Source organism: Gymnoscopelus braueri (assembly GCF_963280865.1).
Source record: "Gymnoscopelus braueri genome assembly, chromosome: 17".
Lineage (NCBI taxonomy): Eukaryota > Metazoa > Chordata > Actinopteri > Myctophiformes > Myctophidae > Gymnoscopelus > Gymnoscopelus braueri.
This window is the reverse complement of record NC_137617.1, coordinates 997,222-1,128,878: the sequence shown is the minus strand read 5'-3', so window position 1 is coordinate 1,128,878 and position 131,657 is coordinate 997,222. Positions and strand designations below refer to the sequence as shown.

Sequence of the window (131,657 nt, the reverse complement as noted above, 5' to 3'; positions counted from 1 at the left end):
GGCCGTGAGGCTGTTTTGTACTGTTTGAAATAAACTGGAAGAATCTAACCTCACTGACTGGAGTGATGACTCAATTCATTCTACAACCCTTCATACACACCACTGGAACATACTAACTACAATATGGCGTTGTTGGCAACTACAAAAGTGCAGTAGAACCTTTAAGTCTGTGGTTTTCAGATACCACAGACTCGACATGAGGAAACTATTCCTAAAATAGCCGATCTACAAATTATATATATATATATATATATATATATATATATATAGGCGGCGTACGGAGGAGGAGGAGGAGACACGAGGCGGGGCTTTGATGCGATGCTGACCTGGCTTTTGTTGTTCCCCCCCACACCTGACGACGACAACAACATAGCAACCAGGAAGCTACGCAGGGGAACGCTGAACACTCGTTTGTGTGTGCGTGTGTGCGCGTTAGAGGGTAGCATGGGTCCAAAAAATTGGACCCAAACCGAAACGGATCCGAGGATTTTTGAACCGAACCGAATGGACCCTAGAAATAAATCAAATTTACTGGACCCTGCCCGAAACGGCACCGAGAATGATGAAACGGAGCCGATTAAAATTGGACCCGATCCTAAATGGAGCCGATTAAAATTGGACCCGATCTTAAATGGACCCGGAGAAAATGGAGCCGATCCGGCCGGGTCTTTAGACCCGAACTGTGTCCGATGCTATATTATGCTTATTTCCTCCATAACATCGAGACTGGTCGTCTCAGCGAGTCAGCGCCACCCTCCCCCGCCTCTCCGAGGCGAGCTACAGCGGAGGGTTGCGTCATGCAGAAGTTGAACAGACTTTCATATCCCCCCAGCTCAACCTATAAATTAACATAGGAATGAGCCTAGATGCATATCAATTGTCCATTGTGTGACCTGTCCTATTGTAGGTGTTAAAAATGAAATGAATAAAGTGGGCATGAGTGAACTGCTGCGCAACGAATACCAAAACTATGAAAACGCCCCAAAACACAGTCGCCCCAGGGAAAATCCGGCGGTATTCGCCTGGTATTCTTAAACATATCAGTAAACTATGCCTAAACCTAACCTTATTCCTAATCTTAACCTCAGTAAAACTATGCCTAATCCTAAACCTATTTCTACCCTTATCCTCAGTAAAACAAATACAAGAATACAAGAACCGCTGGTCCGCCTGAAAAATGGGGGCGAGGGTGTTTTGGGGCGAGCTGCGCCAGAGCCTCTCCCAACTTTCACCACTTTATCCATTGCAGACAGACAGTCACTGTGCTTGCATAATATCCACGACCCACACGTGTTCGGGTCCCTTTATCGACAATTGGGTCCGGCTTGGTTCAGATTCTATCAGTGACACCTCGGAAAATCCCGGTTCTGTTTATCAACACCGAGCGAACACCCTACTCAGTGCTGATTAGGAGGATCTCAGTCTCAGCTGTGTTGTGGCGTATCAAAAATAGCAGACAGGGGGGGTGAAAACGAGCGCTCCTTTTTCAATTTCCCTGGTTTTCCAATTTCCCTGTAACACACACACACACACACACACACACACACACACACACACACAGTATATATATATATATATATATGCAAGCTCATAGCACAGCACCATGCCTCGCTATGAGCTTGTAGATCTGCTATTTTTGAAAAATCTTTGAAAAATCTGTGCAAATCTTTACCAGCTGTACCATAAACAATAGCCATCAGGCCTAGGAGAGACACCTTGGCTCTTATGTCATGTAAATATAAGGCACAAAGATGAAAAGATGAACACATAATGTACTGACAAAAAGGTTACATATAACGTAAGTTATGACTATAACTATGGATCTATGAGACCGAACGATGACCGTCACTACGGTCATAACAATGGATGCCCTCATCTTATCTACCTATTATCGAGACCAAATACCAACATAGTCAAGCCCACATGACCCGAGGAGGCGGTCTCACCTTTAACCATGCCCGGTGAGAGCGGCTCCGCCTCCAGCCTCGAACGCCTCAACGTTCCGAGCGACAGGAGATAGTGACGGTCATCGTTCGGTCTCATAGATCCATAGTTATAGTCATAACTTACGATCTATTTCAACCTCACTCTGACCGTCACTACGGTCATAACAATGGATGACTAATACCAACCGGGTCGCGAGGAACAGGGGACCCAGCCCCATCACCATCCCGGTGGGCAGCTGCAAGCAACACTGTGGAACCCAAAGACACCTGGGACGCCACGTTCAGTCTGTAGAACATTGCAAACGTGCAAGGCACAGTCCATGAAGCTGCTGCACGAATCTCTGCCATAGACACGCCCTTCAGCGCAGCCAAGGAAGTGGCCACCCCCCTTGTGGAGTGAGCCACCACATTCCGTCATAGGCCTGGTTTACCGTTTGCGGAGTTATTATCTTGGGCAAGCCTTCCACCTCATGCAGTCTTGACTGGCTGACAAAGCGTGTAGTTCACTGACGCGCTTAGCAGAACAGAGAGCCAAAAGGAGTGCCGTCTTACGAGACAGGGATCTCAGATCAGACTGTTCCATCGGCTTATACGGGGCCCTGGTCAAGGACCGCAGAACAAGAGGGAGATCCCAAGAGGGAGCCCTTAAACCCCGTCCGGGGCGTAGCCGATGAACAGCCTTCATAAATTGAGTGACAAAATTATGCCTACCAACTGTCAGTCCATCCACCTTCTCGTGATAGAAGGATATAGCTGCGGAATACACCTTGATGGTGCTAGCTGCTCTGCCAGCATCCAGTATGGACTGGAGGAAACGGAGGACAAGGGAAATATTGCAGGTGACGGGATCTGCCTAATTGGCTAAACACCAGGAAGAGAAACACTTCCACTTATGGTCGTAATTGGCACGGGTGGATGGTGCCCTGGCATTACGGATAGTGTCAAGAACGGCCTCATCTAGCCTCTGAGAGAGGGGCTCATGAAAGGCCAGGCCCAGAGCTGCAGAGTCGCCGGCTTGGGGTGCCAAATCTGACCCTCTGTCTGGGATAAGAGGTCTGCTCTGGCTGGTAGAGGCCATGGGGATCCCTGAACCAGCCGAAGAAGGTCTGGAAAGCAATGTCTGCCTGGCCACCGGGGTGCAATCAGCAGAACCCTGTAGCAACCCAGTCTCACCCGATGTAGCACCTGAGGGATCAGGGGCGGTGGGGGAAAAGCGTACAACAAGCCGTCCGGCCACTCTTCCGACAGAGCATCCAGGCCCAAAGGCCGCCCCTGGCCTGCCAGGGAGAACCATAGCTCGCAATGAGCGTTCTCTCGAGAGGCAAATAGGTCGGCTTGTGCCACGCCGAAGCGAGCCCATAACCGAGAAACCACCTGTGGGTGAAGTCTCCACTCCCCGGGAAGGGGGCCGGCCCTGGACAGAAGGTCTGCCGCCCTGTTCACCACTCCCGGCATATAAATCGCCCTGAGTGAAGCCAAGCGAGGCGCGGCCCACAACAAGAGCTCCTGAGACACCTGTAGGCAATGAAGCGACTTCGTGCCCCCTTGGTGATTGATGTGGTAGACAGCCGAAGTGTTGTCTGTCCTAACTAAGACATGCTTGTCGTGGACGAAGGGGAGTCCAGCCCTCAGCTCCAACACGTTGATGTGCTCGGACGTCCAGGGAGGTGACCACAGACCTCTCGCCGTCCTGCCCTCCCATACAGCTCCCCAACCAGTCAAGGAGGCATCTGTCGTCACCACGGTCCTCCTGAAGGGGAGGTTCTGTAGTGGGACTCCACGTGCTAGCATTTCCCCGTCCCTCCACGGGCGTAGAGCCTGCAGGCAAGACCTTGTAAACACAAGCTTCACATGCCTGTCTTGCTTGGGATCGAGACGGAAGGAATCAGCCACCTCTGGAGAGGTCGGGCCCTGAGAAGGCCAAGTGGAATGACGGCTGTGGCTGATGCGATCATCCCCAACAGCCGCTGGACAAGAACCATCTCGACACGCCTGCCGAGACGGAAATGGCGTAGGATTGTATGTATCCGCAGAACCCTCTCGGGAGACAGAGAGACCACCATGGTCACAGAATTGAGACACAACCGAGAAAACCTGTTTGCTGCCTGGGTTCGAGGTTGCTCTTCTCCAGATTCACTCTGAACCCCAAAGACTGGACATGAGACATCACATGCTCTGTGTCCGCCATGACCTGGCTGCGAGATGGTGCAACGGCCAGCCAGTCGTCGAGGTAAGCAAGGACCTTCAGGCCAGAAAGTTGAAGAGGGTATAGAGCGGCCGCCGCAACCCTCGTGAACACTCTTGGTGCCAACGACAGGCCAAATGGGAGTACCCTGAACTGGTATGCTTGCCCCTGAAAGGCGAAACGGAGAAAGGGCCTGTGACCCGGCCAGATGCGGACGTGAAAGTACGTGTCCTAGGTAGAGAGTGGCGAACCACTCCCCCTGACCAATGGATTGAAGTATGTGCTTGGTCTGCAACATCTTGAAAGGCAGAACCTTCATGTATTCGTTCAACCGCCTGAGATCCAGGACGGGACGATACCCGCCGTCTTTTTTCAGGACCAGAAAATACATTGAGTAAAACCCTGCTTGCTGATCGGTTGAACTCACCTTTGTAATTGCGCCCTTCTGCAGCAGGGTGGAAACCTCCTCCGCCAGTGTGGAAGCTTGGACAGGGTCCCTGACTAAAGTCGTCCGGACCCTTAAAAACGGGGGGGGGGACGCCGTCGAAATTTGAGTTTGTAGCCCCTGGAAACTGTATTCAGCACCCAGGGGTCTAATGTACGCTCTACCCAGCTGTCCAAGCTAAGCCGGGAGAAAGGTTCGACGGCCGGCCCCAAAGCATCATGCAGAGCCCCCCCGGACGCCCTGTGGCCCTGTTGGGACGACGCCCTTGAGGCCCACCTCTGGAACAAGCCCGGGACTGAAAGCCCTGTTGCTGGCGAGGCTGCTGCCGAGGTGCCGTACTGGAGGCCTGAAACCCCCTATCCTGGCGCCTGCCACGCCCCAAGTCCCCTTGACGAGGCCATGGGGCCTGACGTGCATGCTGTGCAACCTCAGGTCCAAGTCTGGAGGAAACAGGCCGGCGAAAAGTCTGCTGTGTCTCCCGTGTCTGAAAAGAGCGCTCGGCCCTATCCAGGACTGCCTGAGAGTCCTGATGGAACACCCGGCCCGGTGTGGGTGCAGGATATGCTCGGCTACATGAAATGCACGGGGTCCTGCGCTTGCTACCGACGTCACACACTATGATTGGCTGTACGTCTGAACGATGACGTGGCACATTCTGATTGGCTTGTGGCTTTTTTTCTTTTCAAAACTTTATTGAACACTGTAACAAATCACACTAACTAACTGTTCTTCATATAACAATGTTATGTTGAACGTCTTTTTCCAATGGTAACCTATTTATATCATTGATATATAAAATAAGTTTGAAAAGGGCTTAATGGTGATTATTTAGTGAATAATGGACAATTTGTTTGTTTTAACAGAACGTTTTATTAAATAAGTTTGAAGATGCTTAATGGTGATTATTTAGTGCAGAGGTCTTCAACAGGGGGTCCGCGACCCCTAGGGGACAGGGGGTCCGCGACCCCTAGGGGATAGGGGGTCCGAGACCCCTAGGGGGTCCGCGGAGGTACAGCAGGGGGTCCGCGAAATTGTTTGATTTTAAAAAAAAAAGTATTGACATGTTAAATAAGTTTGATAAGGGCTTAATGGTGATTATTTAGTGAATTATGGACAATTTGTTTGTTTTAACAGAACGCTTTATTAAATAAGTTTGAAGATGCTTAATGGTGATTATTTAGTGCAGAGGTCTTCAACAGGGGGTCCGCGAGCAGATGGGACTTATAAGGGCCCAAATGTGTTCTAAGAGCAGCATTCAATTTCATTGGTCCTCGTGCCTATTCAATTTCATTGGTCCCCTAAGCGGGGTAGGGGCGGGGTTAGAGGTGGGAGGCGGGTTCAAAGGAATTTTGAACTGTGCAGCGGCAGCCATCTTGTTTCACCCTGCTGCAGCTACTGTTAACTGCCTACTGGTCCTCTTCTCTGCTCCTGATAAATAAAGCTCCTGCTCCCATAAGGTAAATATTTTAAACATTAATAGGTTTGATTAAGCTATGGTTTGCTAGCTAACTAACTAAGCAAGGTGCTGATTGTTTTGATTAGCCTAAGCTAAGGTTTTCTAGCTAACTAACTTAGCAGGGTGCTCATTTCAGCTTAGTTAAAAAAGACAAATAAGAGCAATAACAAGACAGAAATTAGCTGTTGGTTTTACATGTGCCACTCTGCCTTGAAATGCAATGTTATTTAATCATTTTCAAACATAGCTAGCAAGCTAATAAGGCAACTTCTGCTACAAGGCAATACTGTGCCCTAAGAGCAGCAATTTAACTTTGTTCTATGCATACCATCTAAGCTGCACTGAGAGCAGCATTGACAACGTGCCCCCAAAGCAGCAATTTAACATTGGTCTATGCATATTATTAAAGCTGCTCTGAGAGCAGCATCGACAAAGCAGCAATTTAACATTGGTCTATGCATATCATTGAAGCTGCTCTGAGAGCAGCATTGGCAAAGTGCCCCAAGAGCAGCAATTTGATATTGGTCTGTCTATATTAATTAAGCTGCTCTGAGAGCAGCATTGACAACGTGCTCCCTGGGCAGAAATTTAATATTTCTCTATGCATATCATTTAAGCTACTCTGAGAGCAGCATCGATAAAGCAGCAATTTAACATTGGTCTATGCATATCATTTAAGCTGCTCTGAGGGCAGCATTGACAAAGTGCCCTAAGAGCAGCAATTCAATATTGGTCTATTCATATCATTTAAGCTGCTCTGAGAGCAGCCTTGACAACATGCCCCCAGAGCAGCAATTTAACATTGGTCTATGCATATCATTAAAGCTGCTCTGGGAGCAGCATCGACAAAGCAGCAATTTAACATTGGTCTATGCATATAATTTAAGCTGCTCTGAGGGCAGCATTGAAAAAGTGCCCTAGGAGCAGCAATTCAATATTGGTCTATGCAGCAATTCAATATTGGTCTATGCATATCATTTAAGCTGCTCTGAGAGCAGCATCGACAAAGCAGCAATTTAACATTGGTCTATGCATATCATTTAAGCTGCTCTGAGGGCAGCATTGACAAAGTGCCTTAAGAGCAGCAATTCAATGTTGGTCTATGCATATTATTAAAGCTGCTCTGAGAGCAGCATCGACAAAGCAGCAATTTAACATTGGTATATGCATATTATTTAAGCTGCTCTGAGGGCAGCATTGACAAAGTGCCCTAAGAGCAGCAATTCAATATTGGTCTATGCATATCATTTAAGCTGCTCTGAGAGCAGCATCAACAAAGCAGCAATTTAACATTGGTGTATGCATATCATTTAAGCTGCTCTGAGAGCAGCCTTGACAAAATGCCCCCAGAGCAGCAATTTAACATTGGTCTATGCATATTATTAAAGCTGCTTTGAGAGCAGCATCGACAAAGCAGCAATTTAACATTGGTCTATGCATATCATTTAAGCTGCTCTGAGGGCAGCATTGACAAAGTGCCCTAAGAGCAGCAATTCAATATTGGTCTATGCATATCATTTAAGCTGCTCTGAGAGCAGCATCGACAAAGCAGCAATTTAACATTGGTTTATGCACATTATTTAAGCTGCTCTGAGAGCAGCATCGACAAAGCAGCAATTTAACATTGGTCTATGCATATTATCAAAGCTGCTCTGAGTTCAGCATTGACAAAGTGCCTTAAGAGCTACAATTCAATATTGGTCTATTCATATCATTTAAGCTGCTTTGAGAGCAGCCTTGACAACATGCCCCCAGAGCAGCAATTTAACATTGGTCTATGCATATTATTAAAGCTGCTCTGAGAGCAGCATCGACAAAGCAGCAATTTAACATTGGTCTATGCATATAATTTAAGCTGCTCTGAGGGCAGCATTGACAAAGTGCCCTAAGAGCAGCAATTCAATATTGGTCTATGCATATCATTTAAGCTGCTCTGAGAGCAGCATCGACAAAGCAGCAATTTAACATTGGTCTATGCATATCATTTAAGCTGCTCTGAGAGCAGCATCGACAAAGCTTTGTTGTCACACTTATGTTCTTTTCTCACTTTAGCTATCTGGATGACTTGGCAGATGCAGGGAGATTGAAGGTCTCCCACTCAGCCTTGACTGATACAGAGGCATTGGAGAAGGGCCTGGGACAGCACATTTCCATTGATGAGGAAGGGATGTGCTCTGTGCCAGCAGAGTCAGACCTCAGCCACAACACAACAGACTGTGCCATCCAAACAGATATATTGAACCTTGTCTATTGCTCCATCTATCTAATTGAAAACTGAGGCCAATTCTATATAAAGTCTTCTAAATCAGCAGTTGTCTAACATTTTGTGCCCAAGACTCCCAAACTGATTTGGCCACGGAGCCCCCTTTGAAAATGTTTTGTGCCAGGGATCTCCAAAGGAGTGTAACAAAAAATAACTACTTTGCTACTTTTAGTTACTTTGTAGATTTTGATTACAAATATACATTAACCACTTCATCCCTATGTACATTTTGGTCTTTGAAAATAGCCAATCTACAAGCTCATAATGCGTCATATTGTGATGCATTGTGACCTTATAGATCTGCTATATTTAAAAAAATGATTTGTATAGAGGGTATGAACATGTATAAAGTGAATGGGAAATGGAGTGGAAAAGTGAGTTTAACATTGGTTAATGCAATCAGACTGTATTAAATCAGGGCTTTTCTGTTTGAATATATGGGCTGTCAAGGCCAGAATGTATTATTTTATTTTTATTTTTTTGCCACTTAGATGTTTTCTCATAACTTCCGGGTGATAATGTCAATGAGCATACCCTGTACACTTTGATACCAATACTTTTGTACTTTTACTCAGGTAAATTATTTAATTCCGGGCAACATTTTCCACCGTTGCTGAACACAGATGCTTTCCTGGTTTTAAACCAGCTCTACAGTCATGTCCCCCACTGGATGAAAACATTAGGGTTCAATTAATGTAGTTTCATTATTGTTGGTTAACTAATGTACAATAAATGATTAAGAATGTGATTTGCTGTGATTTGCTGTCATCTGTCTGCTGGAAGATATAAACTGAATAGCACAAAAACGCAAGAGTGTACTGTACAGTATGCAATAGGCCAGGGGAGAGGCCCCCAGAGCACTAGAAGGTTACATCTCTGTAACCCGTTTTGATAGAACGCTTGTGTTGTCTAGTTAAGATTTCTTCTTGTTGCCCTGGTCAAATAATGTCCCATGGGTTTATTTTTAACTTTATCTAACGCCTATCCCCAAACAGAACCATAAAATGGTTCCCACTGAACTCATTAAAGTGGTTATTAATATACAAGCACATCTTGACAGTATTTCAGGACATGAAAAAAAAAAAAAGTTCAAATAATTTATCACATCTGTATTTCTCTTTGTACTAAACTTTTAAGGTGTATATTGTTTTTTAACGTTCTTTTTAGGACCCTACTGGGGTCTACTTAAGATTTCTTCTTGTTGCACTGGTCAAATGATGTCCCAAGGTGTTCGTAAACCCTTTTTTACACCTATCCAACCCACACTGACCCAATGAATTGATTACTTAGTCATTATTATTCAGATTCAAGCACGTCTTGACTCCATTTCAGTTTCAGAAACTAAACAAAAACAAAGAAAATGTTTTTAAAAAAAGCTATATTTCTTCTTCCCTGTTTTAGGATCCTAATGGTGTCTTAGTTAAGATTTCTTCTTGTTGCCCAGGTCAACTGATGTCCCATGGGATTCATTTGGTGACGACTTTGAAATGTCCACACAAGGACGATGTTCCTATCTCCTGAACCAGACAACATACGAAGACTGAACTGACTTTTTTTCCTGCCATTGTTTCCTACCCCAAAACATTATACTTGGAATTTTTTTTCCAAAAGTGTACAGAAGGTGTTAAAATTATGTTTTGTGGCCACACACACCTGTTCATTAAGTATAGAGGGTATGTGCGTGACATCATACCAGGAAGTTAAGCTGAAACACCTACTGCGTGGCAAAAAAAAAAAACACTTTCTGGCCCTGACAGCTCATACATACAAACAAAAAAGCCCTTATTTAATGCAGTCTGATTGCATTAAACAACATTAACTCACTTTGCCACTCGATTTGCCATTGACTTTATGCATGCGCATACCCTCTATACCTGGTTTTCAGGTGGGTGGTGACCCAGCTGAACTTAGCCAAAAGGGGAGCTGTACTTGTGTCATTAAAGCTGTGTCTTTTGACTCGGAGGATGAAATAATTAACTCAATGCAATAATTGAAATAATTGACTCAATGCAATGAAACCATTTTATTATGAGGAGCCTATTAACATTAGGTGATTCTACAAATGTCTTCTTCTAAATCCGTATGTTTCTATGTCAGTGGTGCTCAAATATTTTCATGCCAAGGACCTCAAAAATTATATGCATTTGGCCGCCGACCCCCACTGAAAATATGTTGTCTCCACCAGGCCGTAGGCATGAGGGGAGAGTATGTTTTGCACCCCGTTTGTCCGTGTGTGTGTCCATCCATCCGTCCGTCCGTCATGTCCGTCTGTGAACACCTAATGTCCGGCACCGTTGGCTCGGCAGCTATGAAACTGTGCACACACACTCCCTGGATACCAAAGACGAACTTATGCCCCACATTTTCCAGATAAGCCTGTTATAGCACCACCATGATGCCGATTTCTGCTAAACAATTTTTTTACGTTGCACGCAAATCGGTACACAGTATCTCTATAGTCATGTGACCAACATGGATGTGTCCAATTTCCCATATTCCATCCTGATTGGCTAAGATTGCCTATATTTTGCAAGATTGGTCCGTTTTTTTTTTAACACAGCGTCAGATTTTCATGATATTTTGCACACCCATTCCCACTAGGCCGAGGAAGAAATGCCACTAGAATTTTCACATCAGCCTCATGGTGGCGCTATAACAGGCCCATTTGTGTTTTTAAGTATAACTGCACCAATGTGTGGAAAACTTTGTATGCGTACTCCCTGGAGGCCAAGGAAAAACCTTTGCCCTGCATTTTTCACATCTGCCCTTCATAACGCCACCAGGAGGCCGGCCTATGTAAAATATATTTTTTGATATTACTCCTTCAGATTCTAGCAAAATGTCACGCAAATCAGTACACATGACCTCTATAGTCACATGATCAAGACAGATCTGTTTGATTTTTCAGATTCTAGTTTTAAACAAAATGTCGCAAATAATAAACACACCATCCGATTGCGGTGAAACTTTGCACACACATTCCCACTAGGCCTACGAAGAAAGGCCACTTGAAAATCTTCATATCTGTATCATGGTGGCGCTATAACAGGCCCATTAGTGTTCTTAGGTATGACTGCACCGATCTGTGTAAAACTTTACAACATTCAATAGAATCCTCCTATTTTCCACACCAATATACATATCCACTTTCAATGTTTTTCTTTGTGATCCTCTGCTACATTCATTGTCTACAAATTACCTACTTAATTCACACTCATTATAGCAGCAACACTTTCTGCGCTCTGATGAGCACTTTTTCTAGTTTCAGTTATCTTTTCTTTTTTGGAGCTTCAGTCTTGTTTCCTTGAAAGCCTGCTGGATCATTTCGAACGTGAGGTCAGCCACTTTCGGTCCAAGACCATGTGTGACTTCATCATAAGTCTCCATGTTGATCTTGAAGACCCTTTGGATCTCCTCCAGGAAACTACTGTAAACACACAAGTTTTGACATCTGAGACCGGTTCATAATACTGTACACACAACACATCAAGGGTGTCCTGGGAGCACGTTGTCAATGCTGCTCTCAGAGCAGCTTAAATAATATAGATAGACCAATATCAAATTGCTGCTCTTGGGGCACTTTGTCAATGCTGCTCTCAGAGCAGCTTCAATGATATGAAGAGACCAATGTTAAATTGCTGCTTTGTCGATGCTGCTCTCAGAGCAGCTTTAATAATATGCATAGACCAATGTGAAATTGCTGCTCTGGGGGCATTTTGTCAAGGCTGCTCTCAGAGCAGCTTTGATAATATGCAGAGACCAATGTTAAATTGCTGCTCTGGGGGAACTTTGTCAATGCTGCTCTCAGAGCAGCTTAAATGATATGCATAGACCAATGTTAAATTGCTGCTTTGTCGATGCTGCTCTCAGAGCAGCTTTTATAATATGCATAGACCAATGTTAAATTGCTGCTCTGGGGGCATGTTGTCAAGGCTGCTCTCAGAGCAGCTTAAATGATATGAATAGACCAATATTGAATTCCTGCTCTTAAGTTACTTTGTCAATGCTGCCCTCAGAGCAGCTTAAATGATATGCCTAGACCAATGTTAAATTGCTGCTTTGTCGATGCTGCTCTCAGAGCAGCTTAAATGATATGCATAGAGAAATATTACATTTCTGCCCAGGGAGCACGTTGTCAATGCTGCTCTCAGAGCAGCTTAAATAATATAGACAGACCAATATCAAATTGCTGCTCTTGGGGCACTTTGTCAATGCTGCTCTCAGAGCAGCTTCAATGATATGCATAGACCAATGTTAAATTGCTGCTTTGTCGATGATGCTCTCAGAGCAGCTTTAATAATATGCATAGACCACTGTTAAATTGCTGCTCTGGGGGCATTTTGTCAAGGCTGCTCTCAGAGCAGCTTTGATAATATGCATAGTCCAATGTTAAATTGCTGCTCTGGGGGCACTTTGTCAATGCTGCTCTCAGAGCAGCTTAAATGATATGCATAGACCAATGTTAAATTGCTGCTTTGTCGATGCTGCTCTCAGAGCAGCTTTAATAATATGCATAGACCAATGTTATATTGCTGCTCTGGGGGCACTTTGTCAATGCTGCTCTCAGAGCAGCTTAATTGATATGCATAGACCAATGTTAAATTGCTGCTTTGTCGATGCTGGTCTCAGAGCAGCTTAAATGATATGCATAGACCAATATTGAATTGCTGCTCTTAGGGCACTTTGTCAATGCTGCCCTCAGAGCAGCTTAAATGATATGCATAGACCAATGTTAAATTGCTGCTTTGTCGATGCTGCTCTCAGAGCAGCTTTAATAATATGCATAGACCAATGTTAAATTGCTGCTCTGGGGGCATGTTGTCAAGGCTGCTCTCAAAGCAGCTTAAATGATATGAATAGACCAATATTGAATTGTAGCTCTTAAGGCACTTTGTCAATGCTGAACTCAGAGCAGCTTAAATGATATGCATAGACCAATGTTAAATTGCTGCTTTATCGATGCTGCTCTCAGAGTAGCTTAAATGATATGCATAGAGAAATATTAAATTTCTGCCCAGGGAGCACGTTGTCAATGCTGCTCTCAGAGCAGCTTAATTAATATAGACAGACCAATATCAAATTGCTGCTCTTGGGGCACTTTGCCAATGCTGCTCTCAGAGCAGCTTCAATGATATGCATAGACCAATGTTAAATTGCTGCTTTGTCGATGCTGCTCTCAGAGCAGCTTTAATAATATGCATAGACCAATGTTAAATTGCTGCTTTGGGGGCACGTTGTCAATGCTGCTCTCAGTGCAGCTTAGATGGTATGCATAGAACAAAGTTAAATTGCTGCTCTTAGGGCACAGTATTGCCTTGTAGCAGAAGTTGCCTTATTAGCTTGCTAGCTATGTTTGAAAATGATTAAATAACATTGCATTTCAAGGCAGAGTGGCACATGTAAAACCAACAGCTAATTTCTGTCTTGTTATTGCTCTTATTTGTCTTTTTTAACTAAGCTGAAATGAGCACCCTGCTAAGTTAGTTAGCTAGAAAACCTTAGCTTAGGCTAATCAAAACAATCAGCACCTTGCTTAGTTAGTTAGCTAGCAAACCATAGCTTAATCAAACCTATTAATGTTTAAAATATTTACCTTATGGGAGCAGGAGCTTTATTTATCAGGAGCAGAGAAGAGGACCAGTAGGCAGTTAACAGTAGCTGCAGCAGGGTGAAACAAGATGGCTGCCGCTGCACAGTTCAAAATTCCTTTGAACCCGCCTCCCACCTCTAACCCCGCCCCTACCCCGCTTAGGGGACCAATGAAATTGAATAGGCACGAGGACCAATGAAATTGGATGCTGCTCTTAGAACACATTTGGGCCCTTATAAGTCCCATCTGCTCGCGGACCCCCTGTTGAAGACCTCTGCACTAAATAATCACCATTAAGCATCTTCAAACTTATTTAATAAAGCGTTCTGTTAAAACAAACAAATTGTCCATAATTCACTAAATAATCACCATTAAGCCCTTATCAAACTTATTTAACATGTCAATACTTTTTTTTTTTAAATCAAACAATTTCGCGGACCCCCTGCTGTACCTCCGCGGACCCCCTAGGGGTCTCGGACCCCCTATCCCCTAGGGGTCGCGGACCCCCTGTCCCCTAGGGGTCGCGGACCCCCTGTTGAAGACCTCTGCACTAAATAATCACCATTAAGCATCTTCAAACTTATTTAATAAAACGTTCTGTTAAAACAAACAAATTGTCCATTATTCACTAAATAATCACCATTAAGCCCTTTTCAAACTTATTTTATATATCAATGATATAAATAGGTTACCATTGGAAAAAGACGTTCAACATAACATTGTTATATGAAGAACAGTTAGTTAGTGTGATTTGTTACAGTGTTCAATAAAGTTTTGAAAAGAAAAAAAGCCACAAGCCAATCAGAATGTGCCACGTCATCGTTCAGACGTACAGCCAATCATAGTGTGTGACGTCGGTAGCAAGCGCAGGACCCCGTGCATTTCATGTAGCCGAGCATATCCTGCACCCACACCGGCACAACTGGCAGATTGAGCAGCTCCTTCCTGATGTTCTCAGGGAGGGGCGTCTAAGCCAGCCAGACCTGGCGACGAGTCATCATAGCTGATGCCATAGCAGCACCGATGTCCCGTGTGAGCTGAGAATGGACCGACACGGCAGAATCTATCAAGTTTCTGGTCTCCTGGTCAACCGCACCGGTTGTCTTGCGTATAGCAGCCAAGAGGATAGCTAAAACGTTCCCATAGCGTGCTGCACTAGTAGCCGAATTATAGGTGCGACACACCAGACGATCAGTCTTCTCGCATTCCTTTCTGGGGCAACGCGGGTTAGCAGTGACCCGGTCAGGGCCCAGAGCGGTCAATGCGGCCATGCCATGCTCGATTGGTGCCATATCTCCTAAGCCGGACTCAGGAGAATAAGCCATCTTGGCCAGGCCCCTGCAACCAGCATTGAAAAATGAGGAACTGGTAGGAGTTGTCCATCCCGTCCTCAGCATATCTGAGTACCCCTCTGCTTCTGGAACAGCAGGGGATGAACGAGCCTGGGACACCCCATCCCCAGGGGGACGGGGCCTGGGGCTGAAGTACGTATACCCATTATTTTTGCTGCTGTCAACACGCGTGACACCAGCACATCACCAGCAGACACGTCCGGAGCGGACCTGGTGCTGCCTGAGACCGAAGCCTGGACCGAATTCGGACCGCTGCCAGTTAGGGAACCAGGTGCATAGATCGAGAGCACATCGGGATCATCCCCTGGGAAAGGCTCCCCCCTGAAGGGAGACGCCTGCAAGGACACAGTCTCATGTGACACTGCAGTTGAGGAGCGCTCAGCTTCAAACCTTTCCACCCGCTCAGAAAGAGACTGAATAGCCGCCAAAATCTGCATCTGAGCGGCCTCCTGTGGCTCCCCGACCTCCGGGGAGTGAGCAGGACGTTTGGAAGAGGTATGCTCACGAGACCTCCCCTGACCCCGGTCACCAGAGTGACCGGGTGGCGTTTTCGGGAATACTTGCTAGTAGTATGCCCATGCATTGGCCCCTGAGCAAGTCAAGTGCAGCCTCACATGGGTCATCAACATATTGTATCAAATGAGCCCTGCCCAAACAAGTGGGACACTCTCGGTGGCCATCACGGGGGTCCATAGCGGCCTCACAAAAATGGCAGACCTGGGGAGCCATAACACCCCACAGTACGCGAACGTACAAGGGGGACAGAAGAAAACCCCACCAGCTGCGAACAGCGTAGTACAAGGGCTGCAATATACAATAATTAAACACTTACTCACTGCACGCGAACGTGCACGAGGGAAGAAATGAATAACCAAAATAAAAAAGCCCACCTGCTGCGAACAGCGTAGTACCAGGCCAGCAATATGCAAAAAAATATAAACCACCTACTCACTGCACGCGAACGTACGAGAGGGAAGAAAAAACTAACCAAAAAAAGCCCACCTGCTGCGAACAGCGGTCTGAGGGAAACAAACAAAGTCACATGACACCGGTGACTTTTTATGAATGAACACTTGCAAAACAGCAACGTGAAATAATACTACAACGCACGCGGACGCACGAGGGAACAGAATTAATAAGACTAACTGAATGCGAACACACAGGGAGCTTTTACTGAGCTTGTACATCAGCTTTTTTTTATTTTATGCCATTTATGACAATTTGTGAAAATAAAGAAATACAAATAAGGGATGCCAGGGCGTGACCCCCAAAATAAGCATATTTGAACTGGGGACCCCCATTTTGTTTGACTGGTTCCACAGATACATATTGTGAAAATAGCAGATCTACAAGCTAGGCCTCTCTTCTTCTTCCTCTCTTCCTCCCCTCTGTCTGTCTGTCTGTCTCTCTGTCTGTCTCTCTCTCACACAGTGAGATGTCTCTGTTCACAAACATTTGCAACCAAATGGACCTGATTCAATAATCTATGCAGTGGTTCTCAACCTTTTTAGGCTGTGACCCCCCCAAAATAATCATATTTGAACTGGGGACCCCCATTTTGTTTGACTGGTTCCACAGATAAATATTGTGAAAATAGCAGATCTACAAGCTGCGCTGCGAGGCGTTGTGAGCTCCGTTGTGGTCCCGACCCACAGGTTGAGAACCACTGAACTAGCAGTGACGTTAAAACCTATAAATTCCAATGGATGGCAGATATTTTGCGAGAGAAACAAGCAACCAGGTCTATGAAAACAAAGTAAGATATTTCCTACTGCTATGCTATCTCTATCTAAAATTGACTAATAGTCCACACAGCAGTTCAAACCTATTAGGAAAATAGCCGCGGATGTTCATGCCCCGCTCCTTCGCAATGTCCATACTCCTATCGCCTCAGCCATGTCTTTGGGAGAGATTAACTTCTGCTCCTTCATAATGGTTGTTGGTGTCTTCTGTGGTTGCTCGTTGAACTGAGGTAGCTTCCTCTTTGATATTGTTGTGCTCATTTTCTTGGTCTTCTCGACTAACCTCTCCTGCTTGTATGAACAGTAGACACGCTCCCCATTTTTGAGACAGTTGAGCAAGCGTGGAGCGACCCTTCTGTCAACAGCCTGCTTTGTGAGCAGATTGTGCAGTGGCACTGCAGGCACATTGGCCGTCATTGAGTATCGGGTTCTGCCGCTCTAGCACGAAGTCCAGCAGCTTCGCCACATTCTGGTTGAATGTAAGGCGGCAAGTGGTGCTCAGTGCATGCTGGAGATGACATTATGTCTGTTTCATGGTGTGGTTGTTGGTGAGAAGGTTGAGGACATTGGTGATCGACCCAATCTCGTGAAACAAGAGCTCGAACTCTGCCACAGCATTTGCATTGTGTGTGGCTGAACAATCCACTGGCGCCGGTAGAGCTCAGGATGTGTGAACTCTAGCACCTTGATTTGTTCAAGATACCATGAGCCATGATGCAGGTAGTTTATGCAGTCACATTCTGCAAAGATCGGCATAGAGTCCTCGACAGTAGCAGTATGTAGATTCCAGTTTCCTTCTCTTTCAGAGACTACAGCATTCTTGATGACGGCCACCAACTCCAGCCAAACTCCAAAAAATTGGCAGAGCTCTGACTTGGCTTCACTCCTTACGCCTTCTCAAACTCCAGAAAGTCCGGATTCAACTTCTCTACTTGTCCAATCAGGGCCTCAAACTGCTCTGGGCAATGTTGATTTGCAGCCAGCGTAGAGTTCAGTGCCTCTACCTGTGCTAGCACTGGATATGCAGCTTTGTCCTTGTTGTGCCAGAACATCTCCCACTGGAGTGACCTGATCACATCCTCCACAATCAGCATCCCAGTGAGAGCCCGGACATAATGGCTGCCCTTTAACATTGACTATCACACCAGGTCCAAACACGGCAAACTCAACCAGTGCGTCATCCGGGCCATAGCCTCGAGGCAGTTTTTCCTGGCATCTGAGCAGAACACAAGTCCAATGGAAAGGGTCCATAAAGAGAAAGTGATCATTGAACTGTTCTGTCTCGTGCAGGTAAATATCTACAGCCGGGGCGAACACGCCTTCATCGCACCATATCGCCATTGATGCCTGATTTTGTTGTCTACGGTAGCAGTGAGGACAGTAGCACGCTCAGTGATGGGTCTTGGTATGACAGGGAGGAAGCCAACACGCATTATCGGCACCACAGTAGATGAGACAAGTGTGTGCATCACTCCACTGTGAATGTTATACACAAGTATTTGGAAGAGACTCTTGTGATCTCTCACCCAGTTCTCCCCATGGTCAAAACAATATCAGAAATGAATTATACTTGTCAGAATTAGTTGAATTAGACTTATTGCACCTGTTTTTAGTCCTAACAATGGCCAAGTTATGGCAAGGTCTTCGGAATAGCAAAATGACCTTGACCATGACCTTCCAAGGTCAAAATCACCCAAATTGGTCATAACAATATCAGAAATGAATTCCCCACCCCACAATTAGTCAAAATGGAGGTATTGCATGTATATATACACTCAGAAACAAAAAAGGTTGATTTTCATCATAGCCGATGGCGGCCATATTTGATTTGGCCATTGCGCCATTCGTGGCACTATGGCGGACGAGCACCTCTTTGATTTTTCATGTCTAGGTACCCATTGACTCAGTTCAAGTGAGAAATTCCCCTCACACCAAGTTGCGAACGGGTCTACAGGCCAGGTACTGGATTAGGTGGTGTATGCATGTATGTACATAATGACAATGACTGCATCCTTCGTGAAGACCTGAAAGATGCAGCCATTGAAGCTGTGTGGGTCGAGATCATTTTTAAACATGCTAAACCTGTGCTAGTCGGTACCATATACAGACCTCCTAACCAGACTGATTTCTATGATAGACTTGAGGAGTGTTTAGCTAAGGTGGACAATGCGGAGACGATACTTCTTGGTGACTTTAACACAGACATGCTCCGTAAGGACGTCAGTGTTTAAGTCATTCAAGGGGTTTTGTGATCGGCACTCATTCCACCAGCTGATCACTCAGCCCACAAGGCTGTGTGTTTCCACTCAAACTACCATAGATCTCATTCTAACAACGGACAAGGACAAAATCCTCAATAGTGGTGTTTCTACCTGTGGCATATCTGATCATAACATGATCTTCTGCACCAGAAACAAACGTAAACCTAAGACCGGTTACCACAAATCAGTCACGATCAGAGACCTAAAAAATTACAAGAGTGAGGACTTAGATCACAGACTAGAGGAACAGGATTGGTCCGACGTTCTAAACAGCACACAGGTAGACGAATCTTGGCTTGGTTTCAAAACCAAATTCATTCAAATTTTGGACAGTGTGGCTCCCATGAAAACCATCAGGGTCAAAACCCACTCGGTTCCATGGATGAATTCGGACATCCTTACTGCCATAAAAGTCAGAAACAAAAAGTGTTCTGAGTTTCATAAACGTAGGATCAAACTCGCCAAATGCTTTAACAAAGGTCTCGAAAAAGAGAAAAACATGCTAAGAAACAAGGTAAATGGCATGCTCCTGGCAGAGCTACCTCGATGACAAAATTGAGGAAAATCAAAGCAAACCACGAGAGCTTTGGAAGCTACTCAACAACCAACTAGGCTGCAGCAAGAAATTGAAAACCAGGTTTGCAAACATAAGCCTCAAGGTGAATGACACTCTCACTACAACCAAACGGGAAGTGAGTAAAATCCTCAACATATTCTTTACGACCGTGGCCTCAGAACTGGTTGAAAAACTACCCCCTCACTCTGGGTGCCATGGTAAAGAGTATGTTGACTCATTTTACGAAAAACTAGGTGTACGCAAAGATAATTTTAAACTCTCCCCTGTGACAACAAATGAGGTGTTTAAAAAATTGAGTGCACTTCAACAACACAGAGCCACAGGACTTGACAACATCCCCGTCAAATTTCTAAAAGACTCAGCCGCCTCCATTGCTCCAATCATTACTCACATAATAAACCTCTACATCATACAGGGACGGGTCCCTAACGACTTCAAAAAAGCAAGGGTGACCCCTCTGTACAAAAAAGGAAACCAATTAGACCCTGGCAACTACCGCCCTATTTCTATTCTTAGCTCCATCTCGAAAGTCATGGAAAAAATAGTCTATGAACAGGTCGATAAGTACCTTGCCGAGAACAATCTAATTTACAAATTCCAATCTGGTTTCAGAACAAACCACTCCACTGACACATGCCTTCTCTATTTGAACGACTCTATCAAACAAGATGTCGACAAGGGCAAATATTGCGGCATGGTCATGCTGGACCTCCAGAAGGCCTTTGACACCGTTAATCACCCAATTATGATCAATAAGCTCAAAGTAATAGGTTTTGATGATACGTCGGTGAACTGGATGAGATCCTACCTGGAAGGGAGGGAGCAAGTGGTGGAAGTAAACGGCACCCAGTCCCCTCCCCTCCCAGTGACTTGTGGTGTTCCTCAAGGAAGTATACTAGGACCTTTACTGTTCCTGATATATGGGAATGATATGTCTTCAGCTTGCGACTGCAAACTGTTCCTGTTCGCAGATGACTCGGCTCTGCTGGTCTCTGACAGGGACAGGCTGCAGGTTGAGAAAACTCTCAGCACTGAACTCAACAAGATCTGCATCTGGCTCTCCGACAACAAACTCTCATTACACCTGGGTAAAACTGAATCCATCCTCTTTGGGTCCAGTCCTAACCTTAGCAAGGCTGAGTTTCACGATCAAAGTGGGTGATAATGTTATCACAAGAAAGGAGGAAATTACCTACCTGGGTTCCATCTTGGAGGCAAACCTCTCCAGTAACAAAAACGCCGAAAAAGTGATCAAAAAGGTCAACCAAACAACACGCTATTTGTGGAGGATTGATCGTCTAGTCAGTAAGAATACTCTGAAGATTCTTGCAGGGGCCCTCATACAAGGTCATTATGATTATGCATGCACTTCATGGTATCACAACACCTCCATGGCCTTAAAAACAAGGATCCAAACATCCCAAAACAAACTTGTAAGGCTACTTCTTGGCCTCAATCACAAAACCCATCTAACCCCTGCTCATTTTGCTAGGATTGGATGGCTTAGGGTTGAGGACAGAGTACAGCAACTTGCAATGGGCCTGGTCTTCAAGATACACCACAACATTGGGATCCCCCTGTATTTGTCAAAATACTTCCAAAATGTTAATGAAGTCCATGATAACACCAGAGGCAGCTCCACAAATCATGTTCAACCCAGATTTGGCTCAACAAAGGGAATGAACTTGTTCTCATACTATTCATCAAACATGTGGAATGCCCTACCAAAAGGAGTAAAGGAGTGTAAAACCCTACTCACTTTCAAAACTGCCCTAAAGATACACCTTCAGGAGGCTGCAATTCAAAAATGGCCCCTGTCCCCTTTGTACATATTTTTCACTCTTCATACCAGTAACCTGTAAACTGATTGTATGACTTTCTGTATAGTAGTGTGTATATCTGTTTGTCTCTTATATGTCATCATGATTTGTGTGCATGGGGTTCTCATCTTAAACAAGCTCAGTGCTTAATGAGTTTTCCAGTTTAGTAGACCTTGTATTGTGAATTTGTACTTCCATGTACTATTATGTACTGTCATGTACTATTCTCATGTCTTACTAAATAAAGTACATCAATCAATCAATGTGACATACACAGCTTTGGATGGTGGCCAGTTGAACTTTTCAGTCTTGGAAGTCAAAAAGGCAAACAGCTCCCTCTTATTTGTTGGATCACGAAGAATATCCATCCAACTGACTGGTAGCTTTGTCTGACCTTACACTTTGCTGTGAACATCATTGTCCTCTCTTTTCGCGGGTGGACTACTTCAAACTATCTGGGATATATGTGTCCCATACAACATCCAACCGCTTGGTTTCCTGCAGCTGCTTCAGCAGATATAAGGGATGAAAATGTCATCTGCATACTCATCAAATGTTTTTTCTTTGAAGCTAATTACAGGCAAACAGTATGGAATATCAAAAGCATGTTGGACGGTCATTGTCACATGACTGATGACTTTTTGCCAAAGCTCCCACAAATTTCATAATTCATCGTAGCCAATCCGAAGGGAATAGGAAAAATCTGACTCATAAATCTTGATCGCATGAACAAAGACAAAGAGTGTGTGCTGATTTGTGTGAGTTTTGGACCAAATTTGTGGGAGTAATAACAAAATATGTGTTTTGAAGATCTTGAAATCGGAAATGGGCGGGACCTATATGGGAAGTGAGAATGGGAGCACCAATGGAGGGGAGAGGGGGCTTCCATGTGAGGTCCCACACATTGTCACATTTTTTCCTCTTTTTAGTATTTTTTAGCCTTTCTTTCTTTATCTACACGGTCGGGAGCATAAGGAGTTACGATAGACAAGCACTTCTGGACATCAGCACAACGATTGCACACGAATTCCGGACTTTTTCGCGGAAAACCCTCCACATGAATGGGTGGTCGGGGAGATTCCCTTCGTCTCCGCAGGGACAATAGAACGGAAACGGCAAATGCGGCGGCCCCGACCCAGCCGGCGCGTAGTCTCGCGTAGCCAGACAACTATTCCACAATCTCTGAATGCTATATAGAGTCTGGAACTACAACTCCCCAAATCCGAGAGAGGAAACTGGCACTTCCGTTCACGAAAATATATTTTAAAATATCTTTACACTTTACTTTTTAATTTCCATTTCTGCTAAGCAGCAAGCTATGTATACTTAGATGATTTGTATTTATATTAGGATAAATTTGCGCGACTGTAAAGACGAAACGGAAATGGAGAGGAGGCTCCACATCCGGTTTATATTCTAATCATGATCTGAGCTTCCGAGTCCCAGACTGTATGCCGGAAACATTTGAAAATTGTGGGAGGCAACAGTCTGGTAACGCGAGACTAGCCGGCGCCAGGAGGCACGGTGGCGCAGTCGGTAGCGCTGTCGCCTCACAGCTAGAAGGTCCTGGGTTCGATTCCCGCCGGGGACGCTGGGGGCGTGTCTTCTCCTCCGCGTCATCAGCGCCCATACCCTAGGTGGGGTTGGCGAAAGGGCCTACTCTGTGTGGAGTTTGCATGTTCTCCCCGTGTCTCCTAGGGTAGTTAATACCCTCACAAAAACATGTAGTAATCCTGGTCGCTATACCGCCTCCCCCATGACAGCCGGGGCGCCTGATGGAGGGGAAGGGAACTGGTTGGAATAACGTGTTCCTTCCACGCGCTACGTCCAACCAGGGAAACTCCCCCCTGTCAGGTGACAAGAAGGTCAGTTGGCTCTCATGCCTGAAGGAAGCATGAGCTCGGCCCTGGCCTCCCTACTGTGGGGGACTGGTGTAGTGCTGGTGTAGGGCTGGTGTAGCGCCCAGGATCACTTAGGAAATTGGCACCGGGTGAAAAAAATGGGTTACAAAAATCGCGGGATAAAAATTTTAAATAGAGACTAGCCGGCGCGGGACTAGAGCTGCCCTCGTCGTAAGATCAGCAAAGCGTAGAAATAAATCCTGCTGGCGAACGTAAGATCTCTGTGTGAGTCAAGAACAGTGATCACGATGGACGATCTTCTGGCGCGCGTTAAATTCAGCACGGAGACAAGAAATACAAGCATTGTTTTGCTATGTGAAACGTGGCTAACGGAGCTAGCATCTGATATTTCCATCCCACCTCCTCGCTTCACCGCTTACAAGAAAGACAGAGACTTTGTACTGAGCGACAGCCTCTGCTCACCAGACCTTGAACTTTTCATAATAGCCTGCTGTCCTTTTTATCAACCATGTGACTTCAGCATTGTGATTGTAGCCGTTGTTCACATATCCATCCTGGAGCTAATAAGGACACAGCAAGGAGGGAATTACACCAGGCTATCAGTGCACAAGCAAATCGTCACCCGGAGTGCACAGTCATTTGCCTAGGTGACTTCAACCGGAATTACTTAAAAAAGTGTTTCCTAAATTCCACCAGCATGTCACCTGCAGTACCCCTGGTGACAATATTCTTGACCACTGCTACACGCCCTTCAAAGATGGATACAGGGGATACAGAGGCGGTCGTTGAGAAGGAGATCCGAATCTGGTCTGAGGACACATACGCTATGTTACAAACAATTTTTACCAGACTGACTGATGGATGTTTAAGAACGCCGCTGGGCATAATATCGATGAACTCTCAGACTCAGTCACTGGCATTTCGGATCTATCCCAATCAGAAACCATGGATCGACAGCGGAGTATGTGTACAACTGCATGAAGTGCATGGTTTCAGATCCGGCAACGTGGAAACACGCAACGCGATGCGCGCGGCCCTAAACAGCGCCATCAGGAAGGCAAAAAAGGCCTACACTGAAAAGATGCAAGACCAACTCAACATCAGGGGCACGTGGCAGGCGGTACACACCTTGACGGATGGCAAAGCAAAAAACAAAAGGGAGGTGAACCCGCCTGCCTCCCTCCCCAATGAACTGAACACCTACTACGGCCGGTCCGAGATCAGCTCAAACCGCGGCAGCCAAGCGGGGCCATCAGCAGCACCAGCAGAGGAGACCCCTCTAACCATCTCGGAGAGAGATGTGCGCACAGCCTTGACACGGGTCAACATCCACAAGGCGGCGAGACCTGATGGGATTCCAGGCCGGGTCCTTAAAGCATGTGCAGACCAGCTGGCGGGTGTTTTCGCTGACATCTTTAACCTCTCCCTCTCCCAGGCTGTGGTCCCTGCAGGGTTCGAAATGTCAACCATTGTGCCCATTCCCAAAAAGGCCAAAGTGACATGCCTGAATGACTGGAGACCCGTCGCTCTCACCCCGATAGTCGGCAAAAGCTGGTGAGGGAATACATCAGCTCCATGCTACCTGCCTCGCTGGACCCGTGGCCGTTTGCATACCGCAAAAACAGATCCACCGATGACGCTATTGCCATGGCTCTCCACACCGTCCTCTCTCACATGGACAACAAGCTGCTGAAGGATATGTATGTATGCTGTTCGTGGACTACAGCTCAGCATTCAATACCATTGTCCCAGCAAAACTCGACACAAAGCTCGGAGACCTAGGGCTACACCCAAGCATGTGCGACTGGATACAGGACTTCTTGTCTAACCGACATCAGGTGGTGAGAATGGGCAGCATCACATACGTTTTTACTTGAGTATTAAAAGTACAGTTTCAGTTTAGTTTAAATATTAAAGCAGGTTGTACATGTATTGACAAAGACTAGAACTAAGGACATTTTGATTTTAGTATTCAAATTAGGCTACTACTACTAATAATAATGAATTAGAGCATGTCCATCCGTACAGTATGTACATTAGGTTTAGACATAAGGTGCATGAACGAAGCAGCTGGCGTATATTGTTCATGATATAGACATTAAGGTGCAAGAAAGGTATCCACACGTTGTATATGAGATAAAGTGCACAGTATCAGCGTGTGTCAAGTTCAAGAATAGTCCACAAAAGGTCACTTTCACTGGTATAATTGTCAGGCCTTGTTCAACAGTCTGATGGTAGCAGGGTGGAAGCTGCTCATAAACCTGGCAGTCTTGCCCTTAATACTACGATATAATTTACTTTTTATTTGAAATGTAGCGTAACTGTAAGCGATATATTTTTAGATAAAACAAAGTTTTGTGTTAAAAAGTCTATATTCTGATAGTTGTCATTGCTATGATTAGATGATACACCAACACATTTTTAAGGTTGTAACTGGGGCAGCAACTATCGCTTATTAGTGATTATTTCAATTAGACTAAATCGATTAGCCTGATTAACCACGTAAGCCCTGTTATACTTTACTTACACAAAATAGTGAAAATAGCAGATATACACAAGCTCACAGCGCATCTTAAAATCATCAATTAAATCTGTTAAATTGATTGATTAAATGTTGCACCCCTAGTTGAAACCTTTTGAAATAAAGTCAAAGTGAATTCTCACACACAGGCATGTTTGCTGGAATTAACTTTTTCTTCTTCAGGTCGTTGATTCCCTGCCCCATGGAAGAGCTGAGCAATGGTGGAATTAAATGCAATATTAAGAAATGTATCTTTAATTGACAATTGACATTACTTTATTTTCAAGAACTAACACATTATAAAAGGCATGTAAACATGTTCTCACTGCACCAAGTTAACAGCTTTTCAAAAATAAGGTCCATATGCAAATACTGTACATTATACACACACACACACACACACACACACACACACACACACACACACACACACACACACACACACACGTATATAGGCTACACAGCATACATTGTAAAGACAGGAACGTACTCAGACCACCTCAGGAGGTGGTTCTCTTAACCTGTGTGTGAAAGTTCACTTCACCCTTTGCCACTGTACTTTAGCCCTCTAGCTTGCCATAGAGTAGACGGATCACCCGCCTTTTGCCAAACCTAAAAATGAACTCTAGTGTGAGCAGATAGTGGACTGATGCCCCATCAGAGCTGAAGTTGACCAGAAAGAGAACAGAGTCCTCTTTAACATGAATGGCCCAATTCCAATGTCCGCCCTAAGCCTTCAAGCCCTGCACCCTCACAGACCAATGTGAACACAAAAAAGAACTGCCCTTTTCTGTTTGTCCAGTTTTTGATCCACTTTTAAGAGGACCAAGTTTGGCTTACCTGGAACTGTGTTATTTTTAGATTGAGCTAAAAAGCATTATTTTACACTTTGGGCTATTCAAAAATAGCAGATATACAAGCTCATAGCGCGGCACTCGGTGCCGCGCTATGAGCTTGTAGGTCTGCCATTTTTGAAAAATCGTGAAAATGGGGGGTCCTTGACATGAAAACGTTTGAGCACCACTGATATAGAAACATACGTTTTTCAGAATACTATTGAGATTTAGGAGACATGTAGAATCGGCTTCAGGTCTTAATGGGTTAAAAAGGACTGTACAGTATGTGAAACAATAGTGTACAACCTCCCTGAGTATTTTGTGGACAAAGAAACCTCACCTTTTTTTCAACTAGCATGAGAGAGTAGATAACATTTATTATTCTGCTACTGTGAATTTCTTCCCAGAGAAAAAGCTGATTTGTGGTGCTCAATCATTTTCTTTCTTTTGATTGATTCATTATTTTCCACAGAAAAGGCTGATTTGTGATGCTCAATCATTTGCTGTCTGTTGATGGGTCTGCTGTGTGTCTGCGGGCGACCAGACGACAGACGCCTCTTGGAGCTCAGTTCAGTAACAGGACGAGGGGTTGCTGTTGGCTGACATGGGCTCAGTCGTCTCATTGCTCGCCGGACCGCCGCTGTTCTTCTGGAAGTGGTACAATCCTTACCATAGACAGACAACATCCTTGATGGGTTGGATTTGATGTGATGAAACTGCTTGGCCATGGCAGCGATGGCCTGACTGTAGATGGGGTCCTTTCTCAGGCTGCTAATGTCTCTGATCATGCTCTCCACCAGGTCCTCTGTGTCTGTTCAAACACATTGTTCAACTTTCACAACACAAACACTTACAGAGCACACTACAACACAATATTAGGACTTACACAATTATTTGTGTGCTTTGAATTTATGTTGCTCAAAAGTTCTATTTCAGCCTAACTAGTGTATACTTTAATTCCCAGTGCACAGATCAAATTAATATTGCAAATGTAATTATCCACATACCCACTTAAACCCTATATACTTTGTTGTATATCAAACCGTGAAAATAGCAAATCTCCAAATTCACAACTGAGCTTGTACTGTAGATCTGCCATTTTTACAGAATGTTCATGGGGGTAAGGCTGATTTATACTTCATTGTACGCTAGTTTCACACAGCGAAAATAGTAAATTTACAAGCTCCATATGTGTTGCGATGCAACCCATTGTGAGCTTGTAGACCTGCTATTTTGCCCATGTGACAATGGCATACGGCGGAGAATAAATTTGTCAATTAAACCCGATCTACTTAGTTGTACGTCAATAGCGAATATAGCCAATCTACAAACTCATAACATGGCACATTGCGACGTTTATGACAGAACCCTCGCATCCCAGAATAGGGACACCAGGGTGCATGTTATTAAGCATGTATTTTGAGAAATATCACCTAATAATAATGTCCTGCCCACTATAGGGATGCCAGGGTTAACACATTGACTGCCAGAGTTTATTCATAATGGACTCACCCCCTTGCCAGTGATTTGTGTTTTTTTTTGTTATTTAAATGAATTTAAGTTTCTCTGGCCATGGTTTTAAACACATACGAGGATCGACCAACAGAGAGCAGCAAAATGCCACCTTGATGACTCGCTGACCCCCCCCCCCCCTCCAGGCTCAAACAGTCAAATACGTCATAAACCGGATGTGACGTTTTCAACAATCGGCTTAAATACGATGTGATACACGACGCCGATGACTGATCGTCACCCAGACTAAAGAAAATAGAAGTGGAGCTCTCCGTTCGTTTTTTATACCGTGTGAAAAAAATTGTTTTGGCTGCATTAGCGCATTTTTCAAGCTAAAACCGGAAACCGGAAACGGAAATCGCTGAAATTGCTTCCGGGTGAAGCGGATGTGACTGGGAAGCGAAAATGATCTCGGAATGTAAATAAGACAGCGTGATCGTCTATTAACTAAATTAAACATTAGGACGCAAATCTGCGTCCTAGATTACTCTGGCAGCCCACGGTTTTATCTATTAGGACGCAGATCTGCGTCCCTGGCAGCTTATGTGTTAATATGGTGTTATAAGTGTTTGTAGACGTTACAAAGTTATTATTCTCACCCTCTTCATGGTCGCTTGGCACAGAAAGACACAGAAAGTCGGCAGCACTTTCATCTTCCCATTCCTCTTGATTGGTCCTGAGGTCTCCTTGGCTTGGGTTCTGAATCAGAATCAGAATCAGAATCAGAATCAGTTTTATTGTCACATCACAGGTTTACAAGGTAAAAAAGTGGGTGAAATTCTTTTTTGTACATCGTTCCCATCGCAACGTTAGTTTCCATAGAAAGAAGAGGGGGGGGGGGGAGAAGAAGAGGGTGGGGGGCAGGTGGGAAGGAGATCAAAAACAAGAGAGCAACAGAAGGCCAGACAAGTTATCTACATATTTACAAATTACCTGAGATAATAAAAAAAACTAAAAAACTAAACTAAGGTGCCTGAGCATAGCAGCAATGTATTGTATACTGTGCATGTTATACTTATACTGTGCATGATAGACAAAGGACGTTAAGGTGCTTAGAGGATAAGGAGCACAATAAAAAGACCCAAAAAAAGTCAGTGCGTTATACAAGGGATTAAGGTGCAAAAGGTCAGTGCGTGTCCACCTAGAGTGGACTGACCCTAGTATAATCCGCATGTAGCTCCATGAGGGAGTGCAACAAAAAGTCATTTGTACCTGGTGTAGTCCACAGGTGTGTCCGAGGGGGGGCTAAAGTCCAAGTCATTGTCCCTGGTATAATCCACAGGTGTGTTCAGGAAGAGCCAGAAAAGTCTGCGCCACCTGCTGTCAGGCTGCTGAACTCATCCAGGCTTATGCCCCATTCAGCATTCTGACAGCAGCTGGATTGAAACTACACCAAAATCTGGTGGTGGAACTCTTGATACTGCGGTAGAGCCCCTTGCCCGGTCGCAGTCGTTGTAGGGGGTTGAACAGTCCTTGTCCTTGATGATGCGCTTGGCTTTGACCACGCACCGCTTTTTGTACAGTTCCTGGAGCGCTGGGAGCTCGATTCCCATTATCCGCTCTGCCGATCGCACTACTCGTTGTAGGCTGACCTTTTCTCGGGCAGTGCAGTTCCCGTACCAGGCCGTGACACAGCCTGTTAGGATGCCTTCAACAGAACTGTTGTAGTACAGCCTGAGGATGCGACGTCCTACTCCGAGCTTCTTCAGGCGGCGGAGCCAGTACAGTCGCTGCTGAGCCTTTTTCCTCACGTGTGTGGAGTGCGTCTCCCATTTGAGGTCCTCCTCGATGTGTACTCCGAGGAACTTGAACTCGCTGACCCTTTCCACTGCAGCACCGTCGATGAGGATGGGCGCATGGTCTCTCCGCGGCCTCCTTAAGTCCACGATCAGTTCTTTGGTCTTGTCGACGTTAAGAGAGAGGTTGTTCTCACGGCACCAGTGTGCCAGTGATTTGATCTCCTCTCTGTAGTCAGACTCGTCGTTGTTGACGATTCGGCCTATCACTGTCGTGTCGTCCGCGTACTTTATGATGGTGTTGGAGACATGTGTGGCTATGCAGTCATACGTGTACAGGGAGTAGAGGAGAGGGCTCAGCACGCATCCCTGGGGTGCTCCGGTGTTGAGGGTCAGGGGGTCGGATGTGATGCTGCCCATTCTCACCACCTGATGTCGGTTGGACAAGAAGTCCTGTATCCAGTCGCACATGCTTGGGTGTAGCCCTAGGTGTCTGAGCTTTTTGTCAAGTATTGCTGGGACAATGGTGTTGAATGCTGAGCTGTAGTCCACGAACAGCATACGTACATATTTGTCCTTCAGCAGCTTGTTGTCCATGTGCGAGAGGACGGTGTGGAGAGCCATGGCAATAGCGTCGTCGGTGGATCTGTTTTTGCGGTATGCATACTGCCACGGATCCAGCGAGGCAGGTAGCGTGGAGCTGATGTATTCCCTCACCAGTTTCTCGAAACACTTGCTGACGATCGGGGTGAGAGCAACAGGTCTCCAGTCGTTCAGGCATGTCACTTTGGCCTTTTTGGGAATGGGCACAATGGTTGACATTTTGAACCCTGCAGGGACCACAGCCAGGGAGAGGGAGAGGTTAAAGATGTCAGCGAAGACACCCGCCAGCTGGTCTGCACATGTCTTAAGGACCCGGCCTGGAATCCCATCAGGTCCGGCTGCCTTGTGGATGTTGACCCGTGTGAAGGCTGTACGCACTTCTCTCTCCGAGATGGTTAGAGGAGGGTTCTCCTCTGCTGGTGCTGCTGATGGCCCCGCTTGGCTGCCGCGGTTGGAGCTGATCTCAAACCGGCCGTAGAAAGTGTTCAGTTCGTTGGGGAGGGAGGCAGGCGGGTTCACCTCGCTTCTGGTTCTTGTTTTGCAGTCTGTCAAGGTGTGTACTGCCTGCCATGTGCTCCTGATGTCGGTTCTGCTGTGAACTTTGACCTTGCATCAAGTCTGAAGATGATGGAGACAAAAGCGTGCGTTATTTATAACGTCAACACCCATCCTGGTCCTACTGAACCGTGTTTAAGTGTGAATTAGGTATGCAACTATCGATGACCTTCTTAGAGATTATTCTATTGATTACGATTAAATGAAAAGCAAGTTTTTTTTTAAACATGTATTTAAAAAATATATAATACATTTGTTTTGTATAATTCACTGAGTCAATTAGTCCCATAAATAACTTCCCCCAGTAGGCTAACGCTTTCTTGCAGAGTTGGGACAGGATTTCACCATGTGTCACCCGCTTGACGTGACGGTTATGACAAAGTCTAAGAGACATGACCACATTACTCCCATCCTAGCTTCCCTTCACTGGTTGCCGGTGAGTTTTAGAGTTGATTCTGAAGATTGTACTGATGACTTTTAAAGCCTTGCCAAAGGCCTGGCTCTGGAATGCCCTGCCAGAGGATGTAAGACTATTATAGCTAAGTCAGTGTCTTTTTTTTAAATCGCTTCTGAAAACTTATGCATACCAAAGCCTTTCCTTACACATCCAGTCAGCTGACAGAGTGAGTGTGTGTTATGAAGTGAGGAAGTCAGTGTGTGATTTATAATCACTTACTGTCAGTCTGCTCCTCATCTGCTGTCACACACTGTAGGACGTCTGGACACGCCTTCTTCTACTTCTTCTGACTTTCTGGCAGACTTTCTGGCAGACTGGACGGCAGTCGGCGTCTAGATTGTGGCTTCCCTAAGATCGGAGGCTGTACAAAAGATTTCTTTTTTAGAACATGCTTACACACACCGATCTACAAGGCTGTAACGCTGTTTGTGCATCGGTTATTTACACCAAATCTTTGTCCTCGAATAGGGAAGCTTTGGTTCAAGGCGGGTGCAGGGAAGCGAAGGCTGTGTGTGTGCGGGTTGTTAAATTCATGACATCCATGTGTTTATGTGTGCAGAGGCCTGGAGTTTGTCCTTGGTGTTTCACCCAGTCTAGTTATCTTGTTCGCTGGTGTCAAAGCGACACTTTGCGGCATGTCACTCCCCATATCTCTCTCCCCATTTCCTGTCAGGCTACTGTCCTGTCAATAAAGGCATAAAAGCCCCCAAAAATGAATCTAAAATATATATATTGTAGATCTGTTATGTGTCACTGCACGTAATAGTGAGTGTTGGGCGGGAGGAGTAGGATGAAGACTCTCCGTCCTCCCGGCGGGGGCTCCTCACTGGCAGGTGAGTCAGTAGGACACAACAGCAGTGACAACACACACGTGTGTGGGGTGGAATCAATTGGCATAACGACTAAATACTGCAGCCTATATGCACAGCAGCCATATTAGAAATAAATTGGGCCTCTTCCTTACTTCCTTCACAGGTGTTACCAATGATGCTATTTAAGGCTCTGTTCCATTCTGGTCAAACAGAGTCAGGGTGCTGATATTGTGCAGGTTGGCTCACTGGAAACACTCTGCTACACCAGTGGGTCTCAAATAATCCTTATGGGTCTGTACTCTGAGAGTGTACAAAATGGAACCAAATGGACACGTAGGCCTAAGGGTCCATTTGGTTCCATTTGTACACTCTCAGAATTATGGTGGTCCTTGAAATTAAAACATTTGAGAACCACTGTGCTTACACTAAATGGAACAGAGCCTTCATTAGAATCACTGGTAACACCTGTGAAGGAAGTAAGGAAGGGGCCCAATTTCTTTCCAATATGGCTTCTGTGCATAGAGCCTATAGGTTCTATTCACAGCAGCCATATTATGAAGACATTCACAGGTGTTGCCAATGATACTAATGAAGGCTCTGTTCCATTCTGGTCAAACAGAGTCAGGGTGCTGATATTGTGCACGTTGGCTCACTGGAAACACTCTGTTACACCAGTGGGTCTACAGTTGGGGTCCAGGGACCCTCATGGGCTTCCAAATGGCCCCTTACAGGTGTGTAACTCTGAGAGTGTACAAATGGAACCAAATGGACCCGTAAGGGTCCATTTGGTTCCATTTGTACACTCTCAGAGTTATGGGGGTCGTGGAAACCACTGTGCTACACTAAATGGAACAGAGCCTTCATTAGTATCATTGGTAACACCTGTGAAGGAAGTGATAATATGGCTGCTGTGCATAGAGCCTATTGGGGAGGAAAAACAAAACAAACTTAGAACGTACCTGCAGCAGTATCTAAGGTCAGGGCAGATGGCTCGGTCAGCAGAAGCATAGATATACTTGTCACCGTACTCCGCTTTCAGATCTTTCTGGAGTGCTGCCAGGGCAGACTTTGGTGAGAGTCCAGTTTCAAAGAGTCTGGTTAGAGTCTGGATGGCCTTGGGTCCGACGTCTCGATGCTTCAGAGCATCAGCCTCGTACACGTTGTGGTTGTGGGTGTTCTTTAGAACGATCACTGTTGGATACTGTGGCAGATGTGAGTCCTTGCTCCTGAGACAAGGAGCACAGCAATATGTTAGCCTGTTTTGGTTCAAACGAAACGTTTACGGGGTCAAGAAGTTAAATATCTATATTCTGATAGTAATATAGACTGTTTGTTCAGTAACAGGGGTCTCCTTGTCTCTCCATCTCTTTAGTAAACTATATATTTTATTCAGGATATTTGTTAGGCTATTCAAAAATAGCCGTTCTACAAGCATGTAGATCAGCTTTTTTAGATTTTTTTTTAAACATTTTGCAAAATAAATAAATAATAATAATATAAATTAATAACAATTTGGAATAATTTAGAAAACATTTTAACAACAACAATATACTTTTCATGGGGCTCTACAAAATCTTTTCAGATGGGGGTCCACTGTCCATGGCAAAATGCATATCAATTTAGGGGTCCTTGACATGAAAAAGTTCTGCTCTGTAGCAATGATTACCATCAGAATAATAGAGCTATTTAACACTTTAAAAAAAAAACTAAATATCACTTACTGCACCTCTAGATTTGTGGAACTGTTTCAAATGACAAAACGTACGTTGAATCGACTCACCGTGACACGTTTCCGTCTCCTCCTCCAGCTCTCTTCAGGGTGACGCTGAGTGTAGCTGGACAGTCGGTGTTCTTTGATGTCCTTTTGGCGTTTGCTGTGCCTGGTCTGTCTGGCCTCCCTTGCACGTAGTGTTGACATTTGTACAACATCTGAAAGTGTATACTTGCAGCTTAGTTTGGTTAAATCATTTAACCACTTGAACCCTAGAATACCTATTCTTCGGGGGGGGACCTTCATCGTAAATAGCTCATCGACAAGCTGGTAGATCGACTATTTTCAGCAATGAGATTTTCTGAGGAGGGGGGGGCAGATTATGATCGCTAGACCCCGGTCAAGTTTACCAAGTGCCCGTACATTTCTATAATTGTGTTTAAAGACACTATGACATCAAAATCAATGTTTACATTATCTATATTGTGGGGTTGGGGGGGGGTCATCTTGCACAAGGGGGCGTACCCTTAACAACACATTGAGTGCCAGTCCCGTAGATCTACGCGAACCTATTTAAAGCCGCCACGTGCCAGTCCCGTAGATCTACGCGAACCTATTTAAAGCCGCCACGTGCCAGTCGCGTAGATCTACGCCAACTGGTGCTTTTTTCTTTTTTTCGAAAAACCGAGTGCCGCGCTATGAGCTTGTAGTTCTGCTATTTTTGAAAAATCTTTTCCAAAAACTGTTAGGATTTAGATTTTTTAAAAGAATCTCCTCAGGTCTTAATGGGTTAAGATGGTAAACATCACTAGAGTCATTTCACAGTGAACTGACAGCTCCAGAGTGCAGTGAGCGAGTCAGACAGCTGCTGCTGCTGCTGCTGCTGCCAAGGCAGATCAGAGAGCTCATAGACGGCTCTCACTGGGCATTAGAAATAGACAAAAAACAACTGCTGTATGGATGTAGGCTAATAAACTAACAGTAAATAAGACAACTACAATGGTGATAGAGGAGTGCAGTGTGTCACTGCACGTACTCCTACGGGCTAGGGGGGGGGGGCCTGTCAGCAGGGAGGAGTATGGACACAGGCTCTACATCCTCCCGGTGGGGGCTCCTTACTGACAGGTGAGCCAGTAGGATACAAGAGTTTTTTTTTTATCGATTCTAATTGTATGTTAACGGTGAGGTTCTAGTATAAGCCCTGCTAGGGTTTCTTACCTCACCGGCACAACAATATTCTGTCATCTTAAATAGGAAAGAAGTAGTATACTGATTTATGTATATGTATATGATTCCTGCTGTGCAAATCAATAAATCAATAAACAGCAGTCGCAACACAGACATGTGTTTTGGGAGTGATTCATTGATATTGATCACTTAACCCTTGCATTGTGTTAGAAAACTGCATCCACTTGTGGTGTTAGCGGGTCAAATTTGACCTGTGATTTAAATCAGCCCAAAATACTAAAGAAATATGTATTTTCATAAAAAAAATTCTCCCACCTCATAGCTGACTTGTAATGCATTCATATCCATGTAAACACTTTTTAAAATATTATGTTGGGTTAGGGTTTTCATCTTTCAAAATATCTCGTTTTTCATTATAAAAATGTAAAAATTCACTCGTTAAATTTCCTATAATGAAGGCAATGGATAATGATGTAATAATTAGAACACACTTAAAAAAATAATAATAATCTTGTTTTGGTTTTTTAACTTTAAAAAATGTTAACATTATTAAATAGTGACACTAGTGGTGTTAGGGTCCGAAATGACCCGTATACCATAGAAGGTAAAAAGTCATTTATTTTTCATAAACTCAAACTTTATTTTACTCCTGATAGCAAATGCTAAATTGAGGCTAATTGAAGTCTCTCTCCCTCTCAAACATGTAAACATTGAATATTGACAATTTGGGGGGGAATTGAGCCACACTTCTTTGCCGGGTCATTTCGGACCCTAACACCACAAGTGTCACTTTTTTTTTGTTGAGACCATCAGAATTAATTAAAATGATGATAAATAATTTTGTTGCGTTAAAATGGCTATTTCTGAGGATATCATGAAGCCTCGTTCCAATAAAGAAATGTAAAGGGTACTTTTTACCTATTTATACTTGAAAACGGGTCAAAAAAGACCCTAACACAATGGAAGGGTTAATTAATTAACTCACCGAGTGCCAGAATTATTTCTGGCTATGTTGTCCCAGTGCCAGAGATTTTTTCAACGTAAAAAAAAAGTGCTTAGGAAGCGAGATACAGCCTTTTTCAGTTATAAGTTAAACAAGGAGTGGATGGAGCTGCAAATCTTCAGATAATGATATCTTGGGTTCTGAACATATATACACAATTAATGGCACTCAATGAGTTAATTCATTATTAATTCATAAACTACTAAATTGGGGAGAATAAGGGGTAAACATTGTGGTGTGTTTTCTATGCTTCTACGGCACTTATTCTGTAATAGGCCGGCACAGCTGTAATGCCTCATTACCGTATAGAGAACCTTTTGGCCTTTCTTTGGTTTTGTGACCCTGACCCTCCATGTCACAGGGGTGCAGCGCGTCTTCAGAAACCACTCTTTAATGTCTTCTTGGGTCTTCAATGTGAGCCGTACAGTAGCACAGAGAGCACTGTGGTCCATGTCTGTAGGTCTCTCCTCAACAGAGCACACGTGATAGTCATACCCAGGTGGCAGCCAGGTCTATGGAACATAAATGGAAGAGAAATGTACTTTATCTCAAGAAATCAAGCAAAAAAGACCCTATTAGAACAGTGGTTCTCAAAGTGTGGTCCGGGGAGTCCCCCAAGGGTCCTTGTAGTGTTCTCATGCAGTGTAGGGAACTGTCACTAAACACCAAGGTAAACCGCAGCCAATGAAGACAGAGTCGGAGTAAGCTTTGATCATTTACTGTCACACTTCCTCAATGACATGACGGTGAAAACTGCAAAATAATAAACAATACAAACATTCAGTGTCTGTGTACTTAATTGACAGTACTGCAAACTACAATCAGAGCAAAAAGAAATCAGGTGAGTAGCTAATCACATAACAATCACAAGGCACACTTCAAGCAATTAGGTAGATGACAGACACCTGTGCACAAGGCTACTACTATACTCTGCAGGCAGCAGAAAACATGGTTAAATAATTAACTTTTCCCAAGTTCCAAATAAACATTCACAAAACATCACAAGGCATTATAATAACTGAAATCAACAACACAACTCACGACATTGCGTCTCAAAGGCTTCCAAGTGGGTTAGATGGCTGTTTTAGGGCTCACAGCTCTGACATGCTGTTCTCTGTGTGTTCTCTGTGCACTGCTGCATCAAAATGGTGCTGACAGGAAGTGACTGTAGTATATACAAAGTTCACTTCAAAATAAATGCATGGCTACACGTCTTCACAATAAAGTACTCACAAGCCTTTCTAATGTGAATAGAAATATAAACATGTTGCATAGAATTAAACGGAAACATTTTACATTTGCCTTAAGGCAACACACTCCCCGTCTGACCTGTGTGAGGTCACTATTAACTTGTGGGAGTCCAAGACAGTCTCTAGATCAGCCGTTGGGTAGAAGCAGAACGATTTCTGTGAGAGAGGTCTTTACATTGCCTCGATCAGTTGGCACATGTCTGTCCTTTTCGAGGAACATGGCAAGGATCTTGCCCATGGGACAACTGTTGCGGGTGGTCTGCTTGTCGCTGAGCAGAACTAGGTCTCCTACTTGTAGATTTCTGCGTGCCACTGTCCACTTTTGTCGGTGTGGCAAGGAGGGTAAGTATGTATCGCTCCAGGGGGTCCAGAACTGGTTCACCAGAGCTAGGGGCATAGACGGTGAGACATTGCCATTTTGCGGATCTGTAGGAACAGGTAGAAGTGGTTTTGCATTCATGATAGTGGTGACCTCTGCCATCAGTGTGCAAAGTACCGTTAAGCGAAAGCTCTGCTGGAGAATCAAGGAGTCGATGAAGGTGGAGAAGCGTTGGATGCAGTTGGAGGTAAGTATTGGTTCTTCAAGGTAAGTAGCACAGGTTTGTACTTGTGGTTGGATTTCTAAATCCTTTACAGGTTCGATTAGGTTGAATGTCTCATTTGTTTCCGCTTTCTCTGCAGGTGGATTAGGTAGGAGGGAGGGTCTGGTGAACCAGGAAGACTGCACCAGGCGGGATGCAGGTAAGGATCTTGCAGGTAAGTCCTGACTCATACATTGAACAAGATCGTGGACGTACACTTGCTCTGTCTCTTTGACATAGCTCGTGCAGGGTTGTGGAGTTGAATGGCAACCATTTTCAAACACATTGGTCTTGAACGTGTTGACCGTCGGCTTGTGTGCATTGCCCGAGCACACCTCCCCTATTACCACCCAGCCCAGGTCCAGACGTTGGGCGAAGGGAGCATGGTGTGGTCCGTTGACCTGTTGTCTGACCTTGTGTGCCCTAAGGACGTCTCTTCCAAGTAACATAAGTATTTCTGCTTCTGGGTCCAATTCAGGGATGTGCTTGGCAATGTGCTGAAGATGAGGCTGGTGCAGCACTGCGCTTGGCGTCGGAATCTCTGAACGATTGTTCAAGAGCTCATAACATTCTAGGAGTGGTGGGAGAGAGATGACAGTTTCACCATCCAGAGACTCGATCTGGAAGCCTTCTCCCAATCTGCCGGATGTTTCGGTGACGCCGGAACAAGTTCTGAGGTCGTACGAGAATGGTTTGCTCTTGACACTGAACAGCTGGAAGAACTCTGGTCTGGCTAATGAGCGATTGCTCTGTTCGTCCAGAATTACATAGGCTTTGATGGCCTTGTCCTTTGCACCCTTGGGGTACACCTTTGTGAGGCAGATCTTTGAGCATGAGCGACTCCACTCCCCTGGACCGCAAACTTCTGTGCAGCTTGTTTCAACCACAGCCGTGTCAGGCTGCTCTTCTCCCTCCCCGCCGTTCACTTGTGACGGTGAAGGAGCCATGTTGGTTTCAGGTGATGGGCCAGGATGCATGGCCGCGTCGTGATGGGTGCTGTCACATTCTAAGCACTTCACAACCGAATTGCAGTCCTTGGCTATGTGGGATGTTGATGAACAGCATTTAAAACATATGCCTCTCTCCTTCAGGAAGGCCTTTCTGTCGTCAAGGGATTTGTGTCTAAATGTTCTGCATCTTTTCAGAGGATGTATTAAGTTGTGTATTGGGCAGTTTTTGTTAGGGTCGTTGTTGGTTGTAGAAACATCGGTTTGGTGAACTGAGATGGGTTTGTTGGTGTTGAAGTTCCTCACTATGGAGTTTTCTGGTTTTGTGTGTGACGTGGTGCTGTCTTGATACATGAAGCTAGGGTCGTTTCGCTTCTTTGCCTCATAGCATACAAAGTTACAAAAATAATCAAATGGAGGGAAGCGACCATGGTGGTCTTCTTTGTAGCATGACCCTGAAGACAGCCACTTTTCCTGAAGTCCAAATGGAAGCTTCTGCACAATTGGTCCAATTCCACGTGGGGTGTCGAGGTACGACAGACCGGAGAGATAGCCGTCCTCCTTGGCTCCTTGGATCTCCATAAGCAGATCCCCTAGTTCACGTAAAATGACGTGGTCTTTGGCTGAAATCTTAGGGAAACTGTCCAGCCGCTGAAACAGTGACCTTTCAATTATTTCGGGGGCAGCATAGCAGTCCCGCAGTCTCTCCCATGCTTTCTGTAATGCTCGGTTGGGGTTGCCAACATGTACTGAGCATATGCGTCTCACCTGTTCTCCAGATTCCTTTCCCAGCCATTTAGTCATGAGATCTAATTCTTGGATGGGTGTGAGGTTAACTTCACCAGCTGCACTGGTGAATGAGGAGAACCACGCAAGGTAATTCTCTGGCTTATCGTCGAACTGGTACAGTCCTGCATTGACAAGGTCTCGTCGTGCCAAATACTGTGCCAATGGCTCTGCTGGAGGTGGCGTGCTAGCTGGGTGATTATGTTGGGGAACATAGGACGAAGCATGAACATTCATGGAGGGGTTAGCTTTTTTAACTCCAGGCGCCATCCTAGCTCTTGACGGGTCAGAAGAGTGTGGTGCAGGTACGTGTGAATCTTCAACTTTCACAGACTTTGGTAAGTACGTGTTGTCGACTTTTACAGACTTTAGCTTGCTGCTGATGGGTTGTGGTTGTGGAACTTCGTTTACAGATACAAAGGAGTCGTGTGATTGTGCGTGAGATGGTTGGAGAGGACGAAGTTTCAAGTCAATTTGAGATCTGACGTATTCACTGGTGCGTTCCATTTTCGCCTTTTCTGATTCAGATATCTCTATTTCGTCTACAACATACATTGCTTCAGCGCGTTCCAACACTTGCGCCTCCACTATGGCTGCATCAGCATCTCGCTGTGATGTTAGCACTTCCAACTCTGTGTCTATTCTTAATGTTTCCAACTGACTTTGTGCATCTCTTGTTATTGTTTCTGCCTCTCTGGCAGCTTTTTCCGCTATCCTTTCCGCCTCTCTGGCAGCTTTTTCCATTTTTAATTTAGCCTCTTGAGTAGCATATTGTGCTCTCACCTTGGCCGCTTCAGCTTTGGCTCGGGCACAGGCCGCATTTCCTGATGAGGACGATGTCCTGCTGCTCCCAGCACTGGGCGCCTTGCTGCTTGCTTTAGAGGCCATCTTGTCACTTCACTTGAAAACTTCAAATGCTGTCTTTTCACTGTAGTGTTCTCATGCAGTGTAGGGAACTGTCACTAAACACCAAGGTAAACCGCAGCCAATGAAGACAGAGTCGGAGTAAGCTTTGATCATTTACTGTCACACTTCCTCAATGACATGACGGTGAAAACTGCAAAATAATAAACAATACAAACATTCAGTGTCTGTGTACTTAATTGACAGTACTGCAAACTACAATCAGAGCAAAAAGAAATCAGGTGAGTAGCTAATCACATAACAATCACAAGGCACACTTCAAGCAATTAGGTAGATGACAGACACCTGTGCACAAGGCTACTACTATACTCTGCAGGCAGCAGAAAACATGGTTAAATAATTAACTTTTCCCAAGTTCCAAATAAACATTCACAAAACATCACAAGGCATTATAATAACTGAAATCAACAACACAACTCACGACATTGCGTCTCAAAGGCTTCCAAGTGGGTTAGATGGCTGTTTTAGGGCTCACAGCTCTGACATGCTGTTCTCTGTGTGTTCTCTGTGCACTGCTGCATCAAAATGGTGCTGACAGGAAGTGACTGTAGTATATACAAAGTTCACTTCAAAATAAATGCATGGCTACACGTCTTCACAATAAAGTACTCACAAGCCTTTCTAATGTGAATAGAAATATAAACATGTTGCATAGAATTAAACAGAAACATTTTACATTTGCCTTAAGGCAACACAGTCCTTGAGGGGGTTCCAGGGGGTCCCTGGCAAAGGAAAGGTTTCACCACGTGAGGCCTGTTAAGCCATTTATTCTAAAAACACCTTCTGAATCCTGACCTAAGTTTTCTGAAAAACGTATTTTTTTTATTCAAATAAAATACAAAAAATAACGTTGCTATATACTGTATACAGCAGGGGTCTTCAACCTTTTCAGCCCAAGGACCCCCTAACTGAGAGAGGGATAAAGCAGGGACCCCCCACTATATATTACATTACAATTGTGTTGCAGATTAAAGCTTTTCCTAGATGTTGGATTCATGTTAATGTGTATTTTCAGACATTTAACGACTTAAACCGCCAATACTTAGTAAACTTTCACTCTGTAGTTGGTCTGCTCTTTTTCCCCTCTTAGCCGAAAATGGCCGATCTACAAGCTCACAACGTTGTGAGCTAGTAGATCAGCTATTTTCGGCTAAAGTTGTCCTTAGAATACACAGATTTGGCGGACCCCCTGTAGCAACTCTGAGGACCCCCTAAGGGTCCCGGACCCCCTGTTGAAGACCCCTGGTATACAGTTTGAAAGGTATAGTTAGTTACGTATTGGTGTTCCAGGTCTAAATGGGTTAACCGGGTCTCTGCACGTTTAGGCAAGTCATATTCAGTCTTGAATATAACACTTATTATTTAAAGGTAGGGTAAGTGATATTTTTGGGGAGATTTTCTTTTTTTTTGGTTAAAAAGGTTAAAGTACTATATTCTGATAGTAATCATTGCTACAGAGGGTTTGTTCGGTCACAGGGGTCTCTCCAGCTCTTTAGTAAACAGAATATATTACATTTTCAGGTAGGTGACAACATTTAAGCCAATCAGGAGAGAGTACTGAAAATGCATTTTCTGTTTAATGAAGAGCTGGAGAGACATGGGAGACTCCTTTTACTGAACCAACACTCTATAGCAATGAGTACTATCAGAATATAGAGCTATTTAACACTGTTACTGAACAAGCACTCTATAGCCATGAGTACTATCAGAATATAGAGCTATTTAACACTTAATTAACATAAGTAAATCACTTACCCTACCTTTAATACCAATTTATCAATAACCGAAAAGTACACAATACCACATGTTCTGAGGTATTGTTCACCACATGGACATGCACTAAATAAACAAACAAACATCACTGTCTCATCATGATCGATCCCCTCATCGAGCTCAATCAGATTCATTATCGATCCTTTACTATTAGTCGTTGGCAAATGTGGCAAAACACAGCTCTTTGTTACTTGGCTTTCCAAATTATGTTTCTAGCAGACAGAAGGCAAGTGACACACTTGTAGTTTGCTAAATTCATATTGGATAAACAGTTTTGTTTTCACACTGGCTGGGGTAATGTGTGTAATGTGTGTCACTTTAACCCATTGAGACCTGAAGCCGATTCTACATGTCTCCTAAATCTCAAAAAACGTACGTGTCTATATCAGTGGTGCTCAATCTTTTTCATGTCAAGGACCCCCAAAATGATATGTATTTGGCCGCGGACCCCCATCAAAATATTTTGTTCCAGGGACCCCCCAGAAGCAAAGATTTGAGTTAAAAATGTTCGCTTTAAAAATATATTAAATGCGTTGTGAGCTTGTGGATGGGCTATTTTGGGCGTACGACACAGTCTTACAACAAAGTACAAATAAGGTTTTAACCCATTAAGACCTGGAACTGTGTCATTTTTAGATTTGAGCTAAAAAGCATTATTTTACACTTTGGGCTATTCAAAAATAGCAGATTTACAAGCTCATAGCGCGGCACTATGAGCTTGTAGATCTGCTATTTTTGACAAATCTTGAAAATGTGTGCAAATCTTTGAATACATATATCTTTATGCGAACATTCTTAACTCAAATCTGTGGTTCTGGGGGTCCCTGGAACAAAATATTTGAGATGGCAGCCAAATACATATCATTTTGGGGGTCCTTGGCATGAAAAAGTTTGAGAACCACTGGGTTAAGTAATACACTAAACAATTCAGATTGTGTCATATATCCTAGTGTTACCTGTAAGGCAGGATGCTGAGAAACATCTACACCACAGCATGATGTTGCTCTACGCTCTGAAGTGATGCTGTGAAGAGACAAGACTAATGTAAGCACTTGGAGTGAAGCAGCCTCATCATGATTTAACACTACTGAATAAATACATTTAATAAAGAGCTAAAGGAAGGACCAACTTGTGGCACCATCTGGCATCACATTTACCAACTGACGGTTACAAGCTTCTTACCTCGTCGTCTCAGTTAAGTTCCGCGTTCTGTCGTCTGTTCTGGAGACTGCAGTGTCGCCCGGGCCTCGCTGGCGGAGCGGACTGTTTGGAAAAAGCAGACATACGTGTGTCATTCTGAGTGAAACAGCTTCAGGTAGAACACTGAAATAACTCAACTTATTACACGGTTTGGTTGAATGCTTGATTCTGATTGGTCAATCGCTGAATTCAGCTGTGTGTTATTTCTGAATAATGACCGTTCTGCTCAATAACAGACCTCTGTCTAATCAAAGACTCAGAGCACCTGTTCATATCAACCTGCGCTGCTTGATTTTATGCTGTATCCAACATGACAGCCATGTAAACAAACAAACAATCTCATTTACAACTAAACGCTGCTCTCAGGAATGTTTTTGAAAACATTTGAAGTGAGAAATAGACGATGCAATAACCGAAGTGATTCTATTTGATCCACTACAATTCCTTGTTTACGGTGGCGCAACAACGGCAAGAATACCAAATCACTCGCCCCAAAACACAGTCGCCCCGGGGCAAATCCGGCGGTATTATAGGCAAATCCGGCAGTATATAGAATGGGGGCGAGTGTGTTTTGGGTTCCGGTTACCTTATGGAATACTTTCATTTGTTTTCCAAGGCAAACTTCTCCACCCAGCCCAATACTTTCATTGCCGTAAGCAAGGAAATACTTTGTTTTGTTTTTACTTTTTGTTCAATTTATTTATTTATTTATTAAGTAGACGTGTAATAAGCGTGGGAGGTGGTCATTATTGAAAATTAAAGCCCTTCAGGGTGATTATCCACCTCCGTGTCGGTGGATAATCAACCTGTCGTGCTTTCATTTTCAATAATGACCACCAACCCGTACATTATCCCTTGCTTAATAAAGAACTTCTTATCTCGCTGTCTCAGTTAATGTCTGTGTTCTGTGGTCTGTTTTAGCCAAGGCCGTGGGAAGTAGGAGAACTGAGGGTGCTGCAGCACCCACTGGTGGATGGTATAAGACCTGCATGTTCACAACTCTAAATAAAAAGAAAAGAAAATGAATACATTATTTTGTTGTTGCTGATGTTCATATTGTAATGGTATTGCAGAACCCTTAGAATGGCAGATATGGCAGATATTGCATATATTGCATACATGCAATGTATGTTATATCAGTTTGTGTCTGCAGTCAGATCATCATCTGCTTTGTGAGTAAATAATAGTGTCAGCGGATTGTGTAAATCTGTCTTTCTTGCTAGCTTGTGTGTGTTTCCTTACATGATTAGCATTCCATTCATAGACAAATATATTTTCATCAAAGTACACTTATTTGTTGAGTCTAACAATGCCCCCCAATACCCCCTCCTACCTGAAATATGGTCCTACAGCCATGGTTTTGGGGACTTCAGTGTTGTGCATCATATTCTTCTTGTCGCCCGGGCCTTGCAGGCAGAGCAGACTGCTTTGAAAGAGACACATTGTATCATGCCGAGTGAAAGACATTCAGGTATAAATAACACTGTGAAATAACTCCATTTAATGCAGTAAGACCTGGAACGCATCTGTGTCATTTATTTGATTTGAGCTAAAAAGCATTATTTTACAATTTGGCTATTAAAAAATAACAGATATACAAGCTCATATCGCGGCACCGAGTGCCGCGCTGCAAGCTTGTAGATCTGCTATTTTTGAAAGATCTTGAAAATGTGCGCAAATCTTTGGGTATATACAGTATATTCTTTTAAAGCGAACATTTTTAACGCAAATCTTTGCTTCTGGGGGTCCCTGGAACAAAATATTTTGAGATGAGGGTCTGCGGCCAATTTTTTTCATTTTGGGGGTCTTTGACACGAAAAAGTTTGAGCACCACTGATAAAAACATCAGAATATTGTTGTGATTTAGAAGACATTTGTAGAATCGGCTTCAGGTCTTAATGGGTTAATGATGAAAGCATTTTTTTTGGTGGCAACAGAAGGTGTTTTGTTAAAAGGTTAAAGCTTTATATTGTGACATCTGCTATTTTTTAACATGTTTTGAAAAATCTTTAAAGTATTTGAAATGTTTGAATATTTTTTTATTTTATTTTTTTACACAGATCTTCACTTCTGGGGGTCCCTGGCACTAAACCTTTTCAAATGGGGGGGTCCGTGGCCAAATACACATCAATTCGGGGGTTCCTTGACAGGTAAAAGTGTCAAGGACAGAGGAGGGCCTCTTCCTAGTGGGACCGGAGACGAGGGCGTGGCTGCACGACACAAGAGTTGAACATTTGATGCCGATACACGGAAAAAGTGTTTGTTCACAGTAACAGTGTTAAATAGCTCTATATTGTGATAGTAATCATTGTTATAGTGTTCATTTTCTCATTTCCATTTCATTTATTTATTTATTTTGAACACAAAAGACAAAAGGAGAGAAAGGGGAAAATTAGATTAAAAAAACAGCGCCAAAATTATTTTAACATCATCCTTAAATTATATTCGATGTTCAAAAAAGGAGTAGGAAGAAGTTTTGTGAAAACTTATCAGGTCCTACCCCTTCTTTATGTGTCTCAAATATCTTATAAAATTAAGAAAATATATTTTGGCTTTCTGCCTCGCACACACTTTCATTTAAAAACAAAACAAAAACAAAATACAAGTAAAAAAAACAAATAAACAGTCAAGCATACAAGACAGTCGAAATGATGCTCCAGATCTAAACCTACATCATTTAAAAATGGCAGCTTAGATTTTTTTTTGGGGGGGGGGGTCAAAGACGTATAAGATTTTCAAGGTATCAAACACCTTTTAACGGCAATTAAAATACCCTAAACAGGTTTTCTTATGTTCAATGCCTTAATAGCATAGGGTTAAAGACAAGTTGCACCTTATGACATGTTTCTGTTCCAAAGGTTACTAGTGTAAGAGACTGTGAAATCATCAAATATATCACAGAGATTTTATCAACTCAACACATTGATGGAAGGACTTCAGTGAGTCCTCTTTGATATGACATTTTTTTTACCTGTGTTGCACTGAATGACATTGATGAAGAACAACATTCTGGTCAAAAGTGATTCAAGTTTTTAAGAATATTTTTTTTGATGTGTTCCATAATATTTTTAAGGATGGATTTTAACACTTTAAAAATACTTTTGTCATTAAGAGTTTTGCCCGGACAGTTACACTGAATTACAGTTTGCCACTTTAGAGCTGAATAACTAAATCAAATCAATGGTTTGCAATATGAATATTTCTGGGTCAAAAGAAAGGTATCAGTTGAGTTATTTAATATTATATTTATACATAATGTATGTTGGACTGATGGAAAGAGCCCTCTTACTGGACAAACACTCTACTGTATAACAATGATTACTATGGGAATATAGAGCTCATTTATTTACACTTGTAAAATATCACTTACAACACCTTTAATAAGAGCTTTTTACCTCATTATCTGAAACGCTAAAATCAATAATATCTGCATTCTGCTGCTCCTATGTCTCTCATATGTCTCCCATGTCCCCTGTCTCCTATGTCTCCTATGTATACTATGTCTCTCATGTCCCCTATGTCAGTGGTTCTTAACCTTTTCAGGCCACGACCCCCAAAAAATAATCCTATTAAAACCAGGGACCCCCCAAAATAATCATATTAGAACTGGGGACCCCCCCAAAATAATCATATTAGAACTGGGGACCCCCCACCCTGACAAGCACATGGAATTATAGGAGTTGAGGCGTTACATTTTGTTCCACTGATAAATATTGTGAAAATAGCAGATCACATAGCAGATCAGAAAATAGCAGATCACAACGGGCGTTGTGAGCTTGTAGATCTGCTATTTTCACAAGTTTCGCCTATTTCTTATATTATTTGACAATTTGACCAATGTTTGACCAGTTTGTATTGTATAGTTTGCTGATTACTTTTGATGCAGTAATGGTCTTTTTTCTTGTCTTGTCCTTTCTTTGAGGTATTAAAAAGGTCTTAAAAGTCCTTAAATTGCCACTTCACTGTCATCTGCCCCCCCACCCCCCCAACCACTGCCCTATGTCTCCTTACTGTTTCTCTGCTCTGTCTGGGTTTTGAAATAAATACTACATTATATTTGGTCACGTCCAGAACGGTCGCTGACTTAAAGTAACTAGTAACGTATCTAGATAGCTCCGACGGAACCTCTCCCTCCGCTGTATAGCTCCGAGATGAGGTTCCTCGTTTCCCTCTGCCGTTTGTTTTCGACATTGTCGCACATTTTCCACTTTACATGTTTCTTACCCCTTTCTGCACATCGTATCCAAAAAAGTAAAGCATTTCCGCCACTCTCTCAGATCTATGTTTTAAGTTCTAGCGGACCATAAAATCTATCCAACGAGTTGAAGAAAGTATTTAATTTGCCTCTGTCTTCATCCGGTTCCATAATATTTTGCATTAGAAGATGCAATTCAACATTTGACCAGTAGGGGAATCAGTAATGTTATCTCTACGGGCGCAACTCTTGCGCAATGTCTTAAAAACATGTAACCGGATGAAGACAGAGGCAAATTAAATACTTTCTTCAACTCGTTGGAAAGATTTGATGGTGCGCTAGAACTTAAAACATCTGAGAGAGTGGCGGAAATGCTTTACTTTTTGGATACGATGTGCAGAAAGGGGTAAGAAACATGTAAAGTGGAAAATGTGCGACAATGTCCTGCTCAAACGGCAGAGGGAAACGAGGAACCTCATCTCGGAGCTATACAGCGGAGAGGTTCCGTCGGAGCTAATGGAATTATAGGTTATAGTTGAGACCTACCATTTTGTTCCACTGATAAATATTGTGAAAATAGCTGATGATGATCTACAAGCTCACATTTGCGAGGCGTTGTGAGCTTATAGATCAGCTATTTTCACAAGTTTTGCCTGTTTCTTATTAATATTGGACAATTTGGCCAATGTTTGACCAGTTTCTACAGTATAGTTTGCTGATTACTACGACCCACAGGTTGAGAACCACTGCCCTGTGTCTCCTTACTGTTTCTCTGCTCTGTCTGGGATGTGAAATAAATACTACATTATATTATATATAGTAACGTATCTAGATACATTGTAAAGTAACTAGTAACGTATCTAGATACATTTTAAAGTAACTAGTAACGTATCTAGATACATTGTAAAATAACTAGTAACGTATCTAGATATGTTTTTTAAAGTAACTAACGTACCTAGATACATTGTAAAGTAACTAGTAACGTATCTAGATACATTGTAAAGTAACTAGTAACGTATCTAGATACATTGTAAAGTAACTAGTAACGTATCTAGATAGTAAGTAGTTTGTAGATACATTGTGAAGTAACTAGTAAGGTATCTAGATACATTGTAAAGTAACTAGTAAGGTATCTAGATAGTAAGTAGTTTGTAGATACATTGTGAAGTAACTAGTAAGGTATCTAGATAGTAAGTAGTGTGTAGATACATGTTAAAGTAACTAGTAATGTATCTAGATACGTTTTTTAAAGTAACTAGTAACGTACCTAGATACATTGTAAAGTAACTAGTAACGTACCTAGATACATTGTAAAGTAACTAGTAACGTAGATACATTGTAAAGTAACTAGTAACATATCTAGATACGTTTTTTAAAGTAACTAGTAACGTACCTAGATACATTGTAAAGTAACTAGTAACGTACCTAGATACATTGTAAAGTAACTAGTAATGTATCTAGATACATTGTAAAGTAACTAGTAACGTATCTAGATACATTGTAAAGTAACTAGTAACGTATCTAGATACATTGTAAAGTAACTAGTAACGTATCTAGATACATTGTAAAGTAACTAGTAACATATCTAGATACGTTTTTTAAAGTAACTAGTAACGTACCTAGATACATTGTAAAGTAACTAGTAACGTACCTAGATACATTGTAAAGTAACTAGTAACGTATCTAGATACATTGTAAAGTAACTAGTAACGTATCTAGATACATTGTAAAGTAACTAGTAACGTACCTAGATACATTGTTAATTAACTAGTAACGTATCTAGATACATTGTAAAGTAACTAGTAACATATCTAGATACGTTTTTTAAAGTAACTAGTAACGTACCTAGATACATTGTAAAGTAACTAGTAACGTACCTAGATACATTGTAAAGTAACTAGTAACGTATCTAGATACATTGTAAAGTAACTAGTAACGTACCTAGATACATTGTAAAGTAACTAGTAACGTATCTAGATACATTGTAAAGTAACTAGTAACGTATCTAGATAGTAAGTAGTTTGTAGATACATTGTAAAGTAACTAGTAACGTATCTAGATAGTAAGTAGTTTGTAGATACATTGTAAAGTAACTAGTAACGTATCTAGATAGTAAGTCGTTTGTAGATACATTGTAAAGTAACTAGTAACATATCTAGATAGTAAGTAGTTTGTAGATACATGTTAAAGTAGTTTGTTGTTTAAAGGGTTCCTACCTCGTCTGTTGTAGAATTATAAGGGGGAATCATTTGGTCGTTGCACTGTTGTGTTCCGTTCACAACACTGGTCCGACTGAAACCCACGTCACCAGACTTTAGTTCCACACTCAGTGCCCAGTTTAGAGAGGCTCAATAAAGTTACAATAGATAAATAAATGAAAGTATTCAAATAAAGTATTCAATCAATCAAATCAATCCACACACACACACACACACACACACACACACACACACACACACACACACACACACACACACACACACACACACACACACACACACACACACACACACACACACACACACGGCTTTACCTCATGCAACTGAGACGGTGCAACAGTGTCCTCTATTGGACAGGCTACATCATAACAGTGGATAACCTGCACTACTCATTCAAACTCACATTGTGTTATAACCACCATAGAGTTAAAACATAAGGGTGTTACTCCCAATGTTGGAAACACTCAGATGGATTTATTGATTTACTCAAAGTAGAAGTAGCAATACAGTACAAATGTATACTTGAAGCACCAAAGTAGGCAACATTTTTTTTTTCAAACTTTTCGCAAATCTACAAGATGCTTTGTGAGCTTGTGGATCGGCTATTTTTGGATAGCCTACGTATTGTTCCCCAGTAGGACCAATAAAGGTATTCATGGTATAAAATTGCGCTTTAATGGTTAATGTATGTGATTTGTATAAATAATCTAAATCTTCAAAATAAGTAAAACTGTCAAATAATTGTAACGAAGTATAAAAATTACAATAATCATATTGTATTGTATTTTTATATATATATATGTATTTGTTTGTTTGTTTTATTAACTGCTGTAGTCCTAGTTGCAACCTTACATTCCCTGCCCCATGGAAGAACTGAGCAATGATGGAATAAAAGTGTTTATTAAGAGAGAAATTTATCTTTAATTGCAAAATCTCAAACAAGCATACATAGGCCAATTACTGTCAGTGTTTGCTGTGACGTGACTTTATCTTTAAGAGCCACAACACTATAGAAGGCATGTAAACATGTTCTTACCCCATCCAGTTAACAAGCTTTTCAAAATAAAGTGTGTGTGTGTGTGCGTATATATATTTACGAGCACATGTATCATAAAGAAAGGATTAAATGCTGCCCCAAAAAAAGAACATTTTGTCACCTTCTTGCAGATTTGAGTGTCTTTGGTCAAAACCACACAGAGATAATTATAGTAAATATACACTTTAACCATATAGTTGAAATATTTTTTTTTCCACACTTGGAAACTGAGGATCTAAAATGAACTCAGATATCTTTCGTTGGTATGTGAACACTCCTAAAGAACTCAGACTCCTCTGAAGTGAAGCGTACTGAGACCCCCTCAGGACCTGCTGTGCCAACCCTAAAAATGTACTCTAGTGTGAGCAGAAAGAGGACTGAGGCCCCGTCAGAGCTAAGTTGACAACCGAGTCCTCTTTCACATGAGCTGACAATGTCAACGCAAAAATAACTCGCTCCCTTGTCTGCTGGTCCACTTTCAAAAGCACTCTGTTCACTTACAAAGACCTATTGTCCATTTTGTGGACTAGAAACTTCAGTAGCTTTATTAATAGGCTATAGGCACAGCAGCCATATTGGAAAGAAATTTACATCCTTCAGAGTTTTTACCAATGACACTAATGAAGGCTTTGTTCCATTTCATGTAGTAGTTCTCAAACCTTTTTTTTTTCAAGGACCCCTCATAACTCTGAGAGTGTACAAATGGAACCAAATGGACCAAACCAAATGGACCCCTAAGGGTCCATTTGGTTTGGTTCCATTTGTACACTCTCAGAGTTACACACCTTTTAAGGGGCCATTTGGAAACCCTGGACCACACTTTGAGACCCACTGGTGTTTACAGTGAGCCAACATGCACAATATCAGCACCCCGACTCTGTCTGACCAGCATGGAACAGAGCCCTCATTAGTATCATTGGTAACACCTCCTTACATGAAGTAAGAAGAGGCCCAATTTATCTCCAAAATGGCTGCTGTGCATAGAGCCTATTGGCATGAGAGGGAGTAGATAATAACACAAATACATTTGTTTCCCTTTTGAATGCGAGCCATTCCTTTCCAGAGGAAAAAAAAGCTCATATGTGGTACTCCATCATTCTCAGTCTTTTGATGGGTCTGCTGTGTGTCTGCTGGCGACCAGACGACAGACGCCTCTTGGAGCTCAGTTTAGTAACAGGACGACGGGTTACTGTTGGCTGACATGGGCTGAGTCCGCCTGGTCGTGTCGTTGCTGGTCGGACCGCTGCCGTTCTTCTGGAAGAAGTCTGACCCTTACCGAAGCGGTGCATGGCAGACACCAGTCTTGATGGGTTGGATTTGATGTGATGAAACTGCTTGGCCATGGCAGCGATGGCCTGACTGTAGATGGGGTCCTTTCTCAGGCTACTAATGTCTCTGATCATGCTCTCCACCAGGTCCTCTGTGTCTGTTCAAACGCATTGTTCAACTTTACAACACAAACACTTACAGTGCGCACTACAGCACAATATTAGGACTTACACAATTATTTGTGTGCCAAGAAATGTATTTTGATTTATTATGTTCAGTTTTGGATGCTGTAATTCCCAGTGCATAATTGCAATTAAAAAATACATTTAACCATCCACTTAAATCCAATATACTTTAGTTGTACGTTAATAAAGCAGATCTACAATCTCACCTATTTTATTTTAACCAAATGTTTGGCTATCATGACAGAACGCTAGTGTCCCAGAACAGGGAAGCTAGGTTGCATGTGTTTAAGCAGCATGTAGTCTATTTTTGAGAAATGTTGCCTATAATGACTGAATGAATGTCCCACAATAGGGACATCCTGAAACCTTGCGCCTCTATTCTGGGGCAAACATTTGGTGAAAATAGCCGATCTAAAGCCTTGATCAGTTGATCGGCTATATTCTGCAAAGAGATTTGGTCAAGAGGGGGGGAAAAGGAGGCACCTGAGGGGGTTTAAGTGGTTATAGGGTTTAAGTCAGGGGTGGGACACTTTTATGATGGGGAGGGCCACTATATTTCCACACTCACTCCAGGAGGGCCACATTGCATATATACTGTCTCTCCGAATTGTAACTTTTTTCGCCATTCTATGTCACAAAAAAGTAGCAAAAATAGCCGATCTACAAGCTCAAAACGCGTCGCAGCTTGTAGATCTACTATTTTTGAATTGGAATCCAGATTTCTTTGTGCTATTTTTGAATTGGAATCCTGAAAAGTAACATTTTTATTTAATGTTCATTTTATGAACTTCAATACAAATACATACATTGGACATAAAAAAGACAATAGAAATGTAATACTAGTCATTAAGCTACTAATATAGACTGAAGTAATTAAAGCGGGTTATGTTTGCATGTTTGGAATCAATAATATATCAGTATTCCGATATTAAGTGAATGTGGGGGGCGCATGTGGCCCCCGGGCCGCCAGTTGCCCATGTATGGTTTAAGTAAGTGTTTGTAGATGTGACAACGTTATTATTCTCACCCTCTTCATGGTCGCTTGGCACAGGAAGACACAGAAAGTCAGCAGCACTTTCAGCTTCCCATTCCTCTTGATTGGTCCTGAGGTCTCCTTGGCTTGGGTTCTGCTGTGACCTTTGACCTTGCATCAAGTCTGAAGATGATGGAGACAAAAGCAGTCGTTATTAAAGATATCAACACTCATCCTGGTCCTACTGAACTGTGTTTAACACTCGCATGACTGAGGTTTCATACTCCTCCACCAAGCCTGAAAAAAGGTCATTTTGATCCCCAAATCAGGCTATCCTATTGGCCACTGTCTCCCTCTGTTCTCCAGACTAGTTCACACTTTCTCCCCCAAACAGTGGGGGGTTCCATTGTCTTCTAAAGAGCTGAGAGTTGAAAATGGGTTGCCAAATTTTGAGAGAGAAATAAGCAGGCAGGTCTATGAAAGTGTAGGCAGTAGGCTAGTGTGTATTTCTATCTGTCTCCTATATGTCATCATGATTTGTGATTTGTGTATGTGGGGGATCTCATTTTTACTTCCATGTACTGTTTTTCTGTTTTTTTGTCTTACTAAATAAAGTACATTAATCAATCAATATTTGCGTGTCAGTGTGTTTGTCAGTAGATATTATTATATGACAGCTAAAGTATACATTTCCATTTCCAATGCCATGAAATAAAATATGTATTACAATAATTTCAAAGACATGTTTATCAAATATGGTCTTGTAGAAAGGCAATCAAAGGTTAGAAATAACAGCAACAAAGTGTCTTAATTCAACAACGTTTATTTTGTTTCAATGCTACAAGTACGAAAAAATAACATTCCCAAATTGCATTCATGAAAGCAGCGAATTCAACAAGTGTATCCCTTTTACTGGGTATGACTGAATTCGATGAGGGAGAATTTAATAAGACTGTCAAAACTAGAAGCATGTTGTACTTTCTAAGAATGTTGCAATGGTGCCATTTCATTCGTTTTTTTATTCATTTTTTTCAGTGCTTGTTTATAAAGTGATGTGATTGGTTTTATTATTGACTGTTTTATATCTTTTATTTATATCTGCAAAGTAACTATAGAAGTTACGTTGAATAATGAGATGACGATGAAGAAGATGATGAAGGTCCCGTGATGTGGCTGGATGAGGACCGTTAGCACCTGTTAGGACATCTTCCATAAATAACACGACTACCAAGGTTCCAATCTTTCGGCCATTACAGAGGAATGCACTGAAATCCATCCTTGAATAATGTAAATGTGTGCAATTTAGTAGCTACTTTGTTACATGTCAGTCAAAGTCCAGAATTAAACAAACACAAAATGAAGGAAAACATTGCATTTTATTATGGGGTTTATAGCCGAGGCTAATTTGCACCTAATACCTAAGACCTAATAAAAAAATCATTTACAGAAGGACATGCATGCTCTAATCTAAACAAGTACGAAAAAATAACATTCCCAAATTGCATTCATGAAAGCAGCGAATTCAACAAGTGTATCCCTTTTTTTATAAGCACTTTATATTTGAAATCCGAACGTTTATGTAGATGTAGGGCTGTAAATGGAGAAAGTGCAAAAAACAGGTTGAAGTTTCGTCATGACTGACTGTCATAATATGACCGTGATGTAATGCTGCTTTAAATTTAGTAGTAGCAAGCGAACTATAGTAACTTGTAAACAACCCAGTGACAAACCTATATTATTATTAATATTCACATTATTGTCTGAGCGTAAAGCTCTCATTCTATCAGCTGTCCACGTCGCTGACAAACGCGTCTCCTCTCCTCCTCCCGCTCCCTCAGTGCAACAAGTGAACACAATGCTATGTTCCACAAATGTGCTCAATCCTGCGCAAAATATCTGATCTTCAAGCATAAAACAGTTGCTGCGTGACAAGCTATATGCTTGTAGATCCTATCTTTTTCCACCGCTTTGCAGTGAAAGGGAAAGTGAAAAATGGGTCGCCAAATTTTGCGAGAGAAATAAGTCAGGTCTATGAAAATGTTACTGCATGCGTCGTTGTGCCCTGAGAAAACAGTTAGGCATGAATGGGGTAATAGCCGAGGCTAATTTGCAACACCAGTCCCTGGTTAGACCTTTCTATATAAATATATACCTAATAAAAATGCATGAAGCTCTAATCTAAACAAGTATGAAAATATATTTATATCTGCAAAGTAACTAGTAACTAAAGTTTTCAAATAATTGTAGTGAAGTAAAAGTACAAGATTTGCCTCTGAGCTGTAGTGGAGTAGAAAAGTATTACCATTATAATGTAATTATATATATAATTATAATATTAATAATAATAGAAAGACGCGAAAAACAAGCCCAAAGTCGCTTATAATAAGCAGACATGGCAACATGGACTCGCTGCTGCGTAGGGAGTCTGCTCGTCTACGGGCCGCTCTGCGGGGGGTCTAGAGGTGTGAACTGCTCTTGCCTGGGGGAGAGAGGGGGAGAGCGGTCAATTTAGCCGAAATATAACGGTTGGGATGGTATATATGGTATATATTTCATATTTATAATACGTTTCAGAAGAAAAAAAAAACGGAGATGATTTGAAACAAATATTTAGGAAAAGTCATGAAAGGGGAACTTTCTCAGAGCTTCATGAGAGAAGATAATCCACTTTAAATTCTCAAAATCGGTCATATTGATAGCTTAGTCATGCAAGTGTTAAGTGTCAATAAGGGCTACAACTAGCAATGATAGTTGCAGCCCTAAGACGATGGAGACAACAGCATTAAACTACCGAAAAATAAAGTTATCTGTGATAGATTACCTTGATTATATCAAGAATCACATTGGTCACTCAAACAGGTGCAAGCGGAGAAATATTGGTGGTAACTGTTCCACAAATCTCTCAAGAAAGTTTAAAGTCTCTGAAAGTTGATTTGCCTACCATGCTGAAATGAATGGAAACCAATGGCTTCTTCGACAGTCAATAAAGGAAACATACTTCTAAAAATGCAAAAACGAATGAAATAAAAGTTGTACTTGATTCATGGACCGACTATTACCTAAAACACAAAATACATAGTTTAGAAATCCATGATCGGGACCGGGACCAAATCGTCTTTGGAGTGGAGGACAAAAAACTCAGGGAAAGGCTACTGAGGGAAACGGAGCTGACAATTACGGAGCCATAAAGATCTGCCATGGAAATGAGCTGTCCCAAATACATGTGAAAACATTCAGTGAAATGGGGACATAGGGCGCTGCTAATATGAGTGACAGCTTTGTGTGCGTAATACAAAGAGGTGGAAAAAGACATACGCAGATGCACCCTGCACCGCAGCAAAGGAGCGACACCACATTCCACTGCAAGCGTTGTTCACAGCACGGACCCAGACAGTGTCCAGCCTTTGGTAAGCAATGCTCTAACTGCCAGGGCAAGAACCACTTTGCTAAACAATGTTTCTCAAAAGGAAAAGAGAGAAAGACATATGTGAATATAGTGGATGACAGTGATCTGAGTGATCCGAGTGATTTTGGTTTATTGCCATTTACATACAAAATACAGCTGAAGGAAAACGCACAGCCAGTTGTGCATGCTGCACGACGAGTCCCAGCTCCACTCAAAGACAGCCTAAAGAAAGAGCTGGACAGGATGACAGCATTGGGAGTAATCAAACAGAAGACTCCCATTTGGAATAACCTCAGCTTCTGAAATCTTTCACAGAGCAGTGGAGCACATTATTGAGGGACTGGAAGGTGCAAGATGCTACGTGGACGACATCATCGTCTGGGACTCCACAATCCAGGAGCATAATGAGCGGCTGATAAAAGTGATGGAGCGGGTGCAAAAGTATGGGCTATACTCAACAAAAAAAAGTGTCAGTTTGGAGCTCAAGAAATTGTCTTCCTGGGATAAAGAGAGCTTCCTGTGCAGAGAGCTCAAGAAAGCTCTCTGCACAGGGTGTTGAGCCTGATCAAGAAAAAATAAGTGCCATACAGAGCATGCCAAGGCCCACGGACAAGACCGGTGTGTTACGCATAATGGGGATGCTAAATTTCATTGGCAAATTCATTCCCAACCTATCAGTAAAAACATCCTGCATCCGTGAGCTTCTGCATAAAGAAAATCAGCTTGACTGGACAGACAAACATGAGAATGAGAGGGAAAATCTCAAACAGACAATGACCACTGCACCTGTATTGATTTTCTTTGACCCAACAAAACAAATCAAGGTGTCAACAGATGCTTCGAAAGATGGGATCGGTGGAGTTCTCCTACAGGCTGAAGGTGACCGCTGGAAACTAGGGATGGAGCTCGAAAACCGGGTCCATTATATACCCGGGCATGAATTTATCGAGACCCGGGTTTCGATAAGCTTTGGGCTTGTCGAGCCTGTTATCGAGCGCAGCGGCCCATGACGTCATGTCTAAACTATCAAAACAAGAGGCGATCAAGAAATAAATCTAATCACCACGCTGGCACAAACATGTCGGTCTAAAAGTGTATTGATAGCTGCAAGTTGTGCCAAACAGCGCTGCCCGGGGAAACAAGGAAGATGAATTTTATTGGCTCACTACATCACTATTTTAAGGGGACTGTAAGCGTTCATTTGGTTCCATTTGTACACTCGGGTGGTTGCGTCGTTGTTGTGTTTACATGTGCGGTGCAGCGGTGAAACAATGGCGTTAACGAGTGAAACTCTCAAAAGTTTCACTCATCCTCTTCTACCCAAGGTAGCAAGTCTCCGTTGACAATTTTAATAATCCAATTGATAATAATCCGTTTGGGATCTCCCTGTGAATGAATAACTAGTGTTGCTTGAGCGTGTCCGTCTTCTCAGTCTATCGTTGCCGAAAATGGCAGATCTACAAGCTCACAACGTGGTGCGAACAGACGCAGTGTGAGCTTGGAGATCGGCTATATTTGGTGCGCGACACGGTCGCACGATGAAGTATAAATTGCGCTTTTAAAGTGACAGTACACACATTAACCGTTTCTTCAATATTATTTTCCAAAAGTAAAAAGGTCACTTGCCTTCTGTCTGTTAGAAAAGTATTGTATTTGAAGGCCCTAGTAAAATGTAGTGATATATTTTGGTTAAAACAAAGAAAAAAGAATAGAAAAAATAAATATGCATTTTTTGTTTATAAAGAGTTGAAGAGACATGGAGATTTTATAGTAATTATTACAGTACTATTCATAATATAAAGCCATTTAACACTTATTGCACATTATATGAATGGTTGTTTTAATGATAGGCAATTTTTTTTAAAACTTTTGTCATCTTCATTTAATTTTAGATAGTGGTCAGCCACAAACTCACTGTCACAACTGGGCAATAAAAAAAGATACCGGTTCTGTTCAGAATTTTTCGTCTCACGTCTTTTTTCTTAATAATAGAAAAAGATCGATAGTGGGCTCGATAAAAGCTCGGTTCGATAAGCAGGCTCAATAAGGTGCTCATTATCAATAAAAATTAACGAGCTCCATCCCTACTGGAAACCAGTGGCCTATGCATCCAGAACCATGACAGAGACTGAATGCAGATATGCTCAAATAGAAAAAGAGTGCCTAGGTTTGGTCTTTGGCCTAGAGAAGTTTCACAGCTACATATATGGTCTACCATCCTTCACTGTGGAGACATATCATCGTCCATTAGTAGCAGTCATAAAGAATAACTTAAATGACATGTCTCCAAGAATTCAGCGTCTCATGATGAAGCTGCAGAGATATGACTTTGAGCTGATCTATACACCAGGAAAGTACATGATACTCGCTGATGCGCTCTCGCGAGCACCCACAAGGAGGTGTGAGAGTACATCAGAATGAGGATGTTCAGTGCCATGTGAACATGGTATCTGCTGCGCTTCCTGTGTCAGACAAAAAGTCTGAACAAATAGCTGTTGAAACAAGAAAAGACACAGAGTTGCAGCATGTCATGGAGAACATTTATTTACTCAGGCTTTTGGCAATTAATTTGTTTATTTTGTGTACTGTAAAGCGTCCTTGGGTTTCTGAAAGGCGCTATATAAATTCTAGTTATTATTATTATTATTATTAACAACATGCAGAATGGATTGCCTGTAGGTTCCTGCTCACTGTTCTACCACATTAGAGGTGAGCTGAGTGTTGTTAATGGACTTTTGCTGAAGCAAAACAGAATAGTCATTCCACACAAATTAAGACAGGATCTGCTACAGAGAATCCATGAAGGTCATCTCGGTATCGAGAAATGTAAAAGAAGGGCAAGAGACATAGTGTACTGGCCTGGATTTAACAAAGCCATCGAGAAAATGATAAGCAGATGTGAGACATGCCAGAGGCATAGGAACAAGCAAACCAAAGAGCCTATGGTGATAACTGATGTGCGAACAGCACCATGGCATAAAGTTGGAATGGACTTGTTTCATCTGAACGGAAAGATTATCTTGTGGTCATAGACTACTACTCCAACTTCCCTGAAATGGCATTACTATCAAATACATCATCAAGCTGTGTCATAACACATACAAAATCCATCTTTGCAAGGAACGGCATAGCTAATGTCGTCCAGAGCGACAACGGCCCATGTTTTAATAGCAAAGAATGGCAAAGATTTGCAGAACAGCATGACTTTAAGCATGTGACGTCTAGTCCCATGTATCCGCAGGCAAATGGGAAAGCTGAAAAGGGAGTCCACATTCTAAAGCAACTGCTGAAGAAAGCTGCCGACAGTGACTCTGACCCTTATCTAACTGTAAAATTGGGGGTAAAAAAGATTGTTAAAAAAAAAAAAAAAAAGATTGTAAAATGTGATTGATATGTGATGTCTAGATTGTCTAGATTCATTGCAGGATAGGAAAGTCAGATTATGGTTTTAAAAAACGTTTATGCTGGCTACCTAATGCTTAGTGTATTAATGTTGCACTCTGATATTGTCCTTTGTGATGTTCTTAGATAGATTACAACTGCATTATTAGTTGCTTCACAGAAAGGGGGATGTGAAGATTATCTATGATAATTTGTATTGTCTGTAGCCACAAGGTGTCAGTAGTGTCAGTAGTGTCAGTATCTCTATAATGAATGCACAGAGACAGGAAGTCAGTTCATATAGAGTGCATGCATCTGACAAAAATTTGTACACATGTGGTCGATATAAATAAAGAAGCCTTGGAATTAAAGGACATGGTCGGCATTGACTCAACGAACAGAACAGGCGGGTGAAGCGAGTCAACCACGGAAGAAAAAAAGAAACACCAAAACACACCTTGTCGCTCTCTCTCTCCCCCTCCCTCTGTCCCCCTCTCTCTCTGGAAAGCAATAGGCTCTATGCACAGCAGCCATATTGGAAAGAAATTGGGCCTCTTCTTACTTCCTTCACAGGTGTTACCAAAGATACTAATGAAGGCTCTGTTCCATTCTGGTCAGGGTGCTGATATCGTGCATGTTGGCTCATTAGAAACACTAAACACATTTTGGTTCCCAAATGGCCCCTTATGGTGGGCGTGTAACTCTGAGAGTGTACAAATGGAACCAAATGGACCCTTACTATACGGGTCCATTTGGTTCCATTTGTACACTCAGAGTTATGGGGGTCCTTGAAAATAAGACAACCACTGTGCCACACTAAATGGAACAGAGCCTTAATAAGTATCATTGGTAACACCTGTGAAGGAAGTAAGGAAGGGGCCCAATTCATTCCCAGTATGGCTGCTGTGCATAGAGCCTATTGAATGGGCTTGCCTGTGTGCTTTTTTTCCTTCTTTTTCGGCGGGTTGCGGGACGGGTCGTTGATTTGTATTCATTTTTGCGGGACGGGTTGGGCTCCCGTGCGGGGCAGCTGGTTATGAAAAAACCTGACCCGCGCATCACTACTACTCACCATAGTATGACTTGGTGAGAATGTGTTGAATAAACTATTTTTTTTCCTTTTTTCTTTTATGTCAGCTGACAGAGTGAGTGTGTGTTATGAAGTGAGGAAGTCAGTGTGTGATTTATAATCACTTACTGTCAGTCTGCTCCTCATCTGCTGTCACACACCGTAGGACGTCTGGACACGCCTTCGTCTTCGTCTTCTTCCTCCTCTTCTTCTGACTTCCCGGCAGACTGGACGCCGGTCGGTGTGTAGATCTCATCTTCCCTAAGACCTTGTATCGGAGTCTGTGCAAAAGATTGCTTTTTAGAATGTGCTCGCTCGCTCTCGCGCGCACACACACACACACACACACACACACACACACACACACACACACACACACACACACACACACACACACACACACACACACACACATATAACATTGATTATACCACAGCAGCCGCCCGCCTGCCTCATGAGAAGCCCAGCCTCTATTTAACCCATTAAGACCTGAGGCCGCTTCTAAACATTTTCTAAATCCTAACAGTTTTTCGGAAAAAAATATTAAAATTCATTTTCACGATTTTTCATAAATAGCAGATCTACAAGCTCATAGCGCGGCACCGAGTGCCGCGCTATGAGCTTGTAGATCTGCTATTTTTTAAATGGGTTAACCCATTCAACCCGGGAACGCATCTGTGTCATTTTAAGATTTCTTTGGCTATTCAAAAATAGCAGATGAAAACACCAAGCATGAGCTTGTAGATCTACTATTTTTGAAAATGTGTGAACATTTGTGCAAATCTTTCAATATTATATATAAACATTTTTAACTCAAATCTTAGCTTCCGGGGGTCCCTGGAACAAAATAATTTGAGACGGGCGGGAGGGGGTCCGCGGACAAATAACATATAATTTTGGGGGTCCTTGACATGAAAAAGTTTTGAGAACCACTCTAAAAAAAGGATTTAGAAGACATTTGTGGAATCCCCAGCAAAGATTTGAGTAAAAAATGTCCGCTTTGAGAAAAATATATATTCAAAGATTTGCACAAATTTTCACGATTTTTCAAAAGATACCAATACTTTTACTCAAGTGGCATTTTTAATTCTGGACTTTTACTTGTAACAGAGTACTTCTACATTGCAGTATTGATACTTTTACTTCAGTAAAACTTTTGAGTACTTTTTCCACCACTACACGTGTACCTGTAGCAGAACTCTAGAGTAGGACAGAGCTCTTTGTTTGCTGCGGCGAGCGCATAATTCTCCCCATGCTCCACCTGCAGATCAATCTTGAGGACCTCTAAGGCTGAACTGGGGTTGTGTCCCGCTTCAAAAAGCTTGAGGAGTTTCTCTCGTGCCTTGTCGCCCACGTCACGGTACCTGGAATTTTTTTTTGTTTTAAAGTAAAAGTATCAATACTGCCATACAGAAACACTCTGACAAGTAAGAAGTCAGGTAATCAAAATGTCCTTGAGTAAAAGTAAAAAAAAGTACTCATTATGCAGAACGTCCCGTTTCACAAGTTTTCATGTCTAAAATGTATTAAAACATCTTTTGAAAATAGCTGATCTACAAGCTCGACGCGTTGTGAGTTTGTAGACGGCACAGAGTGCCGTGCTATGAGCTTGTAGATCTGCTATTTTTTTTAGATCATGAAAAAAAATTCAAATCTTTGAATATATATATTTTTAAAGCAAACATTTTTAACTCCAATATTTGCTTCTGGGCGTTCCCTGGAACAAAAATATTTTGGCGGTCAAATACATATCATTTTGGGGGTCCTTGACATGAAAAAGTTTGAGAACCGCTGATTAGAGCAACATGAGTTTAAAAAAAGTTGTGTTCGCTTTAAAGGGACTACACCATGAATTTTAACTTTTTTCTTCTTTTTTTGTGTGTTTTTGGTCTCCCCTACCTCTCTTCTATCCCCAAAAATACCCCAGTTTGAACACTCAGGCTTTCACAGCATATCTGGGGTTTTCTGTAAATTGGTCTCAAAACAGGCCAAACTGATTTGCACCCTGACGTGACGTCACGTCAGGGTGCAATACCTCCCGTTTTTCAGGGCGGCCATAGCTGAGTGGTTAGTGAGCCCGCCTAGGGAACCAGCTGGCCCTGGTTGCCCCAGGTTCGATTCCAGGCTATCCCAGCATATGTGCCGATGATATGAAATTTGTCCCTGAGCAAGACTCTTAACCCCAATTGCTCACAGGTTCTCATTGGAAACAAGACCGCAAGGACTTTCATGAACGACCTGTTAAAAGGAATTATCCTTATCCTTCAGCTCCAACTAAAATATATATATATATATATATATATATATATATATTTTTTTTTCTTATTTTTTTTTTTTACTTTTTCCACACAGAACCAGGAGATAACATGCATACAAACTGGCTCAATAGCGCCCCGTGCCAAACAGGACAATGTGGTATTGCAGGTGAAAGTGCTTTATAAGCCAGAGCGAAGTTAGTTGGAATGAGTATATCTGAGGCTTGATTTAGGCTCAAACCTTTTGAAAAACGTTTAAGGGACATAAACAATATGATATTAAATATATATATATATTTTTTAATTCATGGTGTAGATCCTTTAATAGCCAAAGAAATCTTAAAAATGACACTGAGATGCGTTCCCGGTCTTAATGGGTTAAATTACTTTCCACCACTGGGTACCTGAGTGCCTCTGCTCCGTTGATGTTGTGGTTGTGCTCGCTGCAGATGCTCACCATTGTAGGGAAGGCAGGCACATGAGGATCTGAGCTCCTGAGGAGACATTTTGAGACAAAACAATGTTCTTCACTGTTCTTTACAAAAATATCTTATTTTACTGTGTCACACAAAGCAACAGTGGTGGAAAAAGTACTCAAATGTCTTACTTAAAGTAATACTAGGTAACGTTTTCAACAAAACTAAAGTTAAATTGTATATCTTTTGCGAGTGGCAAAAGTTTCACAACACCCACTCCGTGAATTTCACCCCCGGAAGCCTTTTATTTATATATTTTCTATTGAACGTGTACGGGGGGGACTTTCCCGGGAAAATGACGTTCCTGGCCAACGTCATGACGTCGTGGCCGACGTCCTCAGGAACTACCGCAACGGTTTCCTGTTTGGCCAGGAACTACCGCGCTATTAACAAAAAGGAACCTCACGCTGATTTTAAGAGAATGTAGGATTTGGAGATCGAAAAAGAACAGAAAAACAAAGCACAGCTCATGGTAACTAATGCTCCACTGGCTAAGAGAAACGATCCGTAGATAGTATAAAACAATTAAAAGATCGCTTTTTGAAACGCTTCCGGCTTCTGGTGAAAACGAATGGAATTCTGGGTAATCGAGGACTAGGGAAATTGTATGCAGTGACGGTAGTGACCAGCAGAGGTTGCTAAAAATCGTTATTTGTGATTTTGCATTGTACAACTTTAAGTAAAAGTATCAATACTGCAATGCAGAAGTACTCCGTTACAAGTAAAAGTCCGGAATTAAAAATGTACTGAGTAAAAGTACAAAAGTATTGGTGTTAAAATGTACTTAAAGTACCAAAAGTAAAAGTACTCAAATGTTTGAAAATAGCAGATCTACAAGCTCACAACGCGTCGTGATGCGACGCGTTGTGAGCTTGTAGATCGTCTATTTTCAAATAGCCTTGGTATAAAATAGGGCTGAAGTGGTTAATGTATGTTTTATAATGTAATAATTTATATCTGCAAAGTAACTAGTAACTAAAGTTTTCAAATAATTGTAGTGGAGTAAAAGTACAATATTTGCCTCTGAGATGTAGTGGAGTAGAAGTAAAAGTATAGACAATTGGAAATGCTCCAGTAAAGTAAAATTACCTCAAAATTGTACTTAAGTACAGTACTTGAGTAAATGTACTTAGTTACTTTACACCACTGCAAAGCAACAGTGCCTTAAGATGTTGCAACATTTACAGTAAACCCTACTTACGTACTCGGCCTGCCTCTGCTACGTTCAGTCCGCCCAGAGGAAAGCATAATCCAAGTTTGAGCTCTCATCTCTGGCTCATTTGTTTCTTAAGCCATAAATGAGATCAATGTGAGGCAAAAAGGAGATATCAGCTTATGGCTCCTGTTTCTCATCGTTTTCTCCTGAGAAATAGACTCAGTATGTCTCCGATGGAACCTCTGATGAGCCATACAGGAGATCTCAAAAATGGCTTAAATGTTTCTCAATGTAGCAGCATTGTTGCATCTGAAATGTATGTTTCTCATTGTTTTCTCCTGAGAAATAGACTCAGTATGTCTCAGATGGAGCTCTGATGAGCTATATAGGAGAGCTCAAAAATGGCTTAAATGTTGCTCAGTATAGCAGAATTGTTGCTTCTCAAATATAGCTCAGAGTGAGAGCTCAACATAATCTCATTTAGAGCTCTTTAATACTGAGATCGATCAAATCCCATAAGACTCAGATAGGCGCCAGACCTTAATTATTCATAACATATCAAAAGTCTACCAAAATCTGACCACTAGAAATGACTGAAAAGACTCCTTAATTTATTATTCATCATAGACAAATCATTTTGGTGATCCAATTAGCACATATCAATTATAGTTGAGTCATTATAAGCATATTTATGGGTGGCAGTGGCTCAGGGGTAGAGTGGGTCACTGTGGCTGGATGGTAACCGCAAGGTTGCCAGTTCAAACCCGGGCTCCCCCAGAGTTAGTGTCGAAGTTTCACTGAACCTCTACAGTATATTGCTCCTGATGTGCTGGTTGGTGCATTGCATGGTTTCCGCCACCATCGGTGTGTGAATGGGTGAATTGATGCACAATCTATGTAAAGTGCCTTGGATAAAGGTACAACAATAAATGCACCATTTATGCTAAAATAGGTGACTAGTATCATAAACAATTAAAATGAATGCGATTCAACTTCCCTAGGCTCTACTAGGCCTATAGGGAACCAGCTTAAAGTTGGGGTGCCTGCAACCTTATACAGGGATTTTAATTCTGACCTCAATAGCATCGACTACATACCTGGACAAGGAAAGTGGTGCTGTGAGGATATTATTTTTTGATTTTCGAAGCGCCTTTAACACCATACAGCCCCCCCCCCCTTCTGAAAGACAAACTGAACAGCATGCATGTTGGCCCACACCTTGTGTCCTGGATCATGGACTACCTCACTGACAGACCACAATACGTCAGGTTGAGGGACTTTACATCTGACTCTGTGACCTGCAGCACAGGAGTCCCCCTGCTGGCCTCCCTTCTCTTCACCCTTTACACGGCAGAGCTCAGACACTGCACAGAGATGTGCCACCTGCAGAAATTCTCAGATGACGTCGACACCGCCATCGTCGGGTGCATCAAGGGGGAGGGGGGGGGGGGACCAAGCTTGATTCTGTGGCGGTGATGGCAGAGAAGAGGACTCCGGCTAAGACACTAGCTATTCTAGATGATGACAGTCACCCACTGCACACAGCACTTTTTTTTCCCAGAAAAGCAAATTTAGTAACAGGTTTTTATCCCAGACAGATATAATTAGGAACTCCTTTATCCCAAGGGCCATTAGACTGTACAATGAATCTATCTATCTATCTATCTATCTATCTATCTATCTATCTATCTATCTATCTATCTATCTATCTATCTATCTATCTATCTATTCCTACATACAAAGGAAAGCTTTATTAGTTTATTTATATTTCACTCAAATAGTATGAGATATCCACTTTGTAAAATGCCTCAGGGTCAAAGCAACCAAAGATTTGGCACCCCAATATCTTCAAAGTCCAATCTGACCCAACAAAGCGCTCAGTTCAGCCAACGCAGGGAGGCTGGCTGAACATTCACTAAAACAGCCGGGACAATGCTTCACACATCCCAGACTCTTCTCCCTTCTTTTTCTTAAAAGATTAGTTTTTTTGGCCTTTTCGCCTTTAAAGTGGAGATAGACAGGAAAGAGGAAGAGAGAATGGGAGAGACATGCAGTAATAAGGACATGATGAATGGGACTCGAACACGTGACACGCTGACAGGCCAGGACCTTATGTGGCATGTGCCTGGACCACTTGGCCATGGGTGCCCCCTCTTCTCCCTTCTGGCTCCAAAACTATTGCAATCAAAACTGCAGACAGCACTCCCAAACTGCCATACTGCCATAGTCTTAACACCTATTCAGACCTTCCAGGCGTATATGCAACGGCTAAACTTATGTAATTTAGCATTTTATGTAGACTATAGCACTCTAAAATGTATACTCATAGCTTCACTGTTCAGATAATATATAATGTATACTCATAGCTTCACTGTTCAGATAATCTACTGTTAGACATATTAGGTTCTTAGCTTGCTTATGATTCTTGATGACTATTTCTATGTATTTGATGTATTACCATGTGTTGTCTGCTAAATGCCTGAATTGTAATTGTAATGTCACCTGGGCCTAGATCGTACATCCTCTGAAGGGTACCCCCTCCAGAGTTAGGGGAGTATGAGGGGTGAATTGTGTGACGATCAGTGAGGGGGCCAAATTGTGGGAGTGGGAGATGTGGTGGCTCTCTAGGTGGGTATTGGGAGGTTGGGGGTGGGTGTGGAGGTCAAGAGGGAGTCCCCTTATCCCCTCTACATATCTGAAGATGAAATAATAAATGAATTGAAACCAAGTCACTCAATTCTTCATGCAAATATTGCAGATCTTTCACCGCTGATATAGGTCACATCTCCCTTTAATTTAAACATATTGGGTGCGACCTTCAGAACCCTATTGCCTGGGACTTTGGGCGATATGAGGCTTGGGAGATTATCGAAAAAAAACCTATGCCTAACCCTAACCCTATTATATGTGCGCATTCAGGCTGAGAAGCTGATGAAGAAAAAAAATATCTGGAGCGATTAGTTACAGATTTTGTGCTCGACACCGTACGTAAATTGCAAATGTACTGCTTTTACTGCGGTCGCTTATTCTCTGTGCTCATTGACTCGTACGAGCTCATCTTTGGATATGTTGTAGAGCAAGTTGAGACCTGCGTAACGATGTCGCTTATCGTTTGGACATTCCCTCGCAGCGTTACTACTTTATTTTATAATAAAATGACCGTTGCACGTGCCAACTCACTGAGGGTGTCATAATGCTCTGTGTGACGTCTAATTTTATGAAAAAATATATAGTAGCCTTGTAGGGCCCAGAACACTGAGAAAACCCCCAAAATCAGTCACTTCTGGGTGGTTTGAGCCACTTCGAGGTATCTGCGATGATGGCACCAACATAATTATTAGTTAATAATTAGTACGTTTGTAGATCTGCTATTTTTACAAGTCTGATGCTTGATTTAACCACTTTCCCAAGGTCGTAGAAGGTCGGGATTGACGTCATTCGATCGGGCGTCCTCGAAATAGGGGGAGGGGTGTTCCTAAGTCCAGAGCTCAATGAATGTTAGGGACCCAAAATAGTGTCACTACAAAGTACTACCAATCGACTCCAAATTGCCTGAAACGTGCTCCTAACATGGGTTGGTCAATTTTGGCCTCAACACAAAAGGGGAGGTCTTAAAAAATATATATATGTATATATATATATATATTACTATTATTTGTATTATTATTATTATTATTATTATTATTATTATTATTATTATTATTATTATTATTATTATTATTATTACCCTTATTATTACTACTACTACTGCAGGACCACATTGGAAACAAGTGTTTCATTAAACTTTGATTTATTATCCTGGGTTTATAAGTTATATTGTGATTTATTTTACCAAAATCTAATCAAATACTATTACTACTACAGCTGCAACTATAGGCTAAATATAATAGTAATAATATATTCTAGATATTAATATAATAACATTCTAATTTAACATTATATTTGTATAAATATGTACGTACATACGTATTTAATACTTTTATTATATTGATCATATTATTATGTATATTATAATTATAATGATTGATATCATCTCTATCTATCGATCGATCGATCGATCGATATGTCTGTCTGTCTGTCTGTCTGTCTGTCTGTCTTTCTGTCTTAATCTTTAGATAGTAACTATTAATTTAATCTAATTTAATCTTTAGATAGTAACTATTAATTTAATCTAATCTTTAGATAGTAACTTCCTTCTGTAGTTCACACATTACATGTCAGCAGTGCAAGGGTTAAGTGACCAAACAATGCAGTGACGTCATACATTCCTTTGATCTGGATAGCTGGTGTGAACCAGTTTGTGTTTGAAAGCCCATGGTGACTCAAGGCAGCTGCTGCTGCAGACTGCAAGACGACCATGGAGTTATTTAATGTATTCCTTTTTGGTAGGTGAAACTTAAACAATACATAACTGTGGATAATGTAACTGTTACCTGTATGTTAAGAATATTGGCTGTGGTATTTTTTGTAGAAAGTGTGTATTTTAAGAGGTCATGCTGGTGTAACCAGGGTTTGAGAAATATAAACATGTATGAGTATGCCCAGTGTGAAAACATTATACAGAAAAACATCAGCTAAGATAAGCACTTATTCTGTAAAGAGTACTTTTATTTTGTCACTTCCTGTTGAGTCAAGCTAAGTCCTGTGTGTAGATCATGTGACTTCCTCTTCCTCTACACATGATACAGACAGTAGACTGTGTGGAGCCAAGCCACTATATTGATTAAAAGTTACTAAAAGTTGATAAAGTCAAGCTAAAAACATCCAGAAGCTGTTTATAGATAAGACCACTCATCTGGGTGCAACCAGATGAGCCCTGACTTCGTGTTTGAAGTTAGAGGAGATAAACCAGCATGGTGAGGCTTGTGTGCTAATGTGCTAAAAACGATTAGCATGCTTATGCTAGCGCTAGCCACTAATGCTAATATACACAGGAGTATGCCATTGACTTAAGCTAAATGCTAAGCATGCTAATGCTAACTTAGAGGTGATGATGTGATATGAATGAGGTTGATGTTTACTGTATCAATGAACAACTGGACATGCTGAATGTTTTTGTAGAGTAGTGTTGAACACTCTGATCCTGTGTTTTCACACTAAAAAGATGCACTTTGGTTTTAAAGCTAATTTTTACTGCATGTGTCTGTATAGGCTGCCTTCCCTGCATTAACTGAGGTGGCCATTGCAGTATACAGGTCACAAATGTTTGATACTGGTGTAGCAATGTTATGCCATTATTATGTAAAGAGACATTGTTTATTTTTGTTTAAAGGATTTATTTGTAATAGTCCTGATTATTTGAATTTGATTAATTTATTTTGTTTTGATGAATGGAATTTTACAGTAATTAATGTTTATTGGTTAAATTGTAATTCCTGTTAATGTGAGTAATAGAGATAATTTCATGAATGAAGCTAAGCTTTATTTTATGTTATGGTCCCCTATACCATATAAGGAAATGAATACATTCTGATCTTACTTATTGTAGGTCAGGTTTTTTGGAATCGCTTGGAGTTTGATTCTGCTTGGACACCTTGATGTTTGATGGCGAGCTACCCAACGGAGATGAACCAGAAGATCAACTAACAATAGCATGCAGAAGATAGATGACTGAATCCACTGACTGTCTTGATACACAGTAAGTGTAAGTAAGTAAAATAATCATATTTGAACTGGGGACCCCCCAAAATAATCATATTTGAACTAGAGACCCCCCAAATTAATCCTATTGAAACTAGAGACCCCCCAAAATAATCCTATTGAAACTAGAGACCCCCCAAAATAATCATATTTGAACTGGAGATCCCCACCCTGACAAGCACTTGGAATTGTAGGAGTTGAGGCATTCAATTTAGCTTGACTAGTCTGTTTCACTGTTAAATATTGTGAAATGAGCAGATCTACAAGCTCACAATGTCTCACACTGCGAGGCGTTGTGTGCTTGTAGATCTGCTATTTTCACAATTGTAGCCTCTTTCTAATATAATTTGACCAGTTTTTATATAATAGTATAGTTTGATTATTACTTAATACAGTAATGGTATTTTTTCATTTCATTTTCCTCTTATCTTTTTGTTAGGTATTAAATTGTCACTTTACTGTTAACTGGGGACCCCCCAAAATCATTTGGGGAACCCCCTGGGGTCCTGACCGACAGGTTGAGAACCAATGATATAGATATTCTCTATTTTCACAATTGTTGCCTCTTTCTTATATCATTTGACAATTTGGCCAATGTTTGACCAGTTTTTATAGTATAGTTTGTTGTTTACCTTTGATTCAGTAATGGTCTTTTTCTTTCTTTTTGAGGCAATAAAAAGGTCTAAAAGTCCTTAAATTGTCACTTCACTGTCATCGGGGGACCCCCCCCCCCCACCAAAATCATGTGGGGACCTCCCTGGGGGGACAATTAATACTGCAGGGTTAGACAGTGGCACACGTTGTGAGGGTGTAGGCTGCCCATTATTGAGAATGTTGCCCAAAATAGGGACACCAGGTTGAAATCGGACTATTATTAGTATTAGTAATTCGTATTATTATTATTAGACTGTGGCTTATGTAGTTTGTATATTTGGCTGTTTGTCTTGACTGTAAGGCCCTTTGCAACTGTCTTGTCTAGCCTCATGTATACATATGCCAGTGGTTGCCAGTGGTTATTTGTTTAATTCTCTTTTTTACTATTACTTAGTTATTTCTTATTGGCGTCTAGACATTACCAAACATTGTTTCTAATGTATATTATCCTTTTATCCCTTGCCTCATAGATCACTACCCAATGTTGCAGGACAGATATGCAGCCAGTGGAGCTAAGTGAGTAAGCCACTATTCATGTTAACACCACTGATACCTGGCAGACAAATGACAAACATCTGACACTCATCATGGCATGATGTGGCAACATGTGTATGAATTCAGTTTCTGCTATTAGAAACGTAATGCCAGGTTACACTTTTAAATTGTAATTGTTTATTTTTGTTATGTTTTCTGGCAGTCTGGAAGAGTCAACTGAGAGCCTAAGACCAGACCCAACAAGGATGTTTCCCAGGTCTTGGACCTTGAATAACAACCCAGATGGGCCTTTATTGACCCATGCTTCAAAGAACTGGAACATGTAAGCAAATGTATTCCTTTGAAGTAGGCCTGCATGTGCTTCCTTACCTGGTTAACGCCAGGCTCTACTTTTCTAATATTTGTTGTCTCTCTGTGATCTCTCTCTAGTTATGGATGAACACCTGTAGATCCTCGTTGGAGGAATGTGAACTGACCCGCTCTCTCTTTATCTGTCTGTGTCATAGGATGAACTCTGACAAATCCTCGATTGATGGAACTTCTACTTTGTACCCAAAGTGATCCGCTGTGGGACCTTATATGAAAAGCAGCTGGACAAAGGTAATTACTGTTTCTGACAGAGTATCTCATGAAAGTATACGCTTTTTTAAATAACTGGCAGCTGTAAATTAATGTTTTTAACATTGCAGCACGCCTGACATGTCTCCATCACATGAAGTTAGGACATACAGGCTATGCTCACATCCTTGAGGTAAGAAATGTGCATATATGGCAATTTTCATATTTGACTATAAGATTCCGAATGCAACGCATGAATTTTCTGTGATACCTGTGAACCTTGTGATACCTTTTACCCCGATCTACAGCCATACCCTCCAGCCTCTTCTACGCAGGCCTGCCGACCTGTTGATGAGGTATGTTTTCTTTAGATTTAACCCATTTAGACCTACAAGCTCGTAGCACAGCACTCGGTGCTGCGCTATGAGCTTGTATAGTAGCCTATAGTTTTGATGATTTAATAATTTTGTACAATTAAGGGCCTTTTGTCTTTTCTGCACAGCCGTATGCAGCTACATATATGGACTTGGATCAGTGGAACCAAGAAACACCCAGTGCACTGCAACCTCCATCTCCGTCCAGTGATGCTCCAGTAGAAGGTGTGGTTCCTCAGCTAAGTGTCAGCAGACTTGGCACTGTTGTCCTTAAAATTCAGGATTCATAGATGAGTTTTGCATTCTACTTTTTTTTTTAAACTTTTCTTTACAGTTTTTGACGTGCTTTCAATCTTTCTAGGTCAACCAAATCCATCTGACCAGAGCATACCAGAGGGTCAAGGGTGGCAGCCTTGCGACTCTTGTCGGTCTGAGGTGGAGAAGCTCCAGCTCCAGTTGAGGAGGATAACCACTGCGCTCTCCAGTATCAGTAAGTTTTATTGCCTGTAATGTTGCAGTTTTCAGTTGTCTGCTAATTTCTTTGTCTCACTTGAAACTTTACTTTATCCTGTACCTCTTTTGTGAGTTCTCTGACATGACTGGAAAACATTGGTATCCCAAAATAAAACTGTCTTCTGTTTACTGAAGAGCTGGGGAGATCGACCCCTCCTACTGAACAAATACTCATCAATGACTGCTATCAGAATATACTGTAGAGCTATATAGAACAGTACTCAATCTTATTGTTTTACAAATACACTCAGTAGACTCAGATTTTTTTGTCTTTGTTCTAGGCTCTGAGCAACTAGACGCACTGAAGGGCTTTATCACCCTGGTCGGTGACCTAGAGTCTGGAGTGTCCAGCCTCGGGCAGCAGGAGCTATATCCAGGTATGGATGTATACGTTTGCCATACATTTCACACTGAACCTGACGTTCTTGGTAGCGAGTGATCCGTGTTGTGAGCTGCAACTAGATAGTGAAGTTTTCAGAAGGTCACAGTTGTCTGTTTTCATGGTGCGCAGAAAGGGGTCAGTAGCTGAGCCTTACAAGTGCAAAACTGATGTCTTAAAATGCAGTTTGTTAATTGCTCGCTCTCTATTCACAGGCTGTGGACAGATGATTTCATCTGTGCAGCTGGCAGCCATACACCAGCGTGCCAGGAAGGACTGCAAAAGGCTATTCAACGCCTTGTTCGAGGTGTTCTTCACCCATGAGGAGTGCCGCAATGCCGTCGTATACGGAAAGCATGGTGTCATCCCAGAGGGGAAGAACAAACTGGATGAGGCGAAGAGGGATGCACTGTTCAGTAAGTATTTGTCACACCACTAGTTCCTCAGAGTAGTGTTATAGATGGCCAGTCAGTGGAGTTGGTAACCACTTATAGATATATATCTTGGGGTATCTTGTGACAATGTATACACATGTCTGTCTTACTGTGTTGTGTTTTTAGGGCTTTTATTATCTGCTGTAAAAGGCCCAGCTTGGGACATATAAATATACTTGATCCTTGACAAGTCTTGGTTTTGTAAATTATATTCTCAATTTATGATGTCACCAATACATTATCATTGGGGAATTTGGCTGCCTTTGTGCAGTAAAGAAATGCTGGTTTCAACATGTTGCGCTGGTGGGACGTACAGTACACTCTGAACCAGGTTGGCCTCGTCTGTGGCTATGCTGTGCTCAGTCTGTAGAGAGTCATGTAGTCTTTACAATGTATATATTTAACCGGGGGAAACCCATGTTGACTGACTTGTGTCATGTCATCTTCTCTGTCTGCAGACTACGTCTTGCGGTGTTCCTCTCTGGCATCATGGACAAATGTTTTCACTGCAGAGGGCTTGAAGAAAGCCATGACCAATAAGTGCCGAAGCCGTGCTGCAAAGGACTAGGTACCCCAGTGTTTTTGGCAGCAGAACTACTGTTTTGGTTGTGGCAATATGTTAAAGATGATGCACTTTTGCTCTTAAAGGACCACTTTTCAACCTGCTTTCATAAAATTGGTCCTCACTAATGTTCATGATAAAATACTACCCTTTTTTTCCTACTCGGTCTGTCTCATAGGAGGGCTGTGGGCAGTTCAGAAACCTGTCCACCAGTGACATCATCAATTCACGATAATACAAATCTAAATATGTTTTAAAAATATCTTGTTTAATAAAAAAAAAACTGCCAAACGATGATGTCACTGGTGGATGGGTTTCTGAACTACCCACAGCCCTCCTATGAGACACAGACAGAGTAGAAAAAAATGGTAGTATTTTATCATGAACATTAGTGAGTACCAATTGTATGAAAAGTGGTGAAGTGGTCCTTTCAACTTTTATGTACATTTTGATGCCAATACATTATTTTATTTTTTTTGATATATATAAATAAATGAGTCAGCTCAAATCTGATCACATTATGGGACTAGTCGTAAGGTCATTAGGCTGGCTGTGGGTTAGGTTACAGGTCGGCTGTGCGGACAGGACCTTCTTAGGCATTAGGAGGGCTGTATCTCAAGGGGGGTGCTGGGCGAGCCGAGACCTAACGCAACAGGTTGCCTCCCACCTGGCATCAGTGGATACGATTAGGTAAAGGAGATATTCGTACTGGTCAGATGGTGTCTTAAATAGCTCTGTATAGAGTCAAGATGAAAGGGCAGCCATATCATCTGTCTTCCAAGTGTTGTGAAATAATGTTACTGTGACTCATGATCATCTAGGAGCTTGACATGTCCTATCGTTAATAACCATGTTTGCTGTGTAAACCTTCGTCTGCAATAAACTCCAGATCTACTTTCTCCAACGTCGTTGTCTGTCTTACATTCAAACCTTCTTGCACGCACCAATGAACAGTTTTTCATATAATGTGATGCATTATTGTAGTGGTTTTCAACCAGCATGTGGTTGAGGCATTGTTTGTGGCACAATTGAAGCTGGGTTTTTTTTTACATTTAAATTAATGATTTTATATTTATTAGCATGTTCACTGTTTCTCCTATAAAGCTCAATGTGAGAAAGGGGAAATTAAATCTCAATTATTGCTAATGTATGTCTCAATGAGAAGCTAAAGAGACCTCACCTATGTCTCATTTAGCTCTCAAATACAGCTCTTAATGTATCAAGCCTATGTCTCATGTATCTCTCAAATACAGCTCTTAATGTATCTCGCCTATGTCACATTTATCTCTCAAATACAGCTCTTAATGTATCTCGCCTATGTCTCATTTAGCTCTCAAATACAGCTCTTAATGTATCTCGCCTATGTCTCATGTATCTCTCAAATACAGCTCTTAACGTATCTCGCCTATGTCTCATTTATCTCTCAATACAGCTCTAATGTATATACCCCTGTCTCAAACTATGTCTCGTTTCGGCTCCTAATATTCAAGTTAGGAGCCATAAGAATCCATAGGTGATCTTTAAATGATCTTCAAATGAGAAATAAAAGCTGGTTGCTCAAGAGAAGCATCTGAGATTAAAATGAGAAGCAGATTTTTCCTCTGGGCGTGTCTGTAGGAGTGTGACGGCCATCTTAGCGGGGCAGTTTGTGTTCTTGCTTGGTGTGTTGACATGATTACTTTGGTGTTTGGTGTTATGTTGGCATCTGTACTCCACCTTAAACCATTAACACCGGGAAAACACCCGTGTCATTTTAGATTTCAGCCATGTAGGCCTATAGCAACATACCTTTTTCAAAAATAGCAGATATACAAGCTCGCAGCGCTATGATGCTATTTTTGAAAAATATGTACCCTGTATCCTATCCTCCCCTGTCGGCGGGCCTGGTAGTGATGGCTGTTTGATGTCTATGTCCAACGGGTGACTTGGCTCTTTCCATTCACATGAATTCAGTTTCAGTGAAACAACAATAGGTGCACCTATTGCATTATAGAATCATGCTAAGCGGTCCACCTATTGTTATTTTAAAGGTAGGGTAAGTGATTTTCTTTGGTTAAAATAAGTGTTAAATAGCTCTATATTCTGATAGTACTCATTGCTATAGAGTGTTTGTTCAGTAACAGGAGTCTCCATGTCTCTCCAGTCTTTATTAAACAGAAAAAGCATGTTCAGGTCAGGATACCAATCTTAATCAATCAGGATAGAGAACTCAGACAGAATAGAGATTAAACAAGTGAAATTGGAAGTGATGACACAAAGAAAATTGGAACTGGAACACTATAAACATGAAGCTGATAAATGGGTACTCTCTCCTGATTGGCTGAAATTGTGTCACCTACCTGAAAATGTATTTTCTGTTCATTAAAGAGCTGGAGAGACAGGGAGACTCCTGGTACTGGAAAAAAAACCTCTATAGCAATGATTAATATCTGAATATTGTACTTTAACCTTTTAACAAAAACCTTTGTGTTTTAACCAAAATAATATAACTTACCCTACCTTTAAGTGAAACAAGATGCATGTGAATGGAAATTAAACTAAAAACTTTTTATTTATTTTATAAAACCTGTCTCACCTTGAAAATAACTCTTTCTCCCTTTGCTTTACGACTTCTGCACACCCTCCATGTGACCGTGTGAGATTTTAACCACCGCTTTATGTCGTCTTCCGACGACAAGGCCATGCGAAGAGTCGCTCTGAAGTTGACATGATCGCCTGTCTCACTGATGGTCTGGTAATGGCAGACATGGTATTCATAGCTGGTGTTGTTACAGCTGGCTGGCAGATAGTCCTATGAAGCAAGGAATCAAATGAAACAAGACAGGCATTGAGTGCGATTGCGTGTGTGTATTTATTTGCGTGTGTGTGTGTGTGTGCAATAAATGATGGAATATTCATTTTAACCCATTAAAACCGGGAAAGCATCTGTGCCATTTTAGATTGTTGCGTTGGCTATTCAAATATAGCAGATGTACAAGCTCTCAGCGCGACACTTCGGGCCGCACTGCGAGCTTGTACATCTGCTATTTTTGAACATTTTTTGAAAAATCTTTGAAAGTGTGAGAACTACTGATTTAGAAGGCATTTGTAGAATCTACCTCAGGTCTTAACCCATTAAGACCTGAGGCCGATTCTACAAATGTCTTCTAAATCCCAACAGTTTTCTGAAAAAACGTATGTTTCTATATCAGTGGTTCTCAAACTTTTTCATGTCAAGGACCCCCAAAATTATATGTATTTGGCCGCCGACCCCCATCTCAAAATGTTTTGTTCCAGAGACCCCCCAGAAGCAAAGAATAGAGTTAAAAATGTTTGCTTTAAAGGGATAGTTCACCCCCAAAAATATTTTTTTTCTATCGATTAGTCACCACATGGAGACTTGAATTCATGGATATTTTTTTGTTTTTGTCACATTCCTAAGCCAATAATTTGAGGACCGGCAGTGGTTCCGGTAGGAGACACAATGAGTCTCCTTTGTGTCTCCTACCGGAACCACTGCCTACCGGTCTGCTGGTCATCAAATTATTGGCTTAGGAATGCGACAAAAACAAAACATAGCCATGAATTCAAGTCTCCATGTGGTGACTAATCGATTGAAAAAAAATTGGGTGAACTATCCCTTTAAACAATATATATTCAAAGATTTGCACACATTTTCACAATTTTTCAAAAATAGCAGATCTACAACCTCATAGCGTGGCACTTTTTCGAGAGAGAGAGAGAGAGCGAGAGCGAGAGAGAGAGAGAGAGGAAGAGCGCAAGAGAGAGAGAGAAAGAGAGAGAGTGGCTCTTAAAAGTGCCTTTTTGTTGTTTGTTGTTTGTTTCTTCTGTGGTTGTAATACAAAGCTAGAATCTGTAAGAGAAAGCAAAATATTCAAAATTTCAATGTACAATAGGAAAAGGAGACTTTAACCAGACATCCATAATATTAATAAAGCCCAAAAGATTTCACAATACCTTTAATAGCTCCATAAACTGTAATCCCCAGATAAACTATGTGAGTGTACAGAACCGAATAGACCCTTATTGCGAACGCGGGAGGAGGCGCGGCGAAGCCGCGCCTCCGACCAAGTGGAGCTTACTATGTAACCCTGCTTGGGTTGTGTCTCTGTCTGTCTGTCTCTCTGTGTGCACTGCCTGTGTGCAGCTCCTCTGAGATAAGTAAATGTCCAATTTACACGTACCATACATCAAATGAAAGGTCTTTGAAAACTGAACACACCTGTCAAGGTTGCGTTTAAGCCCGCCCCTTCCCCCGGAAGCCACGCCCCGGAGAAGGCTCCTAAAAACTCCCCATTGAAACCCCATGTTAAATGAAAAGTGCCCGAATCGCTCCGAAACTTTTTCTACCCCCCCTAAGTGGGGGTCTACGAACAAATACATCGGGCTCGGATTTTGGCTCCGCCCCCCGGAAGTGGGTGAAACAGGCACTTCAAACACTTTGTTGAATTGTTCAAAAACATTCCAAGTTTTTTTTTGGTGAATTTGTATTTTTCTAAGATGCTCCTTTTAACGCAGATTTTTTTTAAATATTTTTTTTCATTCTTTTTTTTCTTTTTTTGCGTTCGCTTACCGCGTTCGCGCGTCTTACTTGTGGCAGTACTTCTACATGTTTTTCATGTCAAAGAAACTAATATGTAACATCTCAGTTTTAATAGCTAGATCCATAGCTCACGTGACATCACAATGAGTTGTGAGCAGGCCTGAAATTTCATCATTTTAAGCCACCTTTATTGTTGTCAATTTTTTGAGGGCACAAAGACCAAATACCAGGGCAGGAAGGGTAAATAATTAGTCTATCATAGGCAGACTATCTGCGTTGCAATAAATACTTTACAATCTGATCCATGCCTAACCCTGCACCAATCAAGGTCACTGGGGAGTAAAGAGCTGTTTATCTGTTGGCATTATCTAGGGCATTGGTTCTCAAAGTGGGGTCCGGGGTCCCTTGAGGTAATTCCAGGGGGTCCCCAGCTAAATGATAGTTAGGAACCAACCCTTGTGGGTCTGTAACTCAGAGTGTACAAATGGAACCGTTAGTGTCCATTTGGTACAAGTCTACACAGAAATGCCATTATAATGCAATAAATGCAAATAATTCATGTCAAACTGGGGGTCCCTGAAATTAAAATGGTTGAAAATCACTGTTGGAGCTGTAAAAACCTTCTTTTATATGAGGGTCTCTGGTATATCTTTTCAAATTGGGGTCCGCAGGCTAGTAAGTGTCAATTTGGAGGTCCTGGACATTAACTAGTTTGAGAACCACTGATCTAGGGCACTAAGGCCACTATGGCTTCAGGAAATGCCATGTTTTAAGGGTCTCAAGGCCAGACTGAGGGGCAACCACGGCCATCATGACCTCCCTTAAATTCCTGTCCTGGTTGTATCCCAATAACAACAAGTACCCCATAACACATTTTAATTCATTGGATAAATAGTTCCTGTTCTCAAATCTCTTTATATAACTCCTGGTAGCCTTTATAGTTAAATCCTCTGCTCCCACCCACTAATAATATATCTATGACTGGCTCATTGGATTCATTTTGGCCTCTAATCATGAAACATCCATTTGATTCATTTGATATACTCTCAAAATGGGAAACACAGATAAAGAATACATTTCGTTTTGAAAAATGACCAAAAAAAGGACCATCATCTGCCCCTCCTGCTTAGTATCAACCGAGGCCAAGAAGACCGCCTGTACTACCTGTTTCGCAGTCCTTCCAGTCACACTCACAAAGGTAGCGGCCAAGCTGGAGAAGTATGGCCCGGAGTGGGTCAAAAAGCAGTTGAAATGTAACAATGTGTCCCGGCACATAAATAATGCAAGAGTTGCTGTAAGTATAACAATATGTATATCCTTCTAAAAATCATCGCAAAGTATGAAGAGTAGACTATTTTAAACTTTTCATATATTCTCAATTCATTTCACAGGAAATGATTTATTTAAACCTGCTTCTTTCGATCTTGACATGGCATATAGCTCATGAATAGAAAATACGAAAAGATAAATTTATAAAAGAAACGAAATAATGATCTCGTAATAGAATATTACGTGAGACTAAACATTTAAATAATTTACAATACAGCAATGTCAAACATCTTTAAATTATGTTTATTTAATATGAACTCATTATTGATTTTGGTTACTTTTGAACAATTTGCTTCATCGATAAGGGCATCAAGAGTTAGCAGAAAGGGGGCGTGAACCTTGAAGCTAAGTTAAGCTATGTTTTGTCATTTTAGCTGTTAGTTTAGAGTAGCAAAGTATACATTTATGGGTATTTGTATTTGAAAATATAAAGCATTACATAAAAAAAAGCACCATAAAAATTCTATCAGCAAAAATAGTGTAATCAGGCTATCTTGATAATAAAAAAAGCAGTCTTAAAAACATTATAGGCTATAAAGAAGAGGAAGAAGAGGCATGGTAAAGATATTTTATTTTTCGAGTGATATTCTATAAGTTTCGAGTGGCAAAGAGTGTTGTTTTTGATGCAGATAGCCTGATTACACTATTTCTACTGATACACTTTTTATGGCGATATTTTTATGCAAGCTATAGTGCTGTTTTATTTGTCCTTCGCTCCATTAATAACTGATTTTCTTTGTTCATTTCAGGGGGCCAAACTTGGGGCTCTGGGCTTGAAGCCAGTTCTATTTTACTGTTCCAAATCGCGTGGGAGAAAGATCCCGGACCATCTTAAGCACCTGGACTTCACTGGGGAACAGAACTGTGGCCTTTTCGAACAGATGAAGAAGATTTACGAGTACCTCTCCAGCGTGTGTAAGAATACTTAAAAAATATATATATTATTTTAATTACTACTTGTAATTGTAAGAACACACACAAAATAAATGTATATTTTTCTTCAGAATTTTGAATTATATTAATATAATCTTTCATGTTACAGCAACAGAGCCAGATATGTGTGCATCGGTCACAGAGGAGGAGGAGGAGGTCGCTGATGAGATTCATGCTGTTGATGAGAGGTAACTACATCAGTCAGATCAAACCAACCAGATGAGGACTTGTACAGTCCTGTTGTTGCAGGCAGAAAAGATCTCCTGTAGGGCTCCTTTTTGCAATGTGGGACAGACTGTTAACATGTAACAGTCTTTTGCTGAAGGAGCTTTTTTGCCCTGCCACAGTACTAGAGAACAGGGGTCATCAACATCTCCATATTTGTCTGTGGCAAGACTTGGTTTTGTCCGTGTCAAATTCTAGATATTTTTACATACCATTGTAATTTGTCTTATTTTCATCAAGGACCCATCCTCATGACACTAATTGTGTAAATATTGAACCAAATACACCTTGAGGGTCCATTCCATTCCTCTCTGTGTTCCAGACCTGTTATTGTCATTCAGGGCTATATCTTTGTGTTTCTGGTAAATACTATTGTCTTCTCAGTTGTATGTCTGTCGCAAAAAATAGCCTGGGGATGACCCCTGCTTGAGAATGAGAGGGATTGTCCATAATGGCCTATAGTTTGGGCTCCATCCTTGTATTGGCCACCTCCTTCATAGTATCCAAGCTGGTACCACGGGCAGAACCAGCTTTATTGAGCCTCTTGCTGTCACCCTCCTTGATATTACTTCCGATATACCACTGCACACAGTACAGCGCTAGCCACTACTGATTGATGTAACATGTTCAGCTGAGTCCTATACACACCAAAGGTGTTATACACATCAACACACAACTACACATCCTCTCCCTTGGTGGAAAGGGGAGACAAGGAGGAACCCACCATCTTCCTAAAATCCCTAACCATCATCACCTTTATTTTGGCAACGTGTAACAAAAGGTGGTTCTGTTTACACAACAAAGCAGTTAACCAGTCCTCTGTACTCCTTCTCTTAACCTCCACAGACACATACCACAATAGCGGAATCATCTTCTGCATGCAAACGTCTGCAAAGGACAAGTGGCTGTTCTTAAATAGTTGTCCTGTATATTGATATTCTGTGTTAAATGTTTGCTTTTGTGTAGTGGACCACAATGAATGTGTTGGTGTTTTCGATTTTATTTGTTTGATTTTTTTTAATTGCCCATACATGTTTTCTATTATTTTCTATTCTAGTTCCATTGAAGAGCAGGTGATCATCATCGAATTTGTCCCTCTACCAGTGCCCTCTACCAGCGCCATCACCCCATCTCTCCCTGTCTCCCCTCCTCCTGAGCTCATCCCATCTCTCCCTGTTTCCCCTCCTCCTGAGCTCATCCCATCTCTCCCTGTTTCCCCTCCTCCTGAGCTCATCCCATCTCTCCCTGTTTCCCCTCCTTCTGTCATCACCCCATCTCTCCCTGTCTCCCTTCCTGACATCACTCCATCTCCTACTCTTCCGCTTGTCCCCCCTGTCTGTCCTCCCACCCTGCTCCTCTGCAAGAGGGCGAGGAAGAAGCCCTCTCTTACGCCTGTCCCCGCTGTCTGTCCTCCCACCCTGACCGTCCGTAAAAGAGGGAGAACAACTAAGGCAGACAATGTGAAAAGGATGAAGAAAGCAGGTATGTAGTTTCCAATAATAATAATAATTTGTAAGAATAAACAAAACTTAGATGACAGGCATAAAATAGTCCATGCAATATGGAAAACATATAATAAACTAACAATTAAAAAGTAGATCAAAAATAAAATAATAGAATAAAGAAGCTGCCTGTCCTACATACTTGTTTATATATATATATTTTTTTTCCCAGCACTAAGCTGTTAGATCTGTTGTTTTTGTTGCAATTAAGCTCATTAACTACCAAGCAAGTAATATTTGATACTAAGGGCATTTTTAAACGGGTCCGTATTCGTTGTGAAAACATCAGCATGTTTACACTGCGTGTTGACTCGTATTGTCCTGTCTTTACATGACAACGCACAACATGTTTTTTTCAACAAGTAGTGCATCATGCCCAACATAAAATGATAGAAATAGCAAATTATTACCATGGTTGATTTTCATTTGCGGAGACATGTCACAGACAGTGAGCCTTTTCGATTAAGTTATAATATTTCATTATATGACGTAGTGGTGTGTACGCAAATGCGCACCCGAGCGCACTCCCTGATACAAATTTGTATGGGCTATATTAGCTTGTTTTGTGCTATATTTTCAAACCCACCTACAGTTGAGAACTTGATGATCTACACACACAATCTGAAAAGCACAATGCACATGTTTGCTTATCAAAATGGTAGGCAAATGGCTACATTAATATAGGCTCGTTTCATCTTTAAGCGCAGCCGAGCTGCAGTGGCGTCAGTTCAGCAAAAGTTAAGGTATAACAACAGGACTGGAGTCCTCATGCACTCGCGCCAGGCGTGCGCATGCATGAGGATTCCAGTCATGTTATTATACCTTCCGTGGATAGTGTTCATGCATTTACTTTAAAAACAGTTTTCACCCTGGAACCAAGGTGTGGCAGCTGTCATACCTTACCATACCCAATTGACGCCTCTTGAGTCAGGCTCACACACACCACGCCATGTGCACCATGGATCTGGGATACAAAATCATACAGTAGCCTTGCATTATGGTTTTAAGTTTCAGGAAAGGCACATTGACAGTGCAACCAAATAATTCTGAACTGTAGCACTTTGTATGTAGGCTTGGTGACCAATTATGTAACAAACAGGCCCCCTTCACTATTCTAATTAAAACATTATAGAAAGGGCTTTGGATGCCGAAATCCACTGAGTGGGGGTTCTAAAACACGACAGATCTCTAATGTAAGGTTTGTTCTATACTAATTGCACAGGAAATACCTGCAATAACACTTCTGGCCTACAGTTTGGAAACTTGCACAATATAGCTTTAAAGGAAAGTCTTTAGCGCTCCCTTAAAAGCCTCCATGGGAATTCCATAGATGCATTGGTGTGGTAACAGGGACATTATATTGTGTCTGGGAGGCGATGGGGAGCCAGTGCAGTGAGTGGAGAATGGGGGTGATGTGTTCATATTTGCACACTCTCATCAGGACCCTAACAGCTCTGTTCTGGATGTATTGTAGCTTTTTAACGCTCTTGCTATGGATCACTAGCCTGGTAAACCCTCCCTCCGGAAATCTCATTTCTATTTGATTTCTGGAGTGAGTCTGGCCTGATCCGCCTTTCTGCAATATTGGCTGTGCTGGAGTTGGGCGGGAGTAATACCGTTGACTGACAACCCCTTCAGCCAATGATAATTTTTCCCCTTCAGCCAATCAGCAGTTCACCAGTCTTAATGTGACGCAACGGTACTTTTGAGACAGCCATACCCAAAATGGGTTGCCTTATTCGGATAGAATGGTGTCACTGCCCGCCCCTACCGGTTCTCAAAATTTTTATTTTTAAATAGGCTTTGTCATGATTAATTGACCACATATATGAAGTTAAACAACTAAATTCTATCCAAACGATATCTTATAAGTAAATTCCGTGCCTCAAAATAGAAGTTAGAGAGCTTTTTGAAGTAAACAAATAGCGGAGAATTGGCCGCACAAGAAAAAGATGGCTGCCGTTCGTGTTTTGGGCTCACTCGAACTCGCCACCTGATTGGCCAACGTAAGCTGTCAATCACAGAACAATGAGCGACGACGCTGATAGGCCCGGCCGTTTGGCATACACAGCCAATATTGCAGAAAGGCGGATCAGGCCAGACTCACTCCAGGAATCAAATAGAAATGAGATTTCCGGAGGGAGGGTTTACCAGGCTAATGGATCACGACTAGCAGTGCATTTCAGTAATCACGCCTGGTGAAGACAAAGCTTGGAGCAGCTTTTCAGCGTCAGGCAGTGTTTTTTGCAGAGATTAATGAGATAGAAGAAGAATGTTAAAGGAGTAGTTCACCCCCAAAATGAATGTTTTTCTATTGATTACTCATGCCTTAGACACCTAAGTTCAATAGTATTTTTTTGTATTTGTCACATTCCTAAGACAAAAAAATGGTTTTAGTAAATTTACCCCCATTCATTCTGATAGAGGACCCGCGTGGGTCCCCTATCAGAATCAATGGGGCTAAATGTATTATGATATTTATTTTGTCTTAAGAATGCGACAAATACAAAAAAAAACTATTGAACTTAGGTGTCTAAGGCATGAGTAATCAATAGAAAAAGATTTTGGGGGTGAACTACTCCTTCAAGCAGAGGTGTTTGATCTGGGCTCCATAGTTGAGGTGGTGGTCCATTTTAAGGGCACGTTTAGATATTACGTTGTGTCGTTTGTTCAAAGACTTGAGTTGAGTAACACTAACCCTAAACCAAACCTTAACCCCAACCCTTGTCAAACTATAATAAATATATATTTAACACCCAGGTTGATTCCAACTCATGAGAAGGTGATGCTTGTTATACTAGATCCTTACCCGTACAATCTCTCCACACAACTTACAGCTTTAACCAACATTGCCATTGTTTTTAAATTGTCATTTTTTTGTAGTTGTCATTGTTTTAGAGTAAGACATAATGATGTCATGTGAAGCTTGAACAATCATGGAGACACCACCCTTTGTCTCTCTCTGATTGGCTACAGGCATAGACACAGACACACATAGATTTGGCAAATTTATAGACAGATAGATGTGAAATACTGCAGATTTTTATGAAGTGTTAGGGCTTAATGATCTTGTCTTTATCCTTTAAGGTTGCGAGGAATGTAGTGAGGAGAAGCAAAAGGAACCCTGGCCAGCAAAGGCTGTAACAGCCCGAAGGACAGGAAGGAAGGTAAAACATATTCTCTCTCTCTCTCTCTCTCTCTCTCTCTCTCTCTCTCTCTCTCTCTCTCTCTCTCTCTCTCTCTCTCTTTAAATTTACATAGGGGACATTTCTGTTTGTTTGATTATAGCTCTGCTGTAACAAAGCTTCTAGGCAATAACCATTAGGCCGTTTCTACGCATGTTTATTTACCATTTCAATGGTTCCCCATTTTTGTAGATGATACAATTATGTATTGAACGGAATTTGTGTGGATTTTCTCACAAAGAAAAGTGTGGGGTGTCCACTCTTAACTCTGACGTCTGTTAGAGTGAGATCCAGGTTGTGGACACAGAGCTCATGAAGTTTGTGGCTTTTCAACTCTCTTTTCAACGTCTGTTATGCTCATTTTAGGCTGGCAGATATAACAGATGACAAAGACAAAGTTACATAGCATATCATTGTCTTGGTAAACTGCATCTTTTCATCTGCCGTTGTGAACACAGGATTAGAGTAGGATCCACTCCACAAGATGTTTGCCATGACAGGCAGGAATGTTTTTTTTCTTCTCCTTCTCCCCCCTTCCCCTTATCCCTCTACACACTCCGAACACAATCACAGTACGTTATAGGACAGGGGTCCCCAAACTTTCTTGACTTGAGATCTACTTTTTGAGGTTTGCCTACTTTAGAAGCCATGAAGGGAGCTGGCAGGCCCTTCTAGATGTCAAGTGACATATTATTTTTATATTTTAATTACATATATAGCATATATAGCACATATAGAGCATGTCATGTAATCTACCTGTAAACCCTTGATGATCTACTGGTGGATCACGATCTACCTTTTGGGGCCCTGTTAAAGGATCTAAATAGAATAATAAGTGTGGTTATCAACCTATACATAAATGATCTAAGTGACGTATGTGGCCCAGCTCAGACACAGGTCTACATGGATTTATTGAAACAATCCACTTTTAGTGGAAGTGAACTTCTCACCAGGCTTTTTGCATTGCAATTGTTTACGCACTGTGAGTTCATGTTAGTTCTCAACACTCAAATCATGGTTAGACTACCGTATCCAGTAAGTTGCCCAAACCAATTACACCATAATAAAACATATCCCCTATAGACTCAAAATGGATTGTGGGAGTGGCATATAGCAAAGGCTTGACCTGCCCAGGGATCCAACTGGTGACTCTGGTGAGATTTTGAGATTTCCCCAACCGAACCAAAAAAATCATGCTCTATAAGTAGCGTATTAATCAGCCCCACAGAACCAAGTTAAGGTGTATATTTGTTTTTAGGCTGTTCATAACTGAGACAAGCAACAGTACTAAACATGTTATGTCTTAACCAGTGATTTCTAATACTTAGTGTGTTTGTGTTTGTTTTTAGGGGAAAACAGAAGCTCTGGTGTGTTGGTGTCCTTGCCCTGGCTGGTAAGAACATACTGACATTATTCAATTGACACTATTTGCCCTGGCAGAGGCAGTGATGATTGATCTCACAATTTTTACTTTCCTCTCAAACGCTTTAAATTCATGTTTTGAGAGGTTTCACCTCATCTATGTGGTGTTGCAGAACTGTTGACTGCCCACATTTTCACACCAGTATCAGTACACTGGTACAACATGTCCCACTAAAGTAGGAAAAATGTAAAGATGATGACCTAATGTCCAGTTGCTTTTATGCTCTATGCTGTGTACTCTTCAGCGTATGGGCTCGATTGGCAGTTACAGTCCAGCAACATCGTAAGCTTCTGTTCACAGAATCTACCTTGTAAAGCTTGAATGCACAGGAAAGTTATATAAACCGCAGATTGTTTGACTCAAGTTACTAATGACTGTTGGTCAACTAATGCTGTTAAATGACACCAGTTTCTTACTTCAGATTTGGACAGTCTGTTTAGTGTACAAGAGTAAACCGTTTTCATGAGCTATAAATTAAAACCATTCGAAAGCAAACTAATCAAATTAGAAGTCATTTTGGCAGGATCGGTCAAGATGTAATGTTGGTCAGTATGCTTCATATCTTATCTATTGCATGTAAGTAGGGGTTCACGATTCGATTAGATTTCCGGTACGATATAGGATATACCGTTAGATTTTTTTTTCACATCCTTTTTTTGCAGCACTGAGATATATATATATATATATATATATATAATTAATATGACTATTAATTGGACAACTCCTTTGTTTGCGGTCTGTTCTCAGTGCGTGTGTCTGTCACCTCTCTTTTTTCTCTCCCCCATCGCAAGCATGCATGTGCCTGATGTATATGTAAGCTTTTTACCATGAGAAGGAGTGGGTTGTTGTCTGATAAGCCAGTGTTAAACACTGGCTTATCAGACAACAATCCACGACCCTCGAATGGTAAATTGCTTTTCTACCACTTCTACGATATAAATGAAAGAAAACACAGTTGTAACTTGCAAGATTATGTAGTTACTATCATTAATTGTTTCAGAATACACATTGCAAGGCTAGGCCTTGCCCATGTGACTGTTATAAGCCAATCAGAATGTCTCCTTGAGACAACTCAAGGTTGTTGTCCCATAACCCACTGTTTTAAGCCGTAGAAAAAAGAACTAACAAAGCCTTGTGGTTCAAAAGTGCAATTGGACGTGCGCCTGCATGGAAGGGAATTGCGATTCGGTCTCGATTCACCGTACACATCGGAGTCGTGACAGCCTTACATGTAGGCAATAGGCTGCATGATACTTTGCAACCTTTTTCCCCATGGGCACAACATTTCTCTAATAACACGTCTCAGTGTGAGGAGTTGTGAGCTGGTAGATCTTCTCTTTTTGTAGTGGTTAATATAAAAAGAAAAGAAAAAAATGTCCAAATACCCTTTAAAAGGCTCTAAATTAATTCCTCTAAAAAAAGAATTCTCCCCTTTTTGTACTTTACAGTGGCAGGACGTGGAATAATGACTGGCAGCCAGGCGAGAACTATCCAGAGGCAGAGTATCCAATCGAGCCTGAGTAAGAGGCACTACGGCGGAAGCGGTGGAAACTCAGCAAACTCCTTGTTTACATTTTGAGAGAAAATGTTTGTTTCTTTATATATTTTTTTATGCCAACACTGTTGCACTTTTATTGTTCTCTGCTATGTTTTGTTTTTTGATTAAAAGTTATTTGCACTTTGAATGTTGTGTTTCTTCCTTGATGTCAATCTATAAAATATTTATATGAATCTCATGAATTGATTTGGTTCTAGTTTTCAAGATATGTCTCACTTTACAGTAAGAGAAAATGCCTTTTATATGGATCTGTAACTTTACGTACTGTCACCACTGCTATTAACTATTTTATCAATCGAAATAATGACTATTGCCTATTAGATAAACAAAACAACAATCTGTATGTAAGAAGTACAGTGTCACCTGCAGATAAACTACAAGTGTATGGACAGTTACATTGGTAATTATGTATGCTACAGTAAATAACGATTGGAGGTAATGCCTAATCCTACCATCTGTCTGCTGTGAAATAGCTGACAAGCAGCTATCCTGGTACTGGTAGCGCACCACCTGTTTGCACATGTAAATGTGATGTCATTCTTCAGACTCATCAAAGGGAGCAACATGGTTTATACAAAACAAATGAAGTTGATGCAAGGAAATACACAAACGATGATAATTTAAATCTGTATAAGAGATAGGTTTCTACTGAGTGGCAAAACAAATCATTGTGAAGCTTTGGAGTATGGAAGCTAAAAGAATGGACCTGACAGGATCAACTGTAGAGCGAAGAGGATATGAAGAAAAGATAAAGCTCATTATTGGTGTTGATCCTTACAAGTTAAAAAACTAGTGTATTTAGCACAATTTGGGACTTGTATCCGTCAGTATAGTACCCTGATATTGATACAATGACAGCTTGTAAGGATCAACACCGATGAGCTTGATCTTTTCTTCATATTTTTTCCTCTCTATAGTTCAGTGGTGCCCACAACTTCAGTTTGGTTATTCGCATGGACAATAAGTTCAGGTAAACGTATCACTTTTGTGGCTTAGAAAATGAACATAAAAGTTACATAGTCAAGTAGCCTATTGACTAAGCTTCCATATAATTCAAAATATGGTAACCAGAGGCCGTGGCCAGCACCCGGTGGCCGGTACAAGAGGCCAGTGTAATGGGTGTTACAGTGTATTAGTGGAATACGTTTAATACTACAACAGCACAGTAAGTGTAATCGTTTAATGTGTAATAAGGTGTAATAGTGTAAAATGGTAAATGGTGCATTTATAGCGCCTTTAACCAAGGCACTTTACAGAGATTGTGCAGTACATTCACCCATTCACACACCGATGGCGGAGGAAACCATGCAAGGCACCAACCTGCTCACCAGGAGCAACTAGGGGTTCAGAGTCTTGCTCAAGGACTCTTTGACACTAACCCTGGGGGAGCCCGGGATGGAACTGGGAACCTTACAGGAACCCTCCTTGTTCCAAAGACTCTGGCTACGTGGCCGGGCTTTCGTGCTCGCCCTATCTCGACCAGTTGTTCAGATGGATTTTATTGCAGACAGATGGAATGGATGAGCAGAATGATGACGATGGAAGTGATGGCTGATATGTTATGGCTGACCATAAGGCACACAACAATATTCCCTGAAACATATGTTCGACTAGCTGGTTTTATCTAGGATGTCTGTGTTTATGACATTGTCATAGGTAGAAGCTTAGAAACATATTACGCTAGTAAAACGCCCTGGGGCGAGAGGCGACCTTGCCATAAAGGATATTAGGTCATATGGATTTATGACTACAATATGTCCATATATGGTCATTCCACTCTGATGTTATGATGACTCCAATCACTCCATGTATCAAGTCCTCCATATGGACTGTCATTAGCCCGATTCTGACATCACGCTGAGTGATGTCAGTGTGAGGGACGGACAAGATCTGGAGGTTTTCATACTAAACAGCGACCCTCGGTTGCAATTTTGAATATTATTGGTTATTCTTGCTCATCGACAAACTTTTGTATTTGTATCTAAAAAGACAATTCGGATTTAGGGTAACTGCAGACAAATAGATACATTGAGCTATTGAACATAGCCCTACATCAAGAGGCATTCCTCCTATAATGGTGCTTGTGTGCCTAAAATGATCTCAAAGGGTTATATAGAATATAGCCTTAGTCATTTGAGCTTGTGTGGTTGCACCATGGGTTATTCTGGATCCCACCAATGCTTTACGATAGACCAGGCTCACCTGTATCTTCACTGGCTCCTTGGCAGGCCAAGTTTTACTGAGGTTAGGGTTAAGGTGAGTTTCAGGCATAGTTAGGTCAGTCCACCCTAGGTGGACACGCACTGACCTTTTTCACCTTAATCCCATGTATAACGCACTGACTTTTTTTGTCTTTTTTATTGTGCTCTTTTTTCTCTAAGCACCTTAACGTCCATATGTATATCATGCACAGTATAAGTATAACATGCACAGTATACATACATTGCTGCTATGCTCAGGCACCTTAGTTTTTTATTATCTCAGGTACTTTGTAAATAATGTAGATAACTTGTCTGGCCTTCTGTTGCTCTCTTGTTTTGATCTCCTTATCACTTGCCCCCCACCCCCTCTTCTTCTCCCCCCCCCCCCCCACTCTTCTTTCTATGGAAATTAACGTTGCGATGGGAACGATGTACAAAAACGAATTTCACCCACTTTTTTACCTTTTAAACCTGTGATGTGACAATAAAACAAATTCTGATTCTGATTCTGAGTTTCACTAGGTTTAAAGGTGAGGGTGCAGGTCAGAGCTAGACAAGAGAGGGTATGTGCGTGACACCATTCATTGTACATGGAAGTTATGCGCGAACGCCTATTCAGTGGCAATTAACAAAGGCAGAAGGACTTATGTAGAGTCAGCTAGTCTTGAGGATTAATTGTTATTATTATGGAGGATTCAGTATGATTTCCCCAACGAGCGCTATGCCACACAGTCTAGATGAGTGGCATATAATAGAAACATACCCTTATTTAGTTATAGCTCTATTACACTATTACATAGGGGTCATGCGGAGTCTGCCGGAGTCAGGACGATTTCCCCAATGAGCGCATCGAAGCTCAAATGCTTCATGCTCCTTTAGGTTTTGTTACTTTATTATGCTATTACACTATTAAACCTTTTAAATACTACATTATTACACTATCATGCTATTGCGGATTTACAATTTAGCATTATTACTTTATGACACTATATGGCAATTACACTATTATGCCTTTCAAATCTTCCATTGATACGCTATTATACTATTATATTACATAATTACATTTACAACATAACACTTGCATTATTACATAACCCTTTGTGTCAAGTTTGTTTCAGAGCTCTGTTCTGAGATTCCCAGACCCCATGCAGCCCTTTTGGATTCCACAGCTTTCTGATACTCATTAATTGTATATACATATATTTGTAACACTACCATATATACAATACCATAACCAGATTGCTGAATTTTGTTGTATTAAACTCATACTGCCAGCCAAAGCCATAAAACACCTTTTCAAGTCTGGTTTTGGCCATGTGTGGTAATAGACTGGTCTACAATGACAAACATTAAAACTTTATTGTGTGCCAGAAATGTCCAAACTCTATACCTTGAATGATGTGCACACAATGATGTGCACACAAATGAAGCTCAACCTGGACAAGACCGAGCTGATGTTCCTCCCGGGGAAGGGCTGTCCGCATCGAGACATGGCCATCACCATTGATAATGCTGTGGTGACCTCAACTCGGACTGCGAAGAATCTGGGTGTGACCCTGGACGATCAACTGACGTTCTCGGCAAACATCGCATCAGTGACGAGGTCCTGCAGATTCCTGCTCTACAACATCAGGAGGATTCGCCCCTTCCTCACGGAGAAGGCAGCCCAGGTGCTCATCCAGGCTCTCGTCATCTCCCGCCTGGACTACTGCAACTCCCTCCTTGCTGGTGCTCCGGCATCCGCCATCAAACCCCTGGAGCTTGTTCAGAAAGCTGCGGCTCGTCTGGTGTTCAACCGCCCCAAGTTCTCCCACACAACCATCCTTCTCCGCTCTCTACACTGGCTCCCCGTAGCGGCTCGCATCCAGTTCAAAACCCTGGTGCTAGCCTATAGGGCAGTGAAAGGAACAGCTCCTTCCTACCTCCGGGCTATGGTCGATGCCTACACCCCTGCCCGACCACTTCGGTCTGCCACCTCGGGGCGACTGATTGCCTCGTCACTCAAGGGTCCTTCTGGCCGATCCACACGGTCACGACTCTTTTCTGTTCTGGCCCCACAGTGGTGGAATGAACTTCCCACTGATGTTAGGACAGCAGAGTCACTGCCCATATTTCGCCGCAGACTGAAAACCCACCTCTTCAGGAAACACTACCCTTCCTCTCTGCCTGACCTACTTGTTGTTAACTAGTTGTACGAACGCTTGTTTTCTATTGCTGTATTGTTTATTGGATTATTGGATTGTGTATTGGATCTTGTTTAGTCGATACACTTATTTGTTTTAGCTCATGCTCATTTGATTTAGTTATTTTGTCTCATCTGTTTAAGGAAATAGGTAGCTGATATATTGCACTTTTACCTTAGCGCTAGGTATACTCTTGGTTGCTTGTTTTTGCAGAAAATGCACTAAAGACTTCTGGTGATTAGTAGTTTTCGTTCCCTACCTATGTTGAATACACTTATTGTAAGTCGCTTTGGATAAAAGCGTCTGCTAAATGACTGTAATGTAATGTAATGTAATGTAATAGCCCTCCAGCTAGTGTGAATGAAATTTTGATTTGTGTTTTTTTATTAAATAAAATGTTTTATGAACAAAATGCTTCATAAGAACTAACATGTAACAGACATTTCCTGAAAAATGTATTACTTGCGTAGAATTCAATACAAGCTCTCATTTCCTTTTCTTGTACAAGTAGATTTGACACATTTTCTATTCAGAATCACTTTTATTGTCACATTACAGGTTATGCAGATGCCTGTATTAAATGCATAATTCTCATTTTCTCAAATTCCAAATGAAACCATGTGTAATATGGTACACAGATGTATGAAGCAGTTTGTAAGTCACAATGTCAATTATGGCCATTCAGTTCCTCAGTTGGTTAGCAGTAAGGCTGGACGATATTAGAAAATATGCAATATTCAATACCGTTGTGGAGTAATTTAATAATTGTAAATCTCACGATAAGTATGTATTTTCAGTATGTGTTTTTTCTTCAAGTAATTTTTTGCAAACTAAAGGCATTCATTAAAGACATCCCAGTCTATCTGAGGTGAGAGAGAGTATGTGTGTGGATGGCCTACTGGCAAGTTAGCTGTAAGTCGCTTTGGATTAAAAGTGTCTGCTAAATGCTTATATTGTAAGTTGGTTTGTGTGAGAGAGAGAGGGAGGAGCAGCTAGGCCCAACTTGATTAATATTTCATTATTTCATTTCATAACTTGGCTACGGCCACAGTCTAGTGGTCGGGGCACTGGACCGTTGATCTGGTTGACCCCCATCTCTCACCCCCTTTCCTGTCTACCTAGTTACTGTCAAATAAAGGCCAAAACAAAAATCAGTGTCAACTTAACTCTGAGACTGAGACGTGCACAAATGGAAACAAATGGACCCTGGACCCTCTACACTCTGAGGTACATACCCATAAGGTTCCATTTGGTTCCAGGGGTTTTCAAACTTCAGACTCACGGCACCCCTGTAAATTAAGTTTTTTCATTCTCTGCATCCCTGAATTACACTGTTAATTCGTATAATCTTATATCATATTCCGCTACAAAAATATGCACATCTTTCCACCTGCAATACAGCATGTCACTGAGAAATAACTTTATACTTGAGGTTTAACCACTTGAACCTTAACATCCCACCCCCATGTGCAATTCCAATTGACATACCAAATATACATTGCTTTGAATGTGACTATGGGTTCACACTTATATTTTCAAGTGTAGCAACAGTGCGAACAGCACATTTGGCAAACATTGCACTTATTTAACATAACCCATAACAGAGGGAAGTGCTCTGGCCACATTCACGTGGTGTTTAGGCAGATATCTTATGTTGTGTTTAGAAAGATGGTTCCCTCCGTTGGCATCCCCTTTCAAACAGCGTCTCTCTGCATCCTCTTGCATTGTTAAAAAAATTGTTGGATTGTATTCCTTGCTGCGGGCACAGACCTCCTCTCTCCTCCTCTCCTATCCTCCATCCGACACAACACAGCCCAGCTGTCCCGTCAGGCAACCGGACAGCAAACTTCACCTGCCAGAGCGTTTTATTGATCTGCCAGGGGCAGTACTATTACAGTACACTAGATCCCAGGGTGAACAACCCTTAGTTCAGTAATCCGCAAAGGGTTAAATCCACAAATAGCATGGTAATCCAACATTCGAATAGCAGTCCATCAGTCCATCAAAGAAAAGTGATCCAGTGTGGCTGTGAAAGCCCTATGGTAGGAGACATTGAGAGAGACCGAGAGAGATATAATAGCCGACAGTTGGCTATTCAAAATCATCCTCAGAGAAGTCCGAGTCACTGTCATAGTCATCCACATCTGGTGGGTTGTCCAAAAAGGTGATGTTCTCCCCACCAGTCAAAACCTGAAGGTAGCCTTCCCGTGACCGCATCATCACTTTTCTGATATTAAACAGCTTGCTGAGGAGAATGCACCGTAGACCTTTCATCCCCTCTTCATTAAGGTCCCACGGTGAGTCTAAGGGTAGAACACAAGAACACAATATCTGTCACATTCCTATAATTTGCTATAAACATACTTATACAGTTCTAAGTATAGCACTAAAAAATAAAGCTTTATAATAATACCTTAAGACATTATAGCAGATCGTATAATGCCATGCAAAATTCAATTGGAGTTAAGGTCCAATGCTTAGGCTTTGATTATAACATCTCATGCAATTACAATATCACTGTTTAATTTGCCAGTGAGTTGTTAAGATAGGCATGAGGCAAAGACCGAAGTTATCTTCCCAGCTATTTGAGTATCACTGCCACAGCTCACCTTATATGGGCAGATGCATACTTCACTTTTAGAGCTGAGGTAAAATAGTTTGGCTCTGTGCAAACTACAATCACGTCATTCAGAGGTTAGGGCGGTGCTGCTGCAGAAATGTAGTGACACCCCGAACCGAACAGATAAACCGCTCACAAAAAGAAAGGAAACTTGACTTCGGGCCATTATATCTCCCCTTTAGTAATACCTGTCAGTAATGTGTTTTATATCATTTTAATCGAGACCTTTCCAACGAGGTGCTGCATAATTTGTATTGGGCAATCTTGGAATGAGAAACATAGGCAAACGTGTGCGGAGTGCAAGCCAAAAATGTGCCAAAATGGCCTGTAATGCAGTTCTGCTGGCATTCACAATTGTTGCTTCAAGCATTGAAGATTGCACTTCCACACAGTAATAAAGGACAACAAAAAAAACTAAAAACAATTGGCCGCACAATTTTACAGTCAGTGTCAGGGGCCTCAGTAGCGTGTGGAAGATCCATATGCAGCCAGAACAGCTTGGCACCTTCTCCTTATGCTGGTCACCATATTATGCTGTGGGATGAACCATTCCTCAATAAGGATTTGTTACAAGTCAGCCAGCGTGGTTCTGTTGGTCACTCTAGCCCGTACAGCTCGACCAAGCAGTGTTCAATTGGGTTGAGGTTTGGACTGACACCAAATGATGCTGTGACTCTGAATGCTGGAACACCAGCCTTGAGTTGCCTTATTTCAAGGGACCTGTTCTGAAGGAACAAATGTGGCATCTTTCCACCAGTGTTGCTGCTTCAAGAAACCACAAACCCAATAATTTGAAGAACCCATGCTCCGATGCTAGGCACACACCTGTGACTGTCGCACACCTGCCCGCCAAAACGAGAGTGAATGCCAGCAGAACTGCATTACAGGCCATTTTGGCACTTTTTTGGCTGGCACTCCCCACACGTTTGACTAGGTTTCTCATTCCAGGATTGCCCAATGCATAACATGCAGCACCTCGTTGGAAAGATCTTAAATCAACGATTAAAATGATATAAAACGCATTACTGACAGGTATTAGTAAAGGGGAGATATAATGGCCCGAAGTCAGGTTTCCTTACTTTTTGTGAGCGGTATATAAACTTGGCTCTAAAAATGGAGTATGCATCAGCCCGACTCGTCATAAAATCCTATTATGTGTTATGAAAAGCGTTAAAACACATTAAGGGACTTTTTGGGTTATTGCAATACATACTTATCAATGTCCCAGAAGACACACTGACGGACTGCACCTCCAGGTCACGGGCATGAGCTGTCAGGGTTTGCCAATGCCGTTCCATCTCCCTCACCAAGATGCTCTTCTCCTCTGTCAGTCTCCGTACTGACATGACGATGTCGAATGCCCGCCGCTTTGTCCGTAGATCAACAGAATCTGGAATGCATTTATGACAAAGATTCACGGGCCTACATTAGCCAATTGGGGAAATCTCAAACAATGCCACATACCCTAGCCATTAACACACTTGTTAACAGACCGCTTAAACCTGCCTCTAACAAACTCAACAAGCGTGTAAGTGTAATATATGTGTATATGTGTAATTATGGGTCAGATTTGGTGTAAGCAGTCAACAGAATAGTGTCCATACCACTGTGTTGCAGCTGCCACGGCCATGCTGTATCAAGAGACAGGATCGTTTCCATGCACAGGGCTTCTTCACTAGGAACCACCCTGTTATACTGCTCTACAACGTTGGTTAGGATGACTTTTTCCTTCCTCAACTTTGTTGACAACTTTGTTGAGATTCTGGCACGAGCTTTGCAGCCATCAGTGTCTTTATGGAGACGCTGAGACCTCCTCTTTATTCCCAGAACCAGCATCTCAATCTTGTTGGTCAAGCCATCTGGATCATCATCGGTCGTTGTTGTTGCTGCAGAGAAGAAATAGGTGGATCCAAAACCACAGTATAAGACAGAAGGATAAAGAAACCAAATGTCCGTGAACTCCAGGAAATTATCACCCGCATCTTAGCTATCCTCATCGATTACCTGTTAGTGTCAGAGTCGATTTAAAGATTTTACTTTCAACACTTTTTATTAAAATTAATTAAGAATGCGACAAATACACACACACACACACAAAAAGAACCTGTTGAACTCAGGTGTCCAAGGCATGAGTAATCAATATTAAAAAAATAACATTTTGGGGGTGAACTACTCCTTTAAAGCTGTAAATGGACATGCTCCCAGTTATATTTCTGACACGACATGCTGGAACTTACAACGTTGTACAAGCCTGTGCACAGTCTCAGATCCTGAGACTAGGCACTCACAGATGCTCACAGTTTATGCAAATTCCATTATATTTTAAATCTAAATTTAGAACACATTCTGGCAATTAATATGTGCATTATCAAATGTATTCCTCACCTTCTGCCCATCGCTTGACATCCTTTGCCCAATCTTCCAACTGGCTCTCTGAAACACCGAATTCTGCCTTCAGCGATTCCAGAGTCTGCAGCTGGCTCTGAAGACTTTTGACGGCCTACAATGACAAAGAATCAAAGACAAGAAAACAATGTTGTCTCAAAAAAGTCAAAATACTGCCAAATAGAATATTAAACATCTTAAATAACATCAACGATGTCATTACCTTCTGATATCGGCGACACAGTGAAGTGGCTAAATTGTCAACCTTTTGTTGATTCCAGTGCATGGCCATGAGACTCAACATGTCTGTTCGTCCTGCAAATATACATTTATGCAAATGTGATAAAGGAAAAAATGGAGGGGAAATGCCAATATTCTGATAATTACAGCACATGGTCATTTGCGTCAACATGTCTGTGTGTGCTGCAAATTCATGTTAACTTTATCATAATATGTGTGAACAAATATGTAAGTGCTAGTATACTTTTTAGAGGTGGTCATCTCACCCGCTTTTGACATGTGCTTGGTGGTGACAGCAATCCTAGAGAGGAAGGCATTGCATTGCTCTACCTAGATAAATAGATACCTTTATTAACACAACGGGGCACATCAATTGCCCAGAGGCAGCTCAGCAATTAACGTTACAAGCAACAGAGAAGTAAGAAAATAAAATAAAAAGTACTGTAGTGTATATTGGAAAAAACACAGCAAAAACACACCAAATCAACAATACAGAGCAGTCATTAGCTAACAAAAAACGATGAAAAAATGGTCTATAACAGTCAATGCTCCATCAGTGTCACCTCATAACAAACACAAAAAAGGGGGGTTAGGGTTAGTGTCCTTAGCCCCAAAAAGTGTCCATAACCATAGAGATAGAATAAAGACTAGAGACAGCAATAGGCTCTGTGTTCCATTGGAGCGACGTGCAACAACCTTATGCCCTCCTTCCTGGAGAAAACTAAGGGATGGCTGCGTCATAGTGACTACTGGCCAATCACAGCACACCTTCTCCGGGACTCATGAATATTCAATTCAACAGAGCAGTTCCTGGGGCGGCTTAGCTGTTCTTATTGGCTGTGTAGGAAAACAACCGCCTCTGATTGGCTTACCAACTTTCATGTGCCGCAGTGAATCATGGGATACTCCCTCAGTTTCTCGATGCACGTCCGCCATTGCACTTCAGTGCCTCTAGTCTTTATCTTTATGTCCATAACAGTCAATGCACCTAATGATATCAAGTATCTCACCTCTTCCCCTAGGGTAAGCCCTGCTCCTTCTTGGTGATTTCCACTCCAATTCACCTGGGAAAAACATATACAACACCAAAAAACAATCCACAGATTAGGTTGACATCCATGTGCTAGTGATGAAGTAATACCATCACATGATAATGTTTCCTTACCTCACACTTGAAGTCGTGGGCCTTAGCATGAAACACAGAGAGGAAGGGTTTCATGTGAAGCAGATGGCTTAACTCAGGACATTTCTCTGCCACTCTGCGAAGGTAGGGCCAATACTTGCAAGTAACATCCATACAGAAGAACATTATTTGCCTATTGGCCAGCTGTTTCTGCAGGTACAGTGGGTATGCATATATCTCTCCCCTGAACATATTGAGAGCACCAAGTAGCACCCCATGGCGGCACACTGCTATCTCCAGTCCTTCCTCGTCAATGTTGCTGGATCCAGATGCACGTCTGGACAATTCTCTTGCAGCTGTAAACTGCCCACCACACACACCTTTCCCAGGGTCCTATAATATGGGAAATGGAAGATTAAACCTTTCGTAGGAGCCAACAATACTGCACTCTCTCGAGGTGCTAACCTTGGGGCCTTGTTATTTATATTACTCGCACTTGTGCTTGGTGATGTCAGTCACGTCACCCTTTATTTTTTAAAGAGTTTTCCCATTGGATGAAAAAGACAGACAACACAGTCACATGCAGTGAAAGCATAGATAGATCCTTTATTTGTCGTTAGGGTTAGATGGGGCCTGTTTTTAAGAAGCCTTTTTAAGAAGCCCTAAACTAAAATTTACTGGAAGCCCTAGCCTGCAACGCAGCTTCTGTGTACCGTGGTCCTGAGGGTAAAATGTTGTTAAGGACTGTTTAGCGGGTGAGTTCTATCCCTGGCAATAGCTTTGCCCTTCCAAGCCGTACCCCAGCTATCCTACTGGATACATTAATGACTGTATGGGATCTGTTCTAATAAACCAATGATAAGGAGCAATACCAGGCAACAATAATATTTTCCAAGAGGGATCAATGGATCAGTCTCTTTATGTCTTCCACATTTTCTACCTCTTACCAGGATCATGATGAGATAAGCTATCGAGGAAGAGTGGATGATTTTGCTCTTTGATGGTTGGTGTAAGAGTAACTTCCTTCAGTCGAATTAAGAAACCTCAAAGGTTAGGGTTCTATATGAGACTTTCCGATTAGTACTCAAGCACACCATGAAATAGCCATACACTAACACACTAACACTAACCCTAACCTTGACTCCCCCCCGAACCCCTGTTAGAAATATTGGACAGACATAGTAATATAGATATCTTACCAATCAGACCAACAATAGCATGAACAAGTAACCTCAAGGTGCATTCTGAAATATAATTATAGTAGGCAATCTTACATGACGTGTAGTCTGGTGTATGTAGTCCACAAATCTGCTAACATCTTCATCCTCTGCTATGAAGACTCCATCAAAGATGGGCTTTTCCTCAGACCTAAAAGATTAAGAAAACCAAAGAACAAAAAGAGAAAGACAGAAAGAAAACATCCTTAACATTTTAAAACATATTTCAGCAAAAAGATTCTTGATAATATAAATGTTGTTGCATTATGCTCATTTTCAGGTACCTGGCTGCGCTCTTAAACCGATATAGTTTGCGGTTCCCATCCACCGAAATCGCAAGCATTTCTGGTGAGCAAGCAGGACACACAAGGGGCTCTTCCTTGCAGAGGTTTTGTACCTCATACTGTACAGCTGCCCACTGGAAGTAGCTCTTCTGGAAGGCATCTGGAGAGATCTTCCCTGTCTATTTGAACACAACAGCTTAAAATGTGTAGGCAATAAATGAATCCAAGGCACATGAGAAAGAAAGAAGTTATATTGAAGGCTATTATTAAGCCTAATTGAAATACTCACACGGCCATAGTAAACAGATCGCTCATCCAGCATTCTTAAAAATGCCTGGCAGGACAGTCCAGGTGAAGCCATCTTAAGTTTCTCAAAAGAGAAAAAAACATCAGTGGCGTAGACAGTGGCAAACTGGAGTGTGGCAGGCCAGTACTTCCTCTGTATGAGGTCGTCCACTCCAGCAGTCCAACTGGCCTGGCATGACTCGCACCTCAGGTCTGGCATGTTGAGATCATATCGCCCTAGAAAAATAAAAGACACACCCACAGTAATGTAAAACGTAGCATATCATAAATTAGTCAATGGGCATACATTTTATTTTTTGATACACCTATGACAAACCTTGTGGGAATGACAAGTCAAATTATTTTTAAGATGCTTAAGAAAAATCACATCCTTACCGTCCATTGTGATCACAGCAACAGCCTTTCCTGGGTTGACACTCAATGACTCTTTTCCACAACAACAGATAATATCAGGCACCCGCACAGGTACAAGGCGCTCTGCAAGAGTTTATAAATTGAATTTAAATAATTTATGTCCAATAGGACATACAACTTGACGATTGCTGGAAATGATTGAAGAGAGTGAATCTTTACTTGAGAAAGGTTAAAAAGACTCCATGGTCGTACGAAAAAAAGGCATGGTTTAAGTGATCTAAGTAATGACGTTAATGAGTCAGGGAGGATATGTTATGTTGTATTCATGAATAAGAACTTACCACAACGGCAATGAGCCTTATCTACAATGCACGTGGTTGGAGACAAGGGCTGGAAGAACCCAGCATCCATGGCATCCCTGTTGTGTAGAACATTTCTTGTGTCAGAGTGCGTTTGGATGTCGCATTCGGGACACAGGAATGGCCTTGGTTCACAGCCATTACAGGAAACAGCAGCTGGCCTGGTGGCACACTGATGGCACATGTGTGTGCCTACATCTGAACTCGATGCAACGCTGTTAATCAGCCGGGGTCTCTCTGCTCGCCATCTCTCTAAGAGAGAATGGTTCCGTGTGCTCCAGTCTAAGGAAGCCTGGAGGGGAGCTGCTGGGGTTGGTACTTCCTCTACGGAAGCTGACACAGCGCTCAGGGAGTGCTGGAGCTCTTGTATGAAGCGCTCTGTTAAGATAGTGTGGAATATTGAAACACAACATTGTTAGTTTTATTTTATTAAAAGTATAATAATGATGTGAAAAGGGTAGTTGCACATATAATCTGGTATATGTGTACAAATATCTAATTAACATTCAAACTCATTGACAGATTATTAGAATATATTATGAACATATTGCTTTGCACTAATGAAATACTCACCAACGGCATCTGACGCAAAGGTTGTGTCTGGAACATCGGTGGCAGGAACAGGTTTCTCACCGCAACCACCTGGATGAGCCTTCCGACTCGGACCAGCTATAACAGAAAAAACAAAACACTCATGTCAACATTTACCCTCACCTCACTGGATTCAGTTAGATCTCCAGACTCACTCCCTAGATCAGTGGTTCTCACAGTGGATTTAAGGTTCCTTTAAGACATACAAGTCTATAACTCTGGCAGTGTACAAATGGAACCAAATGGACCCTTACGGGTACATTTGGTTCCATTTGTACACTACCAGAGTTAAGGGGAGACCTTGGAATTTCAATTTTTGAGACACACTGCCCTAGATTCAGTTTGTGTCAAACTTATGCACTCCCTAGCTTCAGTTTGAACAGTAGACTCACTCGCTAGCTTCAGTTAGAATAGCAGACTCTTCTCCATAGCTTCAGTTAGAACTCCAGACTCAATCAGCTTCCGCCGTAATCTGAAGACTCACCTCTTCAGAGCCCACCTTAGCCATAGTATTAACAGTAGCACTTACCTAACCTTTAGATTGCATTTTCATATATATTGATGTTGCCTACAGTGAGTATAGCTTAAATGTACAGATTATTAGTGTTTTCAAGTTACGTGTCATAGATTTTATAGAATAGATTATTGGTCAACCTACGTTTTTCATTAATTGTTCTATGCATAAGAAGGATAACTTGTGCTGTTAGAATTCACTCTAGATTCAGTGCATTCACACACATCAAGATGAACAGCAGAGCAAGGCAACAATCTCATAATCAGGAGCAGTTAGGGTTTAGGGTTCAGTGTCTTTCCCAAAGTCTAGTGGACACAAACCCGGGGGAACAAACAGCCACTTTACCAGAATGTATTTTATACTGCTTTACAGTATGTAATATACACCTTAAGGTATCTCTTTCAATTATATAACATGTAGCTGTTATCAATAAGATTTAAACATTTTTATTTAAGATTAAAATGATTAATGTTTAAACCGTAAAAGCGTGAAAAATATATTGATTCAGTCATGAACACTATCGTTTGATTGGACATTGAAATAAACAAGCTCTGAAAATGCACGCGATCCACTGAGCGTGGCAACTGATAGGCTGCTGGGTTAAGTGGTTGGATGGGTGGATCGCAAAATCGGTTGAAATTATCAAGTGGATTTGAGAAATGGCCTTGGGTTTAAACGAGTTAATGGTATAACAATACTGACCCTGATTTCTGGTTGATCCTGGCCTCACAGGGATGACATTACCATGGCTGTCTCTATTTTTCCACCTCTGCTTTGGTCCAGGTGCCTTTGCCTTCTTTGCTGGTGCTCTCCACTGTGACTCAGGGGGAATCATAGCATTGAAACCACTGATCAAAGCTGCTGCTTTAGCACGCTTCAGACTGCGTTCAACTTCCGCACTCAAAGCGCTTGGATCAGTCATGGTGACGGGTCACAACAAAAAACAGACAAAAACAATAAGACAAACAATGGCAAACACGCACACTCACACGCACACACACACACACAAGAGAAAGATGTGTGGTTGAGGAGGAGGGGAGGGAGAGAAGGAGGGGGGAGGGGGAGAAGGAGGGGGGAGGGAGAGAGAGAGAGCAAGAGAGAGAGAGAGGAAGAGCGCAAGAGAGAGAGAAAGAGAGAGAGTGGCTCTTAAAAGTGCCTTTTTGTTGTTTGTTGTTTGTTTCTTGTGTGGTTGTAATACAAAGCTAGAATCTGTAAGAGAAAGCAAAATATTCAGAATTTCAATGTACAATAGGAAAAAGAGACTTTAACCAGACTTCCATAATATTAATAAAGCCCAAAAGATTTCACAATACCTTTAATAGCTCCATAAACTGTAATCCCCAGATAAACTATGTGAGTGTACAGAACCGAATAGACCCTTATGGCAGTACTTCTACATGTTTTTCATGTCAAAGAAACTAATATGTAACATCTCAGTTTTAATAGCTAGATCCATAGCTCACGTGACATCACAATGAGTTGTGAGCAGGCCTGAAATGTCATCATTTTAAGCCACCTTTATTGTTGTCAATTTTTTGAGGGCACAAAGACCAAATACCAGGGCAGGAAGGGTAAATAATTAGTCTATCATAGGCAGACTATCTGCGTTGCAATAAATACTTTACAATCTGATCCATGCCTAACCCTGCACCAATCAAGGTCACTGGGGAGTAAAGAGCTGTTTATCTGTTGGCATTATCTAGGGCATTGGTTCTCAAAGTGGGGTCCGGGGTCCCTTGAGGTAATTCCAGGGGGTCCCCAGCTAAATGATAGTTAGGAACCAACCCTTGTGGGTCTGTAACTCAGAGTGTACAAATGGAACCGTTAGTGTCCATTTGGTACAAGTCTACACAGAAATGCCATTATAATGCAATAAATGCAAATAATTCATGTCAAACTGGGGGTCCCTGAAATTAAAATGGTTGAAAATCACTGTTGGAGCTGTAAAAACCTTCTTTTATATGAGGGTCTCTGGTATATCTTTTCAAATTGGGGTCCGCAGGCTAGTAAGTGTCAATTTGGAGGTCCTGGACATTAACTAGTTTGAGAACCACTGATCTAGGGCACTAAGGCCACTATGGCTTCAGGAAATGCCATGTTTTAAGGGTCTCAAGGCCAGACTGAGGGGCAACCACGGCCATCATGACCTCCCTTAAATTCCTGTCCTGGTTGTATCCCAATAACAACAAGTACCCCATAACACATTTTAATTCATTGGATAAATAGTTCCTGTTCTCAAATCTCTTTATATAACTCCTGGTAGCCTTTATAGTTAAATCCTCTGCTCCCACCCACTAATAATATATCTATGACTGGCTCATTGGATTCATTTTGGCCTCTAATCATGAAACATCCATTTGATTCATTTGATATACTCTCAAAATGGGAAACACAGATAAAGAATACATTTCGTTTTTAGTGTTGTGCAAACAAACATAGCAGATAGATTGAGTACACACTTACTAAACAAAGCCAAACTCATGTCATGTTGTTGTTGTTGTAGCTTAGCATAGCTTGGGTCTAGCCACAGTAAAACAGTATTAAAGTTATACAAACAGACCAACTTGCAACTTGCTACACACCCCAACCTGTTAGCAATAACCCAGTGTTGTGGTTCTATGATTAATGGTGGTCGTGGTGCAGATTAAACCATGTATTTGTATAAAATAATGCAAGAGGGACAATAACATTACTTACTTTCCCGGGAGAAGTCATATCGCACTGCATCATGGGTAACGCGTCGCTGACATCATGACGTCATGACGCTTCTATCCATAGATATATATATAAACAGAATCAATGTGATTGTTTACGTGCTAAATGTATCAAGAAAACATGACATCGTTTTAAGAAAACATAAATGCTGCTTTTTGCTCCAAAGCGACTGCAAAAGATTGATGCTTTTTATCTAAAAAGGCTTTAAAAGAAATCTAAAAACATTTGAAACCAGTTGGTTTCTATAAATACACTTCCGGTCTAGAGCGGATACGGAAACGCTACCTTTGTTTCCATGTATGTGGACGTGATGAGAAACCGGATGCAGTAGGCGGGATTTAATGAAAGCCAGAAACCAGGAAATTATAATTAATATTAAAATTAATATCTAATACTGGACATTTTGATAAATTAGGCATTTCAGTGCCAGAATAATTGATTTATGGACAAGCGCATCTATTATATACATATATTATAGTAAATATCGAAGTTTTGATAAAATCTTTCACACTGTCAATCATCAGCATGCGGAAGGAATATCACGTGACGTCCTGGGTTGTAAACGTTAAACAAAGGTCTCGTTCTCAACAAATACTCATCGTAAAATTACCAAAATAGTATGGAAATGCTCATAATATTTACAGGCTTCTGTGTGTGCGGGCGTGTGGTTTGGTGCGTTTTAAACAAGCTTTATTAGCGCACTTTTGAATAGCCAATGCATTACCTATGGGTGGCCGAGGAAGGCGCATTATGAAGTCGCCGGAAACGGAGCGATATGCCGTCTTTGGACCGCATTCAATGTCAATGGGTGGCCGAGGAAGGCGCATTATGAAGTCGCCGGCGGCCGAAGAAGGCACACCTTGCATTTTTGGGGGTCTGACTAAAATACAATATGTGCCTTCTTCGGAGTGAGACTGTGTTGATGAAAAAGTGATACAGATGCGTTCCAGGTCTGAATGGGTTAATTACTATATTATTAATATAGAATTGACAATTTGGGGTTTTGCTAGAAAGACAGGTACCTTCAAAGCAGGAAACTGAGAGATATTATTTTTCACTGGACTGGTGCATGTGTTCTTACGGGGCCTCTTCCAGCCGAATCTTGCTATCAAGTCACAGCGTCTGAGGAGAAAAGGCATATTATCTTTACTACATAGTAACAGTATTCCATCGCATACACACGTGGAGACAAACAGGTGACTGTTATGTAACAAAGGTGTTGTTAAATTACTTTGTCATTGTCCACCATTGCAAGTTTATAGAATCATGCTAAAACTGTGTTTAGATTTGCATAGAGCTCCAGTGCAATCCATAACAATGTGTAATTGGTGGGGGATTCCCCTTTAGACTAGTGGTTAAGACGTTTGGCTTTAGTGTCCCTTCCCGCGCGGGAGACCGGGTTTGAATCCCGGGAGTTACATAAGGGTCGAAACCGTTCATTTATTTAAAAGGAGTAGTTCACCCAAAATAAAAACTTATTTTCTATCAATTACACACCCCATGAAGCCTTGAATTTGTGGAGATTTGTTTGTTTTTGTCGCATTCCTGAGCTAATCATTTGATGACCGGCGGAAAGTCGCTAATATATCCGGTAGGAGACTCAAAGGAGTCCCTTTGAGTCTCCTACCGGAAATACTCCCGGTCATCAAATTATAATAATATGTTTTGGGTGAACTATTCCTTTAATGTGAACATGGTACATATAAAGCCAGGTCATGCAACACTATAGTTCTTACTTAAACATAAGCAGGAGACTTAATGCCTTCACTCAGTACCAACAGTCTACTGAGATGATTGCAGGCTGTGATGTCACTTCCTCAAGTGACATTGCATGCAGTCAGTAAGGTGTAAAGTAACTAAGTACATTTACTCAAGTACTGTACTTAAGTACACTTTTGAGGAATTTTTACTTTTCTGGAGTATTTCCCATTTTCAATACTTTTACTTCTACTCCACTAAGACAAATATCGTACTTTTACTCCACTACAATTATTTGACAGCTTTAGTTACTAGTTACTTTGCAGATATAAATTATTACATTATAAAACATAAATTAAACACTTTAGCCCTATTTTATACATAGGCTATTTGAAAAAAGCTGATCTACAAGCTCACAACGCGTCGCGACACGTTGTGAGCTTGTAGATCTGCTATTTTCAAACATTTTAGTACTTTTACTTTTGGTACTTCAGTATATTTTGAAGCCAATACTTTTGTACTTTTACTCAAGTAACATTTTGACTTGTAACAGAGTCTTTTTTTTATTGTGGTATTGCTACTTTTACTAAAGTAAAATATCTGAGTACTTCTTCCACCACTGCATGCAGTCAGAACTCCAAAAGTAAATGGAAAAACAAAAAGAGGCACCACCCCTGTGGCCATTACATTTACCAACTGACTGTTTCAAGCTTTTTACCTCGTCTCAGTTGAGTTCTGTGTTCTGTCGACTGTTTTGGCGACTTGAGCATCAGTTAGTTTGTGTGTTCTGTCGACTGTTTTGTCAACTTCAGCGTTAGTTAATTTCTGTGTTCTGTCGACTGTTTTGTCAACTTCAGCGTTAGTTAATTTCTGTGTTCTGTCGACTGTTTTGTCATCTTCAGTATCGTCCGGGCCTTGCAGATGGAGTGGTCTGTTACGAAAGAAACAAATTGCGTCATACTGAGTGAAACAGCTTCAGGTATAACACTGTGAAACAACACAACTTAATAAAGATCTTCTTACCTCACTGTCTCAGTTAATGCCTGTGTTCTGTCCTCTGTTCTGACCAAGGCCGTGGGAAGTAGGAGAACTGAGGGTGCTGCAGCAACCACTGGCGGCTGGTACAAGACTTGCACAATTCTGAATAAAAAATTAATGAATAATTGTTGCTCATGTTCATATTGTGGTATGTTTGTATTTCAGTGAGTAGTTCATAGTGGATCTTGGATTCCAAATTTACAGGCCAGATGTTGGAGAAATAACCAAGTTTAGGCCTACTGTAGGCCTCACGTGACAACACACTTCTTGTTGCAAAGAGGAACAGAGCAGCATAAGACAACGGCCATGCAAAAGCTACTTTTGTATTTCTTTATGCATCCATGAAAAAAGAACAAAACATAGAGGATCAGATTCAGAATTCATGGTGATGATGACAACACAGGTTTTGTAGATAATGTCTATTTGCACGCCTACATTCACTGGACAGGTGTGTAGGAGAGGAACAGTTAACACTGGAAGAGAATAGTCCCACACACTGATAAATGAGGGCCAGTGTCTTCAATAACATACACTTTTATTAACCCATTAAGACCGGGACCACATCTGCGGCAGTGGCTCAGGGGTAGAGTGGCCGGGTAGAGTGAACTGGAAACCGCAAGATTCCCAGTTCGATCCCGGGCTGGGGGGCTCCCCCAGAGTTTGATTGATTGATGTACTTTATTTAGTAAGACATGAGAACAGAACATGACAGTACATGGAAGTACAAATTCACAATACAAGGTCTACTAAACTGGAAAGCTCATTAAGCACTAAGCTTGTTTAAGATGAGATCCCCATGCACACAAATCATGATGACATATAAGAGACAGACAGATATACACGCTACTATACAGAATGTCATACAATCAGTTTACAGGTTACTGGTATGAAAAGTGAAAAATATGTACAAAAGAAGAAAGAGAGAGGGGGGGGGTAGGTTAGGTTAGGACATGGGGTAGGTTAGGACTTGGGCAGGGGCCATTTTTGAATTGCAGCCTCCTGAAGGTGTATCTTTAGGGCAGTTTTGAAAGTGAGTAGGGTTTTACACTCCTTTACTCCTTTTGGTAGGGCATTCCACATTTTTGATGAATAGCATGAGAACGAGTTCATTCCCTTTGTTGAGCCAAATCTGGGTTGAACATGATTTGTGGAGCTGCCTCTGGTGTTATGATCATGGACTTCATTAACATTTTGGAAGTATTTTGACAAATACAGGGGGATCCCAATGTTGTGGTGTATCTTGAAGACCAGGCCCATAGCAAGTTGCTGTACTCTGTCCTCAACCCTAAGCCATCCAATCCTAGCAAAATGAGCAGGGGTTAGATGGGTTTTGTGATTGAGGCCAAGAAGTAGCCTTACAAGTTTGTTTTGGGATGTTTGGAGCCTTGTTTTTAAGGCCTTGGAGTTGTTGTGATCATAATGACCTTGTATGAGGGCCCCTGCCAGAATCTTCAGAGTATTCTTACTGACTAGACGATCAATCCTCCACAAATAGCGTGTTGTTTGGTTGACCTTTTTGATCGTTCTTTCGGCGTTTTTGTTACCGGAGAGGTTTGCCTCCAAGATGGAACCCAGGTAGGTAATTTCCTCCTTTCTTGTGATAACATCATCACCCACTTTGATCGTGAAACTCTCAGCCTTGCTAAGGTTCAGAATCAGAATCAGAATCAGTTTTATTGTCACATCACAGGTTTACAAGGTAAAAAAGTGGGTGAAATTATTTTTTGTACATCGTTCCCAGGTTAGGACTGGACCCAAAGAGGATGGATTCAGTTTTACCCAGGTGTAATGAAAGTTTGTTGTCAGAGAGCCAGATGCAGATCTTGTTGAGTTCAGTGCTGAGAGTTTTCTCAACCTGCAGCCTGTCCCTGTCCGAGACCAGCAGAGCCGAGTCATCTGCGAACAGGAACAGTTTGCAGTCGCAAGCTGAAGACATATCATTCACATATATCAGGAACAGTAAAGGTCCTAGTATACTTCCTTGAGGAACACCACAAGTCACTGGGAGGGGAGGGGACTGGGTGCCGTTTACTTCCACCACTTGCTCCCTCCCTTCCAGGTACGATCTCATCCAGTTTACCGACGTATCATCAAAACCTATTGCTTTGAGCTTATTGATCATAATTGGGTGATTAACGGTGTCAAAGGCCTTCTGGAGGTCCAGCATGACCATGCCGCAATATTTGCCCTTGTCAACATCTTGTTTGATAGAGTCGTTCAAATAGAGAAGGCATGTGTCAGTGGAGTGGTTTGTTCTGAAACCAGATTGGAATTTGTAAATTAGATTGTTCTCTGCAAGGTACTTATCGACCTGTTCATAGACAATTTTTTCCATGACTTTCGAGATGGAGCTAAGAATAGAAATAGGGCGGTAGTTGCCAGGGTCTAATTGTTAGTGTCGAAGTGTCCTTGAGCAAGACGCTGAACCCCTAATTGCTCCCGATGAGCAGGTTGGTGCCTTGCATTGGTTTCCTCCGCCATCGGTGTATGAATGAATGGGTGAATGTAATGCACAATCTATGTAAAGCGCTTTGGATAATAGCGCTATACAAATTTACCATTTACATCTGTGTAACAACTTTAACCATTATTTTATACTTTGGCTATTCAAAAATAGCAGATATACAAGCTCATAGCGTGGCGAGCTTGTAGATCTACTTATAGAAAAATCGTGAAAATGTGTGATATATATATTTTTTACGTGTTTTTTTTACTCAAATCTTTGCTTCTGGGGGGTTCCTGGATCAACATATTTTGAGATGGGGGTCCGCGGCCAAATACATTTAATTTTGGAGGTCCTTGACATGAAAAAGTTTGAGAACCACTGATATAGAAACATACGTTTTTCAAAAAGAACTGTAGGATTTAGAAGACATTTGTAAAATCAAGATTTGAGTTACAAATGTTCGCTTTAAAAAAGAAATCTTAATATGACACAGATGCGTTCCTGGTCTGAATGGGTTAATGCAACATTGTGGTGACGTCTAAACCTGTTTGAGGAGCAGAGATTAACACACACAGAGACATGAACAGCTGAACAACTGGATATGACATTTCATGCACTGCCACTGTACAGTAGGCCTAAATTCATATTAATTATTATTTTAATGATCCATTGCCTGTGAATACCAAGTGGTCGATGGTCTTATCAATAATATATGTTGTACATTCATGGCAGCTAATGCATAGCTGTATAATGTGTGTCTATCGTTTGTGCTTCCCTTAGAATGGCTGATATGCCATACAAGACACACACACACCACACACACACACACACACACACACACACACACACACACACACACACACACACACACACACACACACACACACACACACACACACACGCCATTCTAGCAAAGTTTGTGTTATCAGATCATCATCTGCTTTGTGAGTAAATAATAGTGTCAGTTATTCAACACGTCGGCCCTCATTTATGTCCGGGTAGCTCAGTCAGTAGAGCACTCGCCTTTCTACTACGCGGTAATGGGGTTTGATCCCGGACCGGACCCCACCAACCCAGCGTATGGCTTGGATACAAGTACTGGGAGCTGATGGTAGGTGTTGTGCTCCACCTCAGCAATCCATCTCCCAGGGGTCTAGAGTATGGGGTTCTCAACCTTTTCAGGCCGCGACCCCCCAAAATCATTATATTTGAACTGGGGACCACCTAAAATCATCATATTTTAACTGGGTCCGCCCCCAAACACACTCACACACCCTGACAAACACTTGGAATTGTAGGAGTTGAAGTATTACATTTCGTTTGACTCAGTTCCACAGATACATACTGTCCCTGACTCCCTTCACTGTCAACTGGCTATGAGCTTGTACAGTATATCTGCTATTTTTGAATAGCCAAAGAAATCTAAAATGACACAGATGCGTTCCCGGTCTTAATGGGTTAAGGACATTAACCCCTCTTACATGAAACATGGTCCTACAGCCATGGTTTTGGAGACTTCAGCGTTGAGCATTATCTCCTCTTTGACGTCCGGGCCTCGTGGACGGAGCGCTCTGTTTTGAAAGAGACACATAGTATCCCGTCCCGGGTCCCCGTCTCTCCAGCTCTTCAGTAAAGTAGTAAGTAGTCGAAAATACATCATCAGATGAACCAATTTTTCAGCTTCAATTTTATAGTGTTTCAATTAAATGTCTATTTTGTGTTTGTTTGTTTCATTACTTCCAATTTCACTTGTTCATCTTGTATCCTGTATGAGTTCTCTCTCCTGATTGGATGAAAGTGATATCCTGACCTGAAAATGCTTTTTCTGTTCACTGAAGAGCTGGAGAGACAGGTAGCCCTGGTCCAGAGTGTTAGTGAGTTCTCTCTAACGCCCTGCCAGGCGCTCGGCTCTGCTCATAGACAAGGAACTCACCAACGCTCTGGACCAGGGCTAGAGAGACAGGGAGACCCCTGTTACTAATTACTTAGTAATTCAACCTCTTCACACACTCATTTTAGTCATTTCCCTCCTCTCAGTTATTTATTAACCTTGCATCACCAGACTTTCCACCACGGAGGAAAGCCTGGTATTCGTTATTAAATGGCCCGTGTGATCCGGTCTAGGCCACACCCACTGGGAAAAAAATATGAAAAAAACCCTGTGGTTCCGGGTGACGGGTGTGTGGGTTCCGTTTTTCGGTGCCGCTTTGTTTTGGTTCCCCTGTAAGCATTTAAATGCTAAATGCTTAGTTATTTTAGATCTCCTTTTAAAACATTCTGTTTTGTAATAATAAGTAGGTCTAATATGCCACCCAATTTAATAATATAATGTAATATGGAGTATGCTAAGGTGTCTCATCATCGTCTTGGGTCATCGTTCTGCTATTGCGGCTATTGTTATTGAAGTACATCAAATGACATGTGAATGCATATGAGCTGAGTCAATATAACGCCTCATCATCGCCTTGGGTCATCTTTCTAATTCATTAACATGCTAATCCATCCTAATGTAAACTTGGACTCTGTGTATTCTATTCTTTCTAATATTGGTGATATTTCTGGCATGTTCACTATTCAGAGTAAAGCAGAGAGAGAGAGCATGAGGAGGCTGACAGTGCAAGGAGAGCAGCTGGCATGGAGGTGAAGACATCACAACAGTCTTAATGTCTCACTCCCAAGTGTCCTGAAACTTAGCAGCCCTGATTACTATAACACACACACACACACACACACACACACACACACACACACACACACACCCACCCACCAAGGGATCCTTACCTAATTGTCTCAAACACTAAAATAAAATATGCGTTATTTATTTTTAGCTCTGGCAGATTCATCTGGTTCAATAAAGGATCATAAATAACAGTGTTGTGTCGTCCATTACACTGTTGTTTGTAATTTGTAGAGTAGCTACAGAAGAAGAAACATGACTGTCATATCATGACAGTCATGGCGCAACGTGTTCCTGGTTTTGGACGTTTCTCCATTTACAACCCGTTCATCTACATAAACGTTCAGATTTCAAATATAAAGTGCTGACCCCACGGCCATGGATGTTACAAGTTGAAACGGGCAGGTCTAAGTATACCCATATCTAGCTTATTGTTCAATAAAAAGCATTTTAATCCGAACGGTGGTTATTTTCTCATGATGCATCAGAGTGCAATACACCTCCCAACCGATAGGGTCGCGTGGTTGAAAGCATGAAGGAAATGTTGAGAAAATGGCCACCGATCGGATTAAAATGCTTTTTATTGGACAATACGGAAGATACGGGTACTTAGACCCAGGCGTTTTAACTTGTTACATCCGTGGCGGTGGGGTCAGCACTTTATATTTGACATCTGAACATTTATGTAGATGTACTGGTTATGAATGGAAAAATGTCCAAAACCAGGAACACGTTGGGCCAAGACGCTTGTGACAGACGAGCGTGATGTGAACCATGGCTACTACAGAACATAATCTACTTATTGTTTTACAGAGCTTTTAGTGTAGCTCGGTATTTATGCATCTAAAAGAGGTTTTTTAAAGCAGTTTGTGGTTTCAACGTGTCTTACCTCATCTGCTTCATAACGTTAGGGTTATTCATAGGTTTATAGTCATAGAGTTACAAATAAGGTTATAGTTCTATAAAGAGCTACTTCACACCACAGAATCATGAGGGGGAAGTATTTGACGGTTGCACACATTTGGTCCGTTCACAACACTGGTCCGACTGAACCTCGCGGTCATCTGGCTTTAGTTCCGCAGAACCCACTCTGAAAAATGAAAACACACACACACACACACACACACACACACACACACACACACACACACACACACACACACACACACACACACACACACACACACACACACACACACACACAGATGTTTGGAGCAAGGAAAGCAATAGGCTCTATGCACAGCAGCCATATTGGAAAGAAATTGGTTCTTCCTTCCTTCACAGGTGTTACCAATGATACTAAAGAAGGGCTCTGTTCCATTCTGGTCAGGGTGCTGATATCGTGCTAATATATATATATATATACACAACTAAAGTTTACCTACATATCAAGCATATGATAAGCCCAATATGATTCTGCACAGAATTCAGCTAAGATAAAAGTGATATTCCCAAACTTACTGTAAAAGCAGCCAGAGAGCGATCCGGACGGAGAGGTAGAAATGCCACAGCAGCCAGGAGAGATCAATGCAAAATGAGTAAATGACACGGGGTGGATGGGACATACCACTAGGTTAAAATAGGATATTATGGGACATTTAAACATTTAAAATGCTCTCACCCAGAGTGGGCATGCACACACACACACACACACACACACACACACACACACACACACACACACACACACACACACACACACACACACACACACACACACACACACACACACACACACACACACACTTTGATTCTGGCACACACACTCAAAAAAAAAATCTCTCTTTCTGAGAGAATGGGAATGTTACTCTTTTACTGTCGCTTTATGTCTGGATAAACTCCAGTCCAATGCAATAAAAAATGTCCGGGGGGGGGGGGGGGGGGCAGGCCCCCCGCTTGGGAGCGTGTTCAGTATGCCCCCCCCCCTGGAAAAAAAATCTCCTGTTATCGGATGGTCTGAGGTTGGCAGGTATGAGCTGAAGAGCTGATTAAGAATCCTTTTTCCGATAGTGTCAGCGCCCCCTAGTGGCCAAGTTATTCAAGAAATCTCGTAACCCTAATTTTCAGAACCATATGTCCGTGTGTGAGGAAAGTTATATTGGCACGTCCGGGGTGAAGAGCTGATCGAAAATCCGTTGTCCGATTGTTTTGGCGCCCCCTAGGGGCCGAGATAATAGTGAAAAACGGTTTAAAAGGAGTATAAACAAAATTGGACACCAGATCCTGGGTCAGCACGCCGCCCCGAACGCGCCCATATAACTCTCCTCACACACGGCCTTACCATTCTCCTTAATTGGCTAGGGTCAAGAATCAAGCTATAACACACAATAAATTGTTCTAACTCTACAACGATAGGTTTTTAGAATCCGCCTTTCGGATATGTTGTACAGCTCACCAAGGCGCACGCGTGGATGTCTTCGTCTTTCTCGTACGACACTCCCACCCAGAGTCCTGCACTTTCAGGGAGCCTCATAGAGGGTAAGACCTTTAGGCCATACTGAATGAAAACTTTGAAAAACTAACTTCTCGTAAGAATGTCAGACCGGGACACCGAGGGCATCCACGCGTGCGCCTTGATGAGCTGTACGACATATCCGAAAGGCCGATTCCAAGACCTTATCGTTATCGAGATACAACGCAAAATAGAAAGCCCCTTGACCCCAGCCAATTGATATTTCTCCCCCCCACACACAGACTACACCCCCCCACCCCACAGAGTATCCCCCTCCCTCCCCCATCAAGAAAAAAAGAAAAGAAAAGGCAAACAGCATAGATTCAACATTGATTCAATGTTGGCATTTCAATCATTAAATTCGACCACAATACAACGTTGATTCAGTGACATCTTTTCAACATTTAAGGTTGATCCACCATCAATCTTCAACCTTAACCAAAAATCTAAATTTTTGACCATATTTCAACGTTGATTTAACATCTTTTGCTATCTAGGTCAACTCCTACAATTCCAAGTGCTTATCAGGGTGGGGGCTCCCCAGTTCTAATATGATTATTTTGGGGGGTCACGGCTTGAAAAGGTTGAGAACCACTGCTATATAGCACCTGTCTTAAAGATGCTAAATAGCACCTTTATCAAATGGTGCTATATATTTATATAATTATTAGAGGTATGTAAACTAATCAGAAGAACCCGTAAAGAACCATACAGGAGCTGAACAGGTTCTCTGTATGGTGGTGTTATAAAGCACCTCAACCACTGAAGAACCGATTCACCTTGCTAAACTAATGGCCGAAGTCATTTTTTGAGGAAAATTATATTTTTGCCTAAGTCAGCTCCTCATGACACTGGCCACCTCTGGTAACCTATCTCCTAATTGAAAAGTATCATGCTGTTCACTCCCCTTTTAGTATAATGGCCTAACTCCCTAGTGTTAGGCCACATGGTTTTGTGACTTAAGCCAAATTATTTACTGATTTAGACAATTTTGTATTTTTTTTTGCTTTTTATTTTGGCCTAAGTCAGATTTAATCCTATTTAAACCTATTTAAATCTCTTATGTTACATAACTGACAGACAGTTGGTGCCTCATTACTGACAACACCCAACACAAATAAACCGCATACAGCATATCAAACATACCCAACTCAAATAAACCGCTTGCAGCGAATCAAACATACCCAAGGCTGTGCTCTCCATTCTCTCTGCCCCTCGGGATGACCGCAGTGGCGTGTTTGTTTTGCTAGCGCATGAGGCTAAGGCCATAATGAGTATGTGAGTTCGGGGGAAAAGCCGACGTTTGATGGGTACATTAGTGCAAGTGTAAATATGATGGACAAATATGTCAAGACTGGGGATGTGAGTTGGTTTGGTGGAGGGAGGAGGGAGGGGGTTGTGCAACAGCCACATTGTCAGCTAACCACTGTAGCTTTGAGGGAGAGGAGAGGAGAGGAGAGGAGAGGAGAGGAGAGGAGAGGGGAGGGGAGGGGAGAGGAGAGGAGAGGAGAGGAGAGGAGAGGAGTGGAGAGGAGTGGAGTGGAGTGGAGTGGAGAAGTCACACTATGAAGAGGGAGAACACTATTTAAACCTATTATATCTTATTGCGAACGCGGAAGGAGGCCGCGCCTCCGACCAAGTGGAGCTTACTATGTAACTCTGCGTGGGCTGTGTGTCTCTCTGTCCGTCTGTGTTCACCTCTCATTGGCTGCATGCACCCATGTGACTCACATGCGTGCACTGCCTGTAAGCAGCCACCGAGTGCGCCAGAGTGCAGGAATTTAGCCAATGCTCTGATTACAATGCACAACAGCCTGCCCCCCACACACACACACACACACACACACACACACACACACACACACACACACACACAGTCAATGTTCTCTCTCCATGACGGTGAAATAACACGGATTACAAGTCCGTAAATACACAATATTTTCGAGCTGCGTTCGCTTCCCGCGTTCGCGCGTCTTACTTGTATATTATATTATATGTTGTTATCTCCCTGTGTCACTCCAGAGCCCACAGCCCTCTGTTTTCTTGGCTCTATCATGCTGACAAAACCCTGACAGCCTGAAGCCCGATATATGCTTCATCGTAAAATGGTGTCGTGCTCTGAAAATACCTGATATACAAGCTCACACCGCGTCACTGATGCAACGTATTGTGAGCTTGTATATCGTCTGTTTTCACCGCACGACCCCATCGTATGATGGAGTGTAAATAAGGCTTTAGGAAGTCAGACGCTGGGCTCAAACTGTGTGTAATGTTTGTGGAGGCCTGTAGGGATCTGTAATCTCTACAACAACCACATGACTTCATAGCAGAGGAACTCACACACTGCCTATGTAAACGATGCGTGCGTGCGTGCGTGCGTGTGATTTGTAGCACATGTTGTCAATTGAAGTGGCATGCACCTTTAACTCTAGCTTAGAGACTCTAGCTTAAAATTCTGTGCAATCTCTTCTTCTACTACCGCCAGATATGGGTATTTGTCCAAGATTACCTGACTTTACATGTTGTACAGCTCCTTTTAAATATTTGTGTCCTTGTCTTATATCTTTTATGTGGACATAATACATTATTAAATGTGTGTGTGAGTGTGTGTGTGTGTGTGTGTGTGTGTGTGTGTGTGTGTGTGTGTGCGTGCGTGCGTGCGTGCGTGCGTGCGTGCGTGCGTGCGTGCGTGCGTGCGTGCGTGCGTGCGTGCGTGCGTGCGTGCGTGCGTGCGTAAGTCAATTTGTGGAAGATAGGGTAAGGGGAAATGTGACATTTAATGAATAGCAGTATGGGTTTATGCCAAGGAGGAGCACTACAGACGTAATGTTCACCCTGAGAGTGTTGATGGAGAAGTATAGAGAAGGTCGGAAGAAGTTACACTGTGTCTTTGTGGACCTAGAGAAAGCATATGATAGAGCGTCGAGAGAGGAAGTGTGTTATCCTAATCTTCTAACGATTAGAGGATCAGCCCAGGTTAGAAGGTTTGGGGATAAAGCAAGAGAGGCGAGGTTGAGATGGTTTGGAAATGTGTAAAGTAGGAATGAGGGGTACATTATAAGGATGCTGAAGATGGAGCTGCCACACAGGCAGGAGGTCAAGAGGAAGGTTTTGGATGCGGTGAGAGAGGACATGCAGGTGGCTGAGTGAGGAAGATGCAGTAAACAGTGTGGCGCCCCCTGATGGGAATTAGCTGAAAGAAGAAGACTTTTTTATAACATTACAGAAAACAGATTTTTTTTAAAGCATTCGTAAATGATAATACAGATCCTAATGTGGAAGGTCAAACTTCATACAGGCTGAGAGGTGAGTTGAGGTAAAACGATACAGATTTAAATTTAGTGTGTGTCTGTTATGAAGTAATCTCTCAAGAACAGATTCTGCTCTCCGCTTGAATCTGTCGGGGGGGTTCGTCATATCGCGTACGCACTGGCCTACAAGTGGGCGTACCTTCAGAGCAGGAAGCAGGCCACGCTATACCCAATCAATATGTAGTGGGCGGGATTTACGTGTGTACCGATCCTTCCCCACTAGAAACAAACCGAAACTAATTTAACAATAGCGTCCGCGGAGCAGACAAAACCACGGAAAGATATTCACATTTTAACTTGCTCTTTCATCATAGAAACAAGTGGGCTTATAACCAAAACGATCCATGTTCTCTGGGAGAAGTGGTGTTAGTGTTCCGTGTAATATTGTTAGTGGGAATGAAAACATAGTCGCACCACCGGAAGTGAAAGGCTGAAGGCAGACCGGGTGCAGCACCCCCTGAAAATAATGTATGAAAAATAATAATAATAATAATAATAATAATAATAAATAAATACAATTATTAAAAATATTTCCGTTTGTTGTTGGTCGTTATTTGGGTGGGGGGATTTAGTGCAATATGTGTTCTGGAACCAAATTAATAGAATTAAAGTAACAAAAAAAAAAAAACGTAAAAAAACGTTTGCACGCGCGTACGCTCCTCGCGTACGCGCGTGCATGGGCGCGCATACAGCACCCGTACCCTAAAACATCTTCCCGCGGCTATGGGCCGCCCAGCACACACACACAGCCTCTCATGCTCACTCACACACGATACACAACACAGTGAAGCCAGTGTCGCCCCCTCATCAGGTGTAGTATAATGAGTAACATTGTACAGCTATTTTTGCACTAGTTTGGCTGCAGCCTCTTGCACAATAAGACCCCACCCTCCATCAAATTCTACTAAAGGTTGGTCTCCAGAAATAGCCTCAGACACAGGTTTCCTTTCAGCTGAGAGAATGACTCTCCTTGCAGTGAGGCTGCTCTGGTCTGGCACTGATTGTCCAGAATCCAGTGTTTATCCTGGATTGATTCCACATTCTGGAGAGGAGAGGAGAGGAGAGGAGAGGAGAGGAGAGGAGAGGAGAGGAGAGGAGAGGAGAGGAGAGCAGAGGAGAGGAGAGGAGAGGAGAGGAGAGGAGAGGATTAAGGGTAATTATCTAACATTTGAAGACTTACAAATAAAAGCATTTAAGCATTTATCGTACAATGAGAGAGAAGAAGGTGACAATATTTCACTCAACTTTGACAAAACAGTGAAACTGCAGATTCAACCTGTGACCTCTGGGTGAAGGGGCAGACTCTACTACTTTATTATGTATGCATGTGTTGCATTTACACCTGCACATACTGATACACTATTGTTAAAATGAAGCTACGCAAAACTCACCAGAACACATATTTTCTCGGCTCAGTTTCTCGGCCTCAAGTGGCTCAGGGTGGAGGAGAGAGTGTCACATATTAAACTGTATGGTTGCTATGCATCCTATGTGTATAACGCATCATGAACATACTTATAATGCATTATAATCTGCTCATAACCCTGTATAATCAGATTTATAAGAGCTCATAAATACTCATAATGCTTTATAACCATAACCATATCACATTATAAAGCTTGTTATAATGACTTATAAGTTCAAGTATAAATACATTGTATTATGCTTATAACACTTGATGATTACAGTTATAAATATTCATAACAATGTATAATGCAATCATAACACATTATAGAGCATGTTATAATGACTTATAATGTCAAGTATTATAATACTTCATAATTGCTACCCACTTGGTAACACTTGCTATGCAACCCAAAATGTATTCTCATAGTTATAATCCATTATAATTAATCCTTTATTATCACTGTTATAATGCATTATAATCACAGTTATAATGCATTATAAGTGACAATAAGGCATTATAACAGTGATTAAAATGCGTTATGACAGTGAGTATAAGGCATTTTAGACGTTATAATACAGCATTATTAAATGATCATAAAGTAACAAATGGCTACTTATAATAACTTATGATCATAGTGTAATGCATTATAACAGTAATTATAAAGCATTATAACAGTGATTTAAAGGCAATAAAAATGTAAAAATACTACCTTATAAAATGATCATAATGTCACAAATGTTCACTTTATAATAACTTATAATCACAGTATAACGCCTTATAAGTGATAATAAGGCATTATAAACGTGATAATACAGCCTTATAAAATGATAAAGTAACACATGACCACTTATAATAACTTGTAATCGTATTATAATGCATTATAATAATACATTATAATGGTTATGACACATTATAACAGTGATAATAAAGCATTATCAATTGATTATAATGGATTATAACTATGAGAATTAATTTGGGATGCATAGCAACTGTTACCAATTTGGCAGCAATTATGAAGTATTATAACACTTGATACTTATAAGTAATTATAAAAGGCCTTATAATGTGTTATGGTTATGGTTATAAAGCATTATGAGTATTTATGAGCTCTTATAAATCTGATTATACAGGGTTATGAGCAGATTATAATGCCTTATAAGTATGTTCATGATGTGTTATACACATAGGATGCATAGCAAGTGCTACCAAATGTATTTATGATCCACATGATTTTGAACAAGGTGGAATCCAAATATCTAGTTGCACACTTTGTACGTAGCAGATTCAAAAGCTGTATTGAAAAATACTCAACGTTATATTCTACAGCAGTCATGTGGAATGGTTATACACTTAGTTACTTCAAGTCCTCCATAAAGAGCTGGCTGAATAGCAGCTGGACCGAACCATCAATTAGTAGAGTTCCTTTTACAGTAGCCTTGTTGTTCTTCGATATTTGACTTGTCTTGTACATTCACATCATGTATTTAGGGTTTACACACGTTTGCACTGAAGGACCTCAATCAATCAATCAATCAATCAATCAATCAAGCAAGCAAGCAAGCAAGCAAGCAAGCAAGCAAGCAAGCAATCAAGCAAGCAAGCAATCAATATTATTCTCTTCCCCTTGAAGACAGGACTTGCAGATAGACTTAGAAGCTCGCAGCTCAAAGACAAAGGATCAATTCCCAAGAGGACAAAAGAAAATGCATCGTTAACACTAACATTGTTTTGTTGAGTTGTTTCGGATGTGCAAGCCAATCCAATATGTACTCATTGATGTACGTCAATACACTTTGTTCCACCCTCCATTTATAATGTGTTAATCCACGCCTAAAACAGTCATTATCAGAAGAGTTTTAGAGCTACTTTGTCTTTCATATTTCATATGTTTTCTCAAATCTATGGTTTCAATAATAATCGTGTTTGTTTTAAACTGACAAGGAGAATTTCCACCCCATGATTTATTGCGAACGCGGGAGGAGGCGCGGCGAAGCCGCGCCTCCGACCAAGTGGAGCTTACTATGTAACCCTGCTTGGGTTGTGTCTCTGTCTGTCTGTCTCTCTGTGTGCACTGCCTGTGTGCAGCTCCTCTGAGATAAGTAAATGTCCAATTTACACGTACCATACATCAAATGAAAGGTCTTTGAAAACTGAACACACCTGTCAAGGTTGCGTTTAAGCCCGCCCCTTCCCCCGGAAGCCACGCCCCGGAGAAGGCTCCTAAAAACTCCCCATTGAAACCCCATGTTAAATGAAAAGTGCCCGAATCGCTCCGAAACTTTTTCTACCCCCCCTAAGTGGGGGTCTACGAACAAATACATCGGGCTCGGATTTTGGCTCCGCCCCCCGGAAGTGGGTGAAACAGGCACTTCAAACACTTTGTTGAATTGTTCAAAAACATTCCAAGTTTTTTTTTGGTGAATTTGTATTTTTCTAAGATGCTCCTTTTAACGCAGATTTTTTTAAAATATTTTTTTTCATTCTTTTTTTTCTTTTTTTGCGTTCGCTTACCGCGTTCGCGCGTCTTACTTGTGTTGTGTTAATTAAGTCCATCCAACAGGCTGGTCTGGCAGTGGAAGGAGACCGCAGAACGTGCTGCTAGTGGATTCACATTGTGTGTGTGGTGTGTGTGTGTGTGTGTGTGTGTGTGTGTGTGTGTGTGTGTGTGTGTGTGTGTGTGTGTGTGTGTGTGTGTGTGTGTGTGTGTGTGTGTGTGTGTGTGTGTGCGTGCGCATGGAGAAAGTTAAAGAGAATCCAGAAGATTACAACGGTCCGAGGCTCTAATGTAGCCTGACAGTGCATTTCCAGTAGGCCTAGCGTTCCCTGCGATCTTTGCCGCATGTCTCTCCCCATCTACCTCCCCCTCTCTCTCTCCCTGTTTCCTGTCCATCTCCACTATACACCATAAATAAAGGCAGAAAAAAACAAATAAATATCCTTAAAGAAAGGAAGAAGACAAAGAATCAAGAACGTTTATTTGTCACCACCAGTGGCGGAACAACTGAAAGCCGGGCCGGGAGGCACAGCACAGTGATCAGGCCCCCCCTGCGCACCCACGCACGCGCGCGCGTGCGTGGGTGCACATCCCGCGCGCGTGCGCGAAGCGGATTCGGTCACTTTTTTTTTTTTTTTTGGGGGGCTTTTTGTCACTTTATTTCGGTTCTAGGGTTAGGGTAGGGTTAGGTTAGGGTTATGTTGTTTAATTCTTATTTTTGCCTGATTTTACCAATTTATTATCTGACGGCTGCCTCCCTGGCCTCCCCGGACGCTCCGCCACTGGTCACCACTCATACAGCTACAAGAAGTGAAATGCAAGTGTTTGCGTTCTACAAAGTACTGTGCTAACGACGGCAACAGTAATATTAATAATAAGAAATAAATAGAATAATAGGAAAAACTAATAAAATAAGAAGAAGCTTTTCAGTAGTATCCACATCAGCATAGCATAATAGGCTTATACACAGCAACCATAAATTGGGCCTCTTCCCTACTTCCTTCACAGGCAATGATGCTAATGAAGGCTCTGTTCCATTCTGGTCAAACAGAGTCAGGGTGCTGATATTTTGCATGCTGGCTCACTGGATACACTCTGCTACAACAGTGGGTCTCAAAGTGTGGTCCGGGGACCCTCATGGTTCCTTAAGGGGGTTCCAAAAGGCCACTTACAGGTGTGTAACTCTGAGAGTGTACACATGTAGAATATACAGCTGATTGCTGTATTTCCGAACGCACCCTATGTTGGGAATTGATTGCATGAAACAATCACCTGTGTGTTCAGTCTCAATGTTGGTAAACAAATAATTGGTCTATAAACTGCAGGAGAGGAATGTTGGACTCTATCACACACACACACACACACACACACACACACACACACACACACACACACACACACACACACACACACACACACACACACACACACACACACACACACACACACACACTTTCCCGCAATGCCGTCTCAAATAGTTAGTTGAGGTTATAACTGTGAGAATATTACACCGGTAAGAAGGCAATAATGATGATAATCATGGTCTATTTGTTTTGCACTTTTTGAAATATATGTTTTCACAACATACGTGTGTGTGCTCATACTGCTGTCAGGAGTGTCATGCACTAGGAGGGAATGGCGAAACAAGGGTGTCCAACTCATTTTACTAAATTAAAAAACAAGGCAATAAAACATAAACTGGGATGAGGTGTGAGTAAGTCAATAATCAGTCATGTGTGCAGTGTATGGATGTATGGAATGTGCTGTGTGAGTGTTGTATAAAAAGGTGTAAGGCAACCTAATGACCAAATCTGTAGGGGGCACAGTGGTGCAAAAACTATTTAAAAAAATCCACCCGGTGGAATATTTTTTTCTGGCCAATAAGTGTATTTTAGACGTGAGGTGGGGGGCTCCGAGTGTTCCCACTAAGGAGAGTTCCTTAGTGGGAGAGTAGGCCGGGACCGTACCTATGTTCCCCGGGTTCTATGTTCCCCGGGTCCTATGTTCCCCGTTTCCTAGGGAGAGCGGGGAACATAGGACCTAACCTAAACCTAACCCTAACCATAACCTTAGTGGGGAACATAGAACCCGGGGAACATAGGTATGACCCCAGTAGGCCTACCGGAAACTCCAAACCCATAACACCAGGTGTACTCAGTTGGGCTGACGGCCTGCTCCACTCTGGCAATCACCAAGGCTTCCGGCTAGCCAACAATGAAGCAGAGGGGTAGGGCCGTCACAGGAGCATCATTCTGCCGCCATTGTTGTGTTACACAGTCCAGGTATCATTATAGAGGGTGCTACAACCATCCTGTTCCATCCATGGCATGTTTTACACTTAACATTAATCTGCTATTATTCTCACTTCATCAACAGACCCACAAACTAAACAGACTTTCTGCTTGGCTTTCTGCAACTAACATTCTAATTGTGAGAGATTTTGGTGGATCTCCAACTTCTACTTTATAGTCATGAAAGCGACGGCCAATTTATAATCAATTGTGCGCGGATGACACTTGCCAAAGAGCACAGATCTACAAGCCAGCAATGCATCGCCTTGCAGTGCGTCATTAGCTTGTAGATCTGTTCTCTTTGGCAACAACAACGTTGTACTACGGAGGATAAGCTTTTGAAATCCAGCCAGTTGCCTGTTCTCCGTTCAAAAGAAACAAACTTGTCCGCTGTAACCACGACCAAATGGCGACACATCACCAGTGTCTTTATTGTAGCAAAAAGCTTTGTTGGTTTTTAACGAGCCCATCGCCTGTCGTTTGTTGGTATCAGTGGAGCGTGACTCGTTTCAAAACAAAGACATAAGCTTTGTGGTCGACGGGAGGCGCCATTTTGTGAGGTGATGGAGAGGGGCGGAGCTTTAGAGGAGACAGCGAGTGAGACGAGGGGCTCCAGAGAGAGAGAGAGAGAGAGAGAGAGAGAGAGAGAGAGAGAGAGAGAGAGAGAGGGAGAGAGAGAGAGAGAGAGAGAGAGAGAGAGAGAGAGAGAGAGAGAGAGAGAGAGAGAGAGAGAGAGAGAGAGAGAGAGAGAGAGACTGTCATGTAAAAGTCCTTGTCATCACACATCACCCTGCTGACTCTTGGCTCAAATAAAATCCCCGGGCCTCAGAGTGTGTGTGTGTGTGTGCGTGTGTGTGTGTTTGTGTGTGTGTGTGTGTGTGTGTGTGTGTGTGTGTGTGTGTCAGGGAGCTGGTCTCTTTAATGTTTGTTATTGTAACATGATGCATTCTTTCTCGTTCTGTTCTTCATCCCAATTAGGAGGTGTCACTGTCTGTTGTGGTGTAGAGGGACGTGCGTGCGTGCGTGCGTGCGTGCGTGCGTGCGTGCGTGTTGGCTTTGAATTGAATTTATGCTCTGTGCCAAAAAGGACCCAGTCCTAATGCCAGTGTACAGCACCACATCTTTCTCTCTCTCTCTCTGCTGTGGAAACCTCTCCACCGTAAGATGAATAGAGTGTCGGAGAAAAAAGACGTAAATTTGGTTTGACGGATTGCTTAATGATGGAGAAAATGATGGAAAAAAGGGATGGAATAAACTAATGAATGAACAGATGAATGATAGATTGATAGATAGATTACACTTCACATTGACCTCGCTGATGACAGTGAGCGTGAGAAAGAAAGACACATTTGAGCAGCTGTCAACGGAGGTGTGTGAGCGTGTGTGTGTGTGTGTGCACGCGTGTGTGCGCCCGCCAATGTTTCCTCACCTCCACCATCCCTTCTCTCTCTCCATCAGTCTCTCTCTTATGTCGTCTTTTTTCCATCGTTCACTAACCCTTTCTGTAGGCAAAAGGGAAGCTTAGTTGTAACTAAGTGTATGTGTACTCATGCAGGGCCGCATTAAGACCCCTCAGGGCCGTGGAACAACACAAAATCAAAGGCCCACCCTCAACATTAATCGGACAATATCGGGTGCGTTCGCGCGCCCAGCGAATGAACGCGCACCGCACGTGCGTTCGGTGCATGTGCCACCGCCAGCACGAGCGGCGCTGACAGTCACACTGCACAGACACAGGGCACAGCACAGCCTTTCCAACAGTCCGTTTCTGCTATAAAGAGACGTGCAGAGGGATTTGGAGAGGCAGGGGCTGGAATTTCAAAAGGGCATTACAGGACATTAGATTACATTTCTACCCAGATATAGAGGAATATCTCATTTTAAATTAACACTATGAATCGATTCGAGAGTTATACTGAAACAAACATGAACAATATTCATACAAAAGTTACTGTCACTGATGATCTATATGAGCAATTCAGCATATTACTCTACAACAGTGGGACACAACCTTCTTGCCCTGATCACATTGACAAAAAACAATCTTTGCCAGAACAGCCACAACAACCACCCAGCCTGCCCTAACAATCCAGTATAGCCTTAAATTGCTGGTTAACAATGTAAAATGAGCAGTTTCAGTTATTAAGTATTTAAGTAGCCTTAAATACTGAAGGCTCTCGTAGATGTATTTTATCGATTTTGATATCCTTTATCTCTACGAGAGTCTTATCTACCACCCCCCCAGATTACCCTGGAATATCAGCTCCAAAGCCCGTACTTCTCCAAACATGGACAAATGCTAAATATAAGGTGCTTACCCGCTTGCCCCAAATGTTAACTCGGTGTCCGTTCTGTTTGTGTAATGTATTAGTCCATATTTTTTAATAAATAAGTGTTTTGTTCCCGTCTGTGGCTGAACGCCATTTTCCCCCCTCGTTTATTTCCTGTTTACATTGAGTGTAATTCCGGATTTCACCGGATGCGCCCCGTCACCACCGCTATTGGGAACCGACAGAATTGGCCACAGACGGGATTAAAACACTTCTTTATTGAAAGATATGGACTAATACATTGCACAAATACGCCTTACACCGAGTTAACATTTGGGGCAAGCGGGTAAGCACCTTATATTTAGCATTTGTACATGTTTGGAGAAGTACGGTCTTTGGAGCTGACATTCCAGGGCAATCGGGGGGTGGTAGGTAGATAAGACTCTCGTAGAGATAAAACATAGTAAAATCGATAAAATACATCTAGAGTCTTTATCTAAGGCTATATTAGATAAAGAGCGAGAGAGAGAGGAAATGAACAGTATAATTATTTGTAATCCACATCTACCTACTGTATCTGTCTCAAATTGAGACGGATCACTGATTGTCTGCGCTTCTCTGTGTGCGTCTGCTCTCCTCATTGAATGGACAATGGACATGTGAGTGCGTGCGCCCGGCAGGGTTAGGTTTCGATTGGACATACTTCGTTGCGCGCTGTATCGCGTACCGAAAATAGACGATCTACAAGCTCACAACTCGTCGCGCTGGGACGCGTTGTGAGCTTGTAGATCGGCTATAATTCATGGTCTGGAGAGGGCACCTTTTTACCAACGGGTAAAAGGGCAGGGGCTCAAGCCCCCTTTTATGTCTATGTGTGCACGTGCAGTGTCTAAACTGTCTATCATTCTCACAGGGCCCTGCAGGCTGCAGGCCGTGGAACACAAGTTCCACTAAGTTCCACGGTTAATGCGGCCCTGTACTCATGAAGTACAGTTCATGAGTACAATTTTGAGTACATTGGGGTATTGATACTTTTCTTTTGTTGTGCTTTTTACACATTTTTCTCCCCAATGTATTCCTTTTGCCAACTGATCCCTCCCCACACACATTTGTTGAGTGTCACTGCTGTTGTATCCTGCTGACTCACCTACCAGTGAGGAGCCACCACCGGGAGGACTTAGAGCCTTCTTCCTACTCCTCACGCCCAACACTCCCCGCTTCCCTCCCCCGAACACGGGCCAATTGTGTTCGTACAGACGCTCGACAAAGCCGGATGCACCACGGTGGATTCAAACTCAAACCTCTGAGGTGGTGGGCAGGCACTTTACCACTAGCCTGGCGTAGACAGACTATATCACTGCGTGGATATGAGTCTGGTGCTTCTATGAGGACGTTTTTTTTCCAAGGGGGCGGGATCAAAACAATGACTCTCGACGTAATTGGTTAGACCTACAAACCAACTACCAATTACAGTCTCCCATATTCGAATACTGGGCCCTGATTGGTTGCCCCCGTCTTCTGGAGCAGGAAATGGATTCTCTATGGAGCGGTGCCAGACCCAAATCGCAGAGTGCAATTTTTTTTTGCACTCGCAGATTCGTCTGGTCCCAGGCTAATTTACCACTGCACCACCCGAGCGCTGCAGCACTTTGAAGTCAAACAATGGAGCACTTCTCCCACCACTGGTTGTGTGCCATTGTCGCACACTAAAAACAGCCAATCTGTGTTTTGGGCTTGTAGATCTGCTATTTTCTGTCACTATTCTCCTGTGACTCGAGACAGGTCCGGTGTCACACAACGGAATCAGTGAAGTGACATCATTTACTCAACCAAGGTTTTTCTGGATGCATCACTGTCATTTGTGTTGTGTTTTTCGTCGGACATGAAGGCTTGTGTTTGGTGAAGTTCTCTCACTGTGTGACTGCTCATTGCATCACACTTTAAACACATTCGATCAGGGTCTACAGTTACTGTACAATGGAACAGCATCATGTTATTGACTGTTGGATTCTTGAGTGTTTTCATGGGTAGAAACACTGAATTGATTGTGAAGGTCACTCTTACAAGTATCATCCAAGTGCTTTAGCAAAGCATGTAGTCACTGCTATCTCCAGGGAACCTCCGACATATTGCAAAACAACACTTCCCAACCAACTAGTAACTGCATCATTCCATATAGAATCTGACAGACTAAAACGGTGCTAAACTAGACTTTATCCAAACATTTCCTCTTGGGGATGCGGCCAGAAATGCATTACACAGTGTTTATCGGTAAATGACTCTCACTTCTTTCGCGAATAAATATGAGCGACGCAATCTTAACCGCACACATTATCGCTGATTACATAAAAGCTAAACAACACTTCAAAGCACATTCACATCCTCAAACAGGCCAAATGTCATTAAATACTTGGTATTTTAGATATATTTGTATGGTATTGATTAAGTGTGTTGAACTTCCTGTTTGGAAAGAACAACATTAATGCTTTTCAGCTGAAAGTTTGCTAAATACCTACAAGGGTCCCTCAGGGACCACTATGACTCTCTCTCTCTCTCTCTCTCTCTCTCTCTCTCTCTCTCTCTCTCTCTCTCTCTCTCTCAATGGAACTTCATTGTGTGTGTGTGTGTGTGTGTGTGTGTGTGTGTGTGTGTGTGTGTG

The 131,657-nt window shown here is 42.0% G+C and overlaps 2 protein-coding genes and 1 long non-coding RNA gene across 3 annotated transcripts; all 3 read right to left on the bottom strand.

The window, feature by feature from the left end:
- Nucleotides 1-26,285: 26,285 nt before the first annotated feature.
- LOC308105277 lies at nucleotides 26,286-29,970 on the bottom strand. The gene is made up of 4 exons (XR_013934893.1): nucleotides 29,581-29,970; nucleotides 28,968-29,067; nucleotides 27,133-27,667; nucleotides 26,286-26,866 (listed from the first exon to the last, which is right to left on the bottom strand). It is a non-coding gene; the product is annotated as an uncharacterized lncRNA (long non-coding RNA).
- Nucleotides 29,971-31,180: 1,210 nt separating this feature from the next.
- Nucleotides 31,181-50,313, bottom strand: LOC308105276 (uncharacterized protein). Its single transcript, XM_080455920.1, has 9 exons — nucleotides 50,306-50,313; nucleotides 45,228-45,317; nucleotides 43,877-43,957; nucleotides 43,651-43,717; nucleotides 36,736-36,945; nucleotides 34,312-34,460; nucleotides 33,471-33,757; nucleotides 31,939-32,067; nucleotides 31,181-31,325 (listed from the first exon to the last, which is right to left on the bottom strand). The coding sequence occupies exons 2-8, from the start codon at nucleotides 45,278-45,280 to the stop codon at nucleotides 31,997-31,999; spliced, it is 918 nt and encodes a 305-aa protein (XP_080312046.1). The 5' UTR covers nucleotides 45,281-45,317; nucleotides 50,306-50,313; the 3' UTR covers nucleotides 31,181-31,325; nucleotides 31,939-31,996.
- Nucleotides 50,314-52,194: 1,881 nt separating this feature from the next.
- Nucleotides 52,195-115,698, bottom strand: LOC308105274 (uncharacterized protein). Its single transcript, XM_080455918.1, has 13 exons — nucleotides 115,662-115,698; nucleotides 113,577-113,666; nucleotides 109,635-109,751; nucleotides 109,330-109,542; nucleotides 107,936-108,035; nucleotides 77,699-77,914; nucleotides 76,738-76,839; nucleotides 65,560-65,591; nucleotides 64,287-64,376; nucleotides 62,815-62,991; nucleotides 61,757-61,908; nucleotides 53,826-53,954; nucleotides 52,195-52,770 (listed from the first exon to the last, which is right to left on the bottom strand). Exons 1-13 carry the CDS (start codon nucleotides 115,691-115,693, stop codon nucleotides 52,421-52,423), a joined length of 1,800 nt encoding a protein of 599 aa, XP_080312044.1. The 5' UTR covers nucleotides 115,694-115,698; the 3' UTR covers nucleotides 52,195-52,420.
- Between the last annotated feature and the right edge of the window lie 15,959 nt (nucleotides 115,699-131,657).

Coding starts and splice junctions, on each gene's coding strand:
- LOC308105274 (XM_080455918.1), bottom strand. CDS start 115,693: ATGAATAACCCTAACGTTATGAAGCAGATGAG. Junction 109,543..109,634: donor GCATTAACTGAGACAGTGAG/GTAAGAAGATCT, acceptor CTTTCGTAACAG/ACCACTCCATCTGCAAGGCC. Junction 61,909..62,814: donor ACTCTAGAGTTCTGCTACAG/GTACACGTGTAG, acceptor TCTTTTGCACAG/ACTCCGATACAAGGTCTTAG.
- LOC308105276 (XM_080455920.1), bottom strand. CDS start 45,280: ATGATGCACAACACTGAAGTCCCCAAAACCATGGCTGTAGGACCATAT. Junction 43,718..43,876: donor AACTTAACTGAGACGACGAG/GTAAGAAGCTTG, acceptor GTCTCTTCACAG/CATCACTTCAGAGCGTAGAG. Junction 32,068..33,470: donor GTACGTTCTAAGTTTGTTTT/GTTTTTCCTCCC, acceptor CTCCGATCTTAG/GGAAGCCACAATCTAGACGC.